Here is a 144179-nt window from a genome sequence, read left to right as displayed (position 1 = left end):
TAAATGAGTGAGGTACTGAGGGAAGGGAAGCAGGGTCCCCTGATAAGCAAAGACACAGGTATCCACCCATGCTAAATGAGCACTTCACACAAAACACCTTGAGGCTGTCTTGGCTGCTGTGTGCCTCTGTGGAGTGTTGTCAAGATTAGGAGCTCACAACAGGAGTTTCATGCACGTGTGGCTCATGCCGAGCCCTCCTGTTCCCATGGAGAAGGAAGACGACTTCTGTAATCAGAAGAAGACCTCATTCTTACATGGCATCAGGGCAGAAACTAAGGACCACCTGTACTGTTTACTCTCTGCAGATCTTCCTTCAGCTGAAAAAAGAAAATGGTTTGACTTAATCCTAGAAGAGCCTGATATTTCCCACTCAATATTCTACTGGCATTATTAGTCCCCATGATTATATAGGAGTCATCAGGTATAAAAATCCTTTCAAAACCATCTGAAACTACTGGAAAACACTGGCTATTTTTATGGAATCGAATAGGACAGACATGCAAGATGAAGGGGGAGGAGGGGAAGATATTTCCAAATAATAGAGAAAAAGAGCTTTACTTTTCACGCCTCCTCTCCCTGTTCTGGTCATTCTAGTTTTTAAATCTCATATATAAGTATTTCTGAGTCAGCATTCTGAAAAGCCGTGTTTTAGTAAATTAAACAGCTATTAAATGTAGGTCCAGAAATTAAAATAGCTATTGAGTTCCTCCAAAATGCCTCCTTAAATGACAGTTCAGGAAAACATCATTCACTTTAATGGAGAACCACTGTAATGGAGCAAGAAGCAACTTGGAAGCAGAAGCAGCAAAGACGGGAAGACATGGTTCAAGTTCCCCCTCATATTTTCTTAGGAAGAAAAACTATCTTTTCATAAGTAGCTCACGCACAGTCCCAGACAGGTCCACATAGATTTAGACAGGACTTGGTTCAACCTCTCCCCTCTTCCCTTGTTTTTATGTTCAAAAAAAGCCCTAGGAAAATGTGAGTTTGGCAAAGGTGCATGCATACATATCTTAAGACACAGAGACAACTGCATTAATGCTGGTGACTGGATTGATTTGTGCATACAGGGGCTGGGAAAGGGTCCCTACACTCATATATGTTTCCTGAGTCATTACTGTAACCTACTGAAGGTTGCAGCCCTGTTTGAACCCAGAGCTAATTTACAGTACACCACAAAATGTAATGATATATTCCATTGCACAGGTACAGTGAAGGCACTGTTTAATACTCTGCCCTAATTTCAGGCTTTAAAAAAGATGGCCAGAGAGGTGAAAGAGAGGTGTCTTTTTCATGCACAAGCCAGGTCAACCAGAAGAGGTGAAGTGCCTGCTTCTCAGCACCAGCCTAGGTTAATCTGTTCAGTGGGTTTTGATTCTTGGCCCAGATTTACACCAAGAAGTGTCTAAAGTCAGCCAAATGTCCAAACATAGTGCAAATGTGATTGTGTTTAAACAGCAAAAATGTGTCTACCATAATTTTTTGTGGCCTAGAAGCTCCACACAATTCAAAAAAAAAAAAAAAAAGACAACTTTTTACAGTCTGGACCTAGGTGGCTGATTTATTAGCTTACCTGTTTTCATCAACATGTTCAAGTTGCTAAAAACCCATCCTGTTAAGCCTAATGTGTCTGGCATTCATCTTCACCTCAGTACCATCTACAATAACAAGCAACAGATCCCTGATCTACAGCTGTAATGCCTCTCCAGGAGTATCTGCCAGTAAAAAAAATAACATAAAACAAAGAGGAGAGGAAAGGATGAGCAGGATGAACCTGCCTCTAGCTTGAGACAATTTCTTGGTCTTATTTTCCTTGATATTCACAGTAAGCTGTTACCCTTTCATTTTCTTATAGGGAGGCTGAAGGGGATTCAGTTTTAATGAGCTGATAACCTGACAAATAACAGAGGCTTTTCCAGTTCCTGTGGGAAGTACCTGTTCTTATTTCTGCAATAGTGTAATTAAACTGTGAGCACTGGATAAGCAGTTAGAAAAGTGTCTTATGATCATTTGCCCCAGTGAAGTTCTTATGCTCAGTGACATTTCCTTTCTACGGCTTCTTCTCCATTGCAGTCTTGGTGGAAGCACCTCTTTGCTGACAATAACAGGAGGAAAAAGGGCTATTTTTCTTGTATGCTTGTGAATGAGCAGCCTAAGTACCATTCACCCCATAACATTCACACTCCAAAATTTTTGTAGACCTTTCTTAAGAGGACCCAAAACCAGAGTCACGTTTTCCAGAGGGACTGCTGCCAGCTGCCAGGAAGGAGGTATAAAAGCAAGGTGAGTTATTAAACAGCCCCTCCCTCACAATGTCCTGCCTCTAACAACTGCTAAGTCTTCCCAAGCCTGATGTGTTCACATCTTTGGTGTCCTCATGTGAATTTCTGACACAAATTTGTTGTTTCCCCTTGAGTTTTATAACTTTCTAGCATCCACTAAAGCCTTGGAAAGGCTTCCCCTCTTGTTGGCCTTCACCCTGATTGATTCCTTTTAGTTAGTTCCATTTGAAGGCCCCTTGGCTGTGCACAGAAATGTGTGTCTATCTCTCAGAGTCCTTTCTCATGTCTGTACTTGAGTGGTAGCACAGAAGAGTAGCTTCAGCCAGGCTCAGATGTTCTTCAAGCCTTCCCCGAGGTACAAACGGCAAGGGAGGGGATGGCAGCTACACCATGGGAGACAAGTGAGCCCTGTGTTTGTGCCTCACAAGCTGTGAGCTCACAGCAGGTTGAAGAATCACTTCTGAGTAAGAAAATTGCAGGTGTTTGGCCTCATGCACATATATGCTGCAAACAGAAAACAAGAATTCTTATCTCTGAAAGTATTATGTTGTAAGTAGTTCTGTATGCAGGTCCATTACCAGCAAACATGTAGAAGGAAGTTATTATTGTGGTAATTTTATTGACAGAGCTGGAAAATCCCTTTGTATCACTTCTCTCATTCTCTTCACTTTTTGCTTTGTTCTGCATACACACAGTACTACCTCTCCTAATTTGGGCTCTCCAGGCTAAGGCAAGCAATATAAGAACTGCAATGACTAAAATGGTGTGAAAGAGTTGACAACCAAAAAATCCCTCATGAGCAATTACTTTAATACCTTTACTTAAAAATAAAAGGGGCAAGGATTCTAGGAAGGAAAGGTGTGGAAAAAAATATTTAATAGGCAACAGGAGAGCTTCATTTGTAAAAGATCAAGAACTCATCTCAGTGGAGCTTGCTGAGACCTTAAGTGACATTATTGCATGGGAGAGAAAGAGTGGAAACCCACCTTAGCCAAATTTGAAAGTGAGAATTGGTACCCTTTACCCTCATTTCTGACTTTATCAGTGTGAAAGCTACCTGCTGAGATGTGGTTAGATTCCCTTTGAGACATTTGTAGTAAACATGAGTCTAAATGTAAGTGATTGGGATATTCAGTGCCTTGGCATATACCCCCCAGTGTGTGCTGCAGCAGGGCTTTTGGCCACACAGAAAAGCTGACAAAGTGCAGGACAAAAGAGTTACATATGAGGTGGGAAGTTCATTACTGTTCCTTTAACAGGATAGGAGAGGGCTGGAATTAGATAAATAGAAAGCTGCTTCTTCACTGAAGACAGTGATTTGGAATAGAAACATTTCATATAGGAAGTGCCAGGGGCAGCTGGTAAACAGCCTGAAACCCAATAGCTGAACTTCGACTGCAAGCAACACTTGGGGATAAAGTTTGTGACAATGAGTTTTTTAACAGGATTGAGAGCAATTTGGATTTTTGAGCACTATGAGATCTGATGAAAAGCACCAGGAGGGAGCCAAGTGTATAACAATTGTTGTTATTAAAAGCAATATTACAATACTGATCTTATGAACAAATCAGCAGATGGCAAATGCCTTTCAGTGAAGGCAAAGGCAAAATAATGTGTCTGGTAGCAAGGAGGGAAGCTAATGATTATGTGCTAAATGAAACAGCCATTCAGCATGCTGGTCAGGAAAAAACATTTGGGAGTCATTGTGGAAAAAAACATGGAAACCATTAGCCCAGTTCAGAATAGCAGAAAAGGTAAAAGCAAGTGAGGCTGTGTTGCTCCTGCACAATGCTCTGGTTGGGTACCCAGTTTCTGAGCTCTCCTTGTGTTGTGGATATGTTCACATGGATCACAAAAACGGGGTCCCATTCAGCTGGGCAAGGTGTCCCCGTACCCAAAAGGAGAGTCTCTGCTCCAAGGCATTCAGGGTAGAAGCCTCAAAAATGCCAGAGGTACTCCAGGGGGAATCCCTGGTTGTCCCACTGGGGGCACAGGGCCCCCTTGGACATCCAAAGCCAGAGGAAGGAAGCCCTCTGTCTCCAGCATTCTGGGAAAGGAAAACCAGCCAAGGCAGCCAGCAGGAGCAGGCAGAGGTGGCAGCTCAGCCCTTCCAGGCTCCCTCTGCCACGGGGTGAATGGGTAGGATGCTTCTCACACCACCCCAGCCAGAGGCTGAGATCACCATTGCCATGACCTGAGCTCACACCCTCCCAGAACCACAGGGACCTGCTTGGCTTCATTTCTGAGCCAAGCCTGTTGAAAGGGGTGAGTGAGGCTCCTCTCCATATCCTCAGTAGAAAGCAGGAGACAGGGCTGAAGCTGGACAGGAAGGAGGTAAACAGTGAGGGAATCCAAAAGTTGATCTTAACCGTGTGATGGGGATTATCTGCACAGTATTCAAAGGGTACAAATCAGGGCTTCATTTGTTCTAGTAGGACACAACTGCTCCAGCTCTAGCTGTCCACAGCTTCCCCTGTTTCAGCAGCAGTTTCTGTCAAGTCTTTCTGACTGCCAGGGCCAGACCCAAGCCATTAGCACAGAGGTGGATGGCTTTTGTTTGCTTTTCTCCTGATCCTTTTTTTTTTTTTTTTCTCCAAGTGGGCTCTACTGCTAAACTCTAAGAGTGCTTTGCTCATTTAAAAACAGAAAGGTCTGACTCCAGTCATCTTTTAGTGACTCTCTTGCAGCCAGTTTTCCCACAAAAATAAGCAAACTGGAAAAAGGAGTCAGAGCCTAAGCCCTTTATGGGAGATTGATTGTAAAACTGGTGGCAACGTGACAAGCTGATTTGTGGTGGCTCCTCAGAGCTTGTTTGAACTGTAAACTTCAGTCACATTTATTTATTGTATCAATATAGGTTTGTCACAGCCAGCCAGAACATAAATGCTGCTATCGCGTGCCCTAACCACGGAATGCCAGGCACGGGGAGGGCACAGGTATGTGTCTGTGTGTGGGTACGTGTGCATTCATGTGTCTGAGACACACTGTGCACACCCTCTTGCCCCCAGTTATCCTCTCCTCTGCTCCAGTGCATGCTGGATCAGGAGCTTGGCCAGCTGCTACATTTGGTGATGCCACAGCTTTCCATGGTAGCACCAGCCTGAGGCTTCATGGCTCCTTCACAGAGACCTGGACCCCTCTGCGAGGCTTAGTTCCCTTCACTGTCTTCTTTTCCAGTGATAGCTGCAGCAGCTGTTTCTTCTTCCTCCATAACCTGTGGGTTGCCAGAAAGCCTGAGGGGCCCACCAGCCAGTTTCCATACTTGGATCTAGGTCTGAATCTGTATCATATTTTCTTGAAACAGTAGTCACATAGTGGATCTCTCTACCTTCTACAAAAACGTGATTTAATGTCTTCCTCAGCAGCACTGAGCTCATCTGCTGCAACATGAAATCGTAAGAAGGATTGGCTCTTCTCTCATTAATGTAATCACTTTAGAGTAGTTGATACGTCCTGTACACAGCTTATGGTGTAGAGTTTTATGGCGTATTCCTGCACTTCCATATAAGCCTAAACTGGTCATAAAAGATAATCACATATTGAAGAAAAATACATTAACATTGCTGAAACTAGGACACAAAGCGACTTTCATAGCAACGAATAAATAAATGTCTTGGCAGAAGTCCTACTTTTTTTGCACAGAAAAATGGAGATAAAAGAGAAAATGCTCTGACCTTTTACTCTTTCTTTCCTTCCCTCATCAGCTGTGATCAGAACCATGATATTAATAGTGCTAAAAGTATTGCAAGCCTCTTTCTGGTACCAAGGACCCCTGAATTCACAGGCTAAACATTCTGTGACTCCAGTGGCAGTCTTGAAAAGTTTTTCCCATTTTTCTTGGAGGCATCAGCCCACTAGGAAAATTAATAATGTTGAGGAGCAGGACTGTGCTGTACCTACCTCGAGTACGAGAAAGCAGCACTGAGTAAAGCTTGTCTAGACACAAAATTAGATCAGGTTAAGAAGACTACTGTATTTCTGCTCTCTTCTGTTTATATGGCTCATATCAACACAGTATTTTAGTATGTGAGGTCTATTTATATATTTAACAGTTGTTAAACTGCTGTGCAAAGCACTGTCTGGATATTTTTATTTTAGTTTAAAAGTGAGTCAAAATACAGTTATATGTGTAGCATGATTTAAGACTACCAGGGCTTTCCAATGCAAGAGGCAAAATCCAAAACTACTTGTCGAGAAATTGTGGATGTCCTTCTTCTAGAAGTGCTCAAGGCCAGATTCAATGAGGCTTTGGGCTACCAACTCTAGTGGGAGATGCCCCTATTGATGGCAGGAAGGTTAGAGCTAGGGAACCTCTCTCTTTAAGGGCCCTTCCAACCCAAACCATTTTATGATACTTACAGAGACTCACCTTGCCCATAGCCACAAGGTCCGCCCTTCATCTAAATTATGCATCCCACAAGGAGTCCTTCACAGTAGGATAGGATTATAAACACTTGCAGGGTAATTTCCAGCAAGGCTACAGTAGAAACAAATTTGCCAGAGCTGGAAAAATTAATCTGTCATCACAAGATCAGTGCTTGCAAGTAAAAGTGTTCAAGTTTAGCTTACGAAATTGTTTGCCTTGGCTTCAAGTCTGTCACTTTTAATGGATATTTTGTATTTCAGAAGCATAAAAGTGAAGGAGTGTCTACTTCCATCAGTATTTCAACAACCTCTGGCTTTGGAAATATCTCAAATAGCCCATCTCTCCACTTTTTTTGCTGTGCATGTGTAAAAAATGGCATGATCTCTGCTATTTCAGCAGGTGGCTTCTCACTATAATGTGCTCCATGTGCTGTGCAGGTAGGTCTGCATTGCACTCCTGCAGTCAGGCACCTCCACAGCAAGCTCAGCTCTCACACAATAATGTTGACAGTGCAATCCAAAAGTCAAAACGGTTTTTTGGAAAAACAGTGCCAAGCAAATGGATCCACACTGTAAACAAAAACCAAGTACAGCAGCTGAAAGTTGGATTCGTTTCACATGCCTGAGTAAGAACAAACTGAATCTGTCAGTCAGCAAAGGGCATTTATGAGGAATTGTCTCTCAGGAACTCCACACTTTGCCATGGATGAGAACATTTTACCTCAGTCAAGCATGGGATGGCTATGCATTTTCATATATCATTCCCAGATAGTAAGAGAAAATTAAATCAATCACAAGATTCGTAATAAAAAGTATGTATCACTTCATGTTCACTACCTCTCTTAGGTAACACTGTCTCACTGAGGATTACAAGGATAGGGTTGTTTCCCCAGATGAACCTTCTTAGGCATTTTAGATGAAGCTCACTCTTCAAGGGACAAAACAAGGCTGAAAGGAAAAAAAAAAATATTCCCAGAAATGCTGTTTTTCAGAAGGTACCTCTTGCCTTTTAGCAAGGCAGTTTTTGAGTGGAACAGCTCATTCTCCTGTCAGAGGCAATCTCCAATTCATTAACTCCGCCTCAGCTGAATCCAAGAAAATAACTTTGGGCACCAAGCACCTCTGAATCACTTCTTGCTCACAGCTAGTCAGTACCAAGGCAAAAGCTTTCACTGCACTAGAGATGAGCTTAGAAAAGCCAAAGATGAAAATAATTCAACATTCCAGTGCAGCAGCAGATTAAATAATTGCTCAAGAAAATGCGTGCAAGGCCCATTATTGGTACACAGGAACATTTTAGGAATATTTTAGTCAACTGCCTTTAAAAAAAGACAACCATGGATGAAAAATACCCATTTAGTATTTCTTTCCTACGAGGAGCAGCCTAGGCTTTCATTTGACTCATTTTTCTGATTACTATTCCACACCACCCATTTTAAACAATGTCATTCAAGGAATCTTACCTGCTGTGCTTTGTGTAAACTGCCTTTAAAATACTTTATCGTGCTAAAATTTCTTTTTGAAAGGTCAAAAAATTGATTAAACAAACTCAGTCTTTTTTTTCCTACAGCAGGCTTACTGCAATTGCTTTTTCTTTTTACCTTGATTCTTTTTCTGCATCATGGCTATAGAGACAGTAGAACTGGCAAAAATATGGGGACAAATTTAAGCCTAAGTAGACCTTGTTCGTGATGTATCAGATCAGCCAAACTTAGGCCCAGGATTGAGACTTCCCCATCAGAAAACCCCTAATTTTAATTACTGCCTTTCACAGGACAGATCTTGGCATAGGCATCCATCACTGCCAGCTCCTGGGTTGCTAGCTGGGGTGAGTCTCACCATGAGGGCAGAGGTTCACACAAAGCACAGATCTCCACAGTAGGTTTGCCTCAACCTTTACAAAGTGAAGAAAAAGAGCTCTCGGTGTTTGTTAGGACCAGTCTTGTTGTGCTCAGTTTGAACCATGAGATCTTTGTGAGGTTAAACTGCAGGCTGGGTCAGTTCCCACTGAACCAGGCTGTACTATCAACCACCAGCAGTCCTGGACTAAAAAGAGCAGGAGCTGTACTGAAATTTGGCCCAGGAGGGACGGTGAGGGTTTGGTTTGAAGGGGCACTGTCCAAAGGAGAGTTAGACAGTGCTCAAGGCTTCAGCAGCCCATCAGCTCCTGGCATGGAGACCCCTCCACTCGCACCTACCCCAGCATTCATGGGGATGGACAGCCACCATGCTGGGATCCATGCACTTCCAGGGTATTCTGGCCTGCCATTGCACCAACATCAGCCAAGGGGAAGCCTAACTTAGCACCTTGCAAATTTGAGTGGGAAGAGAGAAAGGGAAAGTCTGATTACCTTCAAGGCAAATGGCCCTTTGATATCAAATTCCCAACCTCATGGCAGCAGGCTGATGGTCTCTGGGGTTCAGTGTGCCCCCAGAGTGGCTGGGGACCGAGCTACTGAATGGTGCACAGAGACCCAGGAGTGCTGCCAATGGGTGCATGGGCTGGAGAATGGCTCCTTTCTAATGGCAAGGCTGTGAGCCAGGCCTGGGGCTCGTCCATGGAAGCGTGGAGTTCTCTAGTGAAGTGGGACAGCTTAGAAGCTCATGCATTTCAGAAACATGCTAAATAAATAAGCGGACCCAGGATCAGTAACCGCTGCTCCTGTAGGAAATCTATGCAATGAAAAAGTCATCAGCCCTGCCTTTTTTTATCCATTCCTCTCATTCCTCAACTTGAATTTCTTTCCATGCTGTGCTTTCCCACTCCTCAGCCCCCTGCCTTCAAATGTCTGTTTCCTTCAGGGCTGCAATATTGGCCACCAGCAAGGAAGAAAAAGCTGATAAAAGATGATACACAACTCTCACTATTCCACAGTTTTCTCTAGGCAGATTTAGAAAGGTCCCGAATGCAAAGAGAAATTAAATGAGCAGGTAGGAAGACAGATGCAAAGTGAAATTCAAGATGCTGGAAAGCTGCTTTTCTCCAGAGGTCCTACTCTTCCCTCCATCCGGAAGACAGGAAAGAGCAGACTGTTCATGACAGAGGAGACAAAACTTCTGGGGGTCTTTAGGGGGAACTCAATCAAAGAAATTATTTTCCCACAGACCCGAGCTGAACAAACCTTAATGGCTTTTTCCCGATTGAAGAATAAACCGACTATTAATTTATGACTCAAAGTGTATATAACGATCCTCCAAACGTTTTCCAGTTTTGCACATACTGATGCCCATGTCTTTTCCACTTGGGTTTGGTTCTAGCCAGCTAATTTAGCTAATGGGATAAATATTCCTCATGAAGCTGCATCTTAAAAAAAAAATTAAATGGCTAATTAAAAACCAGGGCCGGCATAATATTAAATGTGTGTACATAGAGAAGCACATGTCTTAAAGTGTAAGCACATGGTGGGCTGGAGGGAGGGTGTTTGGACGGGGAAGGCAAGGGCCCCTGTGCAGGTCTCTAGTGAGGGGACAATCCCGTCCGACGTGAGCAGTGACAGTGCAGAGGGGCTGCTGGGTGACCGCGAGCACACACGACATCGCCGCCGGGACATCCTGCCCACCGGATTTCTGCGGATCTGATAAACAGCTCTGGACCGCTTTGTTTGTTTAAACGAAAGCCGACGTTTTAACAGCAATAAAGGGCGGGCTAAATAATTCACTGGGCCGGCGAGTGTGATCTCTGAGATTACGGGCTGAGTCCCAAAAATTGAACCCCACGGCACCTTGGTTTGTATACACCCCTTGTTTGGGTAGACAGGATAAATTGTAAAATGAGATGGCAATATTAGCATCCTCCCCTGGCTTCCCCTCGCCGAAGGAAAACTGCAGAGGGAACACTGCTTAAGCATTTCCTTTATGCTCGTAAGTAAATCGTGAAACATCAGGGAATGAGACAGGTTTATGGCTTTCCAGTAAAATGCGATACAAATCGCAGACACTGAGCGATTTCACAGTTACCTTTCCAAGTGCGGCAAACAGAACAACAAGGGGAAAATACCTCAACACCGTTTGCCTCTTGCTGTTGAAGTCTGGCAATGAGGTTGCAGGAGAAAATAACGTTTGGGACTTCCGAGGCGACTGCCTGTGGACAGAAATACCAGCGGTAATGAAGCCACCGGACATTTTAAGTAATTTATTAGAGGATTTGGCTCAAAAGACTGAGCGCCGCCATCAAAATCTTTTTAAAAAATTATGCGGCCACTGCTGTTTCAAAGTCGGGGCCGCGGGTGGGGTTTATATTTTCGCGATGCCTTTGGCAGCGCCCGCCCGTTCCCTGTGCTGCTGCAGTGTGTTATGGAAGAACCAAACTGTTTTCCCCCAAGCGGTCCGTGCCACCGGGAAGGGAAGGTACAGACCCCAGGGGAAAGCGAAGCCACCACGGGAGGGTCTCTACCTTGTCCCTGGGCAGAGCCCGGCTGCCTGATGCCGGACCTCCCCCTCCCCGCCCGCCCCAATATCATCCCTCTTCCAGGCGGAGACTTCAACTCTGAGGCTATAAAGAAGACGGTCGGAATACAATAAAATAGTTATATTCGCCTCTTTTCTCGCACCTCCCCCACCCGAGCCTGTGGGAAGAGGGGAAGGTGGAGTAACCTTCCACTATGATCCACTTTAAAATGCCAGCGGATTCCCCCGCATCCTCCCCTCGGGGTACACCCTGGCGATAACTCTCACGAGTCCCGCTCCAAACGCCGCCGTGAGGTGCCTTTCTCTCTCTCCCGGCTCAGCATCTCCGGTGCTGCGCCCCAGCTCTCCCTGTTTTCAGGTCTGGGAGAGGTTCCCGCACCGACGCCTTCACCAACGGAGAGAGAGACAGGGACTGAGGGGGAGTCCGGAGAGTCAGCGGGCACACCCCGGGTCGGCAGCCCGGCGGCATCCCCGAGCCGGGCTCCTCTCGGCGAGCATCGCGGTTCTCATCTGCCTCCCGCCTGCTCCAACATTTACGGCTAAACAAGTTCACAGTTTACACACAGTAAAACGTCGATATTGAGCTTAATGGTTACGGGGGAAAGGGTCTTCGCAGGGATCCTCATAAAAACCCCTTTATTTAGCTTCGAGCATTTTCTTGTAATCAATAAAAGTTGTCTGTTATCTCCCGGCGCATTTAGCGGGGAAGTTTATTGCCTGCCGGGTGGATTAAGGGCGAGACAGGAGTGCACCATACATGGAAGGGACTCCCGAGTCCCTAGATCCGAGCCTCGGATTCATAAAATATAACCATCCATTACGTTGCCGATATCTGGAGCCAGCAAATATACACAGACCATAAATTGTCGCCGGCGGGGTGCGGGCCGGCCGCGGGCTCGGGGGCTCCGCCCGCCCGCATTCCTGCCCGCGCCGGGGGGGCGCCGGGGGTCCCCGGCCCATCCATCACCCCCGTTATGACTCTGCGATGCAGCAAATGGGTTCTGTAAAGAGGCAGCGTTTGACAAGGTGGCATGGTTATCCTGTCCAAATGATGCATAATATTAGTATTAGGGCTTAGATCATCGCATGCTTTTAAAATCATCACCGCTAACTAGGGCTTGGGAGGGCTGGGGGGGCTAGTCCTCGGGGCTGCAGGGGGCAAAAGTTTCCATGTAGATAATGATTATAGATGGTGGGATTTATGGGGAGGGATGCACGCACAAATAAACACGTCTACTGTAGCCGGAGAGAGGAGCCCGATCCGTGCGGGGGCCGCCCGCTCCTCCCCGGGGTGGGTTACGGGGGCGAGGGAGGCGGCGATCGGAGTAATCCACAGCTCCGGGGAGGGCGTCAGGACCTTTCCCACCTCCACCTCCACCCCACCCCACCCCACTCCGGACAACATTCCCAAAGGCTTGAGGATAAAGCAGAGGATGACTCCTCCTCGCCCACCGGAGGCTAACCCGCCACAGCTGCGGTCACAGACACTGGTGGATGCGGGCGGGAGGGAGGTCTCCGGAGATGCTCTCACTTGGGCCAGACGATCCACATTAAGATTTGTCCTTGGAGATACAATGCTGTGAAGCGAACGGTACTGGATGTATTATGTTCTAGAAAAGTGAAGAGCTACAGTAAAAAGGGACGCTGTACAGAGCCAAGCCCGATCCAGAACCAAGCTCCACATCCTCCCTGTTACACCACTGGTAAAAATACTCACTCCCGGGCCGTGCTGAAGGAGCTGTAGCTGTAGCCGTAAGAAGGGGCTGTTGTATCAGCTGCAGTCTAACCCCTTTTCTCCTCATCAACAGCCCATGTTTGTAGACTAAGATCACGTTAGTCACATCTTATAGTCACTGTCCTGGGCATCTCTGTAAAGATTCAGACAGGTCTCGTTACAGCCAGGAATTAAACATGCTTGTAATCTAGGCACTTTTTCCGAAAAGGTCGTTGGAAAACATTGACACCCTCGCACAGACTAGTCATTTATACAAACAGGTATTTGCAATGGACTGCTTTTACATATAAATATGCGTGTATGTATGGGCATGTCCATACTCCAATATATATGTACAGACATCTGGATGAATGTCCTGAAAAAGAGAATTCCGGCAGAATTACTGTCGGTAAAAGAATGATGATGATAATAGAAAAGCGCAAATGGATTGCTTGTAAAGCACAGGCTGTAATTCCCTCGAGTTATTTTTCATCTGCAACTACATGTTCTGTTTATGTGGTGTCAAAGGACAATGACAAAGCTTAGGGCCAGGTCTTGGGCTCGTCCATGGAAGCGTGGAGCGCTCTAGCGACACGGGCCAGCTTGGGAGTTCGTGCATTTTAGAATTGTACTGGAATGTTTTCGGGGAGACGGACCGGCTCCATGCTGCATCCCATCCTGCTTCTTCTTGTTTACCATGGCTATGTTCAGGCACGGGCTCGGGGGTCCGGTGGGGCTGGGGGGGGTGGTCTGTCCCGGCCCCGTACGAAGGGTCAGAGCCCTTTGTAGCCCGGCTTAAATGGGCCAAGGCCGGGAGGGCTCCGGGTTAGGGGGCGAGGGGAGAACCGGAGTGCCTCTTCATCTTGTATCGGTTCTGACCCTTCGCCTGGGGGCCGGCAGCAGGGCACAGCCCGCGGAGTAGCCTAGCAAAGCCCGGTGACGACGGCGGCGTGAGGAGGATAAAATCCCTTCTCGGCGTGATTTATCAGCCGTGTCTGACCCCTGAATACTTGACTTACACGGCTGGTGACATATTACCCGGGAAATGAGGCTGGCGTGATTTGTGTGTGTGTCTGTTGAGTGTGTCTCTTCCCCACCGACCCGTCTTTTGGGCTGCTGGGCAAGAAACCCTCCAGCCTCTCTGTTCTCTCCAGCATGCCTATCCTTTCATCACCCCCATGCTGCCATGCAGGTGACCGACAAAGTAGACAGGGGTGGTCCCGAGCAGCCTCCTCTTTTCTTGGCCGAGGAAAGGAACTGGTCATCTCGAGGAGGCTGGAAGAGCAGGCGATGGCACGAAGGCCATCGTGAGATGGCCTGGGACCAGGCATAACTGGAGGGGTGTGATAGCTAGAAACCTTTGATTTGGGGTTTGCCCGGAGAACGGGGACGGAGGAGGGTGGCCCGGGTTTTTTAAGGCAAGCAGAAATTTGATTATAGCGTACGGCAGAGCTCTGTGATTTGCGGTGAGCGGATTTCATTAGCTACGGCCGTTTGAGTCTCGGAAAAGCTGCTCAGAGCCGCGGGGCAGGGAATGAAGCTGACCCCGAGGGCGGGTGGCGAAAGGGGCTCGGCCGTGGCGCCGGTTCTCTGGGCAGGAGAGAGCCGCGGCGGCTCCGGGCTGCTGCGGGAGCGGGGCGGGCACGGCCGGGCACTGCCCCTGCCGCTCCCCTTTTTCCCGGCATCGGCCCCGCGCAGCTTTTCCCACTGCCCCGGCGGACAGGGACAGCCCCGACGCCTGTGCTCGCATTCCGCAGGGGGGGTGTGTGTCACAGGGCTCCTTCCGCCCCACCTGCACTCGCCCCACCTGCCGCAGCTGTCACCGAGGCGAGAGGAGAGGGTTTGGCTCTGCTCGCCGCGGAGTTCACCTGCGGCCTTTCCACTTTTGCTGAAGATGACGGTGGCGGGTGGTGATGGTGGAGGCAGCAGCGGACAGGAGGTGCCCGGAGCGGCCCCGCAGTCCAGCCCAGCCCAGCCCAGCCCAGCCCGGCCCGTAGGGGTGCCTGGCGGGCCGCCGGCGCTGCGGAGGGATCGGCTCTGATTGCCGTCAACGAATGTCTCCAAAGATCGCGGAGCAGAATTTGGCAAGGCTCCTAAAGACGCCAATTAGCAAAGGCTAAACCCATTAATGAAGTGGCGGCTCTCTGGTTTCAGCCAGGTGGTGCAGATCAGAGCGCCTGTATCTGCAGCAGAGCCCCGCTTCCCTCTAGCCGGGACCTCACAGCAAACCTCCACATTAATAATACACTTAATGGATCTCATTAGGACTAGGGCCGCGAGTCCCGCTCTGGCAGCGGCGGGGATGAGGGGAGCAGGAGGGCAGCGTTCCCCGAGCCGCGCCGGGACGGACGCGGTTCCCTCGAGGGGTGATGGACGGCGGGACCGCCGCTCCCCCCTGCCCGGCTGAGCTCGTGGGTCTGCACAAACTGCGCTTATAGGTGGTTCTTTCCGAGATAAGCGAGACCTTGGCATCGCCTCACTGTGTTCGCCGACCCACAAGACACGCACCTCCCTTCATAATCAGAGCCACCTCTGCCCGACGAGCCACGAGCATCCGCGGCCAGGCGGGCTGCGGAGGTGCTCCCGTAGCGGGCACCCGAGCTGGGGCTGGGAAGGAGGAGGGGAAGGGGTTCTGCAAACTGTTTTTAAAAGAAAAGCGTCCGGAACACACCTCTGTAAGAAGGGACTAGGGAAAAGGGGGGAAATATTTCCTCTGCAGCTGGGGGAAAACACAAATAAAAAAGGGGGAAAAAAGAATAAACCGAAGTAGTATAAACCTGGCCGAGGTGAGCTAGCATATTTAGCTAATGGAGGTGGACTATGAAAGGAGACCTCATATTTCTCTCCGAGGAGTCTCTCCAGGTCCGCAGCCGAGAATACACACAGCAAACGTTGTGCTTGAATTATAGTTGAGGCTTTGCTTTATTTGAATTCACTGCTGTTTATTTAAGAAAGTGAATAAAGGTTTTGTGTAAACAGCCATTATTTCTGATGAGCGCTGAACAGCAATAAGAAGGGGGTGGTTTTTTTAGTCGAGATTGTGGCAAAAGTTGACATTTTGGAGATTGCAGTTTGTCTTGCCGACGCCAGGCAGTCCCGAGGCATGAACTGCAGGGAAAGCTGTGTGTGCCTGCGAGTGTGAAACGGCGATGCCGAGCGAACTGGGGTCTGAAAACAATTATTTTTTAAGACATCAGCTTAAGCCCGACATTAAAATAAAATAAAAATATTTTCCTAAGGAGCGGGGTCGGTCTTGCTCTGCTAACGAGGGAGGCGAACTCAGGTTTCGCTGCCGCCGGCTCCGCGCCCACGGGGCTCTGGGGGGAGCAGCCCCGAGGCGGGGGGACCGCCCGGACACCCTTGTCCTCGCCAGGCACGACAGAGGCGAACCCGGATGCCAGCTCCTCGCCCGGCCCTTTTGCACCGTGTACCACTTGATTAAAATATTACTTCTGTTTCGCTGTATTATTGTTTTTGTGTTTTGTTTTGTTTTTTTTCTTCTAATGTGGCTGTTATTTCTGAGGTTGAGACGGGTCTCTGGAGACGAGAGGTCTCTGGTGAGAAATCGGGCGAAAAGAAAAGTATCTCGTTGGACTTCCTAACACAGCGCCCGGGAAAGGTGGGATTATTGTTAAGCTGCTCCCCGGGAAGAAGGCCGGCCGGACCTGGCTCTGATCATCCCGGCTGCGCATCTCTGCGAGCGTGGATGCCCCCAGACAGGGCTGGGATATCGGAGCGGAACAGCAAAGCCTCCCGCTTCTGTATTAATCCGATTTCCTATACGTGCCAGGCAGAAGGAGGCAGTAAAATCTCTGTCCTCTGTGCGGCAGCGTGTATCGCTCCCGCTTCTTGGTCTCTGGTACGACTTTTCATCTGAAATCAACTCGAAAAATCTCTTCCGGGCGTCCGGGTGGGGAGGCGAAGCAACGAAGCGAGTTTGTGCGGGGAGTCCGCCCTGGCCGGGACCGCGGAGACCGGGACAGCGCCGGGGAAGTTCCTGCCGGCCCCTCCGCGGGGACCCCGGCCCCGCCGCGACACCCCAAAACGCGCTGCGACGGGCGGGGACAGCCCGGCGGGTTGCTGTGCCCGGCACAGATCTGGAAAGAGTCACAGCGGATTTAGGGGAGGAGAAGAGACTGCCCGGAAAGCCGCTGTCCCCGACTGAAACACCGAAAAGGGTAAAACGGTGGGCTCGGGCGACTCTGGCTCAGAGACAGCCAGCATCAAAAGCCTTTCGTGTTACTAGGCCATAACAAGCAAACAAAATAGAGACTCCCTCAAACTTTCTTTGACCTGTTCTGGGACTGGGGGTGCTGCATTGCACTGCGGACATGTCACCTGCGCCAGCCAAGGCCACTGGAGCTGCCTGAGGTCACGACATTGTCCCGATTTTTTTCCGCAGAAATCGAGCAGTAACTGCAGTCTCGCGGGACGGGGAAAAACTCTCTTCCCTGTAGAGACGGGCACAAATCCCTCCATGGGCGCATCTTCCCCCAAACTCGTTTTCGTGGCTTTGCTCTACCTGCAGTGTACAGCAGGAGCAAACTGGAGAGAGATAGAATTCATTTTCCCTGTAGCCGGGGGAGAGGAGGAAACCTATCGTTCCGCTCTGCCACTTGGCCCCTTGGCCCGAACAGCACTCGAGGTTGTACGGAGTACAAAAAGCAGGCGCAGGACGAAAGAATTTTATATCATCTCTTCCATTCCGACCAGAGCATCTCTACCCAAAGCTCGAGTCCCAACAGCATTATTCCCCCCTTTATTGCCGTGTTATCTCAAAACCATGCCATAAAGGCATTGCCTCGCTCTCTCCCTGACCCGAAGTCCAGGCGGGCATTGCTCCCGTTATTTGGGGAGGTTGAGGTGGAGAGAGCCTGGCCCTGCGCAGCCAGCCCTGCGCTGGAGGAGAGGCAGATTCCTTTAACTCAAGGGAAAAACTCTCTCCTGAAGCTCTTTTCCTTTCTCATCTGAAAAGAGCCACTCCAAAACCCTGTCTCCTGCATAGTCTTCAGGAAGCAAACTCAAGAGGCAGACAAATTCCTGCGGCTCCGTGAGCCGCACCACGGTGGTTTATCAGAGGAGAAACAGTCGTGTTTCGCTGGGCATCTGTCCCGCGGCTTCCCTTGTATTTAGGGGAGTTCCAACATTATGGCAAATCCCGCGCTGATGGGCGCAGCCGCTTTCTGGGGCAGAAAGCGAACTGCGGGGCCCGCACCGTGCCCCGATAAGCCGTGACACCCCCTCGTTTCCTCCCTGGCAAGGTTTTAAAGGCAGAACATTAATTTACAAGGCCCTTCCAGATAATTTCTTCCCTGGTCTCTCTTCTCTGTCCCGAGAGCGGTCGGTCAGGGACGGAGCCCCTGGAGCACTAGCCCGCATCCAGGAATGCATCAGAACTTTGTGCGCGCCCCGCTTGGAGATCACCCTGCCTGCCGTGGCTCTGACGGAGTCTCTGCCCTCTCGGTTACACGTTTTTCACCAATTCACCCGTTCCCTTTTACGTCCTGCAAGACATCTCTTGGCCTGCCGTTTGCCCCAGCTCCTTCTTCCCAGGGCTTCTGGTGGGGAATTCTGTGGCCGTTCTTTTCCTTTCCTCGGGACTTTGCCCTCGCTAACACGGGTGGCCCCGAGGAGAGTGTCGTCCCCGGAAAACCCCCACCCGACCGCGAAGGATTTCTCGCCTGAGCCTTCAGAGAAGCAACAGGCGGAGGCCAGAAGTGCACCCGCCTCCACATCGCCGGAGGACACCGGCATTTTCCCGGTCTTCCCTTTATTCCTGTCTCCCCTTTCTTTTTAGCGATGTCCCAGGCTCAGTGCCTATCGGACGAGCTTGTGGGGCAGAGGGAGGGTGGCTCTGCTTCTCCTGCCCTTGACCTTGCCCTTGCTCTGCCTCCGTGAGCAGGATCCCGGCCCCCGCGAATTTCTGTGCCGAGGGAAAAAGCTCGCTGGCCCGAGGGAAGCACGGGGGCTGCTCACCGCCGCGGCTTTCCGTGCCGCTTTTCCTAATCCGTGCCGCTTGGCCAGGGAGGAGGGGGAGGCAGGCTGCCTCCGAAGCGGCCCCCGCCCTGCCTCGTGGCCCGGGAAGAACGGAGAACGGAGTAGCGCGACGCTTTGTATTTTTCCGAGGGCGAAGCTGACCACGAGCCCGAGCGGAGCCGTCGGATCCCGGCCTGGACCCCCGGGGAGTGCCGGTGGAGCAGCACACACCGCCGCAGGGGGAGAATCCGCCGTGCGTCCCCCGCCATCCCGGTGCTCACCCTACCCCCACCCCGCCATCGGCCTCCTCGCAGAGCACAGCGCCTGTGTGACGTCACACCCGCGGTGTGACGTCACGGGGGGGGGCTCGCGGAGGGGAGCGCGGAGAACCGGAGCGACAGCAAAGCGCAGCAAAGCACAGCAAAACAAATGACACAGGTCGTGTCCCCCCTGCTCCCCAAAACTGCCCTGCCGGCTCTCGGCAGCGGCGCCGGGAGCCGCGGGCGGTCAGACGTCACCTCACACGGCACAGGCACATGGCGGGGGGGAGGCTACGAGTGGCACTGGTTACTTCCTCATCGGGGGCACAACTTTGCGTCATCAAATCAAGTCCTTGTCACTGCATTCCTTGGGGGGGAAAATATATAAAAGAATAACAATAAAAAAAATTAAAAGAGAAGGCTGCCTGTGGAGGCTCCGAGGCGAGGAGAGGCAGCTGCTGCCTTCGAGCGGGGTGAAGGAAGCTGGGGCAGCCACGCCAGCCCTTGCCGCTGGTCAACAGACTGACGTGGCTACAAACCATAGCAAACATTTTATTTACAGGAGTTATATATATATATATATATATATATATTTATATATTTTGTCAGTGCAGTATTTCTTGGCCGGATTATTCGAAGCAACAAGTTGCAACCAATGAGGACGTTGGCAAAATACTTCACATTGTAAATTGGTTTGGGGGAGGGCAGGGAAAGGTGGGGATTTCGGAGAGCATCCTCGCAGTCCCTTGCTCGGATTTTCCTTGGAGAGAACGAGGGGTGGGAAACGGAGAATTAAAATTAAAAAAAAATAAAATTAAAAAGGAAAAAGAAAAAAAAAAAGAGATCCCCCGGTCTCCTGCGAGCAGCTCTGAGGGAAAGGCGGCCGCCTCACGCTCTGCCGCCCCGGAGCCGGGTCTCCCCGCTCCGCCTGCGTTCTCGGGCCCTCGCCCCGGGCCGGGCTCTGGCCACAGGCGGGAGCGGGCCGGGGCCGGTGCTGGGCCGGCCTTGCCGCGCTCCCGGGGCGGGGGAAGGGAGATAAATTAGCGCACAGGTCCCGGGCCGCCCCGACTATAGGCCGCTCCGCGGCTCGGGGCTGGCGGCGGCGGGCGGCGGCGGGGAGGGCAAGCCGGTGCTGCCGGAGGATTTGTCCATCCCGGCAGCGGGCAGGCTCCGCTCGGCGCCCTCAGTCCGTTCCGTGTCGCTGGGGGCCATGTCGAGGGATTCAGCGTCGCTGCTGTCGCTGTCGCCGTCGGAGCCGCTGGGGCTGCGCTGGGGCTCCCCGGGGGCGGCGGGCGGTGCGCCGGCTCGCTGAGCCGCGGGCTCCGGCTCCGGCGGCGGCTCCTTGTCCTTCTGGGCCTGCGCTTCCTTGGAGTGCCGCCACTTCATCCGCCGGTTCTGGAACCACACCTTCACCTGCGGCCGCGCCGCCCTTAGACGGGCGACACGGCCCCAGCGCGCCCCGCACCGCGCCCCGCACCGCGCCCCGCACCGCGCCCGGCCCTACCCCTTCCACCGGGACCGGCAACGCGGGCAGAGAAGGAGGCGCCGTCCTCCCCTCCCGCTGCCCACATCCTTACGCCGCTGAAGGGCTTTCTTTTGTTTTTTCCTCCTTCTAGTTTGTGTATTTAAATACCGCACGCACCCCACCCCGTGTGTGTGTGTGTGTGTGTGTGTGTGTGTGTGTGTGTGTGTGTGTGTGTGTGTGTGTGTGTGTGTGTGTGTTTGTTTGTTTGTTTGTTTGTTTGGATGGGTTTTTTCCTCTCTCCTTCTACTTCTTCTTCCAGGAAACCAAATCTTGCTCAAGAAACCGCAGCATTATACAATTCTGTGCGCTGCGGGCCCTCAACAGTGGAATCATTAGAGAGTGGCGTTTAATGATTACGTTTGAAGAAGTGTTTTCACTTCCTCAGAACGAAGGATTTCACAACGCAAGGAAAGATTTAGAACAAAAAAAATTAAAACAAAAAGGTGGGGGGGGGGGGGGGAAAGGACATTAAGAATACTGTTTTCGCTTCTACTTCCTTTGCCCTAAACTGCCTCCTACAGCAAATTGCACTCCAGTAAAGCGCACACTGATGGTCTGCCCTGGCCCCGCTCATCTCTCCGCCCGGCCTGCTCCTCTGTGGCCAGAATAAAGGCGAAAACTCCTCACCGGGCCGCGGTATGCCGCGGAACCTGGGCGCAAGAGATGCTCGGGAGGAGGTGCAGCTCCTCAGACAGCCCCACTTATGATAAACCACTTTGAAACCTCACTGCTCTCTGGTATCCATCTAAACTGGATGTAAGGTTTGAAATAAAACCGAAGCCGTTCTTACTTGAGCATCTGTCAGCCCCAGCATCGCCGCAAGTTGCTTCCTGTCCGGTTTGGTGACATACTTCTGGATTTCGAACCGTTTTTCTAAACCTTTCCTCTGCAGGTTGGAAAAAACAGCCCTGGACCAGGAACGTTTCCTCTTGTACGTCTGGGGCAGTGTGTCCTTGGTTAGAACTGCGTACGGACCTGGTGAGGGGAAGAGAAAAGCGGGGAAAGAGAGGGCGAGACGGCGTTATTAATATCTCAACCTGAAAGGGAGCCTTAAATCGATCCGAATAAGAGTTGGATTGCGATGTGCAGGGAGGGCCCGGGCCAGCATGGCCCTGCCTTCCCGATGGGTACGTGTCCTGTCAGCTTCTGCTGCTTCGGGCGCGGGTGGAGCTGTCTGGGAACCGAATTTCTTCCTCTCCCCCCTCCCCGTTTCTTCTCTCTCGGCCCGGGTTATTACTCCTGTACTGGAAGGGACCGTCCTCTAGATTAGGCCCTAGCCGGCTCTTCTTCCCCCCCGCGCAGCCCGGCTTTCGCCCAAAACGTGAACCTCGCTACACACACCCCGGCCTGGCAAAATTGCCTGGCAAGTCCCTCCGGGAGGAAGGGGGCTGCTCCAGGGCGGAGGGCCCTGCGCCACAGGAGGGTCGAGGAGGGACGAGATGTACCTGGAAAAGTGTCTTGAAACTGGTGCTGCACTGAGCTCCTTGGGTTTGTGTTTAAGGGACCCAGGATGGCAGAGGCCTCGTTAATGGGGTCTAGAGACGCGAAGAACTGGCCGGTGGAAGGCTGCAAGTTGGGGAGATGAACCCCAGTTTGGCGGCTCGTAGTTAATAAGGAGGTCAGATCTGCGAGCACAGGAACAAGGAGAGCTCTGTTATACCGCGGTGGACACCGACAACCCGGCATGATTCGGAGCCGGTGCCCGATCGGAGGGGCTCGGGGGCCACCAAGCAGCCGTCTCCCGCCCCCGGGGGCTCTCTCTGCCCCGGCAGTCAGACATCCTCCGACACATTTACTCCCTTGGTCAGGATGTTTACAGGCCGCGAGGGGAGACGGATTGCAGCGAAAGCCTTTAAAACGGGCTGTGCCCTGGCAGGCAGAAATCCCCGACCGCTCCGGGAAGTGCGGAGCGCTCCGCTCGCAATTTTCACGCTCTCGCTATTTTCCCAGGGGCGCAAGCTCTGCGCCCCGGCTCTGCCGTGCGGAGGCCAGGGCGGGGAGGGGGGGGTGTTGGCTCAGTGAAAGCTGTTAGAGACACTCCGATTTATAACCTTTTTTTTTTTTCCTAATAATTATTTTCTCGGCTAGTTTGAGAAGTTTTCAAATCGCGGATGTAGTCGCTTATCACAGTACAAGTAACAGAGCACCGAGAGCGTTAGCAGGGAAAGCGGACAAGCCAATTTCTCTACCTCTCAGCGTGTTGCCTTCCTTGACTTTGGGGTCAAACTCCGTCGACAAAATGCGATCGATGCCGAATTTCAGGTCCTTGCTGGCGGGCGCCGGCGCCGAGCCGTGCGTGTGGCCGCCGGGCAGCCGGGCGGGGGCCGGGGCGCCTCCGCCGCCCGCCGCCGCCACCGCGGGGGAGCGGTGCTGCGGGGCACGGTGGTGGTGGGAGTGGTAGGCGGCGGAGAGCGGCGAGAGGCGCGGCGGGAAGGCGGCGGCGGGGGCGTCGGGGGCCACGACGGGCGTGGGCCGGAGCGGAGAGGCCGCGGCGTGGAAGGGACCGCCGTGGTGCACGGCTCCCAGCGAGGCCGGCATCCCGGTGCCGGGCCCTCCGGGCAGGCTGTCGGCGGTTCCTGCAGCCGCCTCGCCGCCGGCGTGGAGGATGTCGGCGATGCAGAAGGACGGCTTCTTCGCCGCCGCGGCGTCCAGCGGGAAGCAGCCGCCGGCCGCCGGCCCCGATGCAGAGCAATACGCCGCTGACCACAAGCTGAAGTTGGAGGCGTAGAAAGGAGCCAGCCCGGCCGTGTACATCCTGCCCGAGGAGGGGACGCGCCGCTCCTCAGCTCAGCTCCCTGGTGCGCTCCGCGGAGCTTCCTGCGGCTCCGGGCGCATGGGGAGGGATGGCGGGGCGAAAGGCGGCTGGTCTAGCACTTCCCGGAGGGGTAAGGAGGGAGAGCCAATCACCAAAAAATGACGGGGAAAAAAAAGAAAAGAAAAGAAAAAAAAAGCCCCGAAAATTAAAAAAAAGTCCCCAGAACCCACGGCCGGACGAAGAAAGCGAGCGGGCGAGGAGCGGAGCGGCGCAAACAAAACAAACCCAAACCAAACCCCCTTTCCTCGCACTGGGGGAAGAAAAAAAATATCCACCCCTCCCCAAAACTTTCTCTGGCAGCGAGCAGCCCCCGCTCTCTCCCCACGCCCAATCCGCGATCCGCGGGGCCGGGCAGCACCGCCCGCCGACACGCCCCACGCAGGGCCGGGCCGGGTCCGGCCACCGAGCCCAGAGCCAGCTGCGCGGCCCCGGACCCGCGATTTGGAGAGGTTTGCCCCGCAAAGTACACCCCGACACACACCTATCCCTCGCTTAAAACTGCGCCCTCGGCTTCGAACCACCACCTTCCCCCCGCCCATCCCCCCTCTCCCCCCTCCCTCCCCCATCCCCGCTCCCCCCCCCCCCCCCCAAAAAAAAAAAAATACAGCGCAAGGTCGCCGCCCTTGCTGCCGCCGCGATTTCCAAACGTTTGAAAGAAACGCGCAGAGAAATTCTTGGCCATTGGAATCAAGTCTGTCCTCTTGGAAACGATTGTCAGGGAAATGTGTTTCCTTCCCGGGTAAATGAGCCTGGGATAGTCTGGAAGAGAAGGAGTCCATGCTGATGCACGCAAATACTCACATGCATTTTTGAGAGCTCCCAGATATTTTGGGCCCAGGACACGTTGGATCCTGCATTAGCAGCGATTAATTACCTTGTATTATTTTGACTACAATGTAATTTTACGATAGATTTTCGTCAGGTTCTCCATTCCTGGGGCTGCATCTGCTTGTACACCAAATGTACTTTAAAAACCACTTTATAATTTCTCAAACCTTTGATGACAGAACTATCCCCATTTTTTTTTTCCAGTACACCAGAATGATATGTTGCGTTCACTGCAATGATTTAGGGACAAATTTATGAAAAAAGTGTCTTTAGCGCTTTTCCCCCCTCTGCTCTAACATCACATTTGTCCTGACCTGACTCTGAAAATCAACTATTTCTTTATTTTTAGTTTTCGTATAAGTAAAGCAGTCGCTGTCGTTTTGAGCAGCCTGTCGGGTCCGACGATTGCAAGTTTGCTTTGATTTTGTTTCAAAAATATCATATTATATTTTCCCAAAGCGTTTCCCAAATTCTGACGGTTTTTAGGGAACCGCCAGAAAGGCGAACTATTTTCCTTTCGCCAGGTATGAAGATGTAGCTTCTGTGGGAATATTGAAACCACCTGCAAGAGAGAGTGAACGCGTTCCTTAGCCATAACCGTGTGCTACAAAGGATGAAGGTGAGGCTGGTTGCCCGGGAAAAGCCAGGCACCTCTTTGCTTTGGTTTGGTTCTTATTAAAGAAGCAAAACCAAAAAATGAAGACGGGCTGGCTTGCCAAGATGTGTCCGAAACCCGAAAGAGGCAAAAGAAAAGGTTGATTATGTCTCAACTTCTCCTGGCTCGACATCGGAAAGCTCCCCGCATTCTCCCTCACGCCAGCTGACCCCATCGCCGTTCTCCTACTCTCAAACCGGATCGAACGACTCCGGTTCCAATCGCGTTCCCACCTCCGGGAAGAGCCACCCCGCCAGCCCGCCCGAGGGACGGACAACGAAGTGTGCCCTGGGCGTTGCATCCCTGCCGCAAACCGCCTCGTTCAATTATTGCTGCTGTTACCGCTGCTACCCCGGAGCGCTGGACCAGCCCGGGGCAGCACACCAGAAAAAAAAAAAAAAAAAAAAAAAAAAAAAAAAAAAACAAAAACACAAAAAAATCCAAAAAACAATCAAACAACAAAAAAAGAAACCCAACAAACCAACAAAATGAAAAGTGGTGGGGGTTTTCTTGTGGGGATTTTTTTGTTTTTTTTTTCCTTTTAGGAGCTGATTTCAAAACTCCTCTCGCCTCGCTGCCGTGCAGGGCCCGTGGATGAGCACCGCCGGAGGGACGGGCCCGTCTGCGGCCACGCCGGGCGGACCCGACCCGGGCACGGCCGCGGCTCCGCTGCCTCGGGACCGCCGATGGACGGGACCACGCTGTCATCCCGCGGGGACTAAAATAACCCAAAAGGAAACGCAGAACGCTTCGCACTAAAGCCCTTCACCCTCGGGCTGGGCCTCGGGAGGGCGAGGGAGCCGGGCAGTCCGGGCCGCGGGGGCGGGTGCTCTCCCGGGGCTCGGCTGCTCTGCGCCCCCGGGCATCTCCCGCGGCCGACACGAGGAGCACCTGCCTCATCCCCCGGCCTCTCCCTCCTCCCGGGGACAAGGGTGTTCTTTCTCCCCAGAGGCCTCCGGAGGCCTCCCTCCCTGCCTGCCCGGGGACGCGCAGGGCTGCGCGGCCGCGCTGCCGGGGGAGGCGGCGGCCCCTCCTCCCCGCGCAAGGAAGGAGAAGGCTGCAGGAAACCCGGGGCTCGCTGCAGTCCAGGTCATCTCCTGTTTTTTGAGAGGTTCCAACTCGGACTAAATGAGCGGATGTGCCTGCGAGATTTGTCCCAAAATAGAAGCGGCTTTAGTATTTTAGGATACAGCAGAAATCCTTATTTCTTCCGGAGAAAAACTTCATAATGAGCGCGAGCACTTCCCTTTTCAATATTTGTGCAACTTTATCTCGACCAGCAAGTTGCTTTGGTGACGCAAATCCGCCCTTGTGTATTGCAACTACAAAAATAAATGCAAGGAAATCAATTCCCTTCTAGCAATGAAAACATAAATATACAGCTGCGACTTTCCCCTTTAATCTTGCTTTCCGAGGGACTCGAGAAGGAGGCGAATGAACTGTGCGGCAGAAGCGATGCTGCTGCTTCTGCGCTTTTTTTTTTTTTTCTAAGGAACGGAGTCTAGAAGGACTTCTTTTTTTTTTTTTTTTTTTTCTTCCTCGAGGCAGGCAAAGGAGATGGAAAAAAAATATTCGAGTTCTTACGAGGGGAAAATAGAAAGACTAAGCCACAGGCTCTGCAGCTCCCCCGTCCCTACTCGAGGGCACGGGACTGGAAGCATCCCGGAAAGGGCCAGGCGCTGCCTGCCAGCGCCCCGCGGGGAAGGACGGACAGCCCTTTCGACCAAATGCCTGTCCCGTCCAGTCCCCCGGCGAGCTGCGGGCAGGTCGATCCCAGGGATCCCGCCGGGATGCTGGCAGCCCGAGCCCCCGGCCGCCTCTCCCGAGCGGTGCCCGAGCCCCACGCAGCCTGTTCACTCCACTGGGGGCTCGGGGCTCCCCGTCACCGCAGGCAGAGCTCGGCAGCCCCATCTGCGGGGGCTTGGGGAGCCGGGTTTATCCCTCCGAGCCGGCCCAGGATACTGGCGAGACGGCTTCCAGCCCTCCTCCTCCGTCGCCCGCGGCCTGCCCCTTGCCTTTTGGATTTTAGACGTCTGTATGCGCTCTGATTATTCCTATATTTATATCTAGAAAAGTATATGCGCAGATATTAAAAAAAAATAAATGTTCAAAAATACTATTATATCTCTCTGGAAGAATACTTGCAAAAATAAATATTTAATCCTCAAGGGAAGCCCTCCAGGAAGAAGGCTCGCTCGGGTTTAGCGGGACCTCTGCTCCCCTGGCCCGGGAGTCCCGCGGAGCCGTCCCCCGCCCCGCCCGCGCTGAGCAGCGCCGGGCACATCCCGAAGCCCGTGCTCTGTCGCCACCTGCCGAGTCCCTGGGACGCGGCTTCCCCACCCTCCCAAAACTTCCCACTTCCAAAAATCCCCCCCTGCGGGGGCCGCGCTAGCAGCGGGCGAGCAGGTTTGGGGAGCCGCTCCCGCCGCAGCCGCCCCGGACTGGGGCTGCAGGGCGGGCAGGGGCGCAGTGCGGGATTCCGGCTGCTGCTGCCCGTGCTTCTCCCGCACTGCCGCGGGATGCGGGGAGCGCTGCAGCGGGGCCACCCCCGGGCCGAGACCCCGGCCGGGATGCACCGCTGGAAGCGGCCGCAGCCGCCGCCGCGGGGCTGGAGGGGCTTCCCCCGGCTGAGCACAGCTCGTTATCTGAAAGGCTCAACAGTAACGCAGGCAGGAACCAGAAGTGCCCAGAACCGCAAGCGAACACAGTGACTAAGCTGGTCAACCCCTTGGCGTTTCCCTTCCACTGTTTCACGCGTTATTTAGTAGGATACCTGTGTCAGTAAGTCACGACTAATGTTATGTCATCTGCTGAGCAGCCGTGGAAGGCGTCGGAAAGCGGGCGGGTTTCCGTGCAGTAGGGAAGGATTTCAAGCCTCCTGCGGGTGTATTCTAACTGCTGTTTGAATTCGGGTTGGACTGTGGTTTTGGAGGGAAGCGCCTGATCCTCCGCACCTGCAGCTTTCTAACAAGGAGAGGTGTTGGGGTGTGCACCCAGGAATCCTAGATGGGAACTGAGTCCACAGTGGAATTTAGTCCACACTAAAATTGCTCTTAAGAAAAATTCCTCTGAAATGTCTGTTTTGTAGTTGTCTGAAAACTACATGGGGTTTTCTGCATGTGAGCAGTCCTGAGAATTGTCCATATGTTCCAGCAGAGTAGGTCCCATTGAACGGGTCCATATGTGAGAGCGGATCAAAGCCTGAATCCCCCAGCTCCAGGGACAGCACAGCAGCCTCTGAGCTGCAGACTTGTTCTCACACTTACATGTTTGCATGCTTTCTTTCAACGTGGCTTTCTTTCAACTGCTGAAGCTGCTGCTTTCTGAGGAAACACATTAGAGCATGGGAAGCTGAGGGATTTCACAGGGAGAGACTTTTCATAGTCTCCCAAATACTGTGTAGTCTCTCAAGTCCCTTCAGACAGAGAGGGGACCTGAAAACACTGATTCACCTCTGCTCTTGAATGCCTGGCTCAGAGATCTGGGATGTGAGAGGGCACTGCATCTTTCCACAGCCATGTATACAAAAGAAAGAAATCATATTTCCTTTATTTTTCTTACCTTTTTAAATTTTTTCTCTCTCTCTCTCTGTGTGTGTGTGTGTGTGTGTGAAGAGCTGCAGATTCATAAATCTTAGGCCAGGGTAAGAAAAATCAGCTGGAGAGAAGTGCCTCTTCACAGCCCCCAGGAAATAAGGCTGCTTTCTGAGGACTAGCAGGATCAGAACATCCCTTCCCTGGGGTTTCCTATGGGTTGGAGCAGGTAGATTTTTCTCATTGTGCTGGCTTTTGTGAGTCCCATTTTTAGGCACCTGATGTTGAGCTGGGAGATTGGCCCTGTGAGCCTGCAGTGCTGTGATAGTTTAAGCTGATTGATGTAACAAGTGTCAGTCTGCCATTCTCCCTGCATTCCAGACTGCCTGTTCCTATCCCTGGGGATGTCAAATTAACTCTGCCAGTAAGAAAAGTTTTATACTGCCATAGTACCCCAAACTAGCTTTATCATATGGCCAGTCAGAGTGAGGGTGCTGGGGCAAACACACATTAGGGGGACAGGTTGGCAGGACTGCTGTGACCATCTTCTAGTCTGCTCTAATTTCTGATCAGGTCACCTGTTAATTTAAGCGTCACTTCTTTTAACTGCTTTCTGCAATCTAAAATGGGTCCTTCACACATGGAGAGCGCCTGAGTTTGTTTTCCTTTCCATCAGCATCATATCATATACACCATCCAATCATCCTGATTTCACATCTTACTCCACCTTCACGCTGAAGTCAGATCATAATCTGCTTGCAGGGGGACCTATCACGGGCTAGTTGCAATTTTCCAGGCCTCACCAGCAGAGAGATTTGCAGAGAGCTGGTGTGCAATTAACCCTCTGGTGGCTGATTAAAGGTGACAGGACGTGCAGAAGTGCTGACCCCCTGCTCTCATGTGCAACCGCCAACCAGGGAAGCATTTGCTTGCACACGCTGGATTTAGCTGGCACAGTGCACAGCGATTGCAAAAAAGCACCACTGCCCAAAATGAAGGTGATTTGACTCTCAGTGAGAAAAGACCATCCACAGGTGTTTCCTAAATCTGACAGAAGAGTGTAACTACACCTGTTTTCAGCTGAGACCCAAATGGGCAGCTCTTTAACTGAGGCAAACTACTTCTGTTGAGGACAGGCTCAGGGTACCTCAGCTCAAGCTGGATATTTACATGCAAGTACAGATGAAAACTAAATTTTTTGTTTGTTTGTTTGTTGTGTTTTGGTTTTTTAAATTCCCATAGTGGATCATAATCTCTGTGATTTTGCCAGACAATCCCCATCTATTTCCACAAGACCTGGCTGATTCCTTCGGCCCTTTGCTTCTCCAGCAGCAGTACATTAAAGTTACTGCACAGAAAACCTGTTCAATACTGAAGGAGGAAATACTAATAACTGCCTAATAAAAGTCTTAGTAAGAAACCGTTTCCTCCTTCTTGCCAACAGCGGTCAAAAATGTGGGGAAGCTGGAAATAAAGATATCAGAATGCAGACACATAAAAGACAAAATCAACCCAATAAGGAAGTCAACTTTCAAGAAGAAAATTACTCTGTAAAACTCATATGGATTTGAGAATAGTTGTTGTTTTTCTTCTAACCTTTCTTTCATGTTCAAAGTGGATTTAAGTGCAGTAGGTACATATCAGCCCAACTCTAAAACCAGCTCTTTCCTTGCTACTATCATATATAAAACATCAAGGCCCTTACAGAAAGTCCCATTTTAACCTTTTTTTGCCAAAGGGAGATGCCTCCTGGTAGATGCCAAGTGGGAGTGCCAGCCAGAGGAGTTTTATGGGCCCATAAACAAACGTGCTAGACCATATAGCATTAATATAGCACCCTCCAGAGCTGCTTCCCTCACTGGAAACAAATCTGCCCTAAATACAGTCCAGCCAACACTTGGACAGCTCACAGATTCCCTGTGCCAGGCTCCACCAGGACTTGGAAGACCAAGGTCACCTCCCTGTGAGACACTCAGGAGGGTGGGCAGATGCTCTGGGAGCCGAGTGGGGGGGGTGTAAGGTATCCCCTTCCCAGCTGCGGGTCTGGGATGCTGCCTACAGCAATAGCCATTCCTCCACGCCTTCAGCAAATGGAAACAAAAACAGAGGAGGCACAGTCAACACAGCAATGCAGCACACAGGGGAAGTAATTTCCTACTGATACCTCTAACACATCATTTTATATCTCAGTGCCTGGGATCTGGTTACCTTTATCTTAGCCAAAAGACTGTAGCGGTCATAAAAGGTATTTTGCTTTTATTTCTTGTAAAAAAATTTTATAATGAGATTTTGATTATCTGTCCTGTAGCAGTGAATTCCAAAGTCTCTTTATCTCCCACGTCCGCCTTCACTGTCCTGTCCTTAACATTTTTTCCTGATTTCTCAGCTCCTTGAGGCATCCATTCATCTAGGAATTGTGAAATGGAGAGAAAAAAGGCAAGGCTGACCAGTTTTTCCTTTCATTTGTCACAGTGTCTAACCCAAATGTTTACTCTTGACCCCCAGATGTATAAACTCCTTTCCAAGCCAAGACATTCTCATTTTCCCAGCTAAGCAATTCATTTCATTTTGGGGCCAGGCTGAATGGTAATACGAATCTCAACACGTTTCAGGTCTCAACCTAACTTTGCAAGGAATAAAGACATTAGAGACGGTCCCATTATTGCGATCTTTCCCAAACCCTAACGAAGCAGCACCCTCTAGTGCAAGCTGGCAATAAAATCCTCAATCACAACAACCCTCCTGGGTCACATTCAGTCTGGGTGCATGGCCACTGGAACTGCTGGGAGTGAGCTCAGCCACAAGGCTTTACTCTTCTCTCACAAACTTTCTCAGATTTCCTCCCTAGGATCCCCATGGATGCTCTGGGCACTCGTTGGTTGTTGAAGGGTCCCCAGGGCTCTGGCAGATCCAGGCAGTAGTGCTGCCTGCAGCCAGAAGGCAGGGATGGCTATCATGTCAAGCTACTTTCATTTCTGTGGGATACTGCTACCCACCAAAGTCTGGAAGTAGAGAAATATTACATGTTAGGAGTCTGTCTTCTATCTTGGGTGTTTTGAGACACGTAAGAGGTGTCCTACCTGGTTTGAAAGGAACAGAGGGCAAAGGGAAGGTGAAGAGGGGTCGGCTGATGCAGGGAGGAGGCTGAGCTGAGGGCTCAGGAAGTAGGGCTGGCTGTGGACGGGGGACTGGGACTTTCACATGGAGAAAGGCACTGGTTTCTGGGAGCTTTGGGGACTAACCAGGTGTGAAAGCTGAGGCTGAGGGCAACATGGTGTTGTATTACTTCTGGTGCAATTTGCTTTCATTACTAGCAATTTCCATACGTTTCATCAGTTTTATTGTTGTTAGGAGGAAGGAGAACAAGAAAACGACACAATTTTGGCAGACCCGGAGCAGGGGGTGACCTGTGGGGTGAGCAAGGGGGAGCGGGGTCATTCCTGCATGCCATCAGCCACAACACAGAGCTAAGTTAACTGTGTCGTGTCCCGCACAAAATCCCACTGTCCCGGAGCACATCTGGGGGTTTTATGAAAACACAGACCTCCCCTCTCACATTCTAAAAATAACACTGAGTAAATGGCTACTTGAGATTTTGTAAAAATTAAAAGAAACCATACCTGCTCAACCAGAGGTGGGAATTTTGTCCAAGGCTACACTTCCCTTTCATTAGGAGCTAGAAGTGCTTAAGGCAGGGAAGGAGACTAAATCCCTCAGTGTCAAAGCAAGGTGATGCTGAGGTTTGGGAGCCACTGAGTGCCCACAAAAACAGGGGTTGGCATTCACCCTGGGCACTTGCAGTCCCTACAGAGCAAATGCCAGGGGAAAGAAGGCGAGGCACCAGAGGTAATGACTTGTGTGGTGGTTTCACCCAGTTTCAATGCTTCTGCTTTTTTAATGTACTAGGCAGACTACCAGCTGTGGCTCCAGTGTTAAAGGGAAATTTAGGAACTGCTGCTTTTTTCTCAAGACATGAGAAATAATGTCTGAAGTGATGATTTGGTTTTGGGGAGAGCTATTTTTAGGCTGACAACAAGGAGTTCCACAGGGTGAGGTTGAACCATGTGGGTAAGGGGGGGGAGGTGGCCTGAAGCCATCTCAGCTCTCTCCAAATATGAAGATGCCATGGGGAGGAAGCAGGGGTGGAGGGAAGGAGGAAAGCAGGGGTGGAGGGAGAGAGGCTGGACCCCTTCTCTCACCCAGCCTGGGTGGGGGCCTGTGGGAAACAGGACAGCAGCGCTTTGACCCTGGGCCATAGCACTGCTCCAGTCTTCTGGAGGAGCTCTTCCCCTCATCACCATTCCCTGCCACCTCTGGGGGCTTCTGCACAGAGCCTGGATACAACTCTGTGAGGCTGGGAAGGGGATATCTTAGAGCAGACACAAAAACTCGTTGCACTAGAGGGAAGAAACGCTTCTCTACCTTCTCTGTCTCCACACTGTATTCTACTATTCTCTCCAAATGAAGCAACCATCATTATTTCCCATTAGGTGTTCCTGGTGCAAAAGTATTTCATTGAAAAATGGTTCTTTAATGCTAATGGGAATTATACTCCTAGCGTGATTTATATTAATAAGGCATGTGCAGTTCCTCAGTACATTCAGACCCAGATGGGAAATGGATTTTTTTTTCATCATTCCACACAACATCTGATGAAGTGCTCCAAGCATACAATTTAACAAGCTATTCTCCTCTGGCCTTATAGATGAAAAATAGTCTGTTGTGTCAACCCCTCAGATGCCTATTTTTACACCTTCTGTTTGTTCTTAGTTTGACGTTGTTAATCACGGTCCCACCAAAGCCCCATTGTTCAGCTCTTCAAGAAGAATGTTGTTATATTGACTGTTTGTGCGTCAGCCCAGCTCTCTCTGGAGCTGCACTTGGATGAAATTAGATAATTTCCATTAGGAGAACAGGCATTATTAGTCCCCAATGCCAAATTGAAAAGAGAGCCAAGATTACTATTTCTGGCCATGTTCACCTCAGGAAGGAACCTTCTCAGCTTTAATGGGATTTTGCTATTGTTGGTTGCCTTCTGTTTGACACTGGGCCAGAAGGGTTGAAAATTGTTTAGAAAGCTGCATGAAATATAATAGAGCCCCAGCCATTTGCTGCAGCACATTCCAGCATGATGTTTATTTTGAAAAAGAAAAAAAAAAAAAGAGGAATAAAATTATTGTCCTTGGCAGTGAAAAAAAAATACCACTAACTTGACTTGCAGAACATATGCTTCTTGCTGCTGTTGTGCTTTCACAACGTGCTGCCAAGATTGGCACATTACACAGAGAAGTGATAAATTTAATATTATTTGTAATGATCTCCAGGACCTGTAGAAGCAGGTCACAGGCACACGCACCAACTTTACGACAAGAAATCAAGGTGAGGGATGATGCCAGCTCAAGCCCAAAGGAAGAAGTCAAGTCCCACGTTAGGCAAGAAAACATGCATTCTCGTGTTCTGCTGCTCGACTTTCCCATCTGCAAAACAGGTTCAGCATCACTCCCATATGAAGAAATTAGGACATGCGCCCCCTGAATGTTGCCTTTGTGGGTGCTGGAGGTCATCTGAGCCAGGCTCATCCCCTCCCCAGCTCCAGGGGCACAGTTCCACCCATCCCACCAGGCTCTGCTGTTGCTTGGAGGGTGGCTCTTTTTTCTCCCCTGTGTCACACCCCTCACCATCACCTCCTGCGAACACCTCCCCTGCATCTCAGGATGCTGCTCCTTGATATCCAGCATGACAGTGGCGAAGGGGACTGAACTCTGGCTCAGCCCTGAATTCCTCATGGGCTTCTTACTGCTCCACATAGTACTGTTTTGTTCTCTCAGTGCTGTCTTAAAATAATTATTAATGAAAGCAGAGTTGACTTTGGAAGGAAGGTTTCCAGTTCCTTGGCATTTCCAGTGTGTCAGCTATCTAAAGGTATTGAAGTGCAAGACATTTTTGGGATGAGATCAGAATCCAAAAACACATTTTCCTGCCAGGCCCCTTCAGAGCCAGACCCACCTTTGCCCCACTTTACCCGTTGTCTATTCAAGCCCTTAAGAAGCTGAGCAAATAGTACAAAGTTATCATCTTTAGAAAAATAAATAGAGAAAGCAATCTTCAAAGCCTTCAGAAGAGGATCCACACAACAATGCCGGTGTTATCCCTGGACAATAAACCAGAGCACTCCTTTGTTTATATAACATAGTGTTTACTTCTATTTTAACCAACAAACATTGATTGCATAGTCTTGGCTCGAAACCATCTGACAAATAATTGAAAATACATTTAAGCTAAAAGAAAAAAAACAAAAACACGGCAGATGCCAGCCAACACATTTCCTACACACAGAGCTGCCACCTGCCTGAATGGAGCTGCTCGGACTAAGCCAGAGCACAGCAGTGATTGTCCCCAGCAGAACCAACTCCCAGCCCCGGGAGCCAGGGCATTTGCCACCTGCAGGGCCTGCTCCCATGGAGGCTCTCGTGGAGCTGAGCTGACAGGTGTTATTCAGATTTAGCTAGGATGATCCATTTCTGTGCTTGCTCATCTCCCACACCAGCTGGGGTGGTGGCATACCAGTGGTACTGGTATTTTTAGGAGAGGTTTGAAGCTGACCCCAGGCTGTCCCTGCCTAGAGCATCCTTTGGCATTGATCTGACACAGGAGAGGTTTCGGGCAGGCTGTGGGAGCTGTTGCCCCTTCCTCAGAAGTCTTGGAAGCTGGGCTCCTGCAAGTTTGTCTCCCTACAGCTCCAAGTGCCACCACACAAGTCAGTCACTGGTTTTGCAGCCCAGCAGGGAACAAACTGGTCCCAGTGTGACTTGTTGTGGAAAGCCACCCCTGGTGGCTTGCAGAGACACCTCTCCCTGCCCTTCAGAATTGCCAGCCCTGGCAACTACTGACAGAGAGGTTCTTGGCATTTGGGCACATGAGTGTGAAGTATATGGGTTCCAAATGGAAGTATCCAGACATTGCCGAGGTCCCCATTTTCACCCCTCAATTAACTCTGGAACTGACTAAATGAGTAAAATGTCCGGAAACTGTCGGTTAGACAGAAAATAATCTGTGTTTACAAGGCTGGGGGATCTCATCTTCACCCTGGCTATCTTTTCACTTAGCACATTTGTCTTCTCACCAACCTTTTTATTTTTTTTCTCTTCATGCTGTGAAATGTTCATTGTCTCCTGCTAAGGAAAGTTTGATAAGGATCTTGCTGAGAGTGGCTTTTAGGAAAACCCACTGCTCCAAAAAGGAACCAACTATTGTAGAAGCCAGCACTTCAAAGTTATAGCAGTATCTTGTTTTTTTTTTTGTACCAAATAAATAAATAAAATGAAGATGAACAATGTGTTTCCATTTAAGGAGGAGTGTGGGAAAATCCAGGTCTCATCAGACTGGGAAGCAGAGTGGTATATGCTGACTAAGAGACTGGAAATAGCACGGCTGTCAATTGAAGGAATTCAGACTTGAATAATCACATCAGGCAGGCAACGTCAGATGGGAACTGTGGCCCCAAACCTGTCCATTTGAACTCCTTGGGACTCACATGAGGAATTGCACATTGGCTCCACATGTTGCTTGTGCTTCGCGGAGAAGCTCAGTGCTGGCCTTTCCTGCGCAGAGCCGGCTGGAGCGCAGATCCACACACACACCCACCACAAATCTACGATTCCAGCACGGGAGAGCATGTAGATCATGTGTGCCACATTATGTTGCAACCAATGCTGCTGCCAGCCCTTCCAAAACCTCTTTCCTTGTCTTCAGAGAGCTTTGAGTGGGAGCTCACTGCCTTATTCTTCAACTTAATTGTGCGCCCTACACTTTTGTTTCTATTCAGGACCCAGACTCTGGGTGACAGAGGGACTGCAGGTCACTACCTTTGCCTTCACAAAGGCATTTTCTGCTCTTCACCTGGCACTGGTTGATGCATGCCCAGCCTCAGCTGGATGCCTCAGGTCTAAGAAAAGTGCAAATTTTTTTTTCCAGCATGATCCATTGTCAGGATGGCAGCTGTTTCCCCTTCTCTCGTTTGCAGCCCAGGGTGCTGCAACCTGTGCCATGTCTCCATCCTGCATTGGCAGTGCCCCCAGCTCAGCCCAGCCATCAAGGATGGTCCAAGTGTCCCTCAATATTTTCTTTTATGTCTAATTAACCTTTATTATTTTCTTATTATCTGCTGAGGAAGGGAGAAAAGAGCAAGAGATATCCCATCCTTTGGTGCTGTGGGACTTGGTGCTGTTTTAATAACAACAAAATATTGGAAAGGGAAAAAAAATGCAGTATATCAGCATGTTTTTAAGGTTGGTGGGAAAAAAAAGACCTCTAGTCCCAGCGGTATCAGTGGAGAAAATGTCCATCGGATTCTAGTTCTTAAAAAAAATATCTGAGTCATGCAGAAAACGCTGGGCTTGGGTAATGTGTGGTCACTGGAGTGCTCAGTGAGGGGGAAGGGAAACACACGGCCAGCCCAGAGCCTCATCACAGCCCCATGACAATTAACATGTCTGTGCTCTCTAAGGAGGAGGGTGCTGCATGCCCAGGGGAAAAGGGAAAAGGAGGGGGAAGAGAAGAATGCATGTTTCACTTCCATCTCACTCCAAGCTTGCTAAATTCAGCGCTTCATTTGCTGAAAAGAACTAGAAATCCCACTCCACCTGGCAGGGCAATTTTTCCCCTAGTTATCAAAGTCTGGAAAATAAGAGTCTGCACTGCAGGAATTTTTATGAATAGTGAGTGACAGTTAAAACCTTATTCCTTTTCCCACTATTTTATGGATACTTATGTGAGTCCTACAATCTGTACCCACAAGAAAACCAGTTTTCCAAAGGTGGGATCAGGCAGAGCTCCTCCACAGCTGCGGGGAGAGGGTGCTAAGTACATATATATGCACATACTCAAGCATGAGCAAAAGGCAGCACCACAACAGAGAGCTCAGAGCACCACACAATCACTTTACTTTTACTCAGAGGATGGAACCAGGACCATGGGAGAGAAAGAATGGATTCAGATACTTCACTCTTTTCTGGAAAGAGGCTTCTTTGAAGGTAGGAAAACCACAGAGAGAATCACAGAATCACAACTCACAGCCCCCATCCCAGAGAGCCAAGGGAAAGCAGCCTGAGCTCAGGGCAGCCTGTTGATCCTTCCAGACTTTCCAGATGGTATTTTGTCTTTTACTATGGTTTAGGGTCCACCATAGTGTAGTTTTTGAAAATATATGAAAATACAGATTTCCCTGATGTTGTGTTATTTAGGAGCTCATTCCTCGGGTTCACACTTACTGTCGGTGTGTTAATCCACCACGAGCTACAAGTGAGCTTCTTTACCAAAACCCTTAAATTTTTCAGGTTTTCAGGGAAAAAAAACAAAACCAAACCAAAACAAACCAAAAAAAAAAAGAAAAAAAAGAAAAAAATCAACAAAAAACCCTCCCTTTGTTAAATGTTGTAATGTTGTTGGAAGGAAAACTTTTTTTTTTTATCAACAGTTCCCAAGGACATGCATTTTCTCGATAGCTTCATGGACAGGATATGCCAGTGGGAAAGATATGGGTTTTAATCACTGTCCCTTGGCAAGGTGGAAGGAAGATGTGTTTTCTGTGGCTTAAACAAAGGTCTTATTTCCAAAAGGAGCTGGTGATAGTGGCTGCTTAGTTAGAGGCAACCCAAAGGGATCTATCTTCAAGGGACTGGGTCCTCCAACTATCTGAAACATCAGAACTTCAGGGTATGACAAAAATAACAACCCCAAAATGAACCACAATCCCACAGAATCACAATCCCCTTTAAAAACCAACTAAGCAAAACCGAATAAATGGGTGAGATTTCACCTGTCATCCACATGCAGGCTGAGGAAGGAGTCCCCTGAGATCCAGATCCAGCTTTACAACTCCCAGAAAGAACACAACTACAATATCACGCTGGAAACATCTCTCCTAAACACAAATCTCTGCGCAAAGAGAAACAGTTCATAATCCTTCTATTCATGACCCTCCCTCCAAATTTAAACATGCATTTAAAAAAATAAATAGGGCAGGGGTGATGTGCAGGAACAACATTTTTTTTTTTTAATCAATAAAACAGCCTTAAAGAGGCCCCCTCAAAAGAGTTCAGTTAATTTATTTTTCTTGGAAACTTCCAGTCTCCTTAACTCCTTTTAGACACATGAGAGGTGGATGATTAAGTTGAAACTATTATCTTTGTAAAGAACATCTCTGCTGGCTGCTGGCCAAGAGGAGAGGAAAAGTGAAATGAAATAAACAGGCTGGAGCTATTGTGCCCCTGACTGGTCCCTGTGGCGAGGTGCTGGGAAACTTGGAGAAGTTGAAAGGAGGTCCCTGGGTGGGGACTGCTAATGAGGCAGGGCACATTTTGGAAGAAAGTTTTCTGTGGCCAGAAATATGAGTCTGTTAGTAACTTCACAAAACAGAGTCAGCCCTTGCATTAACAGGTGCCACTTGGAGCTGCAGCCTGCTGGTGGCTACTCCTGCCAGCTGTGGCTGCCAACTTCCTTTCCTCGGCCACCTCTCCAGAACATAAAAGCAAAACCTTTTCCAATGAAAGGTATGGAGTAAATTTAGCTTTAAGTGCCCTACTTCATGAGCAGGCATAATGTCCACCACTACTTGTGTTGTCTCTGCACAGCTGCAGCGCTCAGGGCTGTGGGCAGGGAGATGGGCCCCTGCTCTGCTAGGCAGCAGCAAGGTGAGCAGCAGGCATGTCCTCTGCCCCCAGATGTGTACCCAGTGGGCCAGATGTGAACTAGATATGTGCCTGGCTCTGCCACCAGTCAGTAACAGCCTGTGTGTCCAGCTGACATGTGAGCTTTGGGCAGACAGTGCCAGGTGAGTCTGGGAAGAATTAAAGTCCTGTGCATAAAGAGATGAGCAACCTCAGGGTTGACTCCCGGGGCTCCAGTAGTTACCACTCGCTTTGGGACTCCAAGGCTGGCATGTAGCTCAAGGACAGCACTAAGGTGCTGCTGCACTGGCATCAAGGAAGCTTAAGGACACATCCAGATCTTGGTGAAGGGAAACACAAATTATTGGGCTGCAGCTGTCTGAGGGACAATTCACAGCCCTAGGATGACGTGGACACCAGATTGCTCAGGAAAGGGGCTGTGCCAAGGAACCAGTGGCTGGCCAGACTGCTGGCCTCAGCATGGACCCAGAGGGATATCAAACTTGAGGGCCCACTGGGCTTATCCTCACAAAACACCCAGTGAGCATCTAGAAAGGTTACAAACATTTACACTGTAACAGCTCCACCTGATACAGCAGAAATTACATTATGTCCTTAAAAATGAGGTGATTTAAAAGACCTAAATAGTTAAAACCAGCTTTATTTCCAGACTTCAGGCTATGGATTTAACTTGTCTTGAAAAGAAACATGAGCTGGAAAACACTTACAGATTTATTACTACAGAGGGATTACAAGCAACACTTCAATTCCTTGCTCACAACAGAGACATCAGTCAGTGGAGAGAGCAGTGGGATTCATGCAGGCAATTAAATAGGATGCACATATTGAAGTTGCTCCAAAAATTCCTCTTACTTGCTAATTTTATTTTTAAAAATGGTTGGTAAGGTATTGCAAATTGTCCCTGGATCCAACCGAGCCAAGGAAAAGTTTGAAATGACCACCACAGTACGCCATGTATTTCACCTACCAGCTGACTGGCTTCAGAATCACCCTGGATTGTCCAAAATAAATAAATAAATAAATAAATAAAAAGCACAAAAGGTCCAGAAGTAACATCTACGTCACAAGTCACATCTGCTCCTGTAATTGCTTTCCTGTCGGCTGTTTTCAGTGGAGAAGGAAACCCGACTGAACCGGTATCCAACAATGGATTACAATTCTCCTCCTTGAAATCTCCAAGTTTTCTTGGGGAAAACCATGGCGTGCAGCTGACCCTCAGCATGCTGCAGTGAGGACAACAGAAAAGTCAAATGCTGGGCTTTGACAGAGTGTTTACAGATCCCTTGGCCGGATAGGAGAACGTAGAAAATCTCCCCTGTGAACTTCCTACGTAAGTAGCCCCAGACGGCACAACAATGGCTAAGTCACCTGCCAGGCTGAGCTGCTGGAGGAGAGGAAAACCCATGAGAAAGTAACGGGGCTCATTGACGCTTAATCTTCCAGCCACATGCAACCAAAAGACAAACAGCCCGGCAGCAATAGCGGTGATAGCACATGTTCGAGGAACAATAGCACAGCAGCCAGGACAAGCTGTTAGAGTGTGGGTCACTTACAAAAGAGCAGAAAACCTGGCAGACTACAGAGAAAGGGAATAAAAGTTTAGCTTGGTGCAAGCCATTTCCAAAGAAAACGTGAAATGTGCACAAATTGTCTCATAGGTGAGAAAGGGTGTGTTCTCCGCAAGAACAAAACGGGGGGGATGATGCAAAGATTGGTCTACTCTATAGCTTATCTTAGATAAGATAATAGATAACTTCCTCTGCCTCTTCCAGACCAGAAGGAACAAGAGGGAGCATCTGTTCTGTGCTTCACCAGAGTCAGGATTTTCTTTGCTTGGATTTCAGAGCTTGATAGGTAAATCCTGAAGCATTTCAGCACTAAGGCACAGAAAATCCTTACTCCACCACTGGTGCTGTGTATTCTAGCAGTGGTATGATCTTTCCAGACTGGATGCCCTCCTGCTGCTGCAGCAGCATGTCTGGATACCAGGCACTCCGCAGAGATGTTCTGAGCAGGACTGAACTCACCCTGAATTTGCTCAGCCCCCTCACCTCACTGCCACCACAGCAGTAATGTACCTCTGCACACTGGAAAAAGCAGGGTTTTTTCCTTTCCTGCACAGTGAGCGCCACACAAGTCTTCTATTTTTAATTTTTTTATAGCATTTGGTCCTGATAGTGGTGGGCACCCACAGCCCTTGCTGGCTCAGCCTGCCAGGAAGAAACTTTGGCTCCATCTCTGTGTCAGGTGTTGGGAGAGAGCAGCTGTGCCTTTCCCAAGCAGATGAAAGAATGATCCGCCATGAGCACTGGATCCAGGCATTCCGTATGGCTGTTAACACCAAATCTGCAGGGACTGATTTCTGCGCTACACCTGTCAAGCCCAGAGCACCAGTCCTATTTCCTTCATCTTGATTTTCTTCCTTTTCTTAAAGAAAATCTAAAAATTATTCCAAAACTATTGTTTTAGCAGACATTTGATAAATCAGAAATCTTATGGGGAGATTGCCGCTGCTCCCTGAGCCAAACACGTTTCCATATTTCCTGACTGAGGATGGTGACCATCAGGACAAGCATTACATTTCAGCTTTGCTTGAGCTTAAACTCAATGAACAGCAAGAGGGTCTCCATCTGGAGTCATTTTATAGCAGTAGAACAGTTCTCCAGCAGCAGCCGCTGCCTGCTAATATAAAAATACTTGGGAGAAAAAGCAATACATTTTACTAGGTTGGTAGGAGGGGAAAAAAGCTCTATTCAAGACTTCCATTAACTTTTATGAATATCTCTAAAGACATTTATTTTTACAACAGCATTGAAGCAGAGGAATAAAACCCAAGTTTCTTGACACTCACAACTTCTCACTAGAGGCAAGCCTAGAGTGTCTGTGTCCAAGCCCTGCTCACATGAGGAGAAGCTCTGAAGGCCCGAGCCTGTGAGGGGAAGGGTGGACCTGTGGCATATTCTGTGCTCATATTCTGGTGTTGCTGCAGGTTCCCTGAATGAGTTTCTCTGCATCACTATTTTGTGCTGATGATGTTCAGTCTGCTTCTGGAGTCCCACCAAGCATTGAAATAACCTGTCCCACTGCAGATCCTAGCTTGCAATAAACAGAGGTCATCTTTTGCCTGAAAGCTTAGTATTTCTATCCAATTAACACCATGCACCCTCTCTTGACTTTGGTAACTCTCAGCATTCCTGCTGCCCACACAAATTTCAGCCCTTTTAAAACCCACCACATTGCTGGCCTTTGCTATCTCCAGAGGCAATGAGATCCTCAGCCTGGAACCACTTCATATAAAAAACCTTCCTCTGATCCAAATTTACCACCTCCTAATTTCATTGAATGCCCCTTTGTTCCAGTGTCCTAAGACATGGTCTCACTAATCTATTTTCTCTAGACTACCTATTATTTTCCATCCCCCCTTAAAACCTAAAGTTACATTACAGAAGGAGAAAAATGAAAAGAAAAAGAAAAAGAAAAAGAAAAAGAAAAAGAAAAAGAAAAAGAAAAAGAAAAAGAAAAAGAAAAAGAAAAAGAAAAAGAAAAAGAAAAAGAAAAAGAAAAAGAAAAAGAAAAAGAAAAAGAAAAAGAAAAAGAGAAAAAGAGCTTCCCAGGAAATTGTTCTAAAAAAAAAGGTCATATGGTGTGGCCTTGCTGCTCTCTACAGCTGTTGCAAACAAAGCCAGTGTGATGTTGAGCTGTCAGGACAGAGGCACAGGTGTGGTGCACTGGCATGGGAAGGGCAGGAGCCAAGAACAGAGAAATGGAAGCACTATACTCATAGGCACCAGCATTAGCAGCAACCCCAGTACTGTCAACATCACAGCTGGGAATTTGCTTGGATTTGAGGCCGTGATAGGCAAACCCTGAAGCATTTCACCATTGCAGCTCCCCCCCAGACGCTGCTCCCAGCGAGGAGAAGGTATCTCACTGCCCAAGCATATTCCAATTTTCACGAGTTGTGCTTTCATCAACCCAATGGGAAACGACAAAAGTATCCCTAGGATGACTAAAAGCCCCTCAGCAGGGAGGACTTTCCTAACGAGACTTCCAACACCAGCTGGGAAGCAGCCAGCTGGTCGGGGTGTCTGCAAGGCTGCTGTGGCAGGTGGCTCCTGCCCCGTGCAGCTCTGGGGATGTGCTTTACAGTGCAGCCACTGCAAGGCATGAAGCAGAAGCCCCTCAGCCCCCTCTGCAGACACAGTTTCATCTGACATCCTTTATGCCTTCAGCTGCATTCTTAAAGCAGGGCTGATTTGTTTGCTGATGCACTGCCCAGCAGCTCTGCAGGTTCTACTGGTAAGGTCTGAGAAGGTCACAGAAGCTGAGTGACATGGGCCAGCATGTGCAGGGGCACTGGGACCAGATTTAATATTGGTGCAAGCAAGGTGGTCTCACTGCTCCCCTGCTGAGCTTTTACAGTCCAAGGAGATGAGTGAATACTACATGCTCAGCCTCAGCAGCAGACATTTTCCCCTGGGTTGCCTTTTGTCTTCTGCCTTCCTTTGAACCAGTTGAACAACAAAAGTTTCACCTATTCTGTGCAGCTTCTGGAGTCATTTCCCAAGAGACCCTTTCCAGCATTTCAAGCAGCTGCATTTTTCCATCGCCCAGAGGCCCTCAAATACCTGAGCAAGAAGACCTGGTAGCACAGGGGCTTATTATTCCCTGTGCAACAGCCCAGCTCTTGTCCCCAGTCTAGGGCCACAAACTACTGGGATGATGCGATATTCACAACCCCTCCAACTGCTTTACCCAGAAAATCAGCAAACAGCTCTTGCAGAAGAAGGCTGGGGTACCAGGGCCAGAAGCTTCTCACCTATCCCTGGGCAGAACAAGGAGCAGGGCCAGCTCTTCTTCAGGGATCAACCCAGAAACTTCAGCTCAACCTTCCCTCCCCAGCACAAGAGGAGTCCAGCTTTTGCTCCTTATCCAAGCTGACATCATTTAGACCTTCCAAATGTTCTAAGCAGCTCTGAAGGGTTCAGAGCAAAGCATGCAGTGAACAAGCATGGTGCAACCACCCTGTTCAGATACTTGTAAATTAGAAGGAAAAAAACCCACAAATGCCTCAGGACATCGTTCCCTAAAGTGAGACAAAGCTCCTTTGCTGGAATGGCAGGCACGTGTCTTTTCCAGAGAAAGAGACTCTGCCTCCTTGCTTTGCTTCCAGTGATCGACGTCCCAGGGGCAGGACATGTTGTGCATGAGAACAGCACACACTGCTCAGTGTGCTGGGACTGTCTCCCACTGCAGGGAGGAAAGCAGCTCAAGGCAGGTCCATTTTAAACTCACAAAGATTCCTGTTTTGGCCAGGGTAGTTTTTTCAACTGGTTGCTTCACGTCTCTGCAGCTCCTGTCTCAGTGCAGAAAAGCTCCATGTACTGTCAGCAAATCGTCCTGCTCTAGAACAACATCAGAGTCTGGGTACAATGAATCCCCCTCTCTTTTTTCTCTACCTCAGGGAAGTTTATCTGGGGCTGGGGGATGTTCTTCATCCCCAGGCCGGGGCAGCAGGCTCAGCCCGGAGCTGGGCTCCCAGCCCTGTGTGTGGTACTGGACTGCCCTCTACCTGAAAGTGTGGGATGCACAGCCTGAAGCTCCTCAGCAGCCAGCCCCCCTTCCCACCCCACGCAAAGCAACGCTGTCAGCTACAAAAAATTAGAATAAATGCATCCAGTCCTTAAGACATACCCTCTTTAGTTTCTCAAGACTCATGCCACAATGCCCCGAGTACGGAAAATGTGCCATTGCAAATGTTTATAACATCTGATTTAATGTTACGCAGTTTCTCCCAGCCATAAACCAGAACAAATACTCCCAAGATTTATTACATCCTTCCCTCTAGGGCCTTAAGCAATTGTACTTGATTAATTCAGCAGTTAAACAGCACTGAGCAGGAGCATGATAATTTTGCATCCAGGATTCCTAAGACACATACTGTTTTCCACAAGGATTTAGGTCTAAAACCAGAGAGATGAATCTTTAGATATGTACTTATCCATATGTATGGGATAATATGCAACGGATGTTTCCAAATTGCAGAGATGCTGTGCTAAGTCGCTCCTTTCTCCCTAACATCAAGAATTCCTCATCACTTTTTGGAGCAGTAAATACCTATTTCTCACCTTAAAACGTGGATAGGACAGATAATTGCAAACTTGCCTTAGTGCAGTGTCATTTTGAGTGAAAGAAACATTTCTCCACTACCACTGTTAACAGGAGTTAACAAGGGGGGAGACCTTCTGGTGTATTTGTCCTGTAAAAACAAGCAGTGTGGAGAAATTTCCCTCTGCCTGAACCCACACATAACCAAATTTGACTCAATTCTGCTTCCTTGCAAATCTATGGATGAGTTTTGAAAGTTCACTATTTCCTTTCTCTACATGAGAGCATGACAGCAAAGTCTCCTTGAGGGAAGATTCCATGATGTTGGTAGCATGCTGGTGTCACAGTACACTGACAGGCAGTTCTCCTCCATGAAGGCTTTGGAAAAACAAAAGCCAAGAGTTTCTTACACATTTCCTTGGGACCTCTCAGGGCAGGTCAATGCAGGTAAAATAACACCAGCTAGGAAATATGAAAGGGAGCTGGAAGGAAGCAGGGAGCTGGAAGGAAGCAGGGAGCCTTTCTGCTTTGCAGCTTCTTTCTGCCCTGAGAGACCTGCGTGTCCAAGAAAGGGTGCAAGTCACGGAACAAAGCCAACCTTTTTGCATACAGTTAATCAATTTATGGAAGCAAAACCAGAACAGAGCACTAGTGATCACTGTATTGGCCTTGAAGTTCTAGAGCATTTGAAAATAGCAAATCTACTTTATATCATCACTGCAGTGAGCAGCGGTACTGGATAGGGTGTACTTCAGTTAACTATAATGTACAGAATTTATTATAAATTAAACTCTTTACTGTACAAAGCAATTTGCAAGTACTGTCAGGCTCACAAGGTGTTTTTACAGCTGATTTTTCAAGTATTGAAAAAACATCAAAACAATATTAATTGAATGCTCCCTATGCCCTTCCATGTCCTCAAAGACATTTACACATCTTCAAGTAATCAAGAAAAAACAGCCTAGATTGTTTGTATCTGATGGGCCATTACTGCTCTACAATACCCACTGGAATACCACATGTTAACAGAGCTTTGACAATAATGTATTTGAAGCTACACAAAAAAAAATCGAGGAGTGTATAGACTAGTGCTTCAAATTCATTTGAAATATAGCCTAGCATTTGTCTTGGCTGCATTAACAAGGTCTGTTTTACCAATACATTTGTATTTATGATGACTAAGGGCAGATTATAGTTGTTAAAATTTGTCCTCCTGACATGAAAACACTACTTTGTCATTAATACATTTTGTAGCATAAACTATGATGTCAGCTCAATGTAAAGGGTAAAAACTTTCCTAAAGTATGCACACATCATTTTTTTAAAGCTATTGAGCCTAATGGAATAACAAAGGTCATAATAACAAACCATTACAGCTTTAGTCTTGGCAACTATGTCCACAGAAGAATCCTCCAAGAAACAATCATCATTTCTCCAATGTTATGGCATTAGGACGACAGGAATGGTTCACAAATGAGTCATGTGAGCCCAGAAACGCAGTAGCTATGTGAAAGCTGAGCAATCAATTATTCATTTGTTTACTAAGAGCTTTCTCAGCTGACATTATCCAGAACTTCTTAAAAAGAAGAACTTTACAGCTGTCCTTGGCTGTCCCAAGAGGCTGTGCTCAGAGGTTGAAAAGATTGCTTAATTTCTTTGTAAATAATCTGGTTTTTTTAATTGAAATAAACAACAACATATGGGTTAATTAACGGGGTTCAACCTGAGACCCAGCAGGTGTCAAAGTATCAGAGACCCAGGGCTGGGTGGATGATAAGATGGAAGACCAGGGCAGGGAAGAGGACCTGCAAGCAACCAAAATTGAGCTCTTGCTCCAAATGCAGTACAAGAAATCCCAAGTAAGCTTTCCTGTGCATAGCACATTGAGGATACATATACACATCTTTGTTGTAATAATGCATGCAATTTATCTGCTCTGATTGAATTACATTTTTCTCATTTCTTAGTGATTGTTTATCCCAGACCCTAACAAAGCTTAGAATGAAAAAAATTCAACAACAAATGAGTATGATTAAAAGAGGTTTAAATACCTTCAACTCTCTTTAATCTGTGTTCTTTTTGCCTTTTTTGGTATGACCCATCCAAACCAGGGAAAACTGCCACACAAAAGGAATCGAGAAAATTTGGATAGAAACACAGTGCAATGAAATTCAAAGCAAGCTCATAAAAAGAGCTAATCTGAGGGGAACTAAAAAGTTGTTTGGGTTTGTTAGTTTGTAGGATTTTTTTACAGTTTCTTCTATATGCTAAAACCAACAAGGAACACTAAGGCTTAGGATAAATGCAGACTGCATTTCTGCAGACAGCAAAAAAAATGTTTATACACAGGACTCCACCAAATTACCAAATTACTCCATCTGTGAATATTTTTGATTAAACCAAATTGATAATGACCTGAAATATTAACATCTTGCATGCTGACATTCCCGTTGTGTCCAGGCTGAATTCTCAAGATGCTATCTGTGATACAAACAAAGAAAAAAAAAGGGGAAAAAAAAAAGCAACTATGGAATTGGAGATTCTGTTTTTTTTAAATTGCCAGTAAATAAAAAAAATTCCTACCTTGACCTTTTGGTATTTACCTTGATCAATCAGCCTCAGTTTAATTCCATATTCTTTTCCAGAATAAATACAAAAAATGTGTGCATATTTTAGAAGACATATCACCTTTTATATAGGCCTGCATCTACTACTAGAAACAAGGGCAGTAAAAACACTGTTTTAACAGTGCAACTTATGGCTGGACTCAATGATCTTAAAGACCTTTTCCAACCTAAATGATTCTATGATTCTTTAAAAAGCCTGCAATATATTTCTGGGGTTTGTAGAAACAATTCAAATTTTGGCAAGAAGAGAGTCCATCAGGATTTAAGAGGTGGTGGGGCACTCCTGTGAGATCTACTTGCTGAAGAAAGAAAGGTCTCACTTTTCATATGTTTTTTTTAGCATTTCTGGAGACTTTACCTTCCCATCCTATGCATTTTTCTTGAACCCACTATCCCTCCTCCATAGTTTATAAAAACAACTGAGTAAAACTGGCACTTACAGGAAGAATAGCTGGGATTGCTGGAGTGCCTTGCCAGCCAGGGAAAGCTTGGAGGAGCCTCAGGAGTCCTGTTTTTCCCCTGATCAAGCCTAATGATGCTGACACTTCATATAGATAATTACTAAGCACAGGTCCATCTTCCTACTTTATGAGGAAAGCAAGTATCAGTCCACCCATGTCAGAGATAAAATACAGGAGGCTCAGAAAGGCTGCACAGGGTCACGTTAGGCAGAGCTAGGAACAGAATCCCTGTCTAAACAAAAGTCTCATCCATTTCACTCCACCACTCTTCTCTAAATGATTATGCCAGTCCTGTGAGCTATAGGTGCCTGCACATAAAATACTCCCTGTCTACTTTCACTAACAGATAAATTAAGAGATAACCATTACCAAAAAAAAAAAAAAAAAAAAAAAACAAATGACAGAATTGGCTTTTCTGTGTTAGACAATGCAGAGAGGATATTCAGGAGAATTTAGGGAAATTCTAATTCCCATCAAACAGTTACAGCAAGAAAACAGATGGACAAAATGTGCATCACTACTCTTCCAATACAATTATCTCTATTATTATGGGCTTCTTATCAAGATACTTAAACATCTAATCCAAAAACCTCCATCGAAGGAACTTGGTAATTGTTGACTTTGACAGACATACCTTTAATCATCTTTTCTTTTAAGTGGGTTACTCTTATGTCAGAATTGTGGTTTGCTTTGTTCATTTTTTTTTTTTTTATGGCTGCATATATGAATTGAGGGATGGAATTATATAGAATACATACAACACAGAAACCAGGAGCTAATCAAGATAAAAATCTCATAACCTTAAGTCATGTATAACTAGACACCTTTAAAAAAAATCTGATTTGAACAAACTTCTCAGCATTTCAGTTGGTTGAAGCTCTTATACATGAAATACATTGTAAATACACACACTTAGTGGAAACAGTATTCATTTGCACAAGGTCTGAACTGGTTATTCAGATCAAAGAATGAAGCTGTCATTAAAAAGTCTAAAAAGTGTAAAAAGTGAGACTATGAAAAATGAGAATTTGAATATCTGAGTTACAGTCCTATTTTCAAATAGTATACCATTTATGAAGTTATTTGGAAAACTGAACCCATATATTAATTAATTTTCAATTATGAAAATGTCAGGAAAATATTATTTCCGTACAACTCTAATAGGTTAAGAAAGCAAAAAGCAAATAATGAGTGTTATTAGGAAAGAGAGCCAGGGCAAGGAACCACCTCACTAACACTGCTGAGTGAAGACAAAGTAAATTCACAAGGACAGATTAGGAAAGGGAAAGCAGGCAGGTGGTGAGGAAAGCAAATTAATAAAGACTATCACAATACAGATAATGGTGCTCACAACTAAGTGACTTGCAACAGCTGTTTTACAGCATTCCTTCTGCCTGATAAAAGCTTTCCAGTCCAAGCTATAATTGCACAGAGAAGAAAGTAAAACCGTCCCATCCCTCTCATCTAACCTAAGTAAGTTCCAGTTACATTGGTCTGCTAGAGAAAGTAGAGTAAAAAAGAACTGCCTTCCCTGTCACATTCCTTCTGTTTCCTTACTCTTCCAACCAGATAAACATATGGTCTAAAATACAACTCATATTAATTTCAGGAGTCTTGTTCTATTAGACAGAGTAAGCATATGTTGTAAAGAAAACTGAAGATCAAACATCACTATATTCTTTGGTGTCATGAGAGGAAAGAATAAATAAAGTTTGGCCAGTCACAGGATCTGTGTATGAGTAATATTTTCCCAGAGGTCAATATGATACAAAACACAACTCAGAAGGGATAAGAGAGAATCTTTCTCAAGATCCCAGACAAAAGAGTTGCATTTTCCATTATTATCAAACCACCTAAACAGCAAGGGGAGCAAAGTTCCCTGAAAAATTCAGCCAGGGGAGATCTGAGCTCCAGCAATAGCAACAGCGCCTGACAGGTGAGCGACAGCAACTCCATTCAAATGTGGGTTTAAAGTGTATTTATACTTTACCCATGATTTAAGATCCTAACTTTTGTATTTATTTAAAAAGCAGCAGCACTGTCAAACGGCTCAGAGTAAGAGTAAAATACAGCTTTACTTCTTGAACATCTGGAAAAGGATAGGAGTAGGAGAACAGTTTGCTGACAAGTGTAGAGCTAGCACAGATTTAGGATACCATGTTGCTAAATGTAAAGCTCCTTCAGGCATGAGTGAAGGATCCTCAGCTGGATCTGTCCTTCCAGATGCAAAGGATGACAGTCTCTCAAATTAATGATTCCCTTTCCTGGAAATCTACAGTTTGTTGTAACTATGGGAGCTTTAAGGTCATGCACAGTCCTAAGACAGGCTAGAGAGATCATGCTGAATTCTTTTATCTGAAGAAGTTTATGAGCTTTGCAAGACGACCAACAATAGAGAGTTTGGTTTATTTGCATTGAAGCCCATTATAGACAGAGTTCTCATTTAGCCTTACAGACATCCTAGTGAGCAGGTACATGGTAGCAGACCACATCAGGGCTCCTTGGATGTAGACTTCAGCTGGAACAGATCTACAGATCTCACAGCAGAAGTGCTGTTTCCAATACTGCACTTTTGTATGTAAACTACATGGTAACACAATCAGGGATGCTCCTGTGTGGCAAATTTGTCAGGCTTGCCAGCTCAGACAAAAGGGAAAAAAAAAAAAAAAAGAGCTCTGAAGGATGCAAGACATACCCCTGCAGTTCCACAAAAACATCTCGAAGAAAAGGAAAGACAAAGGTCAACTGTAACACACTGAGATCTCAACTCAATCCCTACTCACCTTACTCAGGTGAAATAGTTTTTCAGTTTCAGCTCTCAGTCTTGGAGATGCTTGATATATGGATATTTTAGGGCTTGCAAACCCTTAACTTTTACAGTTTAAAGGAGATAAATAAAAAAGGCCAGTGATTAAGGCTATGTGTACTGAAATAAGAGCTACTGAAATGTGGAACATGTCAGTAATCAAGAAAAGAAACAAATAAGTCACCCTAAAGGCAATTTCCAGTGGAAATTGAGGGTAGAAACTATATTGCATTGTGAGTTTGACAAGTATAAATAATACTTTAAATACAAAAATAATAACTGAAGAGAAGCCACACAGGTTTATTGTGCTCACCGGATATGTGAGGCCAATTCAGCTTGTCAGTGTGCCCATAAATTGGATACAATCTAGATTTTGTTTACTTTGTTTGTTTTTGTTTTTCCCAGAAGCTGCAGGGAGAGTCCAAGAGTAATCTAAATCTCTTTTAGCCTGCCTATTCTTTCTATCCAAAGTTATCTATTGCACAATAGACAGGAATCAGCATTTGTTGTTAATGATTTAAAATACCAGATCTATTATGCAACTGCCTGAACCCATGTGCTAAAATGTTTTGAACACCTTTCTGCAATTACAAAGAATTTACAGAGTAAAGTAGCAATAAAAAAAACAAAAACAACACTCCCCCCCCAAAAAAAAAACAACCCTCAAAAAAACCCCTACAGACCCCCCGACCAAGCAACAAAAACACCAAAATAACAAGGCGGTGGAAAAGACTCTGACTAACCATTCAGCTTTAATCCCTGCTCTAAGGCAGAATCCACTACTATATAATACAAGGTTTTTCCAACTTGTCCTTAAAAATCTCCACCAGCAAAGCCTCTCCTGATACCTGCACAGCCTTGTCCACCTTCTCTTTCTCTTGGAAAGGATGCTCAGGGGTGATCTCATTGCTCTCTACAATTCCCTGAAAGGAGGTTGTAGCCAATTGGGGGCTGGTCTCTTCTCCCAGGTAACAAGTGACAAGACATGAGCAAATGACCTCAAGCTGTGCCAAGGAAAGTTCAGGTTGGACATTAGGAAGGATTTCTTCACAGAAAGGTTGTTAAACACTGGAATGGATTATCCAGGAAAGTAGTGGAGTCACTATCCCTGGAAGCGTTCAAGAAACAACTGGACATAGCACTCGATACCATGGTCTGGTTGACAAGGTGGTGTTTGGTCACAGGTTGGACTCAATCTCAGATTTTTTTCTAACATAAATGATTTTACCATTACCCCTTGAATAAAACTCAAAGAGGTTTTCCCAGTGCCTAACCGGGATGAGCCTGCTGCTCAGCTATACACAAACTGAGGGCTACCATACATTCATGTCTCAAATCCTATCTGTTTATGAGGGCAGAACTGTTTGGGCTGCAGTAAAGTTAGGGAGATAGGATCCCCTGTAGAGAAGTCATTCTGGCTTCTGTTCTAGCAGGCAACATTAAATCCTGAAAGAGCCTTTTGCCCTTCCCCTCATCGGAATGAAATGCAGTTTTGCCACCACTGCAGCTGTGGATCAACACTGACTACCTGTGGTGGAAACATTATCACCAGGCTTTGCTTCCGAAAGGAAGGTAACTGCAACCTGTACTGTAAGGGAAGAGGAACTAAAGGCTCTGCACCCAAAAAGCCAAGGACAAGACAAATAATCACCCCTGTAAGCACCAACCCAAGCTCCTCACAGCACAGTGGAGCATCAAGCAGAGATGGACCTCAAGCAGAATTCATGTGTTACCTCCATTCTGGATTCAATCTGGCAAAGCCCTTGCTGGCTGGCTCAAAGTTCCTTGGCCTGCACCACCATGGGCTTCCATACCCAGCTAACATGCAGTCTGCCTGCTGGCACGCCAAAGGCTCCTGAATGCTGCCAGCTCAATGCACATGCCCTGCACAGCACACACAGGCTCCTGCCTATCTCCGAGAAATGCCTGGCAGCCCTCCAGGAGCCACCACTTTCTGGCTGCAAAATGCTGGAAGGGTCTGACTGTCATTATCAAAGCATTTTACCTCTCATGTTTCACTCTGCTCTTCTCTGAGAAAGAGAGGATGATTATCTCTTCCCCTTGGGGTTTGCAAGGAACCAGGTGAAGTAACACACCTGAGGCGCTGCAAGCCCTTCACCAAAGGAGGTGACCAAAGGAGTATTTTAGAAGCAACTCCTGGCTCTAAATTCAGAAGTGGTTTCCTGCTCCTCCTGTTGGCTGCAGAAGCAATATTCAACCGTGTTTTCACAAGCTTGTGAAAAGAGGGTTTGAAGATTCTCTGTGCCCTCCACCACTCATGGGTGCCACCTCCTTTGCACAGAGCTGGTGCAGCACTGTTGAGCAACAATGTGAAGCAGGCTGGTGCCTGGGGATGAATTATAGCAGCCCAGTGCTCTTCCAACATGAAGAGTGCTTTCTTCAATTTGCTCTGATCCATCAAAAGGATATTAAAAGAATATTGTTAAAAATACCCAATTTTGGCCAAAATGAAAGGGAAAATGGGGGAGTGAGAGACAGCAGTGTGTGGTTTGAAGGTGGGGGCACTGAACTCAGGAGTACCATTCCTAAAATCACTATATCACTTCAACAGCTTCTCAGAGATTCCTTTTCCAGGTGATAATTTTCCCACTTGTTTAGTCCCTGTTGCAGAATGTGCCAGAGCATCTTAAAGCAGGGAAGAGCAGCTTGAAAGGTTTTGCCTAGCACAGTTATTCCTTCTCAGTGACTGACAGCATACACACCATTTTCAAAAAGCTGATCTATGTCAAACCTTCATGTCACCCTTGTGTTCCTGCCTGGCTTGAGTTTGTTCCATGCAATGTATGGAAGGCTCCCTGCTATTCAGCCACACCACTGGCAGAGACTGGTTCCAGTCACATATGCAAATGAAACAAACAAAAAAAAAAAAGATGCACAAAAATTCACTTGGGATAGGTCTGAAGAGAGAATCTTGGTCAGTTATTTATTTCCTTATTTTCCTTATGGGATGAAGATTGCTAGAAGAACTTCTGACACCAATGGGATTAGACATAAATAAATTCACTCTAACTAAGTCAGCCTGGGATGTCCTATATCCTAAATTGATTTTGCATCTTTCTTCCTTTCTTTTGCAGTATATCATCTTCAAGAGGTAGATATTTGGCATGCAGGTGATGCATTAATCAAAAGCCTCTGTGACAGTACAGGCACAAACAACATTGTAGGAAAGCCTTTCACACTGGAAAACCCCACAGGTCCCAGTACAGTGCAAAAGACAGCAAAAGATTTACTGGAGTTTCAAAACTAAAATAAGTAACATTATTGTCCAGTGAAGGCCAGCAGCCAGCTCTCAGGAGAAGGGTCACAGCAGAAGTTAAAGCAGGCTGCAGTTGGTCAATGGCACACACAAGGCTGCTCTCCAGTTCCACTGGGTACCTCTGGGGTTGCCACCTGGCACCATCCAGCATGTGGAGGCCTCTTTCACCAGGCTGTAGAGATGTGCACACATTGGAGCAGGAGGGGGCTGCTGGTTCAGCTCATCACCTCTGTGCACAGTATCCCCACAAGTGCCACTGGGACACCTCAGAGTGGCATAGTACTTTGGTACAGTACAGCCCACCAGGCACCAGGGGTTGGCATTTTCAAGAGGGGACCCCATTTATGACCATATACTCTCCAGATACCCGCCTGACATACTGGGTTAAAACAGAACCCCAGGAGGAACAGTAAGGGTTCTATGCTTCCAATAGAACTCGGACTTATCCAGTAGAAACCCATTTTTCACTGGGCTTTGGCATGACAGTTGTTCTTCTCCCTTTCCCTGACCTCACCACACATTAAGGTGAGCAGAGTCCCAATGCAATCCCAGCACCCTCTTCCCATCTGGCTGCACTACACCCTGAATGGCTATATGGGCAAATGGACTAAGAGCCACTGTAGGTCTGGGAAAGATGTTGAGCCTGCAGAAAAGGAGACTGAGCACTCAAATGCACTACAGGATGCACCATCTTTATGACAGTGAGGGACTTAAGAGTGCAACAGGAAGCACTAAGGCTGGACATTTATAAGCAACATCCAGGTCATTTTCCAGTCATTAAACACAGATGAGGAAAGGAGAAAAACAACTAAGCCAAGAAAAATAAAGGAAAGAAAAAACAGAAAAAAAATAACACCAAAACCCCCAACAAATCAATCAACTTTTAATGCTTCAAAAGCTAATTATCACAACTTCATCTAGGGCTGGGATACTGTGTACCTTCCTGCTTTATTTCACTGATGCCACGAGACTTTTAGTCCAGAGAACATACCAAAAGCAATGCCTCCATTTTTTTAGTGGAAACCTGCCAGGAAAGAAAACAGAAAAATCCATGCGTGCATCTATAATAGGTTGTGGTGAGCATGAAACAAGAATAGCAAGTCAAGGAACCTTCACATTTTGCAGAAATGGAGCTTCCACTCCCTTCCACAAGTTAAACACACTATCCCAAAAAGATTTTTCTCATGGGAAAAAGTGAGCAATCAGGAATGGAAACAAACCGGTTAGAACTGATTACGTTGCTACCTCTGAGATGCCTTCAGATATTTGTTTGGGGCAATGCTGGGGAACCTGACAAAACAAAGTATTTGAGTATAAGTGCAAAGCCCACAATTTTGAAACCAAAGTTGATTTCTCAGACATTCAACAATAAATATATTTATCGGCATATATGTATTTTATATTACAATCATAAATATGTAATATTATAATTATAAATATATAAATATTATTATAAATATTTATAATATTTAAACTATTATCATATTTATAAATATATGTATGCCTGCATATATATATATATGTACATAGACACATACACAAACAGCTGACTATTTTATGGGTTTAAGATGAAAAGAAAAACATCCATATTTCAATACCCAATAAAAAAGTGAGAGAGGACAAAAGGAATTGGATTGCTTTTCAAAACCACCTTTGTGTTGTATGATTTTTTTGTGGCAAATTTCAACATTTTGCAATTTTTGGGAGAACTTGCAGACTAAACACTGAATCTCAAAAAAAGAACCCTAAACAAAAGCAAAAGCATTATATTAAGTCTGTTTTAAATAATGGACAAACAAATTTTATTTTTAAAAGGGATAAATGAGGTTGGTTTAAGTGTGGTTGTTTTCAGACTCACCTGCAGACATGCATCCACCAAATTTACAAATTTGAAATGTGCTTCAAATCCAGCTCCAAATCACTTTGACAGCTCCACCTAGATGAACAGATAAAATACACTGACCTCTCTTTAATTAACTGAGAATATGTTAAATAGCATCTGTAGGAGGCCCTTTCAGAACAGCCATGGAAGATACACATATGCTATCCAAACCCACTCCATTTAAAATGGGCAAACGATCTCAGGGGGTGGGAGAAGGCAAGAACTATCTGTGATCCTGACTACTAGCTTTTAACACAGTTTATTTTCTTCAAATGCAGCTGGCATCAAATGTCTTTCCATGCATAGAAAGTTCAGTGGGGTAGGAACAGCTATTTTAAGGTTGAAGGAAGATCAGCAGAACACAAGACAAACATTGCTGTTCCAAGGCTCTTGTAAGGATGCTAAACTTGACAGGGCTTTTTAGGAAAATCTGTACTAGAGATGCTGGCAGAGGACTTCATAATGATTAAATGCATTAAGTGAAGGACTCACTTCTTGATCAGCAATGTGACTTTCCTACAGCTTGGTGCTGTGCTATTGGGAATCTTTTTCATAACAAAATCCCTTTTTTCTGTTGCTTAAGTTTTAGGGTTTGGAGATTCTTTTTAGGGGGCAAGTATTTTTGGGGTTGTTTTAAATGAAACAATACTGTAATGTATCTGTGCAAATAAGGTTATAGTTTTCTTTTGAAAAGTAGACCAAAAAGGAGCTTTAAATGCAGTGTTTTTTGTAGTCAAGCTAAGTAACTAAGGCTTCAGACACACTCTAAATTCCATAGGTGCAGGAGCTAATCTCTTCTGCTTCCCACACAGGGAGACTATCCAGCCAAGCCATCCACAGCTCCAGTTTCTCTACAGCTGATAAGTGCAACACTGTGAGGGTGGTGAAGCAATGTCACAGGTTGCCCTGTGAGAAGGGCAGAAGAGAAGCTGTGGATGTCCCAACCCTGGAAGTGTTCAAGGCCAGGCTGGATGTGGCCCTGAGTAGAACTGGTCTAGTGGAAGGTGTCCCTGACCATGGCAGGGGGTTGGAACTAGATCATCTTTTAAGTATCTTCCAACCCAAATCATGCTGGGTTCCATACAGAATAAAAAAAGGGGAAAGCACACTTTTTTTTTTTTAAATTTTAGCAGCTTTCTATTGTCTATTCCCTCAGCTCCAGCTGCATGTTCAAACTAAAGAAATCAGTTAGATTCTGCTCTTGGCAATCTTAAAACAAGTATGTATGTCACTTACCCCTCATGGCCGCACTCCACTACTGCCACCACTTTCCAAGAGACATTCCACAAGGCCAACCTGAGCCCAGGTTATCAGCAGTGCCACAGAACTCCCAGCAAGCTGTTAAAATTTTATCTGCTCTCAGCATCCTTCCAGGGGCTGATAAGGCCCAGCAGCTTCCTGGAGCACAGTTTCTCCCAGAATAGGTCCTCTGAGAGCACAGAGCCAACATTGCCACTCTGCTTAAAAAAAGGAGTCTTGCTCTGATGGAGATCCAAGCTGACCACTTGGACAGATGGTTGGGTAGCATAGCTCAGTACAGTTTCCCCAGCTAGAGAGCAGTAACACACAGGGTTGTCTGCAAGCAAGGTGCAGGACAGACCTTCTGCTCCATCAGACCCAGCACTCAAGAGCTGCTCTTATTTGAATCAGCTTTTGAAGGATTCCAGTCTGTGCCTTCGCACATCAAGTAAACTCAACCTTTTATTAAAATCACTTCTAGGGCTGAGAAGATACTTTCAGAATTCCAGGAAAACAATGAGCTATTTTTCCAGATTTTTTACAACTAAGTTTAGAGTGATGGTTCTATTTGTCTATTTGGCTGGTTCCCTTCAAGGATAACACAGTAACCTGCACCCCTAATTAGGATGTTTGTGACTGACATTTCTGAGCACATTAATGTAAACTGGAAGAGATTTAGTTCTGCTAAAAGTCACACAGACCAGGATGTAGAAAACTATCATTGGACAGCTTTAGGTCTCTTAAACAAAAATAAAGAACAAGTGAGGGAAATTAAACTTCATGTTACCTATTCCTTGAGGTGACTGCAACAATAGTCTGCTTTACCTTAAATAAACCTAAGGAATGGAGAGTGAATATGGACACCCCCCCCCCCCCCCCACACACACACACACTGCACAACTGTAAACTGTAAACACAGCAGAACATAATTTTTCAGCGAGTGAAGTCTTTACCTTTGAAAGAATCTAGGACATTGCTGGTACTCTTGATCTCTACCATTATATTCTTGCAGCCCAACTATCACTGTGGCTTTTGATCTTCATTCAAAAATCTGAATTTTTCAAAGGATGCAGGAAGTTGTCCCTGTGGCCCACACTATGTGAAGAGATGAAGCAAGTATTTTCCAAGTCTGGACTAAATGTCTATTGCTGTGTTTTCTGCAGCCAGAGAAGACTACATTCTTACCTCTGTTTTAATCCTACATGCCTATGTGTGAAATCTTGGAAAAATGAAGAGATTTAGCTGCCACTTCTAACTTATGCCAAAGTGATGTAGGTAGGTCTGATAAAAATAACTGTCCATGACTTACTGAAAGTAACTGTGGCTGCTGACTGAGGAATTGTTATCCTACATAATCTTTCTAAGACAAACTTCAATTAACACTGAATGAAACAGTTTTTGGAACTCAACAGTAAAGAGGCTATGAGGGTTAGCACATCAGTGAAGCATGATAATTGTTTCACTATGCTTATTATCTAGTGCCTAAAGAAAGTAAGAACAGTCAGCTGTTAAACAAGCACTGATAAGCTGTCAGAGCAATTTTATGCACTAGAGAACATACAATTCTATACAATACTGCTCCTGGAAGAAAGGGGAATTTCAGCCAGCCTAGGTGTCTCATGCATAACAGTCCAAGGGCAAAGGGGAAGTACTTCAGCTGTACATAGTGCCAGAAAAATGAGAGGTTCCCATCCAAACTCCTCAATGTGATGTACCACAGGCTGCTCCATGTCCTTGTTCTACACAGGTGGAAGATAGTCTCTACCTGATGTTTAGCTCAGGCTACAGTTACTTGTGGTTTATTTAGATCAGTGTCTGTAAATTCCCAAAGGTGGGTATCAAGAGGAAGGATCGAGACTCTTCTTGGTGGTGCCAAGCAATAGGACAAGAGGCAATGGGCAGCAACTGGTGCACACCTAAATATGAAGAACTTCTTTACCATGCAGGGGACCATGCATTGGAACAGACTGCCCAGAGAGAGTGTGGAGTCTCCCTCACTGAGAATATTCAAGAACCATGTGGACAAAATCCTGTGCCATGTGCTCTGGGATGACCCTGCTTGAGCAGGAGGTTGGACCAGATAACCCAGTGTGCTACCTTCCAGCCAGACCTACTCTGTGATTTCCTGAAGTCAATGTCATGAGCTGTGGGCCACTGGGGAGAGTGGCATTCCTCAAGCCAGGTTATTGTTGAATACTGGGAATTGATGATATTCCACAAACGGGGCTCATTTTCAGTCCATCTGCTCAGAAACAACTGGAAAACACGGAACCACCCAGTACCTTGCCTTCACTGACAGTCCCATCTCATGCAGCTCCAGCCCTTAACACACACAACCTCTACACACCCAAGCCTTGCTCATCTCCTTTCCCCATCCAACCATTTCTGTTCCCTGATCATGATGAGTAAGTAGATTTGTTACAGAAAAGGTCCAGTGTGTGAAACTCTTACTGAGTTTACCAACTTCTTCAGATAAAACGCAAAGAATTACTAGTAACAGTGACATTCTAAGATGAGATTGTTAACACTAATATAATTAAGTTTATGTAAAATATAAACATTTATGAGGTATGAATACTGCCTGTCTTCCAGCTGAAGACTGATACACACGTGGGCTTTATGCCTGCATCACTTTTTAGAATCTTCTGTCCAAATGAAACATATACTTTGCAAGGGCAGTCCTCAGCCCTGAAGCTACCTAGCACAGGAAATTTCTTATGGATCTTGAATGACAAAAATGAAATTTAAGGTGCTAGGGCAGACCAGAAATGAACACCCTGTGGCAGCCCTTTTTGAAACTTTTGCCATTTGTAGAGGTAAGATCTATGAATCTCCTGTCTTCTTACAGAGCAGCAGAGTGATGACTTTGGAAGGCTGTTTTTCTTCTCAGGATGCAGAAGCAGATCTTTTTTGGGTTTTTTGAAGGGAGAGCAGGCTTGGATGAAAATGTACCCATCACCAATCTTAAGCAACCCAGAAATTTTAACAACTGTCATTCCTGCACACAGTCTTCTGCAAGAACTATTGGTACAATAAATGCTGTAAAAAAAAAAAAAGCAAACTTTGGTACTATACTCTGAGACATGATGTGGATTAACTTGAGTAAACTCTCGTATTTTTAAACCCATTTTCCCTATTTTCATACACCTCTGGGGAAAAAAAAAAAAAAGTTAAGTCTGTAAACATCTTTTTCATTACCTAGATCATAAGGGTTGCAAAACTGAGTCCGATGACCACTTGTTTCTGATGGTTCTGCTCTCTTACATATATCCTCTGATTAACTGCATATATTTCTGAACTCAGAGGCAGAATTAAAAAATACAATCATCAATATTAATTATATATGAGATCCTGGAAACAGTAGTCAAAATTAAATGCTGAAACAGAAAACAAAAAAAAAATCACAAACAAATGTTACACCTTAAGAAAGTTGGATTCATTAGAAGTTTATACTTTTGTTTTTCTTCCTCTAGAGTTAAAAAAAAATCAACAGTTGTTTAAGTACACAATTTTAAAAACAGTGGCTTATGATTGACACTTTAAGCAATTTAGAAAATTGACTAAAAACAAAATCAAACAAAGTTCCTACGGTTACAGGAAATCAACAGTCATATGAAGATATTTACAGTGCAATGTTCTAACTCATGCTCTCAACTTCACAAAATGGCCATGTAATTGATTTAAGTGCCATCTGTGAACCATATTGGACCCAGATGCACACCTGTTTTAGGATTCCAGCCATATTCTGCTAAGAGGCTTTACAGGAATAAATCAGGGGTTTAGATCTATGGCTTCTCCCAAGCAGGGATGCAAATGGCAGTTTCTCCTTGCAAAGACAGCCCCATTTCCAAACCAGCCCAATCGACAGCAGCCTAATGAGAGGCACCAGCATCTACACCAGACAATTTGTGCTATGTAAATGCTGATGTGCTGCTAGAACAACAGTAGAAAAAATAAGCTTGGCCAGAAGCCAAAAAAAATCAGCTCTTTTTTCCTTCTGCTTCTTTGATTTAATGAAGAGACACTCTTAACTAATTGCTTTGGCAGGCCAGCAGGCTGCCTCTGCTTAATGACACCATTAGAAGCTGAAAGCTTGTGGAATTCCTAACACTAAGAACTTCCAACATATGCTTTTTAAGAGTGAACCTCAGAATTATTTTCCTTTTCAAGAGATGCTTTTGCTCTCACATCTTCCCACTGGTTACTGCATCAGGCATAACAATACACAAATATCCAACATGCACTTCAAACTGGGCACTTGTCTGTCCAAGGAAAACTCAATACTTACAAAGCACCCTGCTGACAAAATGGCATCCAGAGCAACTCCGAGTTCACAAATAGTATAAAACTACCTCCCCAAGCTGATTGCTTCAGGCTTGCCACATACATCCACCTGCACTTTCTTCATTTTTCAGGTCTGAGTTGTGAACATGCATCAAAATTCCCTTTTCATACTTACAATAGAAAACTCAAGAATCCAAACATTAGATTGGATCATATCTGTCATTCTTCACACTTAATTTGAATCTTCTTTTAGGCTAGGGCAACACTCTTTTCAAATTTAGTAATCCATAAAAAGAAACAAGCAGACAAGCATGCGAAAGTTGGTAGGCTTTTGTCCTGGAGGCCACTTAAAAAAAAAATAATGTAACATTTAAAGAAAAGATAACACTGCTGTAATTCAACTAGCTTTCTCCCTTATTTGTTTTATGCAGTATGAAATATAATTATCAGCTTCCTACAAATGGCTGACATTTTGGTTAGATCGGAGCAGGACGGGGGACAACTAGAGATATAAATGCAGAACCAGTACGGATGCTAGCATGCTCTAACTGCAGCTTCCCAAACATCTGCTTAGCAGCCTAACTTTCTACACAAAGGGATTCACTGAGCCAGAGGAGGAGCTGTGCACAAGCCCTACAATACTGGCCTGGACAGTAGCTTGAACAGGGCAGGCTCAATATCAGATCACTCCCTAGGGCTTTTCTTCCCCTTCAATATGCATGAAGTCTCTAACACAATGAACATCCAGTTCTTCTGGCCAAACTGGAAATTTTACTGCTATGATAGCAAATGCATTACTACTCTACAGCCTCAGTGTTATGGTATTGTTCACAGGATAAAAATTGACAGTTCAAACTGTCAAGCAGAGGTCACAAACTAAACAAGCCCACAGCCTTACACATTACCTGGCACCCCCATGTCTAGACCTGACTATCACTGTCAGCTCACAATCCTCCTTCTGATATTGCTTCAACCTCAAGAGACAGTAGAAATCACCAGGAAACAACTTCAAAGAAAGAAACACTGCTAAAAGCTACCTCTGGACATAGACAGGGCAAGATGATTAGGACTAAAGGAGGGAAGCAGACCCCTGCCATCTGCATTCCATGATCATTTGTAAAGGCAGCTCTGTGACAAACATAGTTTGTGCTTGGCATGAATGCTTTTGTGGTTCTTTACAGGCACTAAATCTATCTAAGACATGATGTAAACTCTTGTACATGATTTTGGATTCCAATATTGCAGTTGACACAAAATTTTAGGAGGTGTGATGCTCACAGTAGTGCTGAGAAGTCTGTCTTGGACCAGTTTTTTCTACAACAGCCTCCAGGAAAACTAAAGATGTGGTTACTACAGGTGCGCCAGCAGATTACATGATCTGAAATGACTGGCACCTCACAGCCTCAAAGAACCACCTGCACCTTAAAAAGCATAAAAAATATTGCAAGGAAGAAGAAAATGTTATGCTGGTGTTCGTGTACATGGAAAAACAATCTGCATATTGAAGTAAAAAAGTATCTTCTGATCAAAGTCTCCTTCATTCCCAGACCATCTTGTACACAGGGTCTCCAACTTGAATCGTTCCAGTTTTGTCAACAGCAAAGTATTTCCCAAAGAGAGGGCTGGTTTTGTAGATGTGTCTCTCAGATGGATCACATAAGCGGTAACTGCAGAGAGAAAGCCCTTTTTTTAGAATAAGTGGTAGCAAAACCTACACATCAAAATATCTGTGATGAAAAAGATGATATGCAAATAACGATGCCTTGTTTTGGTCATCATACTAGGCTAAAAACTAAAATATTGTAGTTAAGAGAACCAAGTAGCTCAAAAGGAGGGAAGAAAGCCTGACTGTGTTCACTCATTCATGTCTAATAAATACAAAAATCTTTATAAAAAGAAAAGTCAGAGAAGCAAAGTTAGACCTTCAGATACCTTAAATACTTGTTACCCCAAGCTTTCACTGTAACAGATATGAAAGGGACAGGGAATGTTACGTTTGTAAGAAAGAGAACTTCCTTGATTTTCTTACCACATAGAATTGCAAGAAGTAGACTGGAAGCTAATAAACACAGACCTTCACACTGCATTATCACATCCCACATACACCTCAATCCCCTTTTAAAACACTAGTCCAACATCTGTTGGGGTCTAGCCTAAATCCTCTCCCACAGTCTAAGAAACAGTAGTATTTTTATCACCTTTTCAATGTTTCCAAGGGCTCTTTCCTGTCGATGACCCCAGTGTCTGGATTAACTGTTGTTAAAATACACCTGCAATGACAGAAGTGCCAAATCAGTCAGGGCTGCTTATCATAAACCTCTTTGTTCCTATGTAAAATAAAGGTCTCCAGTGTTTACCTGCCACAACACACGGTCCCTTTCATCTCTACATCACCAATAAGAATATCCTCCCAGGTGTCCTGAGGGAAGTAAACATTAGGCACATATTAGACACAAGCACCTGCAATTACTTTTCCAGAATTCACACAGTCATTCACAAAAAGGTGCAACCATTCCAGATGATCACCTTTACTAGCACCTTCAAAATATGCATAGTTACACTACAGTACCATAATGAAAATCCTACTGTCACTGCATTTATCCAATCCAGGGCACACTAGTAATTCTATCCTGAAAGAGAAACACACAGGTAATGAATCCTGTTTTGCAAAATTTGTCTGAAGAAGAATTTATTCTCACTGTACAGGTGATAATCTGATCTGTGACCTCTGTTAAATCTACAGTTTTGTAGAAAGGAAGTTTTTAGGGGAAGTAAGTTTTTTTGCTTCTCATCAACACAAGCTTTCTATTGCAAACCCTCCTGGGAGATAAAAATCTATTCCTGCTTTAGAAACTTTTTCAATTTAAGAAATAATCATGTATATACCTGTGTCCTCCATCAATGCTCCACATGCATTGATGTGAGCTGAAGCTTTATCTCTCTTGAAGAGAGTTGTAAAAAAATCACAGAGTAGCAGCTTTCCTCACCCTTGTTGGCACCATCACACAGAGCAACCGAGTTACAAAGAAACACAACCAAGCCTTCAAAAAGACATTTAAGACAGTTATTTTACCTCCTCAAAAGCACTGCAGTCTGTTACAAAAATATTTGGCCTGAAGTTCTGTATCTTAGCTTTCTTTTCCAGCCTGGTATTTAAATCATCCATTGAAGCTTCAGAGATGATCAAGACTGGGCTGCAGTCAGGATAGGCAACCTACAGAAACAAACACCACCAAATCCTAAGGCTGCTGTAAGAGCATGGGAGGAAAGGCACTGCATGGCAAAAGACAGGCATTGGAGCCAGTGGCCTTTTAGGCTACTCCATTCAAGTTTTGATTTTCCTGAAAGTAGGTTAACATGGAAAACAACATGCTCTTCCCTATTTCAGTCACCATGGCAATTTTTGTGTGCTCAAACTGCCTTATCACAACACCAGAGGGAGCTCCACATTCAGAACAGCCCATACTCAGTAAGTCAGTCTGGGATGCCTGGGCAGTGGGAAGGCCATATTAGCAAACAAGGACAATGAATGGTATTTCAAAACCTCTAGACCTCCAAGAAGTGGAGTTCCACAGAGATGGGGAGCAGGGGGAAGAGAGACATTTTTGTAAGAATTTTAGTGTGTAAGCTTCCTGCCTTTCTTTGACATTATCCTTACTCCATTCTTGTAACATGCCTTTCAACCACAAGATGGTGAGCAGTGAAATAACTACCCAAAAAACTCTGTCTTTTCTTTCTTGCTACAATTCCAGAACATCACCCCTCCTAATCTGATGTCCCTTTTGCTGAAACATTGTGCTTGTATTGGTCTCAGTGTCCTTACATAACAGATGCATATCTATAAAAGTCTATAATTTAATATACCTTCTTCTCCTTGCACAACAACAAGCAAGACACTGATGCCCTATAGATAAAACTGTCACTAAAGCAAGGTATTCCAAATTTTAATTTGTTTAAAATCTTACATTTGATATAATTCAAAGCATCTTCACCTGAGAGCATTGTTCAGAAAAAAATGAAGGGCAGCAGAGGCTAAAATTATATGAGGATGTCTGAGCACAGCATCTCCATACCTTTCCACGATACTTCTCTAATATCATACCTTCAAGCCTCTTCCACAGAAAGAAATAAAACCTCAGAAACTTCATTTCAATTTTAATTCCTAGGGTCACAACTATAACCAGCTTGTTTAAACATCATTCATTAAAAAAAAAATACAAAATAACATAACTTGTATCAGTACACTCACAGACCTAACAAGGAATAGCGAGTGGAATCTTTCTGTGCAACACAGATTACACCATCAAAGCATCATTAAAGGTGTAACTTTTTTCTATTCACCGAGACACAAAATGGTATTGTATTCTGCAATAAAACAGTGCCTCTTCAAGTATCAGTTTCAGACTCTTTAGCTGTGATTGGTCAATAGCTTAAAACTAATTTGAAGTAGAAATTAAGCAGGTCACATCTTTACAGAAAAGAATACTCACATGGTTTTAGTACACAACTACACACCTTGCTAAACGAGGCTCATTTACCAAAGATGGAAGGGGCAGGTTCTGGTGGATGGGTGGAAATGGTTAAAGGGACACACTTGTGAGAAAAAAAAGAGCATTCATTTACCTCATCTGTGTTTCTGAAAAGAGCTATTGTGTCCTTTGACTTTCTTGGCACCATGGAGGGCTCAAAGTGCACCAGTCGACAGGGCTCTGAGTTCAGGAAGGTGGTGATCCACTGAGCCACTTCATCACCACAGTCCCTGCCTTGGATATCCTGTCCAAACACCCTGGAGAGTCACAACACATCAGTGAGTCAGCTGGGAACACAAAGGTTTAAGGAAGCTTCTCATTTGAAGGTAAAAAACACGGTTTAACAGTGGTAGCAATACACAGAAAACTAATCATTCCCAAAGGGCAATGTCCTTCTGGCCACTGTGTTTAAAGCTAAGAAACATGGACCTGACCAGACAATACCCGCTGGTGAAAGAATGAGCTCTGAAATAGTGTTAATGTGCCCAGAGCTAACTGCCCCATCGGTTAACAGTAACAAACCTACCTGCTTGCTCTACTTAGAGGAAAAAAGGGCCTGCTCTTGCATTTGCACAACTGCTACAACAAATGATTTCTACCGAGAAATCAACTGAAGGGTAACTAATTTCAGGAAATTAATGATAGTTTGAAATGATGTGATTAGTTACCACAACTTATATGTACAAATGTTATTAATTAAAAGGGTCCCTAACTGTTAAGGAAACTTTCTTCAGATTTTAGTGCTGTCAAACTTTAGCCAGGGATGAGTGAGACTCTTCAGTTCAGACTTCACATACAAACTACTCAGTATCTTAAGAGAGGTAAAAGGTTTGTACTGGAAACAAAGTCCATGGGGCGCAAAAAGCCACTGTCAGTAGAATACAAATTTATGCAAGGAACATTTTCCTGGCAAGAAAAGCTAAACCTTGACTCAACCTTTCAAGAGACTTTAACACCAGTCATGAGTATTTTTGTTACACTATTTGAAGCAGCCATTTTGACCCAAATGCACTGCAGTTTCATATCCGCAATCAAATCCTGAGAAGCCTGAAGCATCGAGATGTTCATGCAGTTCATCTAGATTGAACCCAGATCCTAGAATGCCTTCTTTACTCATCTGGGGAAGTGATCATTAGGGTGCTGGCATCAATATCACTGCTCCATTTGCTGGGATTCCTGTGTCTACCCTGTGACACAGGCTGGGATTAAATGTCATTGGTCCAGACAGCATTCGACTGCCTTTCTCCTCCCTCCATCCTATAGTTCCTGCATGCCTTCTGACTGGCAGGACAACAGAGGCAAGGCTCTTAGAGCTTCCAACACTCAGGAAGCAGATATATCCTAAGCACTCCATGCTGTAAGGATCCATGGGAATAGATCACACAATTTACAACACACACTGACAAAGGGCACAGATGAACAGAACAAGGTTCCTTAGCCAGAGGGAAACACAAGCTGAAAATGTACCTATACAATGGCTTTGGTCCTATATTTGACTATCCCAAGTACTGGATTTTTAAATACCTACAGAAAATTTGTAAGTGGACTTAGCAGTTTTCAAGATCAGCACATGCACAGCCGTATGCAGCCAGACTCACTAAGGCACTGCTTTAACTCCAGCTTATGGGGCATGAGCTCCCATGAGCACCCATCTAAAGGCAAATTTATTAAGGCAAAGAAAGAAAGAAAGAAATTAAAAAAACAAACCAGAAGAACACATCACTGACCTCTGAAACTGGAAAATCCAAGAAATCCAAGGTAACTTTTCACTACTGCAACGTATTAAGCTATTTAAATATTCTTCTAGCAATACAACAAATCTTAGGAAAATGACATCTCGCAAACTGCATGGTTTTGCAGTGCATGTGCCACTGACTAACACACAGGCATTATGCACAGGTTTGTAAAAATCTGTTCCGTTTCTCCAGGAGAAATGCCACCATTTGGAACTTGCACTTGCCTTGTATAAACAAGACACACTAAACTATGCTGATCAAGGGTTTCCACAGCTACAAACTTATGCTAAAAGCAAGAAAATGCAGTTCCTTGCCAGCACTCTTTTATAGTTACAATTACAGCAGCTGGTGCATTAACCATTTCTGCTATCCAAAGAACAAACACTTACAGTATCTTTGTAGGGCCTTACACCACTTACAGTTTCTAAACACTTACATATTAATTGACATTTTAGCAGAGAAAAGGTTTTCCTCTTCCTGCTGGCAGTTTTCCAGTATGGATTTCTAGATATAGATAAAGTAACTAGGCCTGCAGTCATACAACAAAACTCTAAGCACACAGTTAAATCACCACTTGTAACCCATTCACCTGGAATTCTTTTGGGATAGCATCTACAGGGAACACTCTAAGTCCCTGGGATGCCGGACTTTCCCTCGTGACCTCAGGGTAAGTCTTGGACTACCAAGTTTTTAACTGAGGCACCTCAGTTAAACGGCTAAAGACAGGGGGCAGGGAATCTGAACTCCAGCATCTCACCAGCTCTGAATGGCCAATGTGCATACAAAAATGCTGATGCACATAGTCATGCACTTTGGTATTTCTTGATCACAGCTACTGAGGCTCTCAGATGAAGCTGCTCACCCAAGCAAGAACAAAAACACTAGAAGTAAAAACGAATAAGCAAACATGACATTGTATGAAGACAGAAGATCACAGTTCCTGTGGCAGGTATGTAACGCATGGTCTTTGTGTCATCTATTCCCAAGATTTGTTTTCACTAGTGTTTAGCAGATCGAAAGCTGAGTTTTTGTTATGACAACCATTCCTGGCCTCCTGTGTAACACACGGCAGAGGATTTCACAGAATTACAGAACAGTCTGGACTACAAGCAACCTTAAAGACTCCCCTAGCATAAGATGGGGCACCTTCCATTAGACTAAGGCGTTCAGAGCCCCATCCAATCTGACCTTGAACACTTCTAGGGATGGGGCATCCACATCTTCTCTGGGCAATCTGCGCCAGTGCCTGACCACCTGCACAGTGAAGAATTTCTTCCTAATGGCTAATCTAAACCTACTAACACTACTATTCCTTGTCATGTCAGTACAGGCTCTGGTTCAAAGTCTATCTCCCTTAAGCAAACGGTGAGAGAAACACCTGCACAGAAAAAATACAGAGGTACTGAACTTTTACACTCAAATTTCTGCGTAAGAAAATGCAAAGTTTCACACAGTCTTGAAAAGAAAAGCACATGAAGAAGACAGTATTGTGAGAGAGAGGGAAGGGGAAAAGAAAGAGCCCATTCCAGTACCTGCAGTTGCGAACGGGGTTTTTCTTGGGGAGCTGTACAGGCACGCTTATCTTCTCCATGTCCCCGGCCTCCAAGATCAGGTGGCCATCATCACAGTCGGCAGAAATAAGGACGAGCCGCGGCTCCTGGCGAGCTGTCACCATGTGCCCATCCTCCCTGATCACGAGCCAGAACCTGCGGCGGGACGGGGCCCGAAGGCGCCCAGCAGCGTTAATGCCGGGCTCGGCAGCAGCCGCACGGCAGGCGCTCCTTCCCGGGCCGGCCCTCAGGAAAACCAACACCCGACAGCCGCGGAGCCACGCGGAGGCCCCGGGGTCCGGCCGGAGCCCGCGCCAGGCCCGGCCCGCCTACCTGTCCCGCAGCTCCCCGCAGCGCAGCCCCATCGGCGTCACCTGCGCCCGCCGCACCGACACCCCCCGGCACGACTTCACCGGGTACACGAAGAGCCTCAGCACCGTCCCGACCCGCTGCAGGCGGCGGCGGCGGCGCGGGCCGGCCCAGCGCCAGGCCCCGAGCAGGGCGCCCAGCGCCAGCAGCGCCGCCGCCCCCCAGAGCCAGCCCTGCCGCGCCGGGCCCGCCGCGCCCCACGGGCCGCTCATGGCGACTGGGCCCCGCTGCGCGCCTGGAGCGGCCTGGGCGGGGATGGGACGGCCAGGCCCGGCCCCTCACACCGCCCGGCCCGGCTCTTCGCACCGCCCCTCACACGGCCCGGCCCGGCCCGGCTCTTCACACCGCCCCTCGCACCGCCCCTCACACGGCCCGGCCCGGCTCTTCACACCGCCCCCAGCCCGGCGTGACGCGGCGCGGAACCGCGACTTTTGGTGCGGGAAAGGGGGCAGCGGAGCGGGGAAAATGCACGGCCGAGAGTCCGGCTTGGCAAAGCAGCGGCGGATGATGCGTTCCGTCCGATACCCGGGGTTTTAGTGCCAGCAGCGCTACAGGAAGTGTGGGCTGTGTGGGAATATGCGAGCGCGTCAAATCCATGCGTTTGGTTTGGCTCGGAGAAAGGGGAGCAGGTGGGCGGAGGCGGGGAGGGCAGGCAGCAGGTGGGGTGTCCAGTGCTGTTCGGCCGCCTTGGGATAGCTGCACACCCCGGCTTCCCGGTGCCAAACTCCTGAGAGCCCTCCCGAGAGTTTCCTGTTTGTTGGCAAGGTCTCAGGAAAGTCACTCTGTGGGATACCCAGCTGCAAGGCAAATTTGAGGTCGAATACAGGCTGGAGTGGCAAATGCCACTTTTGCCGCAAGTCTGTCCTCACAGGCAAAGCAAGAGCTTTGGGATCTGATGGCCAAACTCACCAACTGAAATTTTTACCATCAGTGTGCTGAGAGCAAAGTCCCAGAGAGTAGAAGAGGGGGTAGCTCAGTGTTGGGCATTTCTGGGAGATTCAGACAGCCCAGCCACGATGGATTACTGGAAGTACTCCATCATCAGCATCCTGGTGGAGAGGGACACTGAAGATGAGGCTGTCGTGGGCCTTTTTGAAAATGGATGTGTGTGGGCAATCAAGCCAGGAGAGCTCCTCACATTCACCTCAGAAATCACTTGATCACAGACCAGGACTGGAAAATGTTCCCGTTATTGGGAATTGCCACAGATTGTTAAAAGTGTAGTGGGATTTGTGAAAACCTGCTGGTGGATGAAGACAACGTGATGGATGTCAGAAGCAAAGGCAGTGACAGCAGATCTATCCCTACTGGCATGACCCCCAAAAGTCCTGATCTTCCTCATGGGCAAGAATGGAGTCTACAGAGGAGTCCTTAATTAAAAAGATCAGGATATGACTGTGAGCATGAAAGCATGACACAAATAGTGTCAAAGAGATAGCTGCCTGAGCACAGAGGAGGGAATTAAACCTGGTTTTATTGCAGATGTCTTTGCCTGCTTCTTTCAGATGAGGGGAGTGCTGGGCAGGCAGCATTGTTGAGACACCAACAGTCCACCTGAGCAGGTGTGGTACAGAAGGGAGTAAGTTATGTGTACATTCCTCATCAGGATGCTCTGTATTACTTTGGTGGTCTCCCAGCTATTTTGGGGAGTCGCTCCTTGTTATACACATTTTACTAATTGATACTGGGAAAAAGGTCTCTGGAAACATTAGCTTTGTGAAAAGGCAAGAGGGAGGGCAGTGCCTTTGCCCTCTTGCTCACCGCTTTGCCATTTAAACCATGCCCTGATTCCTGTTTCATGGCAGGTCCTGGGACCTTTCTCCTTCTACAAGTACAACACAACATGAAAGATAAACAGAACTTGTGTTTATTTTAAATTTGCCCCTGAACAAGCCCTGAACAGTTTTGGAGATTAACTGTTGTTCAGCAGAACCTTGTGCTGCTGTTGGATTGTGTGGGGGACGTGCAGAGACAGCCTGCTGCCCGCTCGCCTTCCACACCACTTGTAACCCCTTCTTATGCAACACCCTGTCCTCCATATCCCTGGGATCCCCACATTGCTCCAGGTAAATCATAGGTGCTAAACTTGGTCTGCTTTGCCCCATCACCTTCAAATCATTGACCTGCTGAGTCAAAAATAATTACTTGTGATTGCTTTTATGACTCCTCCACAGACACAAGAGGGGAGCCAACCCTGCTGAGCAGACTGAGAGCCCTTGAACACTCTTTGGTAACCATTAATCTTCTAATTTAACATGGAGTCTATATTTTGTTGCATTTAATTGAATTCACACAGAGGTCTTTAATCTGCATCTGCACCCACAGGAGCAGAAAAATGCTGTAAGGGGAGCCAGGCATCTTATGTCTTAACAAATGCTCAACGAAACTGCAGGAACTGTCTAATGTCTGACAAGCAGTGCTTGCAAGCAGGAATCAAAACATATTACCATAAGTACTAAAGGGATAAAAACAAAAACACAAAATAGTTTTAAAATTTAACAAGGAAAAGTGATCCATCACGTGAAATAAATGAAAAAAACAAACTACTATTTATGCTGGCTACTCCTAACAAACATTAATGCTTATTTTTATTAGTTTAAGGCAAAAATGAATAACCAACTCTTGTGGTTTCTTGAGCACAGTATTTTCCACTCTGCAAACCGCTAAGTGCAGAACGATTTTGCTCTCCTAACTTCTGTCTATGAGGCATCAAAATAACAGGATTTGAGATAAGACAAAAAAAATTGGGGTGATTTACTTCTTGCTTGCTTCTTCTGGGTGCCAGAGAAAATAGTTCTGGCGCACATATGTACTTTACCAGCATGAGGATTTGGAGAAGTAGAGACCTCGATGGCTGTGAGAAGCTGCAGCTCCTTCCTAGCTGCGCATTATGGGCAGCACAGTGATGTACACAAACAGATTCTTTTAGTTCCAAGGACTTGTTAACTGAATTGGGAATAACTTTTTGGCTAAAATTTGGGTACTAATTTAGAGAAAAAATATTTCAAAATAGAAGAAGGACCTTAAATTTCCATTCCCTAGATCTCCTAACCTAAGGAGCCTAAGGAGATTTTATTCAGGCCAGCCCTTCTTTACATTCAGCCCTAACTCTTCTTGAAGAGTATGGCGAGAAGGAACTCAAATAATACCAGAAGGCAGCAGCATCTGTATAATCTGTCCTCTCCTGCTATGAAACAAGGAACATAAAATCAAAAATAGCTGCAGAGAGCACAGTTGTGCCTAAATGTTTCAGGTCTGAATCTGCATGCTTTGAGGAAAGCCCTCTGAACCCAGGCACCAGGTACCTCCCAAACAGAATCCAGTAAACAGCCTGACCAGCAGGTTTGTTTAATCCTTCATCCCAGGCATCCTGGTGCTTGCCTACAAGCCACCAGCTCCTTGTACTGTTAAGCAATGTGAATAGAGTCACTCAGATAAATAGGTACTGGTTTTCTTGCAGCCTCTTGTGTGACGGAACTGTGTTTGTTGTATCCAGAGCAGGCACAGTATTCCTGTACTTAAAAGCAAATGACCATGTTTTCAATTGCTGATAACTTCATCAAAGTTTGGGACAGTTGTGCTGAAATTCTCTGCACCAGGGTCGTGTTTCAGGCTTCCTTAAAATATGTCTGATCACATGAAAAATTCACAGTGTCAATCTTGCAGCAAACTGGGGCTGGGATCCATCAGTCATGAAAGTGGATGATGCTGACATATCTTTAAAAAGCATGGCATTAACTCAGTAGCACAGGACAAATTTTCAGGTAGAAAAAAAATTATGGAGAATGTAAAAGGCATATCTGCCTTCAGATGTAGTGGACAATTTGAGATAATTCTAGAGGCAAACTTCTTGTAGCAACAGCTCAATCAGAGGCCTATGATGAATGATGAGGAAATAGTTGAACAATTTTACTTGTTTCCACTGGAAAAAAACAAAACAGACAAGCAGCTGGGGATCTTCTAGGCCTTCAATATGTACACAGTGCTATACTTTGTAAAGGTATAAATTACCACATTGAGGGGAGAGGTTTGGATGGACGTAATGAAAAAAACAAACAGTGGCAAAGACAGCAAAATGCTAACCTCAGTTAGATGTCAGTGTGTTAGGATGGAGCTAAATGTAGCCTGGGCTTGTCTCAGTGAAGGAATTAAATACACCAGGAATATAGCAATTATTTTTTCAGTGACTCTCTGATACCTCAGCAAAAGGCAAAGATGAGGGGAAAATGTGACCAAGTATGCTGATTTCAACAAGATGATAAAATCATATTATACTGACACACACACAAATTATATCCTTTTCCCAAAGTTAGAACAAACAATAAATTCAAACAATTCCTTCACAGAGAGAAGGGGAGAATAAAAGTATTGCTGTTTCCTCTTAAAATCTTGAAGGAAATCAGAATTCAGTGAGTCATGCATTAGAAATGAGCTCAGTGAAATTTCATGTGTGGAAAAATCTCAGGCGAGTAATTGGCGACGATAGAGTTATAAATAGAGTTATTAATGGTAGATGCCTTTTAATGGAGCCAGAGCAGAGAAATAAAAGGATCTCTCTTTCTTGGTGAGGTTTTTTCCTATGAAGGGAATTATTTATATCCAAAACCCAGGCGGGTTGATTGGCTACTTTGGTAGCTATCAGCTGTCATTCCAGACATATAGGAAGATGAATTGAAAGTTATCTTTTTCTTCTAGTCAAAAGCTAAACTTCAGTCTCTCTAAATGCACCACGACAACACAGAAATGGTTGTTCCAGGCAAATGTTTGGCCCAGTATTAACTAAGAGAGGCTGTTGACATTATTAGTTCTCCCAGTGTTCTGTAAATGCTATTTTTTATTTGAATATAACATCCATCACCAGCTTCAGGAATCTAAAGAGTCAGGGTAAAGCTGTGTGTCACCTGGAAGAGCAGGTGAGGACCAAAGGAGAGGCTTTGTAGGGGAGCAGGGCATTTGTTCAGCAGCACAAACATTAACACTTCTGCAGCTCTGGTTTGTCAGCCATCATAAGGCAGGATGGGATTCACCAAGGACAGGAAAGTCCCCACCCTAATTCAGGCACAGCTGAAAAAACAATCTGACAGTAGTTCGGTGTCCCAGGAAAGGAAGGAGCAAAGATTCCTTTATGGGCAGCAGAAACAGGGGAATACAGAAAGCAGGAGGAGGCAAGTATGTGTGGCTTGCTGGAGCTGGGGTCCAATGCACTCCTGGGGGGGTGTCATTCCAGTCTGCCAACCTCCCCTTCAAAATTATGCATCCTCTCATAGGCAGCTGTCATCTCTCCAGCAAAAGGTGAGCTTTAGAAACAAGAAGTGGCTGTGGCTTTGTCCCCTCACCTCCAGTGAATCTTCCCTAAGGAGTGTTTTTTGAGGCACAGCAAGAACTTCAGGACAAAGTGCAACGCATTTTTATGTGTTGAAGGAAAAAACCCTACACAGGAACAATGCTCCTATGGCTTTACATTTGAAACACTTGGACAGAGGATGCTCAGGATTCCACTGGGTAGGAAACACCGGTATACAGAGATGCACATTACACTGCTGAGACCCCACATCCTGAGGATGGATCTGGAAAAACAAGGGAGGCCAGCCTAGGGGAAGACAGGAAATCCCTGCAGGAGATGAGGCAGAACAACGGGGCAGGCTGACGAGGCTGGAAATCTGTGGGTTTTTTCCCAGGAGATGGCAGTAAAGGACAATCGCCTTTCAGCCAGCGGAGCTCAGGGAAATGGAAGCAGTGGTGGGAGCCGAGCGGCTCCTCAGGCAGCGCTGCCACCCTCGCCAGTCGCTCCTTGTTACCAGGAGCAAAGCTTTATTCTTCGCGTCAGTGCTTCTAGCAAGGGTGAGGAGCTCATTCTTCTACATTTCCATACAGTAGGTAAATTGACAGCTTTTTGCTTACCGTGGCAGGATCCCACTCACAGCCTCATCCAGACTGGAAGAAGCCCAAGAGGTGTCTCCTCCAGCCTCCCACCCGCTCACAGCAGGGTGAACGCTGCATTCGCACAGAACTGCTTCCCACTTTGTTCCTTTCCCACAGTCGTGCCTTGAGACACTCCACAGACAGACTTCAGCCTCCTGAAGTAACCCCTTCTCATGCTTAATGATCACGTTACTGCTTTCCCTGACTTCTTTCTGGCTGAAAACTTCCCAGATTAGACTTAAGACCGCGACCTCTTGCTGTCTGGCTGCAGACTTCAGTGAAGAGCCTGGCTCCATCTTGTTGGAAACCCTTTCTTATGTATTGAAAAGCTATTGTCAAGTTTCTCATAAGTCTTCCCTCCTCCAGCTGAACAAGTCCAGAGCCCTGCATCTCTCCTCATGCAGGATTCAGAAAAGTGCACCACCCTCTCTGAGCACAGTCTGGACTTCAACCCAAAACAGGTCTGGCAGCCTAATACTACTTCCTGGAAGGAGAAGTAAGGGAAGGATTTTGTTCCTTTGCTTTCTCTTAATTTATTTATCTCCATTAGTCTACAAGTTCTTCAGGCTCTCTAGTCTTCCTTGAAGAAAAAATGATTTCCAAAGGACACTCTGTACAGGTAACTGCAGCGACTTTGTGCATATTTTATTATCAGTTTTGTCTCAGAAGAGGCCAGGGTTCAGCTAACAAGAGACTCAGGATACAGAAAAAGAGACAACTGGTTTTACTGCACCGCAACACAAAACCGGCCCCTTTCCTAGTCTTATGGACAGGCGGAGTTCAGAAAGGACATTCATCCCTGAAGTGATCCATGACCCAGGAGTGGCAAAGATCTGGAAGTGCCAAAGTGCTGTGGTGTGGTACAGCTCTCCTCAGTCACTGCACTTTCAAAGCAAGCTGTGCAAGAGTGCTTCCTTGCTGCTAATGCTGCAGGACAAAGGACAATAGCTATGAGTCCTCTGCCATTTCCTCAGAGCCTACAGTAAACCAGAGGAGTAATTAAATACTCTGGCAAAACCAGCAGAAATATGCTTTATTCTGTTCTGTGACTCATTGAGCAGTCACCAGGAATAGCCAGGAATTTAAAGTAAAAGTGACATGCCAGGCTGTCTGGTTAGTGGAGTTTGTTGCTAAGAGAGGCATGAACAAATTGACTACTTACCTTTTGGCACTCTTGCATGTATTCAGCTTCCCAAACCTATTTATCCTGCCATCTGTAATAAAGCACAGTGAAAGGTGCGTGGAAATCTGAAGGACAGTAGCACAGCACTGAAGACAAAATCTGGCAAGTGAAGCAATGGGTAGAGGTTTCATGCAAGGGGCTGAAGGGAGGACCATATTTTGTCCAGCTCAAACATCAAATCTTCTCCATGTACCCATCACAGTATCCACTGCATCCCACATTGTTTATGAGTGAGTCAAACATCTCTTTTGTTCTTCAGAGGCACCAAGACTTCAGTTCTTTTAATAAAAGAGCCTGTGTGCACCTGTGGGTTGAGAGCTGTCCCTGCTGGGGTGGCTGCTCCAAGGACAACCTTGCCAAGAGCACTTAACCCCTGTGCAGAAGCCAAGACTCAGTCACAGACTGCCCTCATGGCTTGGCACCTGCCAGGGATGGGAACCCATGCTCCTCACCAGTCCTAGGCTCCTCACCCATCCCAATGTCATCACCATCATCTTGCTCTCCTTCATCTCACATGCAGACTTCCAGCACGGCAGTTCTGCTTCAGATGGAGGCTGCCCATTTTGTTGGCTGAGCAGATGGCCTGCCAGCCATGCTGAAGTGCTCAAGGAACATTTCCTCATCTCTTATGTCAGCGGGACAACATTTATCAGCAGAGCTGCAGGACCTGCCCCGTTCTACCTGTCTGCATCACAACTAAGGCAGACCTGGCCCAACAGAGATGCTTGCCATGACTGACAGGAAGTACAGCCCTCTGCCATCCACCCAGCTGAAAAATGAACCTCACCCTCTGGATTCAGATTTTCTAGACACTGCTTCCTGAGCTGGGATAATGAAGAGAGTAACAAACCCACAGGCCAAGGCTTGGCCTCACAAATTCTCTTCAGGAGCTAAGTGAATCACTGCTTGAGGAGAACTGATAAGCAGCACTAATTGGTAATCTCAGTGAGAACCATTAGTTCATTTTGAGGGAGGAAAATGAATCATTAGCTGGTTTATTGCAACAGTTCAGTTTACTTTTCTTTCTCTCTCCTCTTTCTTTGTTTTTAGTCTATTTTAGAAACATTGGCCAGCCAAAGCTGACTCACGAATATGCCTGAGGCTTTTCTTTTGTCAGGCTCACACAGAAGCACCATGTACATGTCATTTGGGTTCTGCATGGATAGCAACCAGGTTATCCCTTAAAGTTGCACCAGGTGAGCAGAGGCTGGATGTCAGCAGGGAAAAGTCCACTGTGCTGCGAAGTTCAGGAGCTAAGGTTCATGTTTGCCTTTGTGGAAGGTCAAAATGGGCTGGATCCTGTGTGCTGCAATGAGGGAACAGCCTTACTAGTCAGAGGACACACAGACAAACAGGTGGGACACTCAGTCCACACAGAAGGATGGAGACACCTCTCCATCTGGTTTTAGTAATTTGAAATTTGAGAATAAGGTCTAATGATTTATGCTGTTAGGGCACTGTGAAACATGGAGTGGTGTAACAAAATCTGAAGTTAATCCCAAACTCCACTGGCTGGTGTGGCATGTGGGTGTTAGGATAGCCCTGTTCTTACTGCATTATCAACACTCCCATGGCATGCTGGTGGGGCAGATAAGGGGGACAGGTCTGTCCCCACAAAAAACAACAACAAAAAACAAACAAAAAACCCCTCAAGAGAAACAACTGAAGGCGCGAAATCAATAAGCAAAATCCCTCTGCGGCTATTCCTACCCCAGTGTTTGCAACCTTAGATCCTCTGCAGCCTCATCTCCACACCTTGTTGTTCCTGAGCATTTCCACACAGTCTAGGCTACAATCGTGTCCTACCAGGGCACTGAGGCCACAGGCAAAACAACGTAGGGAAGTTTACACTGCAGCTTCCCCTAGCTAGCTGGGGCTGCTGCTGAGAAACTCCTCCTTTGTGTGCTTACTTACGTGTGGAGGTAAAAACAGACATGGATCTCGTGGCTTTTATTTACAGTCCAGTTAGAAAAGTCCATAACACCCCGCCCCACCCCCCATCTGATTAATTTGCTACGTTTAAAAGAAATACAGTGTGGTTTGCCAAGACATACAAACTCCTTTGTTCAGAAAAGGCAAAGAAAGCAAGTGAACAGCATTTTTTTCCAGTTAAGTCAACTCCTTGATTACAAAAACACCATCAAAACTAGAAGGATATATAATACAGAGAAAGTGCTAGCAGGAAAGTCATTTACAACTACCACGAAAGATTGACGGAAACAAACAAACCCCACAAAAATTTTAAGGCCCATAAACTACCTTGTTCCTGTGTCATCAATATATGATTTATGTCCCTGGAGGTGTGACTTGGAAGCTGCTGCATCTGCACCTCTGAGCTGAGCCATCTGATATTGACATCCTCTGCTTACAGCTTCCAGGTGCAGAAATGAAGACAGAGCTGGTGGGTTATTCGGCCCAGTTCTCACACGTCACTCTTGTACATTCTTAATACCAAAAGCTGCATGTGTATTTTTTTTTCTCAGATGCAGCTGGTAATCAATTGTTTTCCCCCTGGTGAACACCACATAATTAGGCATAAAATGCCCCAGCTTCCAGAGTCAGGTATATCCATTCTAAGTAAAAAAATGTATTGCAGATTTCATAGTAGCAGAGGAAAAGTTTAAAATGTTTTTCACAGTGAGCCTTCAATGCCCCAAAATCGCAAATACACACCTCATTTTCTTTCTGGATTTTTACACCTTCCTCATGATTATTTAAAGGCTCATTATGTCCATTATGTTTGAAATGAACAACCATGATGCAGCAAAGCTCTCCATGTCTCAGGCCACATTCCATTCATGTCCAAGCATATTTTTAAGTACACTCATGATCTTAACCCTCTCAGGTAAAAAAACACCACCAAACTCAGAATCTCAGAAAACCAAAGGCTGTTTTTTCCTAATCCTCTGTTATCTGTTTCCTCCACTGATTTGACAATACCTCTCACTACCCAAACTCATCTCCACCGCCCAAGCTGCTCTCCCATCCTCTGTTTTCCTTCATTTCTTTCTCCCTCATCTACTTGCTTTTCCCTCTATCCTTGGCTCCCTTCCACACAGCACAAAGCTCTGGAAAACCAACTCATGCCCAAAAATAAACTTAAATTAATCAAAGATTATTTTCTCATCCTTATGCTTATTTGACCTGATCTGATTTTACAAAGCACTGGGATTTTTTTCAGAGAAGAGCACTCAGTCTTGGAAAGGGCCTGGCACAGGGGCTCAGGGCTGTTGGTCCAAGAGGTTTTTCAGATCCAGGTCTGAAATTTAATCCTGAGAAAGCAGCAATGGCCTCGTGTCCTCTCCCATGGGGCACAGGGAGCTGCGCTAGCGGACGAAGGACGCCACGTGTGCTGAGACTCCAAAGGGAGCAGAGTAGGCTGCTGCTAATCCTTGCAGGCCGACCACCAAGTAGTGACAACCCTTCTGCAGAACCTTCCCGACATTCTGGGGAGAGAGATGAGAAAAAGGGATTAAAAAAAAAAAAAAAAGGCAAGGTGATAGAAAATACCTTCACATAAAATCATTATGACAGCCAATGTCACAGCCCCAGAAAATGAAATTCTCCCACAGCTAACAAGGGCTGAAGAGTGGAAAAACATTTTACCATCTATTTTTATATAGGCATACACACCCACAGGGTATAGTTAAACTGAGCGGATGCAGCCTCCACAGGAAGCCAGGCTTTTACAAGTGATTCTATTCAAGAATAAAATTAGTTTGAATTCACCCTGGTTTGTGGAAGTACATCATTCCCACATTACATGTTCTAACTATGTTAGTAATTCCTAGAAGTTCATAAGGCGCTTAAACTGGAGCTGAACAAGAAGGCAGAAATCACTGAAAATACTTTCAAGGAAATTTCATAGCTTTTTGTCAAAATAAAAAAGTTTTGATCCATATCAGTACACATTCAGGAACTCATCTATGTACTGCACTAGAGATAAACTTGCCATCAATTATTTAACTGGTCAGGGCCTTCCCTTCCCATATCTGCCCCTGTCCTCACTATGTCACACTGAGTCCTCTTTTCCCCTTCCTGCCCTTCACTTGCCTACCCACACCTCACCTGTTCTTTCACGAGTTGTTCTTCGTGCCAGCGCCAAACTGGCAACCCTTCCCTGTGGGAATGTCATCTGACCAACACAAAAGGGAATACACAGTGCCCAAGATCTGGCCTGTGCTCTAAACACCATTAAAAGCACCTTTAGACCAACAGCACCACCAGCAAAGTGATCACCTGCTGCAACCATTCTCACAAAACTGCACCTTACAGATCAGGCCTACAGGCTTGAGATGGCTTCCTACAGCATGGGACCTGGAAAACACAGTGCTGGAAATTTAAAGAATCAAATTCATAATGAAAGAATGAAATATTCTTGTCATTTCTTTATGAAACAGTAAGATTTGAGAGGCAGCTCCTGGCAGTGCTGACATCTGTAAGCTCAATTTCAGAAGTAACTGTGTCAAGCTAATGGCATTTTCTGCATATCAGGCATCGCAACCATATCTTTACCAAAATCACGTTGTTGTTTTTTTAATAGAAAGCAGTAGAAAGTCATGTCTCATGCTGACATCTGTAATCTCAGCAGCAGGAAAGTATTCCTGACAACTGACGGGTTAGTCCTGCTAACACAGAAACTGTTTTTTGCTACAAACATTGAAGACATACCTGACACGTACTTTAAGTGACATGAACAAGAGAAAAACAATAGAATTCTTCCACATGGCAGCTTTGTAACCAAAGGCACCCATCTTCCGGTGGGAGGAAAACCAAACCACCAGACTGTAGGACTTGGGACTTCCCGCACAGGAAAGCAGGAGAACAATTTTGATCCAAAATTGTTGTCACAGATGAAGAACAAGCTGCATTTTTTTCCCTGTAACTCACAGCAGTGATTTCTAAAGGTCACCTTGGCCAAGGAATGTCCTGCAGGGCTGTTTGCCGTTTCTTTCGGCCATTTCAGTGGAAGGGAAAAAAAACGCAGGCCAATTAACTGGAAGTTTTAAGGAACAGTTTTAAAATTATGACGCCGAGGAAAACACAGAACCAAGCGAGGCAAAGCACCCGTCACATGGATCAGCTTAGTGTCATTTTCACTCCGAATAGACAGATTTCGTGCTCTTTGATCCAGGAGAGGGTCCGTGTCCGGCCCCCCCCCACCAGCACCGGCTCCTTCCCGGGCAGGTCCAGAGCAAGCCCTGATCCCACCTCGGAGGCGGGCGCTGGCGCTGAAATACCTGCGGGATAGAGGGGGCATTCCGAGAACCCCACGGAACTGTCGGAGCCGAGGCCCCGCTGCCCTCCCGGCACCGCACACCCCGTGCCAGGCGATCCCACACCGAGGGTCCCGGTGTCGAGGGTCCCCGCCCCGGCCGCGCTGTGTCCTCACCTTTCCGTACTTCTTCAGGCGCTTCCCATAGGGCCGCTTGCCGGGGGCCCGCGGCGGGCGCAGCGGCTCGTAGGGACCGGGCAGGACGGCGAAGCGCACCTTCCTCCCCCCGGCGCCCTCCTCCTCCTCCTCCTCCACGTCCTCCCGCAGCACCGCCGGCCGCGGGGCCCCGGCGCTGCCCCCGGCCACCGCCGCCGCCTCCTCCTCCTCCCCGGGCAGGATGGAGACCTGGTCGTCGCCGGGCCCGCGGCGGCAGAACCTGCCCCTCACCTTGGCGCCCAGCCGCGCACCCACCGTCATGGTGCCGCCGGGCGCCGACCCGTCCGCGCCGCCCTCGGGCGCTTCCTCCGCCGCTGCGCCACAGGTGTGGCCGGAGGCGGCCGCTGCCCCCCTCCCCGGGGCGGGACGGCTGCGGGAAGAGGCGCCCCCGGCCCGGGGCAGGCGGTGCCCCCGGCTCCGGACGCTGGCCCCGCCGCCACTCTGGTGCGGGAAGCCGGGAGCCGCTGCGGGAGCCCGGGATTGGAGCCCGTCAGCTCAGCCGGGACAGGTGAGCGCTGACGGGGCGGCGCAGCCCCGCGCCGCCCCCGGGATGCTTCGGCCTCGCCGCCGCGAGAGCCTTGGGAGATCCTTCCTTGGCACCGCGTGCTCGGCCCCGGCCCACGGCAGCACCGCTCCTGGAGGTCACGCTCTTTCCCCGTCAGCGGAAAAGACAAGCTCCTTGGACATCCCTCAGTTAGAGGTGTTCCTCCTAAAGCCACGGCTGAACAGCCTCTTCTGCGTCCTGGGCTGCGCTCGGCCACCCCCGGCCAAGTGGGAAAGAAGTTTCTCAGTGGCTTTTGCCCAGATGTTGAGGTACGCTGTGATAGCCCCACCTCCGCGGCTGGGGTGCTGCAGTGTTAACAGCTGCCTCTCCTAAGCGGTGCTCCTCAGCTGGGGTACATCAAGAAACGCAAAGTTGTGCAGGGAGGATAGATCGTTTATTAAACCGGTTGGTGTATTTATCCACATTTGATATGCATATGAATGCTTTGCAGATGCAACACGGGGACAGACTAATCCTTTCCCCTGGGAAAGGAACAAACGAACAAAGCCTTAAACCTGCATATCCCCAAGATGCGTGCGTAACGTTTGAAAGTAAATCCTGCCCGTCACATTCTTATCTGCCCAAGGAAGGCGATTCACCACCTCCACAGCTCCAGAAAGCTGTGTAAAGAACGGGGGGCCGTGTCCCTGAAGGGTGGAATGTGTGAGCCAAGTCTCAGGACTTGTCACGACAGAAGTGCTCTATCCCATAAATGAGAGGCGCCGAGGTAGATAATTTTTCTAGATCTTCCCAAGAGAGGCAGGCCTTTCCCCACAGACTTGGTTTGTACCGCTCACGTTTGCTTCCTTTTTCAGAATTCAACTATCAAAAACCTCACCGAATTAATCTCTGAGATTTAGTGCCTCCACTTAGGTGGTGGCCGGGGAATCACACATTCTGATACAAATAGGTCCACGGTACCCTTAGGTGTATGACACCAGATACCAAAGCCTCATGTCTGAACAGATCATGGGATTTTAGCACCATCCATCATCATATGGCATAATGACCTCACTTGGTTCCCCAGCAGCAGTATTCATTCAGTGGACCAGGAATGATTGTTTATTGTGTTTGCACTGATTCATACACATTTTAATGTTCTTAAACTAGACTGTGTGAAAAGGGATGCACTAGTTTTGGAAATGTTGGTGTATTTCAAAGAAAGAAATAATGCAAAAAAACAACCCCAACCCAGACCAGCTGAACCATGCAGTAACCCCACTGCTCACCCTCCACCCATCCCAAACAGCCCCCAGCAATGCTGCCAAGTTACAGCTGAATTCCTGCAGCCTCTGAAGGTTCTAGGCATCCCTCTCCATGCCTGGAGCTGGGAAATATATTGTGGCATTTAAAACTCTTTTGTGTTTCCAAAGTTGAAGATGTGCTGATAGAATGCCACACCAGTCCCCTCCCACATGGAAATTGGGAACATAAGGATCTGAAATGCAGCTTATCCCACTCTTAGCTAAGGACGTAACAGGTCCAGCACAGGGCAGCTCTAGAACCAGGCACTGAGGTTGGGTAGGCACCATCTCACTGATCCCAGACTAAGACTGCTTGCCAATAAAACCAGACCTTTTTCAGAACAGCTTTCTCTGATCTTCCTGTCTTCTTACTCCTGTTGGGGCAGCAGATTTGGAAAGCCAAATGCTGCACTTGTGTGCACCTACACCTTTTGCACTCAGACTGTGTCCTTGAGGAACCTCCAGGTGTTATTTGCTGTGGAGAGCAAAAGGTGGGTCACAGCTCATCTTCCAGCAAGGCAAAAGGAGGAAGGCATAGGCTTTAGGAATCAGCACAGTTTCACACTGCTGGCAGCCACTGGACAGAACACCATTTGCAAGCTGCCTTGATATATAAACAGTGAAGTGGCAGGGCCACGTTTCACAGGAAAGCTGGAACTAAAATTCATCAGCTCTGGAAGAGCTATGTGTTTTATGGAACATTGCTGCATCTCTGGCTACACGGAGTGGTGAAAACCAGCAGCAATCTAGGGCAAAGTTAGCCATGGAAAAACAGCGCCTGTAAAGCAGGAAGCTTTGCTAAGTACTTAATCTACTGTCTCACAGCATGACCTATATTTTTTCCACTGAACCTTCTGAAAAGGCAAAGGGTTTTGTTTCATGACCAAGTTCATACAGGACCTTCGATTAGCATCACTGTTACATTCCAGTTGTATATATTTAAGAATAAGAGAGCATTTATGGACATTAATGGGTAAATTGAGCACACACACAACCCCCTCCTCCCCAGACTGATTTTTGGTGAATTCCTGTAAAAGCTCCTGGACATCCATTTCTAAGCAATGCTAAACCACCGATAGTTTCTGAACAAAGCAGGACCACTGAACCCATGCAATGCTAATCCTGAATTCATGCCCTGGTGAAGATGGAGCCTGTGCACCTTTAAACTGTTTTGCTACCTGCAGTAATGACTGTGCTTTCATAAAGGGCAAACAACAAGTATTTTAGTATGAGAACTGTTCAAGTAAGTTTTAATAGAGTGCACCAGTGAATCAAGATGACTTGCATCAGATTTGGTTCAATGAACATCAGATAAAAAAAGAAAAGGGGCTACAGTTCTTTCTTTCCAAACACCACCCTTTTTCTAAGGCAACAATACACGTCCATTTCCGAACATAACTGTTACATAGGAAAGCTACATCACAGTACAGTATGTAAAGTCCATCTCGGTCAAGAAGCCATTAGAGAATGGCACATTTACTACACTTACAGCTTTCTAACTTAGGGTTACAGAGTTTACCACAGCTTTTTTTTTAATTTTTATTTTTTAAAGTGACAATTTCTTAATGAACTTTCTATTCTTCACAAGAGTGTGCAGATGGGGCCCATATGTTGATATTACAGTAATTACGACATTAAATAACATTGCACAACCAACCTCTATGGTTAATTCAGTACAAAAGAACAAGTATTAAAATGTACCAGTACTAGTGGTTTTACATAGTTTATAGTCATTAATTATGAAGGAAAAAAAAAGTGGGGCTTTTTTTTTTTCTTTTCTGTAGGCAAGTGCCTAATTACAAAGCTGCACATTACAGGCATAATGATGTGGAATAAATACAAGAAATCTGGTAAAATATTAAACACAAACAGGTTACATGGGAACGAACTGTACAACCACAAAAGCATAAATCAACAATTTATTATTATAAACAATGTATGTTTAGCTGTAAAATATTATGTATTTGCATGTACTCTTTGGGGGCACATGTTCCAAAAGCCAAGCTAATTCCTGAGGTGGTATTATTAACTTACACAACTGGTCAACACTTCAGATAATCTTGTGCTATTAAACAGTCCCAATGTTAATAGATTTCCATAAAATGGAATTTGTAGTATTCTGAAGGCAGCAAATAAGTGATATTTTACACCAAGATATTCAAATGAAATAATTCTGGTTCTCCATTTTGGTGCTACATTTGTTAATGAGCCATGGGAATAAGCACTGGAATTTGCAGACAGAAATCACTTATGCCTGGTTTCTGTTCCCCCACAGCTCTGAGCTGGCCAAAGGCAGAACAAAGTTTCTAAACTGTAAGTGCCAACACTGTAAACATATTTGTCTCTTTTTTCCAACTAAACACTGTCCAATAACAAGGATAAGAGCCAAAGATAAGCAGGAACAGTCTCATGTAGAACAAAAGCCAGTTACTCATCAACTTTTGGTTCAACCCATGAACAATTTTTAAATAACTAAAAATGGTCATGCTACAGTTGTGAAAACTGGTTTGTGCATTTGACTCAGGACACACATTTTTTAAAAAACACATGGTAGAGGTAAGACTTATAAAACCCACCAAAAATGTAAATGATAGAGAAGAACTTTTCCAACTCAAAGCATCAAACATACATTTCTGTGCAGAAATCTAGACAACTATACAAGATCTGAATTTAAGCAGTCATCTTTTTATTATACAACTCTATGAACATAAAATGAACAGAATGCTCTATATACTTACCTGTACATGTGAACATAACTTCTTTAGCTACAGTTATTTAATATAGGTCATACTGGATTTAACTTTACAATTCTGAATAACTATGTATAACCTTATTGCAATAAGGGCAATTTCTACATGGGGAATTTCACAGGCCAATCACATTAGGCGAAACCAGTACATTCAAAGTGTAGATCATGTATGAATCTTCCCTGATCCCAAAGAATTTAGGTTCTCTTTACAGCTTAAGCTCATTTGCTATCTTGGATGCAATGTTCTTAAATGCGATAGAAGTCCCAGATATTCTCTTGAAGCGAACTCCATTGAGCGACAATCGTGGCAGTTTGCAGACTTCCATCTCCCACTGAACAAGGCTATCTTGTCGTGCATCACCATGGACACAGAAGAGCAAAAACCTCTCTTTTTGTTCGTAATCACAGTTATTGGCATCTAACACTTTCCGAATCTCTCTCATCATATCGTTCGGGTCCATAGAACTCGTGGTCTTCATGCTCCACGTGAACCGCAAGGAGCGTGGCTTCGAATCTTTGCTATCCTCCTTCTCTCTGTCTTTAGGCTCTCCAGAAACACTCCTGGAACAAGTGACACACAACAAAATCAAAACCAGAGCAGTGTAGCCAAGAGAGAGAAGAGAAATACAGTTCTTTAACAGGGGTTTCTAAACTGCCATTGACGCCATGAGTCACAGGCAAGCTAATTCAGGGAGGGGGGTGGACACTGCTGGAACAGCCCTGCCCCACGTGCTGCACACATGTGCTCAGCACAGCACCGTGCCACAGTAGTGGCACACAGCAAAGCAAGTTTGGAAACCCCTGCTCTACAATGTTCTGATGACAACATGTGCAATGGGAACTGCAGCAGACACACGTTACTCCATACTGCTCCAAAGAAAGTGGAATCTATGTAAAAGCATGACTGAAGTTCTGCTGATTTCATGATCTGGAGCATGCCATACAGCAACGAAACTAAAGTTGAGGGACACAATCCTGAAGCAAAAATCATACTGTAAAAGCAGCAGAGGAAGAAATCCCACCCTGCAATTCACAACTCTCTCGTTAATTTTCCCCCCTCTTTTCTGCTTTCCCTCCCTTTTGCATTTGTTTAGATTTTTGACTGCTCTCTGTGTCAAAAGACATTATAATAACTTGCTTTATCTTAACTGATGAGGCAGAATTTTGGATTGTAATTTGGTTGTGAGCAGCCTGTTGGTCACCATTTGAGTACATGGCCAGCAGCTTTCACAAGTAAGAAATGGCGACGTGTTTTTTGAGAACCAGCACTAACTATTTTAAAGTAATTCCACAGTCAGCTGTATCTGTTCTTGCCCCAGGTACTCCTGATGCTGACGCCTCCCCATCCATCACTGGGGAAAGGTGCTGCTCTCATTTCGAATCTGTAAACAGTCATTATCATTCAGAGAGGAGTCAAAACAAGCACTTTCAACTCAACTTTGTGTGACCCCCAGAGAACCACACTGATATTAAGAGACAGAGCAGGGGTAAGCTCTCAAATGACTTCTTTAGCCCAAAACAGACACTGTAGGATGACAAAAAGCAAAGAAAGCTAGAGAATGAAAGCAAGAGCTGAAAGCAACTTCACACTTCATTTGAACAGTCTCTTTTCCCTCTCCACATCCAAGAATTTGACAGCTAAGAGACTCTGAATTGAACAGGGCTAACTTAGATAAATGCATTGTGAATTATATACAGTGTATCTGGGTAAGAATGTGCTGTTTATTTTTTTTTAAATAGAGGCTCTCTGTTTTGAAAATTAAATCAATACTTTCTGTAAGTGACCAGTTTACAATGAATGCAAACCACAATGCCTGTTCATTAGAGAGCAGAAAAAGAAAGAGGTATGCACTGTGCTTAAGTACACCAAAAGCTGAAAAATGGCAAAAGAGCAGATATACTGGAAAATGAGCATATGAAGGAATGTTTTATTGCTAACAAAGCATCTGTAGATTTGTGTACAGTGGTTGCCACAGAAATTCAATATTTGTCAGTCACCGCCCCTTTTGTCTGAATGTCACTTGCTTCATTTCTCAGAGCAAGTGACATTTCTCAGGGACTATAAGGTGTTTACTTATGGCAAGCAGCAGCTTTAGTAATGAGCACAGTACGTAACTGTAGTAAAAACTTAATAGATACATATATATACACACAGACACACGAAGCATTTGCAATGTCCACTGAAACCAAAAGTAAACACCATTAAATATTTTTAACTCAAAACATGATTTTAAGTACCTGAAGGACTGGTTAACTCCTATAGGGGGCTTTATTACTCAAAGGAATATGCTTACATGAAGTTTTGTATTAAATACTTCACAAGAAAGCAGAAATGAGGGATATAAAGGACCTTGTCAAGACCCCCTCCCCCCAAATAGAAAACATTTTTGAAATACAGAATACTTAAGCACTATTCTCTTTTACATCCTGATTTAAAAGGTTTTAAGAAATCACTTGATTCGAAAGACCTAGGAGCGAAGTATTAATAGTGACTCCTCACCTTGAGGTGTCAGTTCTGCCACTGGCTTCGCCTTCACTTGGATCCCTCAAAACAAAGTTAAGGTTGAGATTCAATGATAAAGGTGAAAAATAAAAGTTAAGAAAACCTACACCTAGAACAATGTTAAATAGCTACTAACAAAAAAAAAAAATCAATATAATAATGTCAAGCCTAATACTGTTCAATAGAATTTTTTCACAGCTGTAATTTTAGTTTCCCTTTATGACACCTTAGTTTTTTCCAGCTCTGACATTTTCCCCAATTGATGGCAGAATTAAAATGCTGTTCTGAATCTACTGCAGACAGAGCAATGGCCACATGTAATTCCAGCAAGCACAGAGGAGCAGTTGGTCACAGTGGTCCAGGGGGGCTCCACTCTGCACCCGTGTGGGTCAGGCCTTTGTGTATCCCTGAAAGCACTTTGAGACAAGCCCATGCTTAAGCATACTCAAGCAATTAACAATAAGATGTGCCTAAGAGTTTGTGAGACCAAATGTTTGAAGCCCAGTTCAGGAAGGTTACTTCAACATCTGCTTAACTTTAAGCAAATCAGCTGTTACATTGACTTCAGTGAGATTACCAGAACTCGAGATTAAATGTATCTTTAACTTGTTGCATTAGAGCTGTGCTTTGCAAAGAACTGTTTTATATTATGTCTCTCTAGCATGAAGTGACTTGAAATATATCCCCCAGACTGTGTAAGCCACCTAGGTATGTTCCTAGTGCTGCTGTACCAATATTTAGCACCCAATTTCAATTACCTGATTAATGTAATTCCTTCAAAACATTAATACTTTAATAACTAACACCAGGGAAGGATCATTTTACATAAACCATTGATTCAAAATACTTCAATACCCTATTCACTAAGCATTGTCATTATGCATTTATTTTATATACTTACCAGAAAAGGCATTTACCCTTGTCAAAAGTTAGTATAAAGTCTTTCATGACACCTTCTAGTCAAAGTATGCTTTAAACCATTATTTCCTGAACAGTACAGAAGTTAAAAGTTATGTGATCCAACTCAAAGAACAGCAAAAAAATAACTTCCTGGACCTCCACCCATGTAATTCCAGCCATTAAGTCTTAAACAACCCAAATTAAAAAAAAACCCAACAAACTAAAACCACAACAAAACACCCCACCATCACCAGTAACAGAACAAACATGCCTCTTATAGGGCCATGACAAAATATACTTTTAACATTAGAAAACGTACTAGGAAATTGTATCAAATCTTCTATAATAAAGATAAATTTAAGATACCTTAATTCTAAACATATAGTTTAAAATATTATTTTAATATTTTCAGATAATGAAAATATTATTTATTTAACTTTTAAAAACAAAGTCAAGATACCATTCCTTTCCAAAAAACAAGGAGCTATTACACAAAAATGCAGCCTGTACTCTTTAAATTGATTAGTTACTTAACAGAAAATACCTTTCTTCCCATTTAGAAATCTACACTGACAACAGTTGATTAGCTATGCTGTAATACTTTTTTTCTCTTTAAAATCAAGAGGACAGTTCTCTCCTTGAAATTATATAATTGCTGGAGATACCAATAATGAAGGATCACAGTCCTGTATGTTCAGGTTTCTGGAAAAAGAAATAATTCATATGGTTTTTTTTCTTTTTAGGTCTTCATAGGAGGTATTTACTTAGACACACAGATGCATTACCAGTTCACCAGGTGAAATCAATTTTGTGAGGAACATCACTGCATTTCCAGCTCTCTCTCTTCTCTTCCCTCGTAGTACCACCTTAGGCAATTCATGACATTTTCCTTAAAGATTTGCAACTAGGAGCTTAACAAAACTTTCAATTTATCTTTTTTTTCCCTGCACCAAATGGTAGAATTCAGCGTGCAACAGCCTGAATCAGCAAGGGAAAGAGATTTCCAGGATGTGACAGCGTTGTAAAACTGAGAATAATGCATTGTAGACACATCCATAAACAGGCTTGAGAATTAACACACAAATCACTGGTAGAAAGAGGCAAACTGAAAACTTTTCTGTCCCCTTTCGGGAAAGCTCTTGTGACTGCTAAGCCAACAGTCACTTGACCTTGAGCAATGTATTTGAAAACCTTTCTCAGCACCTCTCCCCACAGGATTATTACTGATAGCATCATCCCAGGAATGAATGCAGATCCAGGATATGTGGGTTTTCTTCTTTCAGAAATCTGAACTTACATTTGAAGAAGCTGGTGACATAATAAAACAGGCTTTATCATACTGAAATACTGTTATTTCCACACTTCCAGACTTCTGCCTGCTTCTGACTTCTCATTTATTCACAGATTTTAGAGTTACCTGAAATAACTTGTGAATACCTACTCCTTTTAAGCACAGCAATAAAATGACTGTAAATATAGCCCTTGCAACAAATTGCATTCAATTTAAAAAGTAAACGATTGTTAACATTTAATAACGACTCATTTTGAAGTTACTCCTTTCACTATTTCAATGAATTTATTTTAATTGCATCACAGCTGTGAAACAGGAGCAAAAGCCCCTTTTGAGCAGCGTTCTCTCGCTCCTTTAAGATAAAGAAGCAGAATATTTAATACTGGTCAAACAACGGTGAGAATATATACACAACAGTGAAACAAGGCAGATTCTGGAAGGAACACACAAACCAAGCAGCATTCTAACTAAACTGATATTTACTTTAAACTGGAAATTGTCACTTAATGTCCTGGTTACAGGCTGGGCTTTTACAATGCTTTTTTCTCTTGAAACTCGAGGTACCAACCTGCGAACGAACTTGGAGGTGATCTTGCTGATGATGCCTGTGGACGTGCCTCTCCTGGCGTGCGCGAAGGCGCCGGTCTCGTGGGAAGGCGAGGCAGGTGGGCCGTTGTAGGTGGCGTTGCGCCGCTCCCGCAGCTGCTCCCCGTGGAACGTGCTGCGGCTGGAGCTGCCCCGGGGAAAGCGGGTCCGGTCTGGAGTGGTGGTGCTAATGCTATGAGCAGATGGGGAGGCAGCAGGCACTCTTTGAGTCGCACTGCTGGGAAAACAGAAGCATAAATAACGAGAAAGACCAGGCTGAAAGCCCTCCTACGTGACAACTGGTTCTCAAAGATGAGAAAGAAACCCCGCTCTTGATTCTTTTTATAATCTGAACGTGCTACCGATTTGCTTTTAGGATCCACAGTCAGTTTGATTTTACAATGAAAATATATCTCTTGATTATTTCTAGCTCAAGTATTAGAGTTGCTTAAAAGGATACGCAGATAATAGGACAAAAGGAAAAAGGCAGAAAAGTCTGTAGCGTGATCTGAAAGTGATCCCAGCTCTCTTCCAGAAAAATGTGTTCATTAATACTCTTAAGGGCTCCAAAAAAACTTAATGGATATTTCTGAAGTCATAATCTGACAGAAGTGTATAAAGCTATTCAGGCAGTTAATAGTAAGAACAACCGTGGTGCTTTTAGACACCAACAGGCTTAGCAACCTACAAATCAGAGAAGTTCACATTCTGGTATTTCATTTCAGTTTGTGGTGGCTGTGTTGTACAGTCCCACCTAAAGTAGTATATTTTTTAACTACTTATAAGTTTTCTAGAAGTTTCCAGAGGGAGGCAGTCAAGGAACTTCTTTAACTGTATGCAAACGCGTACCATGAACAAGATCGGCTTTAAATCATCCGTAATACCCACAACACTCGAGCAAGCTCCTGTTTAAAACCAGAACACAATGTGGCACTTGGAGGTCTGCCACAAACTGAGCAAGAGCATTTCTGCAGTGCGCAGCAATAAGGAGATGCCCATCAATCTGTTACCTTGGTCGGTAAGCTTCAGTACCATCTTTGATGGTTGGCAGTGTGACTTTGATGGGGTGACCAGAGGCAGACATAGACTTTTGATGCCGAGGGCGTGTGGAGACAGAGACCACTGCAGAGCCTGCAGAGGATGTGCTGCTTGCAGACATTTCCGTCAGGCTTTTCCACAGTAGCAAGGCAGCAGGGATGGACAAATGACAAGGGATAAGAAAGGTTAGTGTAAAACCCCTTATAAAAAAAAGAGAGAAAATTAAGTAATTTCTTCTTTTAGAACTCAGCAGTGCTGCTTAATTAAACAGAAGACTGAGTGATCAGGCCACCTTAGTCAACTAAAGTAAAGAATATAGAATTCTAAGAAAATTATGTTCATCCATAAATGAATTCTCCAAATATGTTAGGTTAGGCTCTTTCATTCCTCCTAAGATTAACGCTTACACACACATTATTCGAAGTAATGAAGAAAGACTATAACGAATACAAGGACATAAAAAATACTGAAAAATAAATTCACAAAGGCTTAAATAGATTGATTAAATAGACTCTCCTTTTGTGAACATCCTTATTTGCAGTTAAAACAAACATCTAAAACATGAAACATTTGGAATTGCCATCACATTATCACTTGGAAGTGACTGATTTTTAAAGGACCAATTTGTCCTCCTCTGGACTGTCCTCCAGACACTACTGGGCTGAGTCAACCCTTTCAAAGTACAGTTCCTTCTATCAGTACTTTTATTTCTCTTTCCTTAAAGTGGCAAGAAAGATGGAAGTAGTGGCAAAACTATTGTGCCATTAATTTTTAAAACAAAAGCTGAATTAAGGCAAAATACAGCTTTGCCTCTACAAGCATAAGTGAAATTGCATTAATAATGTATTAGCAACTGGAGTCCCACGGCTAAAAAATAATATATGTAGCAAGGAGGTAAAGATTTCAGATGAATAACTCAATGACACAAGACATTCAGCTGCACCAAATCCAAATTCAACTGCAACACAACATCTTGTAGGAAAGGCAAATACTACAACTCAAAAGAAAATAATTTCTAATTTTTCAGAATATGCTCAAAGAACTGAGCACAATTTTCACTGCACTCATGAAAGGAACAGGGACTAAGAACCCTTCAATGCTACAGAAAAAATCAACTGTAAAATGAAAAACGTTGAAAAGAATCCCTTCTCTTTACAGTGTTTTATGTATTACATCTCTTGAAAGAAAAGTATCTTTGTCAGATCAGAAAAAAATATTGTTATATATATTATAGCTCTCTATCTAAAAATAGCTGTTATACGCTTTTTTTTTCAAAAAATAATTGTTACTACCTTTGTTCAAATCTTTTAAACTATACACAAAAAATTTGGGAAAACACTTTGGAAAGCACCCATCCAATAATTTGAAATTAAAATGAAATTAAGGAAGTACATTAAAAAGCAGAAAACTAATTTAAAGTGTTTAATTAAATAGTTGTCTTTTACATGTTACACAGCTCATCATTTTACTATAAATGAACAACCCTGTACTTCTCTTATTTCTCATTTTAATGATGCATAAATTTTATCCATCATTAAAAAATGTAAACATTATAACAAAAAACAAGAGAACTAGTTTATTAGACTATGCTATTTTGTGCCACGAATTTTTTTGTTCATTTTACAGTAACTGTTGTATTTGAATAGCTTGAAAAGCATCAGAGTAAGAACTGTTATTTGAATCTAAAAAAACCCCAAACCAACCATTTTTATTACTCTCCATTAAAGCCAGTATTTTGTTTTTCAGTCAAGTACAGGGGTTAAATAACATCAGGGATGAAGAAAAGATTTTCAAAAAGACTAACTGGCAGTGTTAAACACAGTACTACTTAAGAAAACATACTAAACTGAGCTTCACTGTCATCCCACAAATAGACACACACTGGTTATCATCACTACGAAAATACTATTTTGGCCAAAAACTTATATTGAAAACAACTGACAAATTTTAACCATTTCAGCTTTTTGAGTGGTTGGGGGGCAATGAAAAAGGATCAGGCTACACTGTCAGAGTAATCCATCTGAAGCTCTCCACAGTACAACTGCCCACTCAGCAATTAGTTGTTAGCACAGTTATTTCATCCTGTGTTGGAAGACAACCCTCAGCAATCAGTGTGATCCCATAAAAAGAAGCAATGGCCAACTGACACATTTAGTTTAAAAATTCATCATAAAGAAGCAGCAGTGGAAGATGAAAACATACACCTGGACTATATGCATTTTAAACTGTGATTCATAATGGTATTTTGCATTTGCAGAAGAAGCATAACCTGCTTCTTCTGTGCCTCAGTTCTTGTACCCAAACTAATACACAAGGAAAGTTGAACAATACCTGTTGTCCTTCCCGTTCTGTATTGCAGAATAGCGATCTGAAGAACGTTCACAAACGTAAGTGTTTCTCCTTGTCATTCCACTACCAGAAAACACATTATTCTAGAAGAGAATTAAGATTAAAGTTAAATGAAATGCTTTCTACTGTGTATCATGTTGTACAAAAATCCAAGCATTGGAAGAAGCAAATCAAAACAGTGCTTCAGCCACTTACGTACATTGTTACTGCTTTCAAATGTACTAAGTCAATCTGTCAACACAAATCATGTACATCAGCTGTTTTTTCCAATAGCTCATTCACCATCTCATTACTACACCATTGAGAATACACAGAGAGCACAAGGAAGCTTAATTTTGCTGACACATTTTACTAAGTATTATTATACAATTCCCACAAACAGTGTTATTGTATTATTTGTCCCTGGGATAGAACTGTGATCCTAGAGAACACACCTATGGCTGGCTGAAAGGCTTTCCTGCACAGCATAATTTTCCAACAAGGGCTCCAGTTTGTCACCCCTGTCAAAAGAGCTTTCAAGAGGAAAATGGAAATACTATCCATCTATGTCAGGCAACCCAGAAATTATGATACAGGTAACATGGCAAATATATCTCGCTGCAAAAATACTGATGGTATTTCTTTCTGTTTCTAATTTCAGTTTGGATAGACTTCATAAAATAAGCACAAACACACTCTCCATCCCTACCAAGCACGGGTTAGCTGCTGAAGGCTTAGCTTTAGTACGTGACATACAGTTCTCACTTTTTTATACACTACATACTGTGTTTGGGGTGGGAGAGGTTGCACTGTGCTAACATTATGTTCTGATGCCTGGTGGCAAAAGATTTCAAAACCTCAAGTACTGCAGGACATCATGAACTGCAAAATTTACTATGCTTGGGTCTCCCCCATCTACAGCTTTTCAGCATTAATATGACCCCACAGAGACCACTTAATAAACTGTTTTAAGGCCTAATTGTAAGGAAGACTAACAACTGCAATAATTGTTTCTGAAATTAAACTCTCCTGAGTTACACAAATGTGACTGAAGGTGATAAATATGTTTTGAAGAAATTCTGCCGTTCTGATCATGTTACTCCCGAAGTTACATAAAAATATTTTAAAATTAGCTGCATTAAATTCACTTTTTTATTTTAAATGTTTGAGTTTTAAACAAAAATATGCACTATCTGTGTAAGCTGCTCAACCTTGAACTACTATTGTAATATCAGACACTAATATTCCCTAATCATGCACGTCACAAAGCCTTTCAAAGCCCCCAGAATAGTAACAGAGCTAAAAATGCACAAGTATTGAAGTTGCCATTAGCAAGTAAATCAATTTCTCATTCTTCATAGTAAAGAAACTCCATTCAATTAGCTCTCACAAAGCAGAGAGATGCTTGTGACATATCAGCTTGTACCACACGTGACTCTAATCAACTTTGGGGCAATATAGCTTTGGGAAAGCTCAGATATGAAATCAAATCTTAGAAGACTCGAAGTTCCTACATGCAACAATCTATACAGCCATAATTTCAAAGACTTCTGCGGGGGTGGAGAGACAACAACGCTATTTAAAATAATAATAAAAAAAATAAATTAGAGCATGTGCAGATGTATTGCAGATACAGACTGCAAAACATTAGGAGTTAGATGAACTTCAGCATTTATTTTGCTGTCAGAAAATTTTAATAGGAACGCATATCATCTTTCCAGAACACCCAAGATGGGAGCACGTAGAATCCCAAACGACAATGAGAATTCCTGCTGCCAGTCTACTGTACTAAAAGATGGCAAGAGTCTTTCTATTAAATAGATTATGTCTCCTAAATAGCACAAAAGTATACTTGAATCTTAAATCATGATTCATGCATACTTTTTTCTCCCCACATGAACTCTTGCTCCTAAGCAGCTGTTTAAATACCATGCAGTATTTTTTCACTGTGAATCCTAAACACCAATCCTACTGCATATGAATTACCAAAAGGCAAAGTAGATGCTCTCACATTAGAAGAGACATAAAAGGTGTTTGAGGCAGTAATACAATAGCAGTTTACAGAAATGTGAATATCATAACAGAAGCATTAAGAAATCATTAATTTGCTAGCTCAGTTCCTTAATACAACAGCCTGGTTGTAAATCATATGAGCAGGCACAGGCACAAGGAAACAAGTGGGTTGTTTCCCATCATCTCACTCCATTTCTGAAGTCCAAAATGAAATGGTTTCAGAGGACCAAATTTACAGAGAAAGTTCGTGAGAGATATTATGTAAGATTAATCAGATGAAATCTCTGAATCAGAAGTGCCTTGACTTCCTTGTAGATAGACAAGCATTAGAAACCAGAGAAGGAGCACTCCACATTTGCTCCATTTCTACCTTAAATATCCAGTACTTTTCTTGACAGAAACTGAAGTTTGCCCAAGTGCAGACATTCTCATGTTTACTGTTATGTTACTGTTCAAAAAAGTAAAGTTGGGAGGGAAAGGTTTATTTTAAAAGGCATCTACTGTAGCCTATTTCTGTCTGCCAGTAAAAGTTACCAGAAATAGACTTAGTGGCTTATTCAGTACCCGTTATGTCTGTAGTAATCTTGTGCTGCATATTTTGTTTAAATAGGGAAAAATAAATATAACAAGCCAAAAGTACACCCAACTCACACTGGTAACTGCACTTGACTTCTTTCTTTCTGGACCCACAAGTGGACTTGCAGCCATCTCTCCTTTGGATCCCACTGTAGTGCTGCCGAGTTTGCGTGAGACTTCCTTGTCCCAGTCTTCTTTCTGTTCACTTTCCACACTGTTTGCCTGAGACCTTTTTGTGTATGACACAGCAGGAGGAATTGAGGGGCCAACTGCCAAATAAAAATAGAATTAATAAATATCTAAAAATAATCACTGCATTTTTTCTTGGCCAAAGTGGTCTAAATATAATTCCTAGAGTCCAAAAAAAGCATTTGAACAACTCTTGACGGCAAACTCGGTACACAGACCAACCTACTAAATCGAGCTGTGACAGCCTGTGTTCTTTGTACTCACCCCCTCACTTGCAATTTGCAGTTCAGAATTACTTCCCATTTCCCATCAATATGTAAAACCTAGAAGAGCATTTTAATTCTCATTTTAAATCCATGCAATTTGTACAATATTATGAAGAAAGGAATTAAATGGTATTTATCGTTTTTTTTAAAGTACTTTTTGCTGCATACCCTTTCCTCTAAATACTATGGAAGATTATTTTCCCCTGAAAACCATAGGCTTATTTTGTTTATAAGCATGTTTATACTCTGAAAATATCACAATTCTTTTTCCCTTATCATTCTTTCAAATGTTTTGGGGAAACTCCTCCATCAGTAGACTTTTACATCCCATTGGAATAAAACCACATCAGCTAACAAAAATGCAGAAAATGAAAATGTAAATAAGGCAGAGAAAAGGGCCAAACATTTTAGAAATATTTATCACAATTTGGCAGGTGAGGAAAAAAAGTCATCTTTCATTTAACGTTTCAAATATGTATTCATTTTTGACAGAAGCATTTGCACCTGAAAATGTTTCCTGAATACTTGGTAAAATTGTTACCTCTTAGAAGCAAACAATTTGGCCCCACAGCCAAATGTAATGATAAAAAAATTGGTTTGCTGCCTTGGGGTTATTCAGAGCAATAGCTACCATTAGTTCCTAAACAGAAAACACCCTCAGTGTCTCATTCAGCGAGTCAACCAAGTAGTAAGTCAAAAGAATTAAACCTGCAAGGTGCATGGATCCGGATTTACCATTGAAACCCTCATATGAAGACCCACCACGACGAGCTACACAACAAACACGCAGAGTGGGGGCCCTGCCAGGCTCACAAAACCCTGCTCATTCCCACTAAGCTGTGTCTGTAACTTCACTTGTTGGAACATCATCCCCACCGTGGTCGCTGAACCGCCGCTGCTTCTGGTTGGTGGAGATGCTCCGCTGGACCTTCAGGTGAGCAGGGGACTGCACCGAGCTGTTGTTGAGGTCGCTGCTGGGACGAGACCTTTGACCCAAGTTGCTGCCGGACAAGGAATCACCTGCTTCAAACTACAAGGAAAACAGGTTTTTAAAGCATAAATTAAATTCATCAGTACTGGTACTTTTATAGCACTATAAAGCAAAAAGTTCCAATCAAAGGTGCTTTTTAAAAATTTAACATTGTACCCAGAGCTGAATATTCTTCAAGATTAATTTTATCACTTCATCTGTGTTTAATGTGCTTTAAAAACACATAGCTAAAGCTACATAGTTAATGAATGCTCAAAACAAAATTAGAAGAATCTTGACAGAAATGAAAATGGTGCTATTTTAAAACTGAAGCACAGAATGGCTTTCCCTGCCTTTTATTTTTTTTTTTTAAAGCCTAAGAGCATTCACAGCTCCAGAACAATTTTAAAATGCAGTGGACTGAGTCAGAAGGACTAAAAAAGCAAGTACTGACTAAAGGATTCTTTATGGCTTTCAAAACATCTTTATAAGGTCTGTAACTCAGCCACTGATTCGTTCGTATTTAAGAAGCCTAAGTTCTACGTAAGAGCAGAGGAAAAGACAAATATCCTCTTCCAAGCAATTTGAGCCAAAATGATTTTAGACAGATTCCCTCCATGCTCTGCCATCACAAGGGAATTCTGGCTCAGAGATGTGAGAAAATGCACTCAAGGATGCACATATCAGATCTACACTTTCTTGGAATTGAAGGAAGGCCAATGAAGCAGCAGGAAAAAAATTCCTTCAAAAAGAAAGCCTTGATCTCTGATTTCTTGAAAAATCCATGTGGTCCCAAAAGATGTACAGATCCTTCTAGTTCCAAAACAGTCACAAGGTTTTCTGCTACAAATTTATTAATGACCTCAATGCAATAACTTATTGAATAATTCAATATACTATAAAACAGTACATGAGTGAGAAAGGATGAGCACATTTCTGAGAAATAAAGGATGTCATATCTGAGTAGCCAGAAAAATAATTGCTAATTAACTATTTCAGATTTTAAATGAAAACACACATGACAGAAAGAAAACTCAGCACTTAGGGCATTTCAGATTAACACCCAGCATTTAACAAAAGCAATTCTACACATTTACAAGCAAACATGAACCTACTGGAGCTTTCATTTATTTCTTCATATGGGAACTAACAAGATATCCAAGACGATACGGGAAGGGAAAGACATCCATAAGTTATCCACAACTTAAAAAAAGTAAGTTACAAAATAATTAATAAAAACATCATTCTTCCCAGCAACATATAAAGGCCAAACCAGAAAATGTAAACAGCACTTACTTCAGGTGGTTTTCTACCTAGAAGCAGGTAAGTAGCCATGACTTCATCGTACTTTTGGTTTACTAAAGATTCATGGATTTCTTCTCTTGAAAAGCCCATTGTGACCATAATGTCTAAACGTAAAAAGAAACAGATATAACAGCAGATTAAGTGTTTGGGTTTACTGACAGCTTAAGAACAGGGAAAATAAAAAAACAGCCTTATAATTTACAAGTAACTAAGATTCAACTCAACCCACTGAGATTTTTTTTTTCTGTGCAAAAATAGAAAATGCTACAAACTCCTCTCTTTCATTGTTATTTTCATCTTGAAAACTCCCAACTATATTATACAACTCATAACTAATTTATACAACATTCAATGTTATTCAACAACAAATAAAGCACTGGCAAACAGAAACCATGAATAGTTACTGGGCCAAGACAGTAACTTTCTCGAAATGCATCAGGCAAGAAGTGTTGCTCTCATAACAGAATCTGTCTCCTTAAGTCTGTCACATTCTGTAGTCTTATTTGTCTTTTCCTGTGCTTGTAGACTGATATCAGCTCAGTGAAGTCACAACAGCAGTTATAAAGAGGCCATTGTAATGGAATTTCTTATCTAAATAAAAAGACTGCATTTTACTTTTATGATGAAATTCTAGGTCAAATGAGTAAGAGTTTAGTTTGCCTTCCAAGATAAAACTGCCTGTGTCTACCAGATGCAACAGCCATCTGAAAGTCTTACCTATTCTTTTGGTGTCATTGAAATCTGGTTCGGGCTCAGTATATGGCTTTAGTTCTTCTTCTTCATGGCCAACATTCATCCACCGATCCTTCATGATTTGCTAAGAAAAGAAAAGAGCTTTAGGCCAACATGCCCTTTACCATATCCCATTACACTTGTGCTAGCTTGTCTGCTGAAGAGCAATTTAAGGTCCATAATAACGTGAATGCTGTTCTTTCCCTCACACCTCTTCTCCTCATTTTTCTTTTGTCTTTCATATCCTTATGTTCCCGTAAGTTCATTCCTCCTATTTACCGTTCCCTATACAATCACCCTACCTAAAGTACCAGAAACACCACTGAAAAAAATCTTTCATTTTGTACCCTTCACTTCCACTGGCTCCTTAACTCATTTTTCCCCGTGACTGACATTCATGTGCTCCACCTGGTTAACATCCTAAGATGTTAATATAATACCAGCTCTATCAGATAAAGAGCTCCTTTACATAATAGCAAAAGAAGTGTTTAGAAATTAAGGAGTAATTCAGGAATGTGGTGATGCTTCCTACAGTCATTAGTTTCAAGATCGATACCAACAGGTCATTTTTTCCTATGGATCTTCTCACTGCACTTGACCTAAATATGTTTCCAAGTTTGGCTGGAGGGAGAAATGCTTCTTAACTCTCTCTATGCCATGCAGTTATTTACTTCAAAAATGTCTCCTGCCTTCTTTGGAAAATTTCCTTCTCTTGTAGCCTGGATCTTTCTGTAGGCCTTCAAGATTGATTGTCTGGAATCCCCAACCCTGACAATTTTTCCTTAAGGGCATATTCATCTTTAAACAGCTAAAATAATTTCCCCTCCTACAGCAACAGGCACACATCTCTTCAGGGACAGATGCTAATACTGCTCACTACATGAACACAAGAACAAAGCAAGTGCCAGCAAATCAAGTCTCCTACAGGCTCCAAATATGCCTTACAAACACAGAATTAAGTTATTTCTCACAAAGAGCCAAAGACTCAATTTTCCACTGATATAACCAAATTCTTTGTACGTAGTGGCTGCTGCCAAATTACAGACCCCAATAGCTGAACCCTTACAAGAACAATACAGAACTTTGTGCCAATTAACATTTTACTGACAGTAACACTTAAAGATTTGTTCCATTATGGAATTGATTTTTCGGCTTTTGAGGGGATAAAAGAGGGAGGGACTGTGAACACATACTGCTATACTGCATTTCTGACACACAGAGAATGAGTCTACTTGGCAAAAGACTTGGGTTAGGTATTTGTAGCTTGCAGGAACAGGAGAGTCTCCCCAAAGAGTACTATGCAGTCTCTGCGATCATAATTTTTTAAAAGATACTGTTAAATAAATCTGAATTTTAAGCACAATGAAGTAGATGACAGAAATCACTGCTCAAATTCTACCTCCCTTTCTTTATCCTTGCTGAATTAACCGGCAAGCCTGAAAACTCCCACTTACAGTTTTTCAAGTCTCTTCAGTAGGTGGATCTAGAGGTCAATGTAATTCACCCTGTTTCCATCTACATTTCTGCTGGCTTCTCTCGTTTAAATACATGATCTCAGAGGCACACTGAGTTATTGTACAATTCTTAAACAGGCTCTTACAATTAAGCATTTTGAAGCAACACAAACAATCCAATTCCAGGATCAATACTACATTTGTGTAAGTTCTGCTGGGCTTTCAGTCAGCTGATTGAAGAGCAGCAGCCTTGGTCAGAGTATTTAGAAATCTGTCCCAAACTGTACTACTTAAACTAAATTTCAACCAACTAGGTATTATTGATGAGTTTTTCCTCAAAACTGAAGAAAACTATCTAATAAAAATCTGGTCTGGCTCAAGTCCCATCTGTGTCAAAATTATTTTGCTTTATTACATTCTGTAAGCATGAACCTGCTTTGGAGAAATTTCAGAGCAACACTATGCAAAAGAATTAAAGACTGGGAGAGAGGGAAAGAGGAATTTGTTTAAATCCTGACAAATTAAGAGGTATTTTCCAACAGTACATTTTTCATTTATTTTACATATCAACATTCTCTTATTTCTAAAGTGTTTCTTCTTTGCTGCAACAATGAAAAAGTCTAGAGGAACCATTCTAATAAAGACTTGCCTGGTCCTTACCAGAGGACAAGTGCTAAACCTAACCCATATGGTGCTGATCCTGTGTGGATCTCAGCTTTGATGCTGATGTCATTGACAAACATCTTTTTGGATGGTCTGCCAAAAACACGCATGGGAGCTGAGAAGGTGTATGGCTGGGACTCAGCAAACAATCAAAAGACAAAGCACAAAAAAATCCCCCTCACCTAAGATGACATCATCTTTCTACTTTCAGAAGCTTCCAACAAATTTATACATGTATTTTTAGAAGTGTTCAGACAGAAATTTCTTTCCAAACCACATATCACACTTTTTAATTCAGCAACTGTGATTTCAGGAATATTCCCTTTTCAAAAAATGTTGTGATGCCTCTCTCTCTGATACTGAGAGAGTCTGTCATACTGATCAATGTCTGTCATCAGTATTTTGGAACTGGCTCAAGACCCTCGGTCACACAACGTTTCCTTGCTCTCTTCCACACAATATATGTGTTATAAATAAAAGCCTTGTCCTTTTGGTGAGGCTGCTATTCAACACCTCTCTCCAGGGACAGGAAGGAACTTCACAAGAACTGGATAACACTACAATACCTAGAATAAAAGTGAAATTAAATTTGAAGAGAAACCGCTGAAAATCCAGAAGAAAATTCAGTAAAAGAAAAATCTACTTCCCTAAAACCTAAACATGACACAGGTAAACAACGATCTTTGAAGTGACTACATGCTTATCATAATGTACTTTAGACAGTAATGACAGAACATAATGAGCACATATCAGTAAAGCAGAAGCCATCATTCACTACTCTCTTCAGCAGAGACTTTATTCAACTTAAAACTCTTTATAAAAAGCCATTAACCAGCATCAGCCTGGAATGAGTTGCATGCAGACAGAGCTCAGTGAGTGCATGCTTCCTTGCATAGATAGCCTCCATGCCAGGAAGCACAGGTCATGCCACCACAAACAAAAAGCTGCTTAAATGGGATTTATTCTCTGGAACACATCCACTGCTGCACAAGTATGTGTAGAAAGATGAAACAAAAGTCACTAGTGATTAACTCATGCAAATACCATTTTAAAAGTATTCTATTTATCTTCTGCTCTACTTTCATCTCTATGGTAAGTAGATGGTATTTTAAAAAATCCCTCCCTGTTAAAGAATTCACACAATAGAACCAGGCAGCTTTTAGAGTGAACTCTGCACCAATTATTTGTTAAATATCAGCTATGCAGCAAGTACTATCCAATAAATCAAGACTGAACAAAACAGCCCCTTAAAAAACACTGAAACTTTTAGACACCTTACAAGTTGTGCACAGATATTCTCTGCATCCCATGAAAACAGAACCTAATTTACTAACACAGCAACAATCAACTCATTAGAAATCCCTAAAACAGATTTTACCTGAGGGACACGGCAGGAATTATTATATATACAAATTTAAATTTTGAAGCTACTCAGAAACAAAGCTACCAGAAGAGAGAGAAGAAAGGCCTGAACAGAAATAACTAGCCATTATTAGCTTATCATTCACAGAGGTCTTAGTGCTTACATGTATTATGGCACTAAAACAAACAAAAAACTCCACACTCTTTTCCATCAGCTAGCTACTCTTCTTGTACCTATCCTCTTAAAGAAGTCATGAAAATGGTCAGTTGAAAAAGCTTATGGTACTGCCTGCTGTTGGTCTTGTTTTTCTGAAAAACTTCAGAAAGATATTTACAATCTTCTCCTGCTTTCCACAGATTCTGAAGTAGCTCCATTATCTGACTGAAACAAGTGGGAACAGTTTGCACTTTGAAATGCCATAAATTTAGTCATTAAGTCAGCTGCAATTAAGGTTAGATTTTCATTAACACCTTCTATTTTCACGCCGCATTGTTTCTGGGACATTACCTCCTTTTTTTTTTTTAACAAGATTTTCAGGTCCTTCAAACAGGAAGAAAGCATCTATCCCTAAAAATTAAGAAATCTCAAACAACGGTTGTATTTTATTCTTTCTTCACTTGAACCCCCTTTTTTACCAAGATAAAACAACTTACTTCCAAGCTGCCTCGTTTTATTGGATTCAGTACTAGTAGCTTCTTCAGTAGATTTTCACAGTCTGTGGACATATAGAATGGAATGCGGTACTTCCCCCTCAGTACTCGCTCCCTCAGTTCCTGTAAAAAATAAGTTTTAAAAGATGAGCTCCTGATGACACAGAGGACTGAGAACCAGCAAAAACCAGGCTTTCATGTTGTAACTATACCTTTAGATTCTGACCATCAAATGGCAGTGATCCGCTCACTAGTGTGTATAAAATCACCCCAAGGCTCCACACATCCACTTCAGGGCCGTCGTATTTCTTTCCTTGGAAAAGTTCAGGAGCGGCGTAAGGCGGGCTGCCACAAAACGTGTCCAGTTTATTACCAACCGTGAACTCGTTACTAAACCCAAAGTCTGCAATTTTAATGTTCATATCCGAATCAAGTAGAAGGTTTTCTGCCTAAGAGGAAAAGAAAAGAGGAAGAGGACAAATTTTGTATCAGAATAAGTATATATATAGTATGAGGTATCATTTATCATTAATATAAGTATGTCTTTTCTGCCTCTTTCTTGTAGAGTAAAAGAAACTAATCCCCCCCCAAGCACGTTACAAGGACTGAAAATCACCAATGTTTACGCAAGAAAATACAACTATTAAAAGGAGCTGAGCAAACTTAAAAGTCAGCTAGTGAATCAACTACGAACAGCTAGTGAATCAACTATGAACATCTTCTGGAAGAAATAACATAGTTCAGCTTTAGAGTGAAGTATCTAGACATCTCAGAAGAGCAGTTGAAGCTTTTGACAGGTTCATGCCAATTTCTGATGCCAAGGAGAGTAAATCTAACCCTAAATATCATCTATCATTATGGCAGAGTAAATGTTAGGAGGAATTTAAGACTTAAGAAGAAGATACCTTCAACTTATAAGATGAAACACTTCAAGATACACTGTACCTTAGCATTCTGTACCCAAAAATACTCTTCCTTTTATTATTAGTGCTTGCTTCAGCAACACCAAGGTGTCAGCACTCAAGTATTTAATTCTTTTCACACAGAATGTATTCCACACATCTAAGATTAATGTCTGTTCAGCAATCATGTAAATGCAATACATCACATATACATAGATGCAAGTGTACAGGTACCTGGAGAGCCAGTAAACAGTATCTTGTATTTAGTATCACAGGTAGGTATGAAGGTTAAAACAGTGAAGTTACAGAAATACTAATAAATTATTGGGGGAATAAAGTGATTTCTCAAAATGCAAGGACACTGTGCAAGGAGTGCAGCAGAACTGGGCAATGTTTATTTATCTAACTGTGTCCCAGCTCCTGATCTGCACCGACAGCAACACAAGACAGCACCAAGCAGTGCAGGAATCCTACTTTTACAACAGGAGGCCAGACATTAACCAGAGTAGAGGGTTCACCTTACTGCCAAACAAGTTTTATAGCAGAGACACATCTCTCATCAGAAGCTGTGCTCAGAATTGAGCCCAGAAAACATAAAAATGTTCCAGCTCCAAATCAGAGAAGCAGCCACCTGTCAGCTGGTTTGGTTAAATGGGTAAACATGATTTTGTCTGAGTTTGAGTTTATTTTTAATAATTTCACTTAAACTCAGTGAACAGAACAGGAGACAACTAACTACCAGTACACCAAACCAACAGCTGCACAACAGAATTTAGCCTTTATAAGGAGTAAAATACAGCCCATTTTTACAAACTCTGTCCTGGAAAATATTTTATTTTTCCAATTTATGACCTGTAATCCCAGCTGGTTCCAGCTGATGTGCCTGCAGACAGACCCACAGAGCTATTTTCCAGATCCGACAGCCTTCTACACTACTTCACAAAGACTTCATTTTCCTTGTCATGAAAACAGTACTGTCAGTGCAGCTGCTCTGTGATTACAATAGTCCATATAGTTCAACTCTGCCATCCAAGTGCCCCATGCTTTCAGGTTCCTTACTTCAAAACCACCAGAAGATCTTTCTAATATGCCAAATAGAAAGATGATGGTCTTGTTGATTAAATGTTCAGAGGAAAAAACATGAACTGAAAAGATAAGTTCCATGCATCACAGGATGAGCAAAGCTGGAATTATTTACAGCCCTTTCTAAACAAGCTGCTTATAATTACAAAGTAAAAAGGAGACAATTCTTCTACCAGAATAGCCAGGACAAACTTGCATATTTTCTTAGACATCTCTCCAGTTTATTCTGAAGTAACTTTTAAATAATAGAGTTTACCCTGTTATTAAACCCAAAAAGTCGTATCAAAAATATCTGAAGTGGTGCTAGACCTTTGCCTTGTTGTGCTGCAATATCAATTGCTCAACATGCTGATACCATGGAGAGTCAACCAAAGCAGATGAGAATGCAGACACCACTTTAAAGTCGCTTTTTTCTTCTCTGCAGCTCCATGAGAAGAGTTTTAAACAAGACAGAGATGTCATATCACTTGGAAAGAAGAGATGAAGCAAGAACACCTCCTCAACGCCACACATTTAGCCTTTTTTCCTTTGGAAAATGTCTTTTTCATCAGCTAGGCTGACTGGCTCTCAATCACACTTTACTCTGAACTTTTCAAATGAGTCTAGCATAACTCCAGCCAAGAGAAGATGGAAAAAAAAAATCAAACAGACGTTATTTTGGAGCTTGCCTGGCTGTCTTGCAAATAGGAAGGAGATCAGCAGCAGACTCCTCATGGCAGGTAGTTCCTGTGTGCATGCTGCAAAGCTGCTTTGCATAGGCTTGAGAGCATGGCCTGTGAGCTGTGTGTGCACTCTTGAACTAAGTAATGGAAAAAAGGTGGAGGCTTTAAGGGGCTCTGGGAGAAAGAGCAAAATGCTGGATGCTGAGTAACTGCAGGGGTTAATGCAGCAAGATTCAGTCACATAGCTGGCCTGAAGGAATCAGAGCCAGATAAACATGAGGAGGTGACTGGCTCCCTACTCCCAGCAGAGTGTGTGACCAAGAGAACCAGTGACAGGTTTGTCCTGGCTGGCCAAGAGGTCCCTGGGTGCAGCCTTCTGCATAGCCCAACAGCAGTGGCTGCAGTAAGCTCCAGGGAGCTTGACAAAACATTCATAGGCTCCAGACTCGCAGGCAAGATATGGAGGAATTTTTTTTAATCAATATTCTGGTGAGATCCAACCCTTTTCCTTCCTTGCATTCTGACTTCAGAGTGCTGGGCAGGCACCTCCACCATCAGATAACAACACTCCTGCGGCAGGGACAACTCAGCAGAGAGGGATGCATTTATTATCCATCCTCAACTACACATGCAGGAGCTGGCAGACTGACAGGTAGCAGGGAACAGATTTGTAAGAATGAGGTTGAAAGAATGCTGCAGTGCATTATAAGATAAGACAAAAGATACCAGTGGAAAAAAATCCTTAGGAATTATTCAACCTCAGCTTTTTGCAAGTATTCAGATACATTAGTAAAAATGAACCTACACCAGTGTTTTCTTTGTAAATGTTCAAAGACATCAAAGCAACAGCACAGGACAGCTTTTAAGTGGGTGAGGATGATGTCCAAGTCCCATGATACCTAAACTTGGCAGGAAGACAACTTCAGGCAAGGCTTAGGTTGTACCTGCATTTGCTGAACTCTTAATATGGTCTGGTGGACTACACAGATAGATTACTAAAAAGGATCAAACTAAAAATTAAAAAAAAAAAAAAATTGAACTGATTTCTGTTTACTCTTAATTGATTTTTCCTGCCCAAATTAAACCCTAGACTATAAACCAGAGACTAAAACAGATTAGAAGTGTAACATTTCTTCTAAATCACTAAGGAAAGACTATTTTATATATCCTTGTAATATACTTTAACTGAAAATATTTTAATTAAGTAGTGATGGCTGGTATCAATTGATCTTCTGCAGCTTCACTGTGCAGATACCAGCATGACAGCAGGTATAATTCTTTGGAGAGCATGTCTTTTTCTTAAATCCAAAACTGGGATGAAAGTAACACATGCTCTATTCTTGTGTCTCCCCTCTTCCAAAAGGCAAGCTACATTACTTTTGTGCTTCAGGAAACTGAGAGTAAAATACAAGTGATAGTTCCTTCACACGTTAGAGGCATTCACAGGCAGTGACAAGGACTAATATATAGAATGAAATTAAGTCTTTATGATAGGCAGTAGAAAGTAAAATAAGTAATGACCTACCTTAAGATCACGATGAACTATGCATTTTTGATGACAATACTGTACAGCAGATACAATCTGAAACACCAAGATGAAATATTTTATTTCAACTTCACTACAAGATCTTGCATATAATATAGTAATTTTGTTTCCTGATACGATTCACAAGAATGTTAAGAAATTAATAAATGAAGTGTTTATCTTAAAAATACTCACCTAAGTTTCTTTCATTATAGCTTAAATACTAAAACTAAAAAGTCCTATAAGCAGCTCATTTTCCTACTAAAAAAAAGTTTAATACATAGCACTCAAGATAAATGGAGAAACATATTTTTAAATGCAAATCACCCAATAGCAATAACTACTGAAAGGAAATTAATCCACCCTTCAAGCCAGTAGCCAGATATATCATCTCAGATTTTATCTTCTAAAATATCACTGCATATCTCTGCAATTCATCCCTAGAACAATTCATTCAACATTTTCATATCTTTCACATATGCAACAACAACCAAATCTGAAACAGGAAGTTAAGAGCAATTTCTTTAAATGCTAATCACATAACTTAATTCTGAAAAACACCAAACTTGATATATTTATCTGATTAAAGCATTTCAAAACAATCACTAAAACCAGGGTAAGTAAAGGAATAATTTGAGAAAGTCTGTAATAAGAATATAAAAGCCTATTACAGAATAGCCTTCATACAAAACATGTGTGTGACATGACACAGCAGTACCTGTCATCATATCAACATCTCTAGATAGAAGAGCTGTAAAATTCTAAAATATTCAGAAAAATATTGAAACCGCAAGTGAGTCACAATAAAAAAGTGACTCTTGGGAACAGTGACGAAAAGAAAATGTAAAACAATTTTTCTATTTTTAGACAGTATGTAGGAAGCAGATACTTTTCTCTTGTGGGATTTTTTTTCCCACTGCAGCTTTAATAAACATTACCAAAAAATTTTTTTGATAAGTAAAAGAAGTTTGCTCACACTCATGTGTATCTGAAAACAACATAAGTTGTTTCATACTAAGAAATAAAAAGAAGAATGAACACACTAATTTCATACCTGCCTGAATTTTGAACGAGCCTCTTTCTCTTTCATTCTTCCATGCGCAACTAGGTAGTCAAACACTTCTCCTGATCATGACAAGGAAAAAACATCAGTATTAATTTTTTTTACTATCACACACAATCAAAACATGCTTGAAAACAACACACACCCCATGCTGCTCCCCTTCTAGAAGGGAAAGGAAATGGAAGCAGTCAAGAAAAATTCCTTTTGACTTCTGGCATTGGATTGCATTCAGACAAATAGTAACTAAGAAGTAAAAATGGAACCCTTCATACTAAGACTTCTTCAATTTTTAAAATAAATTTACTTAACCACTGTGAAACAAACAGAAATCAATCATGAAAAACATTCATACTGTGTGTAAGACACACTGGGAATCAGGCAACTTATGCACCAGATTTGTTTTGCACATCTCTAGTGGCTTCACTTAACATTATTTATATTATTTCTGTTTATTCCCTCTTGTTCTTTTCCTAATAAAGCTGCTCAAACGCCTTTCAGATCCTCATCTTTGCACTGTCTGACAGCAGCCTTTCCTAGCTGGTCACTGCTGCTGCACTGGATTCTCTTCCCACATTCAAACATTTCCCATTCAGAAGCTAAGCAGCTTCTCAAGCAGGCACTCACTATCCCTCTCACTATGAGCCTGCTGGTTCCCCTTCCTGTGTTACTGATTCCCATCCCCAGATCTGCCTCTTCAAGTGCTTTGGCACACATTTGCAAGATAAAATGAGGCACCAGTGCTCACCTAAATATAGCGGATAAATACCGAGGAGAAGAGTTTTTGCCAGAATGTGTGCCAGATTATCTCCCGATACTGCAGCAGGAACCTCAGAATGGGAACTACCCTGGAGCACAAACCTAAGAGGTTGCTTAACAGGATCAAGAAATCCTGCCCTGGGAGGTCTGCTGGGACTGCTCTGAAGGCCACATTGGAATAACCAATTAAATCCTTAAAGTGTTTCTAGGCATGTAACTGGCATTTTAGTTTATCCTTAACGCACATTTCAAAATCCACTTACCCCCACTGGCATATTCCATTACCAAATACAACGTCTTTTCAGTCTCAATAACTTCAAATAATTTTACTGCAAGAAAAATGAATGAGAGAGAGATTGCAGCCAGGAGTAAAAGCACAGCACAAACAAACAATTATACTCACAGAATGAGTATAATATGTGGCCAGTGATAATGCTAAATCATACAGAAACTTTATATCCTTTAGGTTAGCATTCTTTTGAGGGGAAAAAAGACCAAAAATTAATTTCTAGACCACAGTTGATAATAAAGCAGATTAATTCACAATTTTCTCAGAAGTTTATGCACACTGGTACAAACAAGTTCATGCTGAAATTAGTGTTTAATTTGACACAGATTTAATTTAAGACCATACAAACCTCCCCTGTTCTGCTAGCAAACTGCTCACAGTCAGAAATCCGAGATTCTGACCAACTAAAAACCAAGTGGATACCAGAAATGTTAAGTCTGACTTTCCTCAGATTGCAATATAACCACTCATTTAAAACAAACACACCCCCACCACCACCCCCAAGAGAACAAAAAACAGCAGAAGCTATGAATGCTGAAAAAGCAACAAACAATTAAGGGATGAGAAGGGAGTGCCTAGCATGTAATAACTTGTACACCTCATCCATACCTTGTATGCAACAAGCCCTCTGGCCGATTCAGGACCATTAACTGTCTCTGGAACAAGACTGTCCAGCCCTCCTCAGCCAGAAGAATTGTCATCACAAAGTAGGGCCCTGAAGCTGTGGGGTAGGTGAAAGAACTAAAGCAGAAAGGGAAAATTACATACTTGGTAATTCTAATTTTCTGGAAATATCAGTCAGCAGGAGTCTTTCCTAGACTGAACTAATGGAGTTCTGCTACTCTCACCTATGAAACTCATGCCTTTGGTTCTCAAGAATAGTTTCAGTACAAGAGGGGAGCTGGGGTACTTGATCGACTGGAGAGCTCACATCTCCTATTCTGTGCAAGCCTTTCCTGGACTGAGCAGTTCACCTCCTCCAAGCAAAATTCTTGATGCAAGCAGAGCCAATAAAGGAGGTGAGACAATGAAGCTTTTACTGGATGCTTACTGTCCTATTAGCTCCAAAAAAGTTTAACAGCAGTACATTCAAATACAGCCAAATAGAGTAAAATGTAAACAGTATAACAGAAATAAAGTCTGCAGAAATGCAGGGCTCCTACCAATATTGGGATGGTTCAGAATCTTCATTATTCGTACTTCTCGAAACAACTGTCAAGGAAGCAGGACAATTTCCTTAGAATGTGTTTATTAGAGAAAAATATACAAGATATGAGATTTTAAATGTCAAAAAGATGACAGAAAAGGCCACAGAAAGCAGCATTAGCATAAAATATAGACTAATACAGTGCAGTGAACTCCAGAAAACATAATCTACATCTTATGCGTTAAATACACATAAGCACTACAAATAACTACCTACCAAAACCAGACTAATTTTTAAGCTATATGCAAACAGCCACACTAAGTTGCACAGCCCCTTCCAGAGTTTCACACTGACCAACCCCCACAGATTATTCACACAGGTATTCACTCTCTCTGATTTCTTAGGTGACTGGCAAGGTCAGCAACCACCCTGAACACACTGAAACTGCAGGTGCAAGTACAAGGTGACACACTAGAGAAACGCCACACACAGATATTCCAATGGAATCAGATACCAGGAATTCTGACATCCTCCAAGTCCTGCTGCTCCACAGAGGTGAAGCAGGCAAGTTTGCTTTTCTCACAACTACCACATTTTACATTGGTCACAAGCAGCAGCGATGCCCCCTCTCTCCCCCTGCAAGTCCTGAAGATTTTTCATTGCTGAAAGTCTGCTGTATGACACTGAACCACATAATTATAAACAACTGGACAAACTTAAAGCCCTTAGTATATATACTTCACACAGATTTTTTTTTTTTTAAACAGAAAAAAAGATTATTGCTCTTAAATTTCTACCATTCGTGGCTTTATTAATTGGAGGTGCATCAAGATAACCTAGGGGCTCAAAGGAAAGAAAGTAAATGAAAGAAATCAAAAATGCCTATGTAGTTTGGTGCTGTGTACTTCAGGCTGGCAATACTGATAGGCTTGCACTGTTTAATTGAACAGCATAACCTGTTTACTGTGCTGCACACTCTTTGATCCCTTACTGCGCTAATGGAGGATGCTGAAATAAATGAAGAAATGCTCACTCTTCAGTTTAATGCTCAGACACTTTGGAAACATCTTAGCAGTACAATCCTCCTTAGAGAGAAACTGGGTTCAGCACATTGTGCTGTTGCTGTCTTGTTCCTCTGATGTCTCAGACATCTCACCCTCCATTTTCAAAATTAGTCCAGTTTGATCAGATGCAACCCTTGCAAAAGGGTAAAGTGATAAAAGCCAGAGACCAAACAGCTCCCCAAAGAGCAGCACTTTGATGTATTTTATGTTTCTAAAATCCTGCATTTATACTACAAGTTAAGACTACAGAGCAACATCTTATTGCAACTCAGCTTTTAATAAAGTACAGTTATTACAGCTCAAGTAATAGTATTACAGATTTATACCTGCATTACTTAAGTATTTCACACTAGTCACTGTACATTTGCCTTGTAACTGCCATATAAACAATTGCAGAGGGAAGTGAAGACTATAAAAGCATTTTCCTGAGCAAATAGGAACAGATGCAGTTTGCTTACATCTAAAACACAAAACAAGGGTATGCAACATTATGCACCAGAATTAACTTCAGCAAGTATCTTTTCTGCATAAAAATCAGTCACTGCTAAGGAAAAACATCACACCAGGACATTCTTTATGAATTTGTTGTTTTTCTAAGTATTGGAATTTGTTGCACAAGAATAAATTTCTCAGCTATATCAATATTAACTAATCAGAAGCTAAAAAATCTAATCCAGTGGATGGTACAGCATCAGAAGAGCTTCTAAGCAGGTATGTGGAAAATCAGTTCCCCCCAAAAGACTGGAAAGATTTCCCAACTTAGAAGAGGTATTCACAGTAGTGAGTCTTCATGCCTTCATAAGTAGGATTTAAATATGAGACTTTAATAGAAAATAATTTCAACCCTCACATCTTTATATTTAATGTAAACTACATGGGAATTAAAAAAACCCCAAGATGTGACAGATTATTCTAGTCAACATTCTCACAAAATTTTTAAGTTTACTAATTCGTTTAAGACTCTAATTGGTTTGAGTCAAATTGGTTTTACAGTGACAAGAAATTTTGTCCCACAAGTATTTCTGAATAAAAGCTTTAACAGTATTCAAGGCCATTATTTTTCATTGCAACTCTGCATTCCATGAAGCACTATTTTAAGAAAATTCTCCTCGCCCATGCTTTCCCCATGCAGAAGCACACTTGTCATTAACACCTGCAATGTCAATAACCATGTATTTACAAATATAAACACCTTAAAATGGTAGCCACTACACCCCTCAGTAACACTCAGGATACATCTCTTTGCATACAGAGGTATTTAAGCAGAAAAGACCACAGTTATTTCCTACAAAGCCAAGTTCGTTAAATTTATAAAAATCTGGACAGAACAGCAATATTTGTTCTTCTCTGATGACAAAGCAAGCTGTTGCAGGATTCAGATCTATTTTACTGACAAAAATCAGCATTCTGAGAATTCAAACACATCTGTATTGTCCTGAGCAGCAGTGTTCTTTCTCTCATAAGGTGTAAGTGCTCCTTGACTTATCTCTCCTCACCCCACCACATATTTACAGGTCTACTCTTCATTCTTAAAAAGTGCTACCATTCAAAAAACGCTCTTGAACAAGCATCTTGTTGTAAAGGTGCTTCAGCCTCAAAAGCTTCACTTATGGAAAGAGACAGCCAGCACTGTACTTGGTTCCTGAAATTTGTAGTTAGAAAAAAGCAAAAAGACTTGAAAAATTGTTTCCTGTGCTTCCAGCTTAACTTTCCAAGGCACAAACTGCAGAAAGCAAAGATCTGCCACACCATTAATAAACATTTCTACTTGCTGTCAGGCTGACACCTATGTTTAAGATTTGCTATTTTAAGTTACTATAATCAAACTGAAAATATTCAGTTAACCGAGGTTTTGTCTTGCTTTGAAAAATGTGGTTGAAAGCTGCTCTACTTTCCAAACTGTTACTGAGAATGGACATGGCAAAAGAAGTACAGCTTTCAATAGGTAACACATTGAAATTGTTCCATATCTTCTACACAACTTTACTTCTGTTCTGCTTTTCTCAACAACAGAAGGAACTTAAGTTAGAGGCTCCAAACTTGTTTAAAGAATAAAAAGCTTACTGACCCCTAAAAGGGACATATCTGAAATACCATTTCCTAATTAAACCTATTAATGAAAAAAAGCACCTTCTGCTCCACTAGCAGTTTGCAGAAGAGCACCAGAATGCTGTTTCAGAAATATCCATGGTAAAGCCAATAGAAGACAAAATTTTTAATGCAGCAGATATGCAAAAAATAGACTAGCTATTTTGACACAAATCTGTATTATGACAAAACCCAAACACGTATATTTGGGAACAAATTACAATAGTGACAGTGGCAAAAGCTAAGTCAGTACAGTATGTTACTATCAAGACTGCAAGTCAACAATAAAGCCAGCTCTGTTCTGAACAGATGCTCACTGACTACAGTGGTAACCATATACTGAACCAACTGAAAACAAAATAGAAAGGCAGGACCCTTAATTCAACATTGGTTTTCTATTTAAAGGGGTAGAGGTCCTGGAATGAGAAATATAATGTAGCTAAGGCTATCACATTGCACAGACAAGAAAGCAAAATTAAAAATTCACAAGGTCAGTTTACTTAAACCATCAAATGTTAGGTCATGACACAAGCTAAAATAACTCTGTTTGAAGTACCCTGTGCATACGACAGGGCATGAAAACCACTGGTGAGCAGCTAGGAAGAAACAAAATGCTCTTTACTTTTATATCCATGACTAACTACAGACCCAGCTTGTATAACACTTCCAGCAAGTGAAGTATGTGCTCAAATATTTCTGTTTACAAAACAGAATGGTGCATGTGAAGCCATGATGACTCATTTCACTTAATTAGGTCAGTAGCAAGTACTGTAGCAAAACTGACTTGCACTCAGTATCCTTCATACTTTGGTGAATGGAAAGCGGATGGTTTTGTGAATGACCCCACACCCAAGATAACCAAACATTTGTCTTGTTTGATTAATAATAATCAGTAGTGATTGAAAGTCTGAAAGTTTTGCTGAATTGTGTGCAATTTCAGCTTTGAAGTTCTACAGACAGTCCTCTCAACCATGAGAATTTCGATAGGTTCAGACTCAGGAGTGGTATTTTTGTGCCAGTAATGTGCTCCAGTGTCCTCTATAAACCTTCATTAGCTAAGTGTCTGTTCCTATCAACACAATACTACTATCACTGCTTCCCATTCCCAACACTACCCCCTGAAGAAAAAAGCCCAACCGCTTAACAGCCCTTTGTACAGTGTAAGCCTGATGACAAAATTATAAAACTTTCAATTGCAGTGATACTAAATAGCACAAGGAGAAATCACAAACAAAATGTAATAGTTCAGTGCAAAAGGAAAAAAAAGAATGAGTGATTTTATAGAACAGAACAAGAATTATTATTATTTTACTACCATCTCACAAATGACCCATTAAAATACTAACAGAAATTATCTTAAGCATGCTAATGAACCACCTTCCCACCCTTATTTGCCTTGCATTTTTAGTTGCTTCAGTGACTGTGCAAAAATTGTGCTTATGCTTATTTAAGAGTTTTCAGGCAATCAATATTCATTCACTCAGTCACAGCTTAAGACTTACAAAGCTTCAAAAACATGATACCAACAACTGACCCCATTTTTCAGTGTGAGCAGAAGATGCATGGGATCAATATATTTAGAAGTTACCGAAGAATGAAACTGCAATTAAATCACTAAATTTAAACATCTATCCTTAGTTCTACTATCAGTTGCTTCTAACAGTACCCAACACTGCTTCTCTTGTTGCCAGCTTCCCCCTCAAAAAAAACCAAATAACAGCAGCAATGTCCTATTTCATCAGTATTTTATATACTAGCTGTGCAGTGTGACAGTCTTCTATATGCTATGAAGCTTATCTATACTTGAAATGGCTTATTGAATTATTATTAAGTATTTTTGTGTGAAATACAATTTAACATTAAAACTATTGTCCCAAAGCTGAGCTTTTCTTGATCCATTTTTCAGAAAGTTTTAACATATTTTAGCTTCTCATTGCTCAATGAGGAGACAAACCCAGCTCTTCAAGTGTGAACACCAAACTAGGTAGGAAATAAGCTACATGAGCAGCACAGAATTTCCACAATATGCTCTGTCACACACTGCCTCTGTGGGTCCTCCTTCTCTAGCTAAAATATGACCAAGGAGATTGTCTTAATATAGGATATAGGGCTTAACAGCAAAGCTTCTGCATGGACTGCACAGCAAGTTGAATTAAAAAAAAAATCCAGTAGAACTCACACTCAAGTACTACATGGGGGACATTAAAGCAAATAAAGTAAAAAGAGATAAAAGAAAAACAGAAATTAAAGCAAAGCTGTTTATACCTCCCCATAACCAAAGTTACACAATAAAATAAATTGTAACAGCAGCCAGAGATAAAAGAACAGCAATGAGCTCTGTCTCTTTCTCTCATTTCTACATCTACAGACAGCAGCAGTCTAGTATTTGCAAGCAAAAAATACCCCAAATTTTTGTAATGGGCATCCTCCAGTAGGACAATACAACATTTCTGTGCTTCAGCCACTACTAAACATATGCAGAGCTAAATAGTAAAAACCCAAACTAAATAAAAATCCCCAGGGTCTTGATAAAACCCTTATCACAATGACTATGAAAGACTTCTGAATTTCTATCTACAGGCATAAACAAGACTGTTTTGATTATATTCACATTCACTCATTTTGTCAATTCTGTGCACAAAAAGTAATTGCCACAGGTCCCCTGAGCTCAGCAAATATATTATTAAAGTTGAAAGAGTATAAAGAGAAATGTAGAAAAACCCATTAAAGCAATAGTAGCTGGTACTCTAAGTCCACAAAAAACCAATTACTACATTAAAGAAAAAAATCCAAGAAAAATACCATCATTTACAGCGTTAAATCTTGGTTTAGCATGTAGACAAACTGTTTGTACACCTAATTGGAAAGAAATGTTACTGTTGGCCAAGAGGAAAGAAGAGCAAAACAACAAAGCTAAGATAGGAACCACATGGAGTCACTGGCCTCATACAAATGTATGTGCACATTATAGCAGAGAGACCACACTCTCTTCAAGGTCACACAAAAAAAATGTTGTTTAGCAAGATAAGGGGATCAAGTATTTTTGTCAAGTAAATAAAAGCTCACAGTTCAACTGTTTACAGAATTTCAGATGTTATGGTCTATTCTTACCTTTTGCAGGCTAGTAGGATTTAGCTGGGTTTTATCTATTATTTTCACAGCAACCTTGGGAAAAAAAAAAAACAACTGAATTACTAAACTCAGAAGAAGGTTTGAGCAGAAATACACTGCAGCTCTGTGAGCAAGAGCATAGATGCACCTCAAAAATATGCATGTATATTTACTTCTGTACATTTCATCAAGCAAAATTCTCTAACCTATTAAGATTTACCAGCAGGAACTTGGAACTTTGCCACCAAGGAATCAGTTTTATACTGCTGTCTGTGTTTGGACTGAATAACGTTATCTTGTCCACACCCTCCAAACACTAAATTTATCTATTAACAGATCACCAATATCAATGAAATCTGCTTATCAATGCATTGCTCTTCAGTTTTAGAAATGCTTGGGGATGAACAGACACCTTTCCAGCACCAAAATACCATTTGATGCACAACAAATGCTTTGATCCTTCCACCAAGAAGCAACATTTTAAAAAGGGGGCAACTCAGGCATGTCAGGTAACTTTTATATCCTGAAACAGCCTCTAGAAGAAATACTTATAAAGACAGCCAAAGAAAACAAATCAGACTGTCAGCCTTTTTTTTTCCAAGGCTTACCTCTCTTCCAGTAAGCACATGCCTTGCCAGCTTCACTTTGGCAAAATTTCCTTTTCCTATTGTTTTCAGTAAGCGATAATTTCCAATGTGAGGATGCTCTTCATTTGTGGATGTGATGGAGTTTCTACATCGGGGGATGTTTTGTCTGCTACTTGACTTGATAGGCTGGATGTGTGGTTCAGTGTATCCATCCACAGAGGTGTGCTGCAAGACAAAATAATTGGGAATTCAGCTACTTGGATTTTAGACAATTGCAACAGAATAGACCACAAGCATAAAAAGATGTAAAGGGGAGTAATTTATTTAACTTTCACAATACAACTGATAACTCTGGATGGCAGCCCAAGGAGAAAATGCTACCTTTGGGCAGAGTTTGATACATGTCTCATGAGAAAGTCTGCAGAAAGATTTTACCATCTCCAAATGCAAAACTAGATATCTAGGCAGTAATCCGCAAACCATTACAGACTTTTTAAAACAAGCCAAACCACACAGTATAGCACTATGTTGTAGATAAATTTGTCTAATCATAATCAAAGCTAGTCTTTTAAAAATACACTGTACAAAATATACTTATACCTTGGCATATTGGGAAAGAAGGTTTCACTCCATTTTTTTGTTAACTTTATTCAGTCAAATGACATTACCATTTTTTTTCAAGCTTTGTTCCCCAAACATGTCTGCATCTTTTTAAGTTCTTATTCAAGTAGCAATTTGATAAAGATGTAGACAGCAAACTATCTACATCATTACTTAAAAATAACTATTCTTTAAAACTCCGTGAGATTGCATAAAATATTTTAAATCTCAAAAGTCTGAAGAACTAAAAGGAAGTTATTTTTAATGCATGCCAACACATCATCCCACATTAAATGTTAGTCACTGAAATCTGCAGTGCTTCTGTACTCTTAACTTCCAAGTATATAAGGGGCAAGTTACAGATGGGGCTTGGAACTGCTCCAAGGAGAAACCAAAGTAAAGAAAAATGTCAGAGGAGCACTAAGTGTTTCAGTATTTCAAATACTTTCTAAGAGTGGCAGATGGGTACAAATGTTTAACAGGTAAAATTTAGCTTCTAATCTATCAAGTTGCAGACTTTGAAGGTTGGCAAATACTGGAGGTAGAAAGAGTGTCTTCCCAGGACAGTTTTTAGATTTGTAGCAGAAAGGCATGCTTACTCCCAGCTAAGTATAAAGCACCAACAGACACCTGAATATCTTCCCATTACCGACTGCCTCAATTAAAAAGCAGGTATCTTTCTACAGAGCACTAATGAGCCTGTTCCTAGATCCTTGACCTTAAGCTGAAAGCAGAGTCTGGGGGCAGCTGAAGTTTTACTGCTTCTCCTAGTACCCAACCTAATGCTGGGCTGTGCTGATCTCATCCATCATTCCTTATGGAATTATTTCACAAATAACCAGAATTTAAAGGAGTACTTCCATCTTCAGTGTGCATTTGCTGGAGGCTGAAGTCAATCCCCCTCTGTAAACACTCAGGCTTACAGGCAGTCCCACTGAACCAGGCAAGATTATTTCAGGACATAAGCAGTAGTGGAATTGGGCAAAGTAGCAAACAGCTGCAACGCAACCGGAAAAAACAAGGAGTATACCAAAACCAGAATGTTCTTCCCAAATGTAGCACAACCCTGCTTACATCACCTCCAGCATTATTAATTATTTACTATAGCCAAGAGAACAGCCCTAAATATAATTTTGTTTGTCTTTTCATTGCATGAGTCCTTCTGCAAAATACTACTGTACTCCCACTGTTAAGCTGTTTTCCAAATTACTGGAGAACCAAGCAAGCCAGGCATGTTTAGATTCTGTATATCAGACAAATTCATTCAGCTGTGAAAGAACATTCTAGTAATAGTATTTATTCTTTAGAAGCACATCATTAAGATCTTTTCTGTTGACTTTGAAAGAGAAGACCAGGAGGGCAGTTCCAGGCAAAAAAGGCTTCGAAACATTCCTTCAGCACTGGACACCAGTCCTACATGTGATAAACCACAGCCCAAAGAAAAGTCTCCCCTAAAAATACACCCTGCAAAATCAGTGTCTGTATGGTGCTAACAATGAATACTTCAGCTGTACTTAGAATCCCATCCAGGGCTATAGCACTGTGCTACACAAACAAGTTTTAGAAGTCTTTGAGCCTCCTTACTCACTGAATTAGATCTTCACTACAGAAAATACAATGCCCACCAGAAGCATTAATAATCCTAATTTTAGTTGCCAATTTTATATGCTTCACAAGATTAGCCTATGCCTAGCAGATACCTAAAGGGATCTCTTCAAGAAACAGTTGGATAGACTCAACCAATGCCATGGGCAAAGAGAAAGATGCCTTCACAGAATAGATCATTTTAATGCAGATTGAACAGGGAAAGCAATATTTAATCAAAATGACAATATAACAGTACCAAATCTGAAGAAGAAAAAAAGTAACAAGGTTCATGGTCATGAGGATTCTGGATTTTAGTCTTTTTGTCACAGAAAAACTAAGCCACTCTGGATGGTTCCTAATTATTCCTTCTCAAACAGATTCTCTTCAGAGTCAACCAAACATTCTCTTCAGCTATGCCCAAGGATGACAGAAATCATGCATAAAGAAGGTCAAATTTCCTAGTCTGTGAGCCACACTTAAATAAACATATACAGTTTTTGAACTTGAACAGCACTGAATGAAATTCAAATTATTCTTGCAATAGGCCTCTTTTCTGCACATAAACAGCTTGCTATTGTTGGAAGGTAAAGAATTTAAACTAGAAGCTTATCAAGTTGTAGAAATCAACATTCAGTGAAACTGAAACAAAAGCCTAAGAAGTTAAAAAAAGTTAAGGTCAAATAGCAGTATCTCAGAGATGACTTCCAAAGAATACTAAAGCCAAATTTCACAGAAGTATGCAACATCCACACTGTCTAGAAGGCCTGGCTACATAGTTTTCAGATCCTTCTGGTCCATTACAATACATTCATTCATTATGCATCAGCTACTATGTGGCTAGTTAAAATGCCATTTCAGAAGAACAATCTCTAAATTCTGAGAAATTTTTCAGGGGGCTGGGAACAAGGGGGCTGTAAAAACCAACACTCTCCTTGAAGTTCATTGCCATCTAAAAACAATTCAAGTCAATAAGCTGCATTTCCCACACAGGACTTCAATTAGAGATTCCGTTATTTCACTAGCTACCCTGATTTTACAGATATAATGTAGTGGGAAACACTACCTCACTAGTACATCAAACATGACTCAGTATATTCAGTTTATGTCAGTGTCAAATAAAGTCCCTAGAAATAGACACATAAAATTAATGTTTTTTAAAATAAAATGCAATTTTAAACAAAAATAGGGTGAAGCAGTAACAAGTCTGAGCTGAAATAGCATATATTAGAGCATTTAGCTTTTTTGCACATTAGTCAAGTCTTTTAAGATAAGAAAGTAACTCGTGCAAAACAAAACCAACCTTTTCAGGAATCTCAAAAAAATATTTCTAGCATTCAATTTTAAATTGCAACAGAAGAGAGCTCGATTAACACTTATTGCTCCATACTAGGCCTGTTTCTGACATGCTCCACCAGGGTTGTTACAGAAAGACAAGGGCAGTAAGACCACAAGAGAGTTAACATGACCCATTGCTTCTCAAAGCCGTCATTTTCTTTGTTTACCCAAGGTACCTTTGCCAAAGCAAGATGACCCGATGGCCAGACACATCATCTTTAAGAAAGTGCAGAAGAACTAACCCCACCAAGTAGGTACGTGTGGGTTTCACTACTTTACATATTCAGCATCCTTTAGCCACTTACTAGCCACTGGAGTAGTACTCTCTGGGATTATTCACTGTAATCAAATTTACATCACTTACATTAACTGCTGCTACAGCTTGGTCTTAAAAATTCCCCCAAATCCACCCAGTCACCAATCCACATGGCCTTTCTCAATCAAAGAACACTCAACGCCTCTACAGTGCTTCATAGTAAGAGGGTACTTTCCACACATCAAACTATCCACAAACACACCTCACTTGATTAAACAAAACTCTTAGTCCTGAATTTTCCCCATCCTGATTTATCACAAAGCAAACTCCTTGGTAGACTCAGCCTGTGGAAGCAAAGTCTGCACATGCAGTTCTAGAAAAGACAAATCATCACACTTTTCTCTCTCAATGTTTTCTATCCTGTCCTGGACATAAGTATTTGCAGCCAATTTTTATATTCATACCCCCTAACATTTCCAAGTACGTGCCATACACATGAGCATTTGTAACAGCTGTTATATTTTGCAAATATTTTTTAAAATACTTAACCCAGACAGAGGCAATCTGAAGGGTTGAGAAGACCATCTTCTAAATAGCTCTGATCTGCAACAGCTTTGCTCTTAATATATGTATCATGTAGTGGGAAACATTCTTTTACTAGTAAACCATAAACATGACTCCTGATATACTCAGTTTATGTCAGTATAGAATAAAGTCTATAGAAATAAACACATAAAATTAGATGTTTGTTAAAATACAATGCCGGGAAAGGAAAAGGGAGAGAGATAGGAAATACTGTCATGGACATCCAGCTGCTATTGGTCACTACTCCTTAGGACCTAGGGGCTTCTAACAAGCCACCTCAAGCAAGATTTTTGCTGAAGTAACAATCAAACTAAACTGAAAGAGTCTGATTTTTTGAAAGCTCTTAGTAAACCTCAAGGTAGAAACCATCAGAGACATTCACGAGCCTGTTCTGCATTTTGTGTCAAGAGCATCCAGGTGGTACAGGTAAGATGCAAACTGCACACGATTATAGCACCTGATCCCCCAGGAGGGGCAGAGGAAGGGGATTCCCTCCTCTTCCAGATAAGCCTCACATCTTCACAAAACCACACCTTACTCCTGTCACACATATCTATCACATCATACTACAATTCCTAAAGCACCTCTGCTCTGATAGAGCACTACCTAAATTTTCCTCTCAGACATGTGAAGAAGTGCTTTGGAAGGGGCAATTTAAAAAAAATGAATGTACGTACACATGATTTTTTTTCCTAATTTCTTAACAGCAATTAAATGCATACTAGACTGTGAATTTGAATAGAAACTATGCTATTAAAAATAAACACCAAAAGGCAAAGCAACTAACCTACCCCACTGCAAGAGGGGATAATACACAGGACTAAGCTCAAAAAAACCAAAGCAACAATGGAGTGAGAAAAGAAATAGTTAGTCATTAAATCAGATACCAAGATCAGTGCACGGCTGACAAAGAAAAGAATCAGACAAAACTGTGACAAAATGCAGAATGTACCCATCATCTCCTGTGCCTCCTCATACACACTTTCCAAAACTGCAAGAAGAAACAATCACACACATGCATGCGCATCCTTCTTTTCCGATCATTTACATAATATGCAAAAATGCCAGACATTATCTTTTAGAATAGCTTGAATCTATCAGCTATAAGTTACAACAATTTGAATAAAGCTGGCCTGAGTCAAGCAGACACAAGCATTTAATTAACCAACACTGCAACTCCAAAAAGTATTTTATAAAACTTCTTTAAAAACTCCAAACTATACAGCACCGAGAGATATACCAAGCAAAATAATTTCCTTGTTTTATTTTTGCATCTTCCTTTTTCTTCCCAGTTGTAATATTATGTATCTTACAAAGACAACTTCAATGGCAACAGGAAAACATTTTTTCTACAAAGTGAAATAAAATCCCCCAATGCCAACAGACAAATAGTGTTCCCTCTCTAAAAGAAATGTACACTTATGCTGAGCATTGAGTACATCTTAATCTGTGCTCTCCACTATGGGATCCAAGCCCCATGGAAGTTTTGCTGGTTTTTTTGCTTTGTTTGGGGTTTTGTTATTTAAATGCTCAACATATGCAGATATATGTGAGACATACAGAAATAAGTTTGCCAACTTTGAGCAAGAATTGTTTTTCTCATCTCAAGCTACACAGGATGCAATGTTTACAGCTCCATACTTGAAGCAATCTAAGAAAGAAAACATCCCATGATCTACCAGTTCAGAACTAGACACAGCTAGTAAGAGTTTCAGAAGTTCATACTAAAGGATCTTTAGAATAGTTCCATTTTTCATATGGTCACACCAACCTGTATTAATCCTGTGCATTATATAGTATGATCATTCCTTTTTTTAAAAGAAAACACAGCAATAATGTCATATGGAAGGGCGGAGTTCATTATCACATGGAATTACAAATCCTTTTTACTTGAGGGATTAAAAAAAAAAGACTTAAGAGTGCTGGTCCACCCCCAAGATGAAAGCCAAAGCATTTCAGAAATACAAATATCACCATAGCACAAAATCAGGTCTTGTAACCTGAACTCAGCTAACATGTTTCTTCCTCTCCCTGGGCCTGAAGCCCTCAGCTTGGCCAGGCATGCAGGTGCAGCAGAACAGGACCTTCCTGCCTTTGTTCCATTTCACTCAGAATTGGCACAGTTATTTCAACCTGGCACTTTCCTTCCTGACTCATCCCAAACACACAAACAAGATTTTCCAAGGCTAATTCAGGACAGCCAGCCCATATCATCTCCATTAATTGCTAGGACAAAACTGAACCCTCCCTGTAGCACCAGGAAAACTGAGACAAACCAGCTAAAAACTGCTGCAGTAAACCACAGGTAGAACCAAAATGGGGGGGGGAAGGAAAGTTTTTGTAAAATCCTCTTGTTTACTCACTTTGTCACTTGATACAGTACTAGAAACTACCATCAGATCTATTAAGCTAAAGAGTAAAACACTTCCCATTTTGCCAAAATAAAATGTCAAATGTCCCTCACCCATGAAACCTAACAAAATATTTTTTTGAAGGAAAGTGCTTGTGGGAGAGTGAAGGAAGGAACCAGACTATTCCTGTAGCCTCCTGTACATATCTAAACACAACCCTTTACAGACAAGAGCTCTTTCAACATTTCTTGCCAGCCATTGCTCTTTCCTCAAAAGGGGAACAGTTTAACATTGCCAGTCTTTTCTGACTTATTTCATGAAATCTCCAAACCTGCAAGCACAGGGCTCCCAGTGAGCATTCCCATCTCTCCCAGGACAGCCTGCCAGCACTTGGAGGCACAGGCAGCTGCAGGGTACTACTGATTCTGTATGCCACAGTGACCAGAGTTTGCTCAAAAATCCTCCGTGAAACAAAAAGAAAACTAAATGAAAAAATTGGTTTTTAATTGAACCAACCCAAGAAGAACAGGAACACACCCAGAAAGCAAAACTTACGGCAAAGGAAACTGGCAGGAGTTTTTATTGCGCTTAAAAATGATGCAGCCAGGTCGTTTTTTAATCGGCCTGACGAAAGGCCGAAGAAGGCAGACATGAAACAACTTACAGTTCAGGATCATATCAAGCACATGGAGCTTCTCAAGCATTTGCAGGGCTTAAGAAGTAGAAAATGCTTTAATACCAAACTTCAAAACTGAGGGGAAAGGGCTGCTTCTACAGTCTAGAGACTGCAATCCTGAAAACTGAGGCTTGCCTCCAGAGAAGAAAACAGCAGCAGGAGGCAAGGTTTACTCACAAAAGAGCGACCAGATTAGTGTGTGAAGCATGTCTGACACTCAGGATCAAACAACCACTCTTCTGGGCCAGCTGAGGTTTTCCTACAGAAGGAAAGGATAGAGCAGCTAATTGGGACCAAGCTCTGAATTGCAACTCATTCTTCCTCTCAAAGTTTATGAAATGGACATTTTTTCCTTATCCACTGCATACCTACGACAACTCTGGATGAGTCCTCATGTGGCACAATGGCTGCTAAAGCTGATCCAGCAGCTGATGGGTGCTGAAGCTGGCAATGCTCCCATGTCCACAAACACACTCTGCTGCCAGAGTCGCCTTCAGCTCCCTGAGCACAGGCACCCCCTGACACCTCCCCTGGAGCAGCACAGGCACAAGGACAAAAGGCAACACCCAGCACTGGGAAGATGGGATCACATCAGCTCTATGTTAAACTCTCGTGGAACTGTGCTATCAGGATGGGAACAACATGGAAAGGAAAATTGATCGCACTACTTTTCTTGATAATTCAAAGGCAAATTGACACCAGTAGTGAAACTTAAGCTAGGAGATACTTACTCCTATTCCACAACAAAGCAAAAACACACAAGGACTCAGAAAAGAACCAAAACCAACCCAACAAAAATCCCTCCAAAACACAAAAAGCCCCAAACTAACAAAAACAATCCCACAAACAAGTGAAGAGGCTCGCTTATGCCTGTTGTTTAACCTTAGAAAAGCATACAGTGTGATCTTAAACTCTCCTTTAGGGATGACATGAGTGGGCAAAGCACTTCAACACTGCTACAGAAAAGAGGAAGTTCCCTCTCCAGCAAGCTAGACAGTATTTCTAAAGTCTTTATATCCACATTACTAGATTCATCCAGTGGATCCAATGACAAATTCATCAAGACAGACCATCATCTCATTCTGAAGACTATTTTACCTCAAGGTCTTAATAACTTTCTGAAGTAAAGCCAGCTTCTAAAAAGTGATGAGATGACCAATTAAAATATCTAACCCGATAGTAGTACATACTAATTGATGCACACATATCCTAGAAAAGAAACTGTCTCGGGCAATGCAGGACTCTGCAATGTTTGAGGATTACTTCAAGCTCTGTTTCAAATGCCATTACCCCATGTTCAGCATGATTTTCCCATATCCTTTTGATGCGCTCCTTTTAGGGATCTTGGAAGTCTAATCTGAAGAGTACGGAGACTCACCTTAACAATACCATTTGTACAATACAGTACATACAAAATAAACGTAACTAGAAGTAATGCTCAAAATCAACTTGTTGCCTGGACAGAAGAGGGGAATAGAAAGCATGGATCTACAGCAGATTAACAAGGCCTGCCTCAAGCCCTTCCACAGAACCTTCAAGGGAGGGCAGGGAATCCTTCCTGACCTGAAGAGCTCTTCCAGGGCCTCTTGCACTAGAGCATACCAGTTTAGTTTCTCCACCTTCAAGGCTTGATAATATGTGCTGGTCCACCACTCTGCAGCCAAGGACTTCTGGCGTAACAAGTTTTGCCTCCTAAGACTGAGCTGCAGAGGGTCTAATGAACCTCATCTGTCCATGACATGGGTTTTTTGTGTTTGTTTTTTTTTTGTTTGGTTGGTTTTTGTTTTGTTGCTGTTGTTTTGGGTTTTTTTGTTTGTTTTTTTTTTTTGTTTCCCATAAGCATAAGGATCATTTGTAAATATAAGGTTGACTCTGAGGTATAACACATACTTTCACACAGGAAAACCAGAGCACCTTCCTAAGAGGAGTAAGCACTTCAGCTGGCATGGACATCTCTACCAACAAGCCTGCACTCAAGCAGCATTCAGTTACAAGAGTTTTGTCTCCTGAGAACAGGCTAGCAGAGCATGACCTGATGGTGGGAGACGCAGATAAAGTCATAAGGACACCACTAAACTTACCTTATGCTTTCAGAAGACCAACTATGCTCTACAGCAAAGCAAGATTATGACAACGTATCCAAGTCAACCGGCTGGGACATGGTGAACTCAAACAGCAAAATGAAGCATCTTCGGCTGAGTGCTCTCTACCTTGTTTTTCACATAAGTGTTAATTAACAGATCAAATAAAATGTCCTCAGTTGGGCGGTAGTAATTATTTACCTTTATCTGGATAATGCTACACCACATTTCAACTTAGCAAATACATTCCCAGCCTTGCACAGATTTATGCTTAACTTTAAGCTGTCCAAACAGCATCTGGCCCTTGGACCAGCTCCTATCTTATGATCAAAGCATGTGTTTTTCACAGAGCTCAGACTACAATATCCACAGAGCCCCTTGTTCCTAAACTCACTCAACCACCTCGTTTTAACCTTTGGGCTTCAATCATTCCTGATCACAAGCTACTGAAATGCAGTGCTCCAGAAAAGCAGGCAACTAGGAAGCTAAATTGATACATGAAAAAAAGCAAACAGCAGCAACATTCCACAAAGATTTTTGCAAAGTATGTAATACAGCTAGAAAAAAAGAATACATTTCTTTAGCTGTTTAAAACTGGAAGACAGTGATACAGTAGATAATGAATACTGACAACCACACATATACAGCAGATAGATGTCAACGTGCTGAATTCAAACCATGGACAGAAATCACATGTGAGTATAACAGATGCAAAAACCAAGCACTGAAGAAGAATGAACAGAACAAATTTAACAGACCACATAACATAATTTGGCTAAGGAAGTAGAAGAAAAAAAAACACAGGATGCAAAGAAAATATTAAAAAAACATACAAAAAATAAATATAGATAGTGTATTTACCCAGACCATTAAAATAACAAGTTAGGAAAATGTGGGACAAATAATGTTCATATATATATATAGGTAAATCTTAAGAAGACAAGCCAGATAATCTGTGATTAGAGGTTTGAACAAATCTAGTATGTATTCAAAATGAATACAGGCATTAAAATAAGCAGCCAATCCAACAGTAAGAAAGAAGATGTATGACCTTCTCTAGAGTCCTTGACAATCTGTGGGTGAGGAATCCCAGATTCCCAGCTATGGGCTTTACACAGCAGCCCAGCTTGTAGGCTGTAAAACCTGGGCATTTCAGACTTCTTTATATAGATGGTGAGACACATCAAATAACCAGTAGCAGCAACAGCAGCTTCCAGCCCACCATTAGCAGGGGCAACTCTTGATTCTGTCCCGAGCTGGACAACTAAACACTTTGGATAATACTAGAGCAGCATGCCTGGAGATCCCCAGCTGAAGTGCCTTAATGAATCAGATGCTATCTCATATTAAAACAGGAATTAATTTGATTCAGTCTCAAGGAAAGGAAAGTCATAAAAGCAGAGGAAGTCATGGGGACCTGAGGGCAATGTCAGAGGTGACAGGGATTATACTACTAACCTCCCTACTGGAAACTGGGAATTTGTCACCAAACCTTAAAGGAAAGTCATCCCTAAGCAGATTTCAAATAGACACAACTGAATTTTTCCAAGGCTTAGGATGAGCTGCCAGCAATGTTTTGTTCTCTCTTCTACCAACAGTGTGCCAAGGGTCCTTCTCCTACCCACAGTGCTAGAAATGGCCCTTGCCTCTTAAAAGGTAAGGAAAGTGACAGCACGGTAGATGATCACATATCCCTTTACACAGCATTGCAATCCCTAAGTTATCACAGATTCACTGGAAACTCTTATTTTTTCCCTCAATTTACCAAACTAACTACAATGCTCCCAACCTCTGGGGATGACAACAATCACGTTACATATTTTTCTCTTTTCATCAAACTGTTAAAGAATCTATTCATTTTCTACTGCCCTCCTATGATCCAACAGGTAACCTGAAATCAGGCATAGTTTTGGAGAAAAGTATACCTCCAGATGGCTTCCTACCCTAACTCCAATATATAACTGTTCTACCAGGCAATAAACTTGACAGTCCCCCAGTCTGCCTTCTTCTTTTTTTCTATCTGTCACTTGCAGAATTTAACCTTCAATTAAATCAAGACAATATTAGGAAAATGGCTGATGCACCATGAACATTTCACTTGATCCTAACTCAAATCTAATACCCAACTGCTGTATTTAATTCAGCTTCTTCAAGTTAGTAATATTTTGTGAAGGTAATGAAAACAAACAGATGGACAGAGGAGTCCACTTTGCCTCTTTTACACAACTCCAGAAGGTTTAACACCTCTCACTTTAAAATAATTCTATTGAAACATAATGTTAGACACCACTAGGAAGTTAATTTAATGAGTAAAGGGGGAAAAGCTTGTACACAATACCAAAATACAAAGTTGTACAAAAGGTCACACAAAAACCTAATAATAACAGCAGCAGTAATAATGTTATCTTGTAGTATTTAGGAAACATCAGACTTGACTTTTATATGAGTGTGATACTTCTGCAATCACTGGATGAGCAAGAATAGCTTTCTTAAAAAGGACCTTTAAATGCAATTTTATCAGTCTACTCCGCACAGGCTGTGGTTTCCCTTAGCCCAACTACAAACACTGCTGGAGGCATACATTCTCTGATAATAATTATGTCCTCCACTGACTAATTCCAGCATCTATATTAGTTCAATCCTCATTGCTTGTACCAGGTTTGAGGATAAATTTCACTGGACTCTGCAGTAGATGGAGCAAGAGTTACACTGTGAAGGGCTTTAACAAATTTTCTTTGTTCATGTGCATCTTATGTCTATCACTGGAAGAAGGAAGTCTAAATAGCAGCCAGGCTTTTTTCATTTAATATCAAATCAAGAAAAACAAATTTGCAAAGCTATTATATATAGGTATGTCTGCTGAAGACTACTCAAAACAGTATTATTAATATTTTTTGTATCCACTTCATTATATTGAATTATTAAAAATATTATTACCTTGGTAGTCTGATCTTCAGGAAAAAGTCTGATCTTGAGGAAAAATTACTATTTTAGTTCTCCAACAAGTAAAGATATATTCTTTGATTTTTTTTATTTTTTTTTAACCACCAGTAGACTGTCCTTACTATAATGGCGGGGGAAGAAAATCAGATTACTGTTGGAAAAAAAAATTACTAAATAAAACCCCAAATGCTTTCAAGAATTATATTACCTCGAATCAATAATATTATCTGGAACAAGATATGAGTAAATACATTACACGTGTAATCCATTTGTGGAAAACAACCATATCCTCTGCAAGAGCTCAATGTAGCATTTCACAGACTAAGGTAATTTCCATAGCAAAAACAAGACTCCTCTTAACACATAAGATTCTCTGAATTTCTGAGCTATGCCTCTCCTTATTTTAAGTGAGGACAAATATCTAAGCAGCAGAAAGATACTTACATATGACTGAAGCCAAGCATGCACTCTCAAAAGGAATTTCAGGTATTTACAGTTTAAGCACAAGTAATTTACACTGCTGCTACATGGCCTAGAGTATACCCTACCCTCCCCTTCTCCAGCTTTGCAACTCTCACCCATTAAATTCCTCACGTATCTGAACATGTGGAGAATATCTAAGAGAACATGATAAAACTGTATGTCCTGTCTAAGTAATCGCTATGAAGCTTTGGTTACTCTCTGCTCTTATCTGAGAGAAGGAAGCCCAGTAACTTTACCAGGGTGGAGGGAAGGAAAGGTAGAATGAGGAAAATATGGTCTAACTGATGAATATTTCAAATAGTAATAATAATTTTTGCTAATATTTGAAAGAGTCCCCAACACAGAAACAGGTCTTCCCAGCCTACCCACAGCAAAGAAATTTTTCACTCCCTTTAGCTTTACAATTCAGATTATTCCCACATTAAAATGCTCCTTGGGATTCATACTGAAGGGTGTTACTTGAAGGATAAACAGGAGCTACAACTACATGGCTTTTATAAAGCTTTGTATTGGGTTTGCTTATGTCATTAAATGAGCAAAACTGGAAAAGGTCCCAGAAAGAGTGAGAAGCATAAGGAAGCTGGCAATGAGTATGCCAAGCTCCAGCACAAAAGCACGTTAGTAAGCAAAATGGGGGAGAAAACAAAGGGGGTGGGGGGAGCCAGAATGGGAGATTATAGAAAACTGCAGGGGTTTAATGCCCAGCAAATTAATCAACAGAGTCAACTGGAATCTCAGAAAGATGGATACTGGGTATGTAAGGATAAGGCTGATGTGATGGCAGGTTATAGACTAGCACCTGGTTTAAAATTAAGTTGGTCAAATTTTTGAGGGACTAAATAAGAGAAATTATCTATGTGAGAATCTTAATATTAGAAATAAATTGCCTTTTCCCTCCTGGGAAAAAAAAAAAAACGGCTTCTTGAAGACCAGTGAAAGATGTTTTACTTTATTTTTCTACTTCTTCTTGAGCATTGGGTTAAGATAAAAAGGATAAAAATCAACAGTGAGGAAGGGAGGAATCCAGGAGGAAATCTTCCAGGAGATCTTAAAATAGTAGTCTACCCCAGTGACTAAGGCTGAGCCTCTGCTTACAAGGAGGTGTGTGTTTTACTGCACCATGAGTGAGGTGTGGGCCCTCCTACCGAAGCACAGCAGAGGCACTACAGGTTTTACCACAAGTCTCACCTTAGGCAAGAGCCTTTTCAGCAAGCCCTGCTACTATCCAAATCTCATCTATTTTCTTTAACCACATTTGTCTAATGAAAGATACCACTTCTCTCCAACAGCCTTGCCTAATCCTGTGTCTGCTTGAGATTTTAAAAATTATCATGCACTACTTTACTTTATAATACAGAAGCAATTAGACTTTGTCACCAGTAATATCATCATTATCTGCTCTTGCAAAAGACTGCCATGGGCTATCCAGCAATTCTATATGTTCAGCTACATACACCAATGTGCTACACAAGTGCTTTCATCACAGGTGAAGCAAAGTTCTGTCTTATTATTCAACATAACCAGGTTTGTTAAAAACATGGTTCTGCAACTCAGCTGGACAAAACTCCTTATGCTTGATCATTTGAAATACATACTAAGTTTGGACATAATTCACTGTTTTGACTAACATTCTGCTACTTTTGTTAATTCTACAGGCGTTTAAACAAAAACCAGGACAATTCTGCTTCTTCCCAGCACATCAGTAGGGTCACAGTGAACAGGCAGAGGCTGCTCCGAAGTCACAAACATGATTCATTGTGACCTCAGTACAACTCCATTATATGTAACAACCCAACCCTTACCTCAGAAATCATTATGGCTGAGAATACGCCTATCAGTTTGCTGCCATTCAATGCTCCTTTAGATTGGGTATACATCTTGGAAATATAAACAATTACTCTGGCTAAAGTTTACTGTAACCAAGTATCTTGCTGAGATACTGTCAGGCTTTTGAAGAAGCTAAGTGTGAAGAAAAAGAACCCTTTACTTCATTACACATTATGTTGCTGTATTTTATATTTAGGTCTCCAAAACAATCATAAACTTTTATAAAACATTGCTACCTGAAATAGTTTGCACACCAAGGGACAGAAGTCATTGGTACTGAGCACTTAAATCTTGAACAGCCATGAAGGGTTCTTTACAAAAGTCATCTTAATGGTAAGGTACATTAATTAATGCTGACCAAACGAGTGGAATGCAGACCACTTCTCATGTTGACATCATAGACCATACCTAAGGTGTCCCACAAGCATAGGAACAGCAAGATAAAAAAAGGAAAATTACTTTTTCCTGAAACAATATACAAACAAACAGCTGAACAGGAGAGCTTGAAAACCCACAAACACATTCATTCCAGCAAGACAGCCTGCTTTCCACAAGGCTTTAAGCAATGTGAAGTGATAGTTCATCAGCTGTCCTGTTAAGATGGAGAATTTTAGAATAACATAATGATCTTTCACTCTACAGAGATGCCAAAGAAACCTGTGCTTCTGGGTTTCACATAAATACAACTATTGATCAATCATTAGAGACTAAGCTGTGGAAGTGTTCCATGAGCACGTCGGGTTCATTGCTTTTAAGGTTAGTTGTAGCCCAGCCGAATTTAACTGTGCAAGCACCCTACTACAACTGTGAACATATGTCTCTCAGCAGAAGTTGCTGTTTTCTTTGAAAGCATACAAAAAGAAATACCTGAAAAAATGCTCATGTTAAATAAAAAAAAAAAAACAAACCCCAAAAAACCAACCAAACTTTTTATTCTAACTGCCAGGTCAGAAAGAAGCAGGATTACAACAAGCACAGAGTGTGGTTTCAAATCTCTTGCCTTCAGCTATTTTCCCACAATAGCTACAGCATGTTTGGTCACTCCTTCAGAAATAAAAGTTGAAACAGTCACAAGGAAATGTACTTTAAAAAGGGCCATCTTAGCATCTTGGAATTTTTAACCTTAGATTCACTAGGATGCTCACCAAAACAAGCTGAATCATCACAGACAGCTATGAAGTCTCAAACTGACCTTGAGATCTCAACAAGCCTTTGATTTTGCTATTTTACTAAGTTATTCACAGAAAAACAAAGATGATTGATTCTTACATGGAATACAAGTGGTCCAATTTAAAGCTCAGTTTAGCGGAGCACAGAGAACGCACCAAAGAAAAGCTAACTGACAATGTGAAAGAAGTAGAGAAATGCTAACAATTAATCAGGCTTGGTATCTGATGTGGAGAAAGAGCTACTTATTAAAACTCAGATTGAGTTGCATTATGTTCATTACACTGAACAATGTGAATGTTTTGATGAAACTTTCCTGTTTTCATGGCTGTTTTCACAGTCAAGTGTGGAAAACATTTTTTCCTAATTTACCGCTATCTAGAGCAAAGTAAACATTCACGAATCAAGACCCAGAAAAAAAAATGTGAAACCCTAACAATTTTTTTTTGCCTATTCTGAAATTCCAGAAAGATTACAAAAACACAACAACAAATCCAACCACAAAAAGCATGCATTGTGTTTCCAACAACAACAACAAAATAGATGGTGTCGTGACCACAACATAAATAAGCTAAATTTGAAACTTGTCACTGTCTGCAGGAGCTTATGAGTAGTATGTTTAACCTGGAGGGCAGCACAGACTGTAAACACGTATTTTAAAATAAAGGACAGGCTGAAGTTACTAAAAGATAACATCTAAAAAGTGATAAAATGCTTTCTCTGATATTGCAACATATGCAAAGTTTGCTTAAACTCTCAAGTTGTGAATAGGCCAATCTGTAAGAAACCTGTCTTAGGGCTTCAGTTGCACTATAGTTTTCTAGCTCCACATTAATTGTAAAATCTCCTTACAGGACAGTTTCTTAATGAATCTGCTCTACTGGAACACTGCTTAAAGTTCTTTCCAGCATCAGTCAGATATTAAGGTCAGGTCTATCTAAATTCTGAGAAGAAGAAGAAAAATTCCACAAGCGCAACTACAAATCACTGATTGAGAATGTAATTTTAGAGAAATCACAGTATCTGCACTTTAAAATTGACTACCTTTTCTGTGTTTAAACTATTGATATTAATTAGAAGCTGGGAGGAGATTGCTCTGCTGAGCAACAGCAGTTGTGATGGCAGAAACTTAACACATTTATAGCAGAATCATTAATTTGCAAATGTAATCAGGTGTCATGAGAGAAAAAAACCCGGCCTTTACTGATGATTGAAACATTTAAAGTGCAGATAAAATGTTTAAATATCTCAATATAAACAGTAAGTCCATAGGATCAGAAATAAACAATAGCAAAGACCCCACTGGACAGTTTTCCTAGAACATATTCTCCTTGTTCTAGCTCAGTGTTTAAGTCCACTGAACATGTAAGTTTTCAGAACACCAACCACAAACAATCCAACTTTGTTTACCTATGAATCTCAAAACCCTTGAAGTATGAAATGAAACAAGTACTGCAAGTGAACTGCATTCACTCTTTCTGAACTTTAACACTGTACACTCACGTGTGATGCCCAGAAACAACGCCGAACGATGAACATTTTCAGTGCTTTGTACCAAAATATTCCTCTCTACATAAAGAAAATGAAACTAAATATGTGTATCACCTGTCCCATTATTCTCTCTGATCCACATGGAAGGTTAACTTCAAAATGAACCTTGCTCTCACCATGCATAGTGGTCTAGCTCAGCACATTTCCCCCCCCCAACATAGGAGCTCACACCAGATGTGAAGTAAAACAACAATATAAAGTCTGCACAGAGGAAACACAAACCTTCAAAATAAGATTAGGAGCACATACCCTCTTCTTACGTTCAAACAAACATAGAACCTAATGGTGCATTTATGACCAAGGAAAATAAACTTTCAAGGAAAGAACAGGCATTCTTCACTTTGCTCAAGCCCATCTCCTGTGGATAAGAAAGATACAGCTGTACTCTTGAACCCATAAGGTTTGGAAATTAGGCCATTCTTCTGCTTAAGGCACTGAAGGAAAGAATTCTTGTCAGATACCGTCTCCCACGCCCCCTCTGTCCAAATCAAAACCATGTGTTCTTATTGTGCAAATGCAAATCCAGAAGGAAAAAAATCAAAACAAAACAAAAACAGAAAAAAATTAAACATGGTATAATCATTATCATCCCAGCTCGACCACTTCATTCTATCCTCTTATCTCTTGCCCTGTTCAAGTTCTTTCCTCTTTAAAATGCAGCTGTCTTGTAGGCTCCCCGGTCAGAAAGGCATCCTTAACCAAACCCACTTGAGCTGGCATCCGAGATGTCACCGAGATGTCACCGTCGGGCAGCTAACCCACAAATGGGTGTGCACGTGTCAAAGCTTTAGTTATTTGTATGATAATGAAGCAAATCACATGATCATAGGTCACTGGTTTGTCCTCCTTAAAACTTCCACTGTCATGACATCTCAACCATTCTCACACAGCACTGGCTAGGTAAGACAAATCACAATTCCCATATCTCTCCTCAACTCTCGCCAGTTATCATCCAGAACTCCTGCCTTGTTCGTTCCTTCTTCACTGTAAACATGTCAGGTGGCTCCAGCAGAATTAAACAACTCTGAGGTATTTGAAAAGTACAAAACACAAGAATACCTTAAAAATTTAGAGCCAGATAGGTGAGACCACAGCACAAGTCAACAGCAATGCCTTCACAGATAATAGTAATACCTTCAAAAGATTAAATTACACTTACTATACAAGAAAAAAATAATGTGTTCTTGTGCCAGACTAAGAGGTCCTTATGTCAGAAAAAGCAAACAATCTTCAGCATTCTCATTCTTATCAACTTTACTAAAAGTACTATACAGCAAGCAGTATAGAGCCAACTGTTGAATGTCTGAGCCTTTTCTTACACAGAGGTCCCCAAAAACATCTAAGAGAATAGATTACCTATGTACTTCTTCTCTTTTGCCTTAATTCAGGAAAATAATTCCTCAGTTTAATGACACAGTAATAACACATTATGAAGGAAAAACATAAAAGCCCCTCTTTCCTCAATTAATACCAAGTCAATGAAAACAGAAGAGATACTCTAGCTCAAAGCTTTTGATTCCTGTCCTCCCAGCAACAGCAGAGATGATAAACTCAGTTCAGCTGAACTAACCCAAAGTGCAATTGTTTGAATGTAGTGATACACTACCTATCACAGCCTACGAAAAATATATCAAGAGGAGACTGCAAATAGTTACATGTACAAAATCAAAACACAGAGAAATTATTATTTTGAATGTTGCTCTTGCACCTCACTTGAAAAAAATAAATCCAGTAATACACATGAAAATACAGTACAGCTCCACCCATTAATTTCCCCAAGATTCCAAATAAACTGTGAGCAAGAATAAGTGTTTGATAATCATAATTTACTTTCCTTCCTTAAACACAGCTTTTGTGAACGAGAAATAACATTTCCAGTGAAAAGTATTTATGGACATATGCTAGGGAAGCTAAACATAGCACTGGGAGATGTCAGGAATAGCAAAATGGCAAAGAAAAGAAAAAGAGTGTGAAGCTCCACAGGGCAGACCTATCAGTTACACACTCATTGATGCTTCCCAGGCCCTGGCTCCCTCCACCTGTTGTCTGTCCCTTGCTGCCAGTTCCTGTTCTTCTCACTCCAGCTTTCTGATAAGACTTTATCAAGTAATATGCTGCCTGATCTTACCCTTTCTAAAATATTTTCAAGGGGCACTGTGGGACAAAAGGCACAAGGCATTATGGAAACAAGCAAGTTTTTCACCCATCCCACCAGGAACTTCTCTAATTCCTCAAGGAATGTATATTCTTATCATAGGTTCTATATTCAGTATTATATTTTCTTTTTTCAAATGATAACACAAACGCTTGCACACTCACTGAGAAAAGCAGTCATTAACATTTTATTTGTTTTCCATTTCAAAGTACTGAAATCAGCTGCCAAGAGACAGTGGGTGGTGGTGGCAAGGTAGCTACCCACAATTTCATGGAACAACCTCACCCCATGTGCAGAGTACAGAGCTGGACACACATGTAGGGGTTGTATCAGAAGCATCAGTCAGCTCTGTCCAGGATACAGAGCTCCAATTTGTCCCTTGGGAGCCACACAATGGAGCAACACGCACCAGACAGACGAAAAGAGCCTCTCCTGAAGATCACCATTAGCTGCTCAGGAGAGCTTTACTAACATGCATACTGGAGAACTGGAACCATGCACTACAAAGATGGACTTTTTTACCAGGCCAAAACCTGCTCCTTAATTCCTCACTCTTTCTGATTACTTCTCCCTTTAGTTACAACTTCCCACCACCTTGGTTACCCAGAGCTTACTAGCTTGACTTTGTCTCTCGTGAGCCACCAGCATTAACAGTTCCTCAGTCCATTAGTGTTTATTAGCAGAAGGAAGCACATTAGAAGTAATTTAAGAGTCTCACCTCACCCTCACAGAATCCATTTTAAATCAAGGAATGCTGCTGATCAGGAAGTCAGCAATGGACCACCTACTCCTCCTCCATCCTACATTTGCCACTTTAGCCAAAGGTCTGACATAAGAGACACCATGGGTAGCAAGGACAGCTCCTGAGGCTGCCCAACAGGCAGAGCTCAAAGCCTCTGCTCCAAAATGCTGTGGGCTCCCACTAATGACAGCACTGGAGTAACTCTGTGCAGATCAGGGAACTACACAGATCTTTGGTGTTTCTCCGGCTACAAGATTACATTAATATAAGGTTTCAGACTTACACCAAGGTTTTCAGAAGCAAATGTAGACTTTTGAGTGCTCTGATACCCTGTACAAACCTGGGTGTTTCGTATGCCAAATGCACTCTCTGACATTACAATAATAAAAAAATAACACTATTCCTTAGGTGTCAAAATTGAGCACTCGCTAGTAGCAAAATATTTTATAAATTAATGATCAACACTTGGAAGTCTTCATTCCATAAAGACTATGATATTTGAAAATATTTCCATTTGCCTTGTGTAAACTGTGCAAGTCTTATGGACTGTATTACCAGATATATACATAAATATTTCTTATCCTTTCCTGTCATCTATCTCTCATCTACATTCCTACATACATTTGAAATAGAGACTCGTGAGTAACATGTATCATGTAAGCCTGGACTTTATCATTTAATTAAATCAAAATTTTCATCCCAAGGACTTGCTTTTTGTTGCTTTTGTTCTTACAGCAACACAGAACTCATCAGTCCATGACGTGTAAGGACAGACCAAACGTATCTATTTGCTTTAACCAGTAATAAGTCTGATACTGCTGTATCAATTAAATTTCCACTGAGTGACTGATACTAAAAGCTCAAAAAAATTTACCACACTAGGGTTTCACTTCTCTAGCTATATCACCTCTTCTGTTACCACTGCCTTCCCAATCATCTTCCTACATTCACTTTTCATTTCATATCAGCCAGTAACCTATTCAGAAGGCACTGCTGCTTGGGCAGGTACAGTAACAAACCTTAGGAGCTCCTGCTACTAGCCAAAACGTCTATGGAATAGATTGATGCACTACACACAAACAAGCATCATCTTCAATGCATTTCAGCCCACTAGGCCATCTTCCTTCGTTTCTTACCAATCACTTTCCACACAAATAGAAGGTGGGTATGACCACATACATTACATTTCCTATAGCTCCTTTTCCCCCTCCTTCTGCCACCTTCCCAAAGGGAATTAAGGATTCACATTGCAAACAATACTGCTTTTAACACTGGTCCCCCTCACCCAAGAGGAAAATTTCACACCTCCCACACTACCACCTATGTAAATAATCACCACTGATGGACAGGACCAGACATGGTCCAACATTCCTCAGGTACACTGTCTATCATAGCCAAGACTGGTTATTTTCTATGGAAGACCACCACGGCAGAGAACACCACCCCCCACCCCCCCCCCACTCTATCGAGTCCGGGTGTTGCAGAGGAGACCGCAAAGATGTTTAAACAAAACACAAAGGAAGATAGAATCAACTCGGAAGAACCAAGGACACGATCACAGCCTCTCTCAGAGGCAACACAAAGCAAAGCAGAGAAAGGAATACAACACCAGGGACCGCCTTGGAAGTGCAAATCGAACAAAGAGCAAGTACCGCTGAACCCCAAAAGGTGAGGCGAGGCCAAGTGCCAGCCGGTCAGACAGCCCACAAGTGGATATCCCAAGGCAGGCGCAGAGATGCCGCGTGTGGGGGCCGCCCTAAGGCGGGGCACCCCGGCTGCCGCCCGCAGGGGCTGCAGGCCTCTCGCCGGCGGGGGCCGCAGCCAGCAGCCCGTGCGCGCCGACAGCCGAGGACATATAAGGGCAGCCCGGCCCGGCCCGGCCCGGCCCAAAAACGCGGGAAGGGGCTGCGGGAGAGCTCCCCGCGGGAGGCCCGGGGCCGCGGGCGGGCTGGGGCGACGTGGATCGCGGCGGGCCGGACCCGCCCCGGCAGCGCCGCATGGAGGAGCCCGGGGCGGGGGCAGACGGCGGTGCCGGCCCGGCTCTCGGCACGGCTGCGGCCCGCCCGCCCCTGGGGCACTCGGCCTGGGCGGCACGACTGGCCGGGCCGCCACCGGGTACCGGGGAGAGGCAGGCAGGGAGGTAGGGAAGGGGCTCCCGGCGCGGCACTCACGTTCTCCGTGTCCCGCTCGTTGACGGTGGGCAGCGGCGTGCGGGTGGACATCGTGCGGGTCGCGGCGGCGCCGCGCCCGGCGCTCCGAGGGGAGAGGCCGCTCCTAGGCCTCGGCGGAGCCCGCCGGCCGCCCCCACCGGCAGCCGGGCGCACACGGCGGGACGCGGGGCCTCCTGCCCGCTACGCGCCCGACGCCATCGCCTCGCCCGACCGCCCGGCTGTCCCTCCGCCCGCTTCGCCGCCGCCGGGCTCCGCGCAGCTCTGCCGCCGGCTCCTCCTCCTCCCCCGCCCTCCTGCCCGCTCAGGTGAGCGACCGGCAGCGCAGGGGGGCCACGGCGCCTCCTCGCAGCATCCGGCGGCGGCACCAACTCCGCCTCGCTCCCCTCCCCGCTTCTCTCCTCCTTCTCCTCCTCCTCCGCCTCCTCCTCCTCCTGCCCGCCCCCCCCGGCCCCGCCGCAGGAAGGGCCGGCCCGGGCGGTGCGGGCGGGCGCTGCTGTGGCGCCACCGCCGCTGGGACCGCGGCTCCGTCACGGGCCCAGCCTGGGTGGGGGCGGGCGGGAGCGCGCCCTGGGCCCGGGGCTGAAGTGATGTGGGACCTCATAGTCAGTAAGAGACAGGACCCGAGAAAATGGCCCGGAGCTCAGTCAGGAAGGTTTAGGTTGGATATCAGGCAGTAAGTCGTCACCCAGACGTGCTTGGGCACTGGAACGGGCTCCCCAGGGAAGCGGGCGCAGCACCAGCCTGAGAGAGTTCAAAAAGCTTTAGGACGACGCTTTCAGGCACATGGTGTGATTCTTAGGACTGTCCTGTGCAGGGCCAGGAGTGGGAACTCGATGGTCCTTGTGGGTCCGTTCCAACTCGGGACAGCCTGTGGGACAGGTGTGATGCTCCGCCGAGGGCAGGGCGTGTCGCAGTGCCCCGGGGTCAGCGCCCGTCGGGGGACCGGGCGTGTCCCTCGACTTGGCAGGATGGAGCGGCCTCGGAGAAAGCCGGCGGGGCTCGGCCGCTCGGTGGCCTGGGAAGTCCCAAACTCCCTGCGTGTGAGCTGTGGGACAGAGCCCGTGGGGTGCTGGGGGCGCTCATCTTGGCTAGCTGGTTGCCAGCTTGCCTCCTTACCTCTCCCTTGTCTCTGGTAACCAGGGGCCTGGGGATGGGCAGTGGGGCACGTCTTCTGCCTCTTGCATAGCTTCAAGTCTGCAATTCATGGATTCTCTGGAGGTTTGTAAAACCCCATGTCAGAGCATCTGTGTAAATCAAACCATCTATTTGTGCACCCCAGCCAGCCAGCCTCCTTTACCCACTTGAAGCTGAAATGGGATCAGCAAGACTGTGGAGCACATCCCTGTGCTCATGTCCGACCAGCTCACGGTCCTTGAACACTTAACTGGTGACCTCATGTGCTTAAAATTAGAACCGTACACACATTTTTGTCTTTGAGAAGTTACTAGTGTTTACACAACAGCAGCTTTTGCAGGAAAACCAGCCAAACCCTTCACCAAATTCTAAAACTAATCTGAAAAAAATGCAAGAAACTCCCCAACTTCCCCTGCACCAGCAGCAAAAAAGTGGGTCTGAAT

General features: G+C 43.5%; 4 protein-coding genes across 5 annotated transcripts; all 4 read right to left on the bottom strand.

The window, feature by feature from the left end:
* Nucleotides 1-19366: 19366 nt before the first annotated feature.
* Nucleotides 19367-23856, bottom strand: HLX (H2.0 like homeobox). Its single transcript, XM_062489317.1, has 4 exons — nucleotides 22719-23856; nucleotides 21975-22154; nucleotides 21320-21504; nucleotides 19367-20417 (listed from the first exon to the last, which is right to left on the bottom strand). The coding sequence occupies exons 1-4, from the start codon at nucleotides 23281-23283 to the stop codon at nucleotides 20073-20075; spliced, it is 1275 nt and encodes a 424-aa protein (XP_062345301.1). The 5' UTR covers nucleotides 23284-23856; the 3' UTR covers nucleotides 19367-20072.
* A 36273-nt stretch (nucleotides 23857-60129) lies between these two features.
* On the bottom strand, nucleotides 60130-70128 carry LOC134042184 (mitochondrial amidoxime reducing component 2-like). 2 transcript variants are annotated; one of them, XR_009933038.1, is made up of 8 exons: nucleotides 69881-70128; nucleotides 69530-69703; nucleotides 66356-66518; nucleotides 64806-64946; nucleotides 64090-64151; nucleotides 63931-64002; nucleotides 60647-63399; nucleotides 60130-60487 (listed from the first exon to the last, which is right to left on the bottom strand). XR_009933038.1 is itself a non-coding variant. In XM_062489316.1 (7 exons), the coding sequence occupies exons 1-7, from the start codon at nucleotides 70126-70128 to the stop codon at nucleotides 63270-63272; spliced, it is 990 nt and encodes a 329-aa protein (XP_062345300.1). In that variant the 3' UTR covers nucleotides 60130-63269. The 2 variants fall into 2 exon arrangements, 1 of the variants encoding a protein (XP_062345300.1); XM_062489316.1 differs by having other exon boundaries at nucleotides 60130-63399.
* Nucleotides 70129-80071: 9943 nt separating this feature from the next.
* Nucleotides 80072-82713, bottom strand: C3H1orf115 (chromosome 3 C1orf115 homolog). Its single transcript, XM_062489315.1, has 2 exons — nucleotides 82414-82713; nucleotides 80072-80467 (listed from the first exon to the last, which is right to left on the bottom strand). The coding sequence occupies exons 1-2, from the start codon at nucleotides 82711-82713 to the stop codon at nucleotides 80348-80350; spliced, it is 420 nt and encodes a 139-aa protein (XP_062345299.1). The 3' UTR covers nucleotides 80072-80347.
* A 3010-nt stretch (nucleotides 82714-85723) lies between these two features.
* MARK1 (microtubule affinity regulating kinase 1) lies at nucleotides 85724-142653 on the bottom strand. The gene is made up of 18 exons (XM_062490444.1): nucleotides 142603-142653; nucleotides 120114-120317; nucleotides 119506-119559; nucleotides 113259-113307; nucleotides 112070-112135; nucleotides 111042-111112; nucleotides 109988-110044; nucleotides 106028-106264; nucleotides 105819-105938; nucleotides 101671-101770; nucleotides 100945-101057; nucleotides 99534-99708; nucleotides 98299-98492; nucleotides 95638-95738; nucleotides 93279-93437; nucleotides 92252-92506; nucleotides 89490-89534; nucleotides 85724-87550 (listed from the first exon to the last, which is right to left on the bottom strand). The coding sequence occupies exons 1-18, from the start codon at nucleotides 142651-142653 to the stop codon at nucleotides 87196-87198; spliced, it is 2406 nt and encodes an 801-aa protein (XP_062346428.1). The 3' UTR covers nucleotides 85724-87195.
* Nucleotides 142654-144179: the final 1526 nt, after the last annotated feature.

This window comes from Cinclus cinclus, chromosome 3 (genome assembly GCF_963662255.1).
Source record: "Cinclus cinclus chromosome 3, bCinCin1.1, whole genome shotgun sequence".
In the NCBI taxonomy this organism is placed as follows: domain Eukaryota; kingdom Metazoa; phylum Chordata; class Aves; order Passeriformes; family Cinclidae; genus Cinclus; species Cinclus cinclus.
Note: the sequence above shows the minus strand (reverse complement) of the source record. Positions and strands in the feature narration are given on the sequence as shown.

Bases quoted from the DNA above. Each gene is read 5' to 3' on its own strand.
- MARK1 (XM_062490444.1), bottom strand. From the start codon at position 142,653: ATGTCCACCCGCACGCCGCTGCCCACCGTCAACGAGCGGGACACGGAG. The intron at 110,045-111,041 runs GTATGAAATTAG...TTGGTGTTTCAG, and splicing joins CTCGTTCAAAATTCAGGCAG to ATTGTATCTGCTGTACAGTA. The intron at 92,507-93,278 runs GTAACAGATTGA...CTGTTTTCCCAG, and splicing joins ACTGAAGCTTACCGACCAAG to CAGTGCGACTCAAAGAGTGC.
- C3H1orf115 (XM_062489315.1), bottom strand. From the start codon at position 82,713: ATGACGGTGGGTGCGCGGCTGGGCGCCAAGGTGAGGGGCAGGTTCTGC. The intron at 80,468-82,413 runs GTGAGGACACAG...CTCTCTCCCCAG, and splicing joins GCCTGAAGAAGTACGGAAAG to AATGTCGGGAAGGTTCTGCA.
- LOC134042184 (XM_062489316.1), bottom strand. From the start codon at position 70,128: ATGAGCGGCCCGTGGGGCGCGGCGGGCCCGGCGCGGCAGGGCTGGCTC. The intron at 64,003-64,089 runs GTAAACACTGGA...CTGTCATTGCAG, and splicing joins GGGACCGTGTGTTGTGGCAG to GTGTATTTTAACAACAGTTA. The intron at 63,400-63,930 runs GTGATAAAAATA...TTCTCTCTGCAG, and splicing joins CCCTTGGAAACATTGAAAAG to TTACCGCTTATGTGATCCAT.
- HLX (XM_062489317.1), bottom strand. From the start codon at position 23,283: ATGTACACGGCCGGGCTGGCTCCTTTCTACGCCTCCAACTTCAGCTTG. The intron at 21,505-21,974 runs GTACATCTCGTC...TCCCCTCACCAG, and splicing joins GTTTCAAGACACTTTTCCAG to GTCCGTACGCAGTTCTAACC. The intron at 20,418-21,319 runs GTAAGAACGGCT...GCGCGGCCGCAG, and splicing joins TGGGGCTGACAGATGCTCAA to GTGAAGGTGTGGTTCCAGAA.